Here is a 124147-nt window from a genome sequence, read left to right as displayed (position 1 = left end):
ATATATTTGCTGAATGGATACCACATTCCTCCATGAAACCCCGTCAATGGTGGGAGGAACACTGAAATGAGATAATCAGCGTGTCAAATTGATGATGATGATGATGATAAAAGAAAAGAAGAACTTGAGCAAACCGTCTCATACACTGAGGGGGGGGGGGGTAAAATGATCAAATATGATATTTTTGGAGTCTGGTCAGAGTCTTGGCCTCATGGCCTGAATATTTCTGGACTGCAGGTCAGACTGCCGGTAATTAACGCACAGGTCTACATCGACGTGCGTCTGCTGTCACGTGCAGGGCTGCACACTGCCGCGTTTAGGCTTATTATTAGAGTCGGTGTGGCGGTCATAGGACAGGCACGGGATTATTCCCAAGAGATACCGGCCCGTCATCACTCTCGAGTCAACGTCCCAACGAAGTCCTGAGTCCCAATAAACGCTTACATTCCAGAGTGTTCTTCGGGTGCCCGTGTGACGCCGGTACATAGCGTATTCTTTTCTTTTTCTTTTTTTTTATCTGACTGGAAAACCTGCGCTAACCTCGTTCCCGAACGGCAGTGAACGCAGCTTCGAACGAGCGTCGGATTAGCGCCCTTGGATGTGTGACGTCGCCTCGCGAACAGTCTCGGTTGCTAATTCCAAGCGGAGATATTTACCGGAGGCGCCCGGGGCGACAAACGCCGTCGACGCCTGCAAAGTAAGAGAGACGTGTTCCGTGGACGTTGTTGTCGTGTGTGTTGCGAGACAGGGGGGGGCTGCTTCTGTTTCACCTGCTCGACTCCACATCCGCCGAGGCTGACGCGCGAAACACACACACACACACACACACCGCGACCCCGCTATTAACGCCGAGTAACGGCCGGGGATGTGCGGCTCATCTTCCGCCCGTTGAAAAAGGTATCTAGCTTCGTTTTGTGATGAGGTGTCCAGTGGAATTCGGTTAGAGTCTCGTGTCCATGGATTTTTAGGCGTAGCCTGGTTTATTGTCTTCTGGAAGATTACTTCCACGTGATGACTCGGGCCTCTGTGTTTCTGGGAGGGGGGGGGGGGGGTGGGATACAGTCCACATATGCAGTGGTCCAGACCAGTGGTTCCCAACCTCTTTCTTAGGGGACCCTATTTTGTCAATGTATGTGCAGTGGCGACCGGCTTTCGTAGCATAAAACACAAAAAAAATAACTGTAAAATGAACCTAAATAGTGAATTTAATACCTTTTGTGAACTTTGTGTGAAACTACTGCTCTGTGTACATTTCTATTTCCCGCAGATATTGCAACGCATCGGAGGATTTTGTCTGTGTATTTCAAGAACACAATTCTATGTCCGCAGCATTATGACTTTCGCTTCATTTCACTCTCGTACAAATGTTTTAACAGTCCAAGCAGCCTGGCTTAATGGTACATAAATACAGGCATAAACTTCTAAAATAACGCTCACATTTAGTTCAATCAATTAAATGCATGTATATTATACTTTATATACATACAGAAATCCTTACACTCGTAAAATCAAGAGGGCCCCCCTTGTGGAGCTTTTGGCGACCCATGATGGGGGTCGGGAGCCCCAGGTTGGGAACCACTGGTCTAGACCAGAGAAACCAATAGAGTGAAGAAGACAAAGGAGGGGGAGTGAGGGGCAGTGTTGTTGTCATGGCTCTGTACTCCCATCATTTTACATTTTTAATTGAAGCAATGACTTTCAGTGTTTCGGGGTATATTTAGGACCCTTGTAGGTGTACACCCATAGATGTCGTGAAGGTTTATGAAATAAACAAGATAAACATGTCTCTCGTGGATGGAAGTCTGTCACCAAAGTTTTGCAGCCAGATTTTGCAGGCTCCAGACAATGCATTCATGCATGACATAATAACTAAGTACATTTACTCAAGTAGTGTACTTTCTGAGTAGCCCACTTTACCAGAGCATTTATGCGTTGTGCTGTTAAATACTTGGAGACAAACATTGAACTTTTTCACTTTAATACTTGTATATGACAGCTATAGTTATTCATTCATTTTCTATCTGCCGACATGTTGAATAATCAACGTATATACAATAATAATAATATTAATGTATTATATTATAACATTTACAAGTGGGGCATTTTTTTTGATATTTTAAGCAAAATAAAATCAATTCGATAAATACTTAAAACATTGAATGCGGGACTTTGATTTGTTTGTCATTGGAGTATTTCTACTTTTACTGAAGTGCAGGATCTGAATTCTTCCTCCACCACTGGATAGTGTCTTACAACACTAACTAAGGGTTCTAACCAGGGTTCAGATATCATGTGTAATACAACCAGCCAGTTAGATTGAGTACTTCAGTTTAAGCCCCAAAGTATCATTAGTCTCTTTATTTTTTTTTATTTTTATTCACTGGAATGGAAAAATAATTTTACACGTGACTAAATGCGCTCTATTCTCTCATTGTATAGTAACTGTGTTTAGGTGGTGTTTGGAGTGCGTTCCTTAGCAGTGTGACAGGCTGGTGGGCTACAACCAGGATGTCCGGTATGAGAGCAGACATCGGCTGGTCCCAGCCATGGGACTTCAGCAGCCTTACCCAGAAATGCAGTTCCAACATCCAGAAGATCAGCCAAAATTGTGAGTGCTTACAGTGTCTAACACGACAACCTGTTCAAGACACCTCTACACATTGATTAACCCCCCCCCCCCCCCCAAGAGCTGCATGTTTGCTGAAGTGGTTCCTTATCTCTGCAGCTGGTCAGATCAAAAGTCTCCTCCACCAGCTGGGGACGAGACAGGAAACCTCAGAGCTCCAGGAGAGGCTGTAAGTACTGGTCTGGGATTATCAGTATCCCAGGTAATCTCACATATTGTCAATATTTGATCAGGCATGTGACCATAAGAACCTTTTCAGTGAGGTCTTAGCAGCGTCTGTGTTCCCCTGCAGCCAGCAGCTCCAGCACTACACCAACCAGCTGGCCAAAGAAACCAACAGACACCTGAAGGAGCTGGGGTCACTGCCCCCACCACTGTCTCCATCAGAACAGGTCAGTCTATAGACACTTTTATCACTATACTCTCCTCAGAGTCTCAAATGACCGCTTTGGGCTTTGTGATGCAGGAGAATGTTCTGTGTTGGTACTGTTGGCTTTTGATACTGTGGACCACCGCATCTTGGTTGAGAGACCTTGGGCAGTGGGTGGGTATCTCTTGGTCGGCCCTGCAGCGGTTCTCATCCCACCTCTCTGATTGGAGTTTTTCAGTTACTGCTGCCAACTATGCCTCCTCATCTGAAACTCTTGTCTTGTGGTGTGCCCCAAGGTTCAGTCCTGGGTCCTATTCTGTTTGCCTTGTATATGCCTCCCCTTGGACAGATAAACAGAAAATGATTTCTGCTCCACCCAGGTAATAGATGGTCTTGGGTCTCTTACCTTTTCTGTTAAATCCTCCCTGCTGCTAAGCTTTTGACCAAGTCCTCCAAAAAGGTCAGAATCCAATTCAAGGTTCTTGTGATCACTTTTAGAGCTCTGCAGGGTCATTCACCTGCCTACATTAGAGGTCTACTGCAGCCCTATATTACCACCAGGTCTCCAAGGTCCTCTGATCAGGGTTTGTTTGTTGTTCTTCAGTCTCCTAAATACTCCCTATATACTGAAGATCTGTGGACGCCTTTAAAAAGCACCTCAAGCCCCATTTGTTTTTCCTTTTATTCCTTTTTTATGGTGTTTTTAATAGTGCATTAGTTTAAGATATAGGGAAAAAATATATAATATATATAAAGTAGAATAAAATCAAATAACATGTAATACTGAGGTAGACTGAGGTTGCGCGGTAACGTAGTAAATGTATGTTATGTACAGGTAGGAACAGAATGTACACAGGTAGGCACTTAAATATATACACTATGATGGTGTGCGTATATATATGTAATAGCCCAATAGCCCTGCACCCACATGTGATCTGTGTACAACTACACTCCTTCAGATATAGTAAGGGGCTGAGACCAAGCCGGGAAAAACAGACCCAGAACAAACGTACACTAAAGTGCGTGGCCCCCCCCTAACTGTTTTGGTTGTATAGTGTAACATGTCCATGTCGAGTATAAATGCCAAATTTTAAAAAGCGCAAATAAAAAAAATGGGAATTTAAGATTATGAGTTCCACTAAGCAACATGAGGAAATCAGCTTTGGGACACACAAAAAATGGACGGAAAGATTACAGCATAATCATGTCAAATGTGAGTCGTCACGGAAGGAATGCGGAGAGAATCATGAGCGTTTCACTTACATATTTCAGTCATGTGAAGTGGGAGTCGACCCTTTTCCACTTTTTTTCCCCATGCCTAGAAATCAATCTCTGTCTTTGAAGTGGCTCACTATGGCATGATTCACAGTATTCATTCTCTTTTATCAATCGGTTGATCAGTTAGTCCGTAGAATGATCGGAAATAGTGGAAAGTTCCCATCATATGGTACAGCCTTCAAACTCCTTGTTTTGGGAGACATCCAGTTTACTGTCAAATAAAACAGAAAAGCAGCAAATACTCGCAGTGGAGAAGCCGAAACCACAGAATAATGATAATAATAATAATAGAAATAAACTTTTATTTGTGTAGCACCTTTCATACAAGAAATGCAGCTCAAAGTGCCTTACAATAAAGAGAGTCCATGTACCGAGTGCTTCACATGAAAACAGACATAGAATGATCATAAAAACAGGGATAGAATGCGATAATTAATTAATTAACTTGATAATAATAATAGAATAAGACCAAAAATAGAATGCGTGACTAAGATACAGAATAAGATGTAAAATGAATGAATGATAATAAAAAAATATAAATAAAAAATACATATAATGTATAAAATCAGTCTTGTAAAAATACATAGCGAGGGGCTTCCCTGATATCTACAGGTAGTATGTTCCATAACTTTGAGGCTAAATCGACAATGGCTGCGTCCCTGCTTTTCTTTGGGCTGTTGCTGGGAACCTCCAATAAACCAGCATCAGGTGATCGCAGTGTCCGAGTTAGAGTTTAGTTAGAGTTAGCAATGTAGCTCGGTCATAGCCCTTTAAGGGCTTTGTGTATAAGGAGGAGGACCTTGAAATCAATTGTAAATGTTACAGGAAGCCAGTGCAGAGCGGCTGAAACTGGACTGATGGTCCTCCCTCCTCTTGGTTCGCTGCAGAATGCAGAATTAGTTTTGAGGCGGAGCATTAAACATTTTACTTGAAATCATGCTTTTATGTAAAGATAAAAAAAAAAAAGAAGAATCCATCCTGATGCTGTTTTTTGGCTCTGGTTAGTGAGGCTTCACAAAGACATCACAAAACCTCTTTTATATATGTTGAGTTTTGCATTTAAGCTGATACAGGCTCAAATGCACATACAGATCTTAAACGTCCAACACGGCGCAGATAATCACATGACCGTGACTCCTGTGTGTGTTGCTGTATATTAATATTTGGAGTTCCCAATTTCAACATTTGAGTTGCTGTTCATTTCTGCTCCGTCCAGAGAGGAACAGAGGTCATCTCCACCTGCTGATACTGTTGCAATGTATTCATCCCGCTCCGGCCTCCTTTCTAGTTTGTGCAGCACTGCCCCCAGGTTCAAGGAAATTACAGGTTCAATGTGTCCGTTTGGATGTCAGTGACATGACAACATTCCTTTCCTCTTTTCTCCAGAGGCAGCAAAAGCTGCAGAAGGAGCGTTTGATGAATGACTTCTCCGCAGCCCTCAACAACTTCCAGGTGGTGCAGCGGAGGGCAGCCGAGAAAGAGAAGGAGTCGGTGGCCAGAACTCGAGCTGGATCCAGAGTCATGGTGAATACCAGGCTTTTCATTGCACAGGGGCTGTAGAGCCTTTTACAACACAATAAGAATTACTCTTAAACCCAGAATGATTCACTGAATTGCTTCTAATACATTTGCACACATGATGGAACTGTGACGTGAGCTAATGTTGATCAAACTGTTTCGCCACTGTCCACAGGCAGACAGAGGCAGCGTGAATGAACAGCTGGTCACATTCGAGAAGTAAGTTCTTCTGTGTGTTTTTAAATATCTCACCATCCCGCCGTTTTTGTTCTTCAGGCAATTCGGTTTGAAAAAGCCTCAGCACGACCAAAGTACGTTCATCCCCTGTTCCTTTGTGTGACTGCACACTGTACTGATAGCGAGCTATTTTAGAGTAACAATCTAGAGTGAAACACCTATTGGTGGGATGAGACGTTGATGGAGTATTGTCTATGTATCCGAATGTAAATGATGTCACATCACACTGAGACATTTCCAGTAGAGCCATACCAATACACTGGCACTGCCAGTATTATCAGCTTTAAGCCTATTGTAGAAATATATATATTTATATTTGTCAGCCAGTAAGTGATGCGAAAAGTCATGATAGACAGAGTTTGTCTACCAGACACCATGGAAAATCTTTACAACTATGAAATGTCAGTATGTGTCTTCTTCAGTGACCAAAGTGAAGAGATCCTTATGAAAAGTGTTATGTAAAACATTCACCTGTGCATTGCCATTGGATTTGTAAACTCTTAAATATTGATATTAGCACCGGCCTAAAAACCTTCAGTGTTGGTCAGGCCCTGCTTTCTAGCAGCTATAATTGCAGGATTAACCAGTTAGTGGGCCCCAGGGCAAAGATTTACTGACCCCCACACCTCTCTGTGTAAAGTGTATGTACCATGTTGTGCCCAAGCTCCCTGCACTGCCACAATCATGACATTTGAGGTCACAATTAATCGTCCTACGTATGATACGATTAAACAAAGTTGGGTCTGTATGATTACGCAGGGAGGATGAGTGGATCCAGAGCCAGACTCAGACTGAGGAGCCCACCATCACCGAGGAGGACCTGGAGATCATCAAGGAGAGGGAGACGAACATCAAACAGCTGGAGGTATCGGCCTGAACCGCAGTGTATCCTTCAGCATACAGTGCTGTTCACCAGTTAACCCTCCTCCTACTCTCCTCCGCAGGCCGACATCATGGATGTGAACCAGATCTTCAAGGACCTGGCTATGATGATCCACGACCAGGGGGATATGATCGGTAAGTCAGGAGACAGTCACACCGAGTTAGTCATCGACATATGCGAGAGTGCGCGTGCACCTTGAAGCTCGTCCTGTGTTCTGATCAACAGACAGCATCGAGGCCAACGTGGAGAGTGCTGAGGTTCACGTAGACAGAGGGGCCATCCAGCTCCAGAAGGCAGCCTATTACCAGGTAAGATGGAGGGGCTGGACAAAACAATGGAAACACGACTTGAAAAGACTTTTGCAAAGGCCTGCTAGAGATGCAATAAAGTAAATAATCCGCTCATCTATGTTCTACATTCCATGAAAATACCAAACCAACAATGAATGCATCTACTGATAAGTATTGTGTGTGCATCACAACCTGGCCACATCCTCTGTGCCACAAAAACGATTAAAAACACGTTCCTTCATCACCGTGAGCACACACACACACTGTAGTTTATTTTGACTCAATCCCACGCACGCCGCCCTGCCGCTGGAGCACCAAGGGGGAATTAATCCACCACTGAAAATAGTCCCCAACGTCTCCTCCTCCATCTCCTCCTGTTTGAGTAACGTTTGACAACAGCTACAGGTGTCCAGCTATTTTAGGAAATGACTGAGCCCCCTGACATGTTGGTTTGGGTCTTTTCATGTGTTTCACTGACAATAAGAAAAACAGAGAATAACGTCAACCTTATTGTATGCCAGGATTATTAACGTTCTCTATGACGTCAAGCTGCTGCGCCGATGCAGTTCAGTGTTCCGTTTTCTTTCCTAATGTTGACGCGATGCTTTGTTGTGAGCAGAGGAAGTCCCGTAAGAGGATGTGCTTGCTGGCCATGGTGGTGTCGCTGGTGCTCCTCATCCTCGTCATCATCATCTGGCGGGCCATCAAATGAGAGGAAACGCGCAACTGACACCACTGATACCTTCAAATGACTTCCAACGTGTCTGTGTGTGTGTGTGTGTGTGTGTGTGTGTGTGTTCGAGAGAGAGAGAGCTGTATGTGTGCATGTCTGCACATTAAAACTGACAAGTATTCGGTGTTTCTCCCCATAGAAATGGACATTAAGACCATGTGTGAGTACTGCTACCACTATTGCTACTAATAACAATGATATTAATCAGATGGGGATTATATATCTGAGTATTTGAAATGGAGTATGGCAGATAAACCCTACATTCCATTAAAATGTTCCTCAGTGTAACCTTTATCACTACTGTAGGACTGTGTCTTATCAAATGCGCAATTTTGTACACTGTAAACTGTAAACCCTGCCGTCTTGTTTGAATACAAAGTGTTTTCCTGTGTGTCGCACCTATGAGAATGTTGAAAGGAAATATTGACTGTTGGCAGCAGAATGCTTTTCTTTTAGTTGACATGTTTGTTTCGCCGGATCTGCCCACCTTGAAAGAGAAATTCACAGCAACGCCACTGATGAGGTGCTGCAGGTGTCATGTCTCATTTTGTCCCACAGAGGGCGCTCACTGCTTACAGTAAAATCTACCAAATATCAAAAGTATCACAAGTTAAGTTCCCTTATTTAGTGATGCATAAACCTGTAGAAAGTGGAGCTCGTAGCAGGCGGTCTGCACCATACACTGCTGGGTACTTTAACATAATGCAACATTAGCTTATTTGTTTGATTTGGGGGGTGGGGTGGGGGGGTGTATTACCATACAAGTACAATATTTCCGTGTAGTAGTGCGAAACACTATAACCCGTAGTTACAACCACAACCGCTACTATTAGCACTGTTTGCTAATTAAAGGGTCAGTTCACCCAATGTACCAAACAAATAAATACAGTAAAAACAGAGATACCTGCCTCTGAAATTTCTGCCTCAACCCCAACACAGTGGAGATTCGTGTGCGGCGGCGACAGCCTTGAAAACTGACACACATCAGTTCCCTGAAAAATGTCCCTGTTAAGCCACAGAACCACACTGCAAACTGAGCTCCGCGTGGGAGACTGTGGCTCAGGGCCCAATGCCTTTTCCAGCCGAACTAAACAAAAATTTCGTTAAAACAACAACTTCCAAGGTTCAAGGTACATTTATTTGTCATATTACAACACTGGGCAGCACAATGGAATTAAAGTTGTAGCCCCCTTCGAGCTAAACACACAGAACGTATATATGCAAATATTTAGAATTAGAATAAAATGCTTGTATACATATTATCATACAAAGGCAGTGCCATGGTAATGCACAAAACCAGCGTAACAGAAAGTTCCATGTCATTTAGTCATGGTGGAGTGCTGAAGATGCCGTGTCTCCACACCGGGGCACGCTTCCCAGCATGCCGCAACCCCCCCCCCCCCCCCCTTCCAGTTGTGTTGACTGGATATGCAGCGTTTTTCTGTTGCCTTACACTTCCTGTTCCCTCGTCTGGAAGTCAATGGGTTTTTGGCTAGGTGCCTGAAATAAGGTCTGTGGTTAACATGGATTTCAACGTTTTATTCTACAACATAAAATGCGTCAGTAGATACCCCCCCCCCCACCCGTGAATTTTGAAGCTTTTTACGTGTCTTTAAAAAAGGCGGTTGCTAACAAGCGGCTAAATGAGACTACAGAGGTTGTCGGGGACATTAAACGTCTTCATGCCGAAACACGGAAAGTCATCTACTCACTAGTCCTGTCTTTACAGCCTTGTTGTGTTTATACTCTGTATTTATCTGTCTATATATCTATATCTATCTATATTCTCTTTAAAAGTGAAGCTTAGCGGCGGTGACGTTGAAGTAATGCGACCGTGCTGTAGTTCCTTTATAGCCTAACGTTAGCTTTTTACTTCTGGCGATTCCATTTACGCTTCAAAAAAATCATAAAAGTGGTGTTCATTAGTGAAGATTATCTCACTGAACAAAACGTGTGAGTATCATAAACTTTTGTTTTTGCCACAGAGCTTATTTTCTGCAATAATCGAAAAAATCCCATGGAACAATTCCCATTGGGCTTTTAGTGGAGGGAACCAGGGGCGATGCTAACTTCCGGGTTGGCCTACAGAAATACGTCACCCCTACAGCGCTCTATTTCTAAGCCAGCCTGCCCAGGTTAAAATGAACTGTGGCTGTGTTCTGTGTAATTCATTCAAGAAAAACAGGCTTTAGTGTTGCAAGAAAAATGACTTCGGATTCATTCAATCAGATTCAGCAGACAATCACATACGTGTCATATCCTGTGTTCTTTTTATAGTGATGAGAAGGCCGGTTCTTTTAAGTAACCCACTTTGTTTTGTTCACCCGCCACGAGGCCTTCCTGCCTTTTTTTTTACATTTTCTACAGCAGGTCAAGTGTTGACTGACTCTTGTGTACTGTGTAGGTTTTGGGGACCAACCTGTTAGTGCAGCACATGTTCTTTCGGCAGCTCCTACTCTTTAGGCCAGCTCATCACTTGGATGATTTGATTGCCAATGAAATCAGTCCTGAATTGCACTTGTAGCCGCTCACGCGAAGCTTGAAGTTATGAAATAAAAGGCTCGCTGATCGAGACCCAACAGCAGCCTCACTGTAAGCTGCACTCTGCGGGGTGTCTGGCTTGTTAACTGTGCCGTGGACATTTGTCTGGCATTTACATCAGGGCTGTTATCAGAGTTAAAGTCAAGATGTTCACAAGGCGGACGGCACTGAAACGCCTTGAATGAGACACTTCACGTCATGAGTGTGGACGGAATAGCTAATAAGTGAGTAATGAGAGCGTGGTGGGATGTAATGAGGCTGGCATCGGGGGTTGTCTTGGTTACACACCGTCTTGTGGCTGTGGACGAGCACTGAGTGGTCCTCAACATCTCTGGAAGGTCATGGGGTCCCGGCGGCTCTGCTGCCATGACTCAACGCTCCACATGAAGCCACGAACTTTGTCTGATTACTCTCGCTCTGGCCTTTTATGTAAAAGACTTTATTTCGTTGGGAATATTGGTTTAAAATGCCCTCTTCGTCTTCACCGGGGGGGGGGGGGGAGACAATATCAAGACAGAGAGTCTGCAGCCAAGCGTGGTGCTTTGAGCTAAATGCCATCCGCACGCTAACGCGCCCACAATGACGACGTTACCCCGCCGATGTTAAGCAGATATACCGCCACGTTCACCGTCATAGCGTGCTAACATTTGCCAACACGAAATACACCGTCGGTTCATGAAAACAAGATCATAAGAATGAGAAACAACAGCCACACACAACAATGATGAAGCCCCATCCGTAGGGTCAATGGGGAATATTTGTTTACAAAAGGGTTTGTCATGTGTTTCTTCTTTCAGACAGCTTTGCTAATAGAGAGGGCCTCAGACATTTTAGATGGTGGCCTGCGCATTTTTGATTATATCGATCAAACATTTACTTTATTTTGACAAACACTCTTCTCTACCTGCTCTGTAACGAACCCGCATGTCTTACTGCAACTTTCCAAGCAAGATTCAAGGGTTTTTGATAATATTTCCTGGGGTGCAATCCCCCCAGGTGATGTTTGTCGGCCCTCTCTCTCTCGCTCATTCACCCCTAATTCTGGTTTTCCTGTGGAAGTAAGACAAACAAATCCTCCTGCCCCCCCCCCCCAATTTATGGAAAACACGGTAAAGGGAATAGTAAAGGGATAGATTCATCATTCATTAAACAGCTTATTAGAAAAGACGTGCAAACCACTTTGAAAACGTGTTTTACCTTCATCCGGTAAAGTGACGCCAAAAATCCTTAAAACAATTTGAAAACCTCAGTAAATGAACTCGCACTAGAACCAGTAAATCGCATTTCACGCCGTATGTTGTAATTTCTTTTTCTGACATGCCACCGTATGAAATCATGAATCTATCTACAGGCTGCCAGGCTGTCAAACTCACTCACATATACAATACAGTGGCAGGGAATCGCATGTGTGAATGATGATTGGACCAACGCCATGTCGCTATTGTATCCTTGTTGATGAGTTCCCCGCTTCACACAGACTGCCCTGCCCCCTCCCGCCTGCAGGTGTCACTGTTGAATCAGAATTTCAATGGGAGAAAAATTATTTGGTAATTGGTTTATTTCGACCAATTACTCTTTTAAAAAAATTATTTTTTTTGGTTTCTCCCCCATGCCTCCTCCGTTCCGTACCCTGTGCATTAGATCGACCCTTTTCATAACAACCTTTCCTCATGCCCGGGTTTGAGCGACTGCTGCATACACTAGTTCAAGGGTTGAGATAATGTCAGCATGACCAAACACCATTGCCTCTGCTCTTTAAAACAATAAGCCGTTGGTACTGTTTCAATTAACCGTTACAACACTGACCTTTAGATGGTGAATATCAATTTCTTCCCCTACATCCGGCTTATTGTTATATCCCGCCGACACTGATCAAAAAAACGTTTGGAACCACAGTGTAAAAAAAACCCAAAAAAACACCTCTACCGAGAGATTATCAAGTACCTGTTGATACATGTCGCCCAGGGGATACAGTGTGTCTCAACGATGTGTTTTTAACAGTTTGTGGACAACAATGGAGCTCTATGACACAGAGATATCAGGCTTTGGAGAGTGAATAGTGGCCTTACATTCATCAGGTGGACGCTAGTCTCACATAGCCAGACCCATCGCCAAAAGTGTGGAGACAGGGTCTGGCTAATTTGGGACTCATGGAGGGACCCTGTGTCATAATCTACCTTTTAAAAAAAAAAAAAACATGTATGTGTGTTTTGTTTTTAATTGAAGCGAAGGTAGTTTGATTTACAGCAGATGGAAGCAGACAATATGCAAACATGTACATTAAGACCCCTTTAAAGCAAGAAGATAAATTATGACATTTAGAGATGTATCACTTTAGTTGTGTTTTTGCTGAAATGACCACAAACTGATAAAAAAAACGAAGTACTGGTTGCACTGGACACAGTGGAAGAAGCCAACTTCCTGTGCTGGGCAGGGGAGCTCTGGACTACACCTTCTTAAAGAATGGCAGCATGTGGATGTGTCTTTTGGGTTTTGTTAGTATTATTTTTTTGTTTTTTTTTAACCTCTTTTTGTGTCATGGGAGGTTTGGCAAGTTCAGACGTCTGTCGGATTATTGTTTTGTTGACCCCAGTCTAGTTAAAGGATCCAGATTTAGCATTTTTCGTTGCTTATGTGTTCATTTGTTTTTCTACAGATTGAATGTTTGACTTCTGGCCAAATAAAACCTTAACTTTACAAAGTTATCCTCGTGTCTCTTACAACAATGAATAAAAACAGATGACCAAACTTTAAATTGGTGTCATTTCTTCAAGATTCTTCAATTGAGAAGTTGTGCGAGTGGTCTTACTCTTGAAATAAAAACCATCTTGTTCCTCTGCCGGGGTATTATGCAAACCGTTGTTACAGCTTGTTACTGGTTAAATCTGGCTCAGTATTAGCTGGAAGTTGGATAGATCTTCCTAAAATGAGATGACTACTCTCATACAAAACATGCTTTTCTTTTTAGACAAAAAATAAGACTCATTTCCCAGAAGCAAGGCTTTTTTTTTTTTTTTTTTTTTTACTTTCTTGAAATTCCTTCTTTTTTTTTTGCAGCGCACTCTGTATATGATGAAGAGGTTCGTGTAACAATGTCAGCCTCCTCTTTCTGCTTGTTCCGTGGCCTTTTAGAGTAGAGAGTCTCTGTTCCCTGAAAGAATAGACGTCTCTAGGGCAACCCAGATAGAAATCGCCCGTCTGCTCGTCTCTCATTATGCGGGGAGGATAAAAGGAGGGTGAATCTGCTTTCCATATTCCCCTTTTGTTGTGGGTTGAACGCCTCGCCCAAGCTCTTCTTCCGTTTCCTCTCTTGCAAGGACTTGAACGTACATCAGCGGCGCTGATCTGCCCCGCCGCCGCCGGACTGGCGGGAGGCCAGAGTAACAGTGATTTCCCCCCTCTTGTGCGCGAGCAGAGGCGACAGAGGCTCTTGTGATTGTGGGAAACGAAGATTTCATGCAGCCTTGACGGATGTTTGATGGGACTGGTCAAGGGAGGAAAGGCTGAAGACATTTCTTTGATATTACCATCCCATCGGATGGAAAACATCCCATTTCTGTGTACTGAACCGTTTGCCTTTTCCTATCATCATCAGAAAGACAGAATAATGGGTGGTCCACCACCACTTTCCTGTCACCTGCCTCCTAACTTGCTCATTTCACCCTCGTATCTTGTCCGCCCACGCCTCGGGCCCGCCTATAGTCCCTCCCTGCACGTCCCTGTCCCTCTAACAAGGTACAACAAGGCCTGTCAAACCGTATCTGTGGCGGACTGGGTAGACCAGTCGTGGCATCCTTTCCAGGTAGGAGCGTGTCTCAGAGGTGGGGACATATTACAGGGAGAAGACGACCAGGGTCAATCCAGTCTGTCAGTTAAAGAGCAAACATTCCAGTCCAGTCACGTTTATCATACGTTCAGGCAAGGGCGTCACTTTGTGTTAAAGTGATGAAAAAAAGAAAAAAAACCAAATTGAAATGAGGGGATCAGTGTGAGGACATTCAAAATTACGATATGGATACCTGGAATGGTTTTTTCATTTTGGGTTTGTCATGTTCACAGAGAGCACACTTGGACAAGACGAAACTGGTTCAGGAATTTGGGTTTAGTTACTGAGTTGCACGTTTTTTGGGTCACTTTGCGTTGAATCAGTAGGTTTACTTTTGGTGGACAAAGCGCAATCTGTTTCTTCTGTGTTTCCATTGCGCAAATACATTCTCAAAATTGTTTTGTCTCATTTGCTGGCTAACATTTCTTTGTTCAAACACTTGATGCTTTAAAAAAAAAAAAAAAAGTGACGGTGACAAAATCGTCCGTTTCAAAAAAGTGTGTAAATGATAACCCAAGCGTTCTGGCGCTTAGCTGTTGCTGTTGAAGCTCGGGGTTTTTGCTACTTATATAAATCCAGGATCCTTACTGGGCCGTAAATCTTGACCTGCAGAAACGTCCAAATAGAAACGTATTTCCTAGAGACACCTTGCCGGTACTCTGGGAACACGGCAACATCAGGGCTGGAAACAGAGCCGTTTAATCCAGATGATCTAAACCACTTTGGAGGTCAAACTGAGAGTGTGTCCACCCCAAGCCGCTTCAATTTGTAAACGCAATCTTTTTCAGCCAACTTCACTCAGTATAACAGTATTTTCTTTTCTCCCTCCCAGGATCTTAAAGGTTGCTGGAGAGTTGTGGTTCTCTGCCATTAACCATACCTTACCCATGCTGCAGTAGTTTCCATGGGGAGCATTGGAACACTGTGTCTGGTTCTCTAAATAAGTCCACGGATGCTCCGCCGTGTCCACCAGCTAGTCTCTGCCTTTGTTGTTGGTGTTTGGTGTTGGGCAGGTAGTGCACAGATTTGTCACTGCTGCAGCTGCTGCTGGAAAACAGGTTGATGAGATATTCCATTAGCAGGTGGCTTAATGTGGGTGCTGGGAATGACCCAGTCAGGTTTTAGTGCAACAGTTAACACACACACACACACACACACACACACACACACACACACACACTGATAGTTGTCATTTATGAGATTGGAACCTGAGACCTTCTAGCACCAGAGCGGATCCTGCCAAAAGAGTTAGTGTTCTATCCGGGGTGGGGGGCGGCTAAAAATAAGAGCACTGGCAGATAAGCTCATCTTCCGAAGGAGATTAATTATTGCTGTTTGTCTCTCAGGAGTGTGTTTTGGGGCGAAGGTGGTGTGTGATTGGACACATCTGCTTCCCAACAGCAGCGACACACACACACACACACACACACACACGGCCTCATTCCCTGCAGACACACACACACACACACACAAAGATTGGCACTTTGTCATCTGTGGCTATCTGAGTGCTCGGTCTGTTTACCCCACTTAAAATCAGGAATGCGCGCACACACACACACACACACACATACACACACACACACACACACACAGAATCCAGGGTGGAAATGCTCTAAAAATAGCTGATGTTAGGTGTCTGGTGATATGTATGGAGATAAATCCTTTTATATGAGCCTCATGCACGTTGTCAAACATGTATGCAGACACACACACACACACATACACACACACACACATACACACACAAAACTCAACAATTCCATCATGCTCTCACATCCAAAAATAGCTCCAAAACTGGCATTTGATCCCCACCCCACCCCACCCCCAATTAACGCCTCATATGAAAAAAAAAACCTTGTGTCTGACATGATGTGAAATACATCCAGGGTCTGCCCCCCTCTGCTGCCCCAGATATATCACCCACACTCACAATGTCACCTCGACCAGGCACGCCGAGGGAGGACTGCTGCTATTCTGGTCCACACACACAGATCACCCTCCACAGCTCCGATTCACGAGCAGAAACCAGTTCAGTTCACTTCACACACACACACACACACACACACACACACACACACACACACACACACACAGAGAGAGAGAACAGAACCAGGCCATCCTTTGTATCGCTGTGTCAAGACACACAGATGCGGAGTGAGACGTTGTGTCAAAATAAAAGCTTTGTTATTTTGATTATATTACATTATTTATTGAGCCCCAGAAACTAAACTAAACTACAAAAACAGGGCTTCGGGTGCCTGCAGCCTACTCATTGACCAACGGACTGAATATGAGCGCTTTTGCTCGGACAAATAAACTCTTTTTGTTTTTTTCTGTGGGACTATTTCCGGTGTGTGTGTCGGGTAACTCCCGTGCGCTTCACACTGACGGTCACTCAGGTGTCAGTCCGCGGTGGGCGCACTACCTGCGTGCCGCCCCCCGTGTTCACTGGGTCCTCCTGGTCTTTCCGGCAACCCCCGCCGGGCTCTGAGAGACGCCGGGCGACTTGGCGTGAAATGTGCCCGCAGTTTTATTCACTGTTGTAGACCGTAGACCATGGAGCTTCCGGACTTCGAAGCCATGAACTTGACGGCGGAGCCGGCGGCAGGGCACCCGCTGTGCGAGGAGTGGAGAGACGGCGCGGAGGGCTCCGTGTTCCACCTCGCCAACATCTTCCTCTTCCTCGGCTTCATGGGCGGCAGCGGCTTTTACGGACTCCTCTACCTGTTCACCTTCCTCACCCTGGGCTTCTTCTGCTCCACCCTGTGGGCATGGTCGGACGCCTGCACCATGGACTCTTTCCTGTGGAGTTTCGCGCTCTTCGGGGCGTGTTCGGGACAGGTGTTGCACGTCAGCTACAGGCTGAGGAGCGTCTCCTTCGGGAAGGAGTTCCAGGAGCTGTACGCCTGCTTGTTCAAGAGGCTCGGGGTGTCGCTCACACACTTCGGGAAGATCGTGGCCTGCTGCGACGGAGACATCCACACCTTAGAGAAGGACCACTGCTTCGCCATAGAGGGGAAAACCGCCATCGACAAGCTGTCGGTGCTCCTGTCTGGCAGGTGACTGAAATGTGTTACGCCAAACTGCATTCACAGATCTTAATTATTTTGTTTACGGCCGAAAGGTAAAAAACAAAGACTGAAGCAAACTTAACCCGGCGGGACCTCTGCCGGATCCTGTCAATTCGGCATGGATATTTGAGATTCCAGCGTAAGCATTGAGGGTTCCAATTGACCACATTTGTGAAATATGGCAGAATGAACACGTTGAAAAGTTGAGTTTTATAGAAATGTTTTTATACTTTTCAAAATAAGGTACGCCAAATTTGTCAAACTGTTCTGAACTTTCATGCTTGTATATTATACTCGCCTAATACTAATACTTAATTACTTATTGCAGGTATGACAAGTGATGTCTGGGCCCCATAAGTGTGCCCCTGTATCTCTGCCATAGGGCTTAATGCAGCTGCTGCTGAATGAATGTGTGGGGTGTAAACGTGGGTTTGCTGTAAGTCAACTCTCCCATTATCTCTATGATATAAGAAGTTTTAGATAACCGTAGTATTTTGCCCTGATATGATGTGAACTAGAGCCAAGGCTTCAGTGTCAACGGTGTTGACACCCTCGTGATCTAGGTTTCTCTAAAATACTGCAATGGATACAACTGTGGCTTTTCAGATGTGATGTTTTTGTTTTAGTTTTTTCCCCCCATCATTACCCTGCAGGAGCCCCGTTTGACATGACTCAGACATCATAGAGAGTTACTACAGTCAATCTGATGTTGCAGTAATAAGATATTGGAAGCACGGAGTCTGTGGCTGCCATATTTTCAGGCCTGGCCTTATTTAGTGTGGGGGGGCGGGGGGAGGGTTTGAGTAGGGGCATCACAGAGCGCGTATTTCCCCTACCCCATGACTGTATCTCTGTAGTGCTCAGGTGAGAGGGGAGGGGGGGGGGGGGGGACCAATAAACTACCCATTGTCTCTCTAATAAATCTCTACTAATATCTCCAATAAATAAAATGTCGCCTCTGCTGATGATTTCTGAAGGTGAGGATAAATTCATCACACCCGTTATCAGTTTTTTAATTTCAACCTGCCATCTGCACGTAGAGTGAGAGACGCAGAGATAGCATAAGGCTTAAAGTGTGTGTGTGTGTGTGTGTGTGTATTGACATTGAAAGAAGTGCATTTTTAGCATGGATTGGAGGAAGAAAAAAAACAAAAAGGCCTCATCACATTGAGCATTAAATGATGTAGAACGTACAAGGTAGAATTGATGCAATATTCAGTATACAGGGGCAGGGGAAATGGTGTCACGTGCTAAGTGCTACGGAAACATGTTCCGCGTTGCAGAAAGTACGTTTGTGTGTTTGCTGTAGTTTGTCCACGCCATAGTCTCCACAGCACATCCACTGAGGACCTATTACAGGGGCCTCATTTGTCAAGCCTTAGTTTGGCGTGGAAATCGCTAAGCAAACGCTAGACTTGACCTAAGTGATTCTCCTGCTGGTTGTGTCGGGGGTACTGCAGCTTGGGTGAAGGAATTACTTGCCAGATGCAATAGGTTGTTACATATATAATGTATAAATACTACTATAAATACTGTGTCGAATTAGAAAGAAGCAGCCATGGCTGTTCTTTTAGAAGGGAGAGGGTTTTCAGGGATCGGAATGACTTTTTTTTTTATGCAAGATGATCCTTTTATATAAAGTGTCCTCCCTGAATGGTATGGTAGCCCATGTATCTAGATATGTATGGGATCGATGCACACCCCTAGAAACTGATGTCTGACGCTGGAGGTGTTGCCTCTAGATGTCCAACATGAAAGGGTGACCTTTCTGTGTCTATGCTACAAGGGTTGAAACCTTCTAGCAACACCCCAGACACTCGTATCACAGCAGCTGTGATTTCTCTCAGCTGACTTGCTCTCTGTGTTGAAATGTTTCCCTTTGGAAAGTGGATTGGCTAACTATCGACTTTCCGTCCATTCTCCCACAGAGTCCGCGTGACGGTCAACGGAGAGTTTCTGCATTACATCTACCCTTTCCAGTTTCTGGATTCACCCGAGTGGGACTCTCTCAGACCGTCAGAGGAGGGTGTATTCCAGGTTTCTTTTTAACTCGCGTTTTCTGTCTCCGTGGTTTCACTTACGTGACCGCAGCAAGCATGTTTCGCTGGACTGCTCGCCGCTGTCTGTGTTTCCCTCGTTGTCAACAAATCCCATGAAAAGGCCTAAACCCGAACCCGGATATGTTATGCATGTTCCACGCGCGCAAGTTTACTTTTTTACTCAATCCTCAACAAAATGTGCTCCGGCCTGTTTTGAGGCGGAATAATGCTGCATTCACATGCAAACAAAACAAACAGTCCGAACGGAACGCACGGCGATACGTTGCTACGGTGACGTAGTATTGTTCACAAAGAACGGAACGTTTTCAATAAAATGATGTCGTGTCTGTTATCTCACGTCAATGATCCTAGTCATATATGTAGCTATGAAATGCGGCTTTCTCGCAAAATATTCTATCACAAACTTCAAAATGAATGCGAGGTCATTCGTTCATGTCCAACGTGGACAGTGGAAGCAGGACTCCGCTCGGTGTCTCCCTTCACGCTTGTCTGAAAAAGTGACTTTTTTTTTTTTTTTTTTAAGCTTCTCGTTGTCGTCCATGTTTTCTCCTCGCGTGAGGGAGCTACGTAACATCCATGTCAACGGCCTCGCCTAGTTTTACCGTCCACTAAAATGATTTGCCCGGTTTGCCATCCACCGTCTGCCGGAATCCATGCGAATGCAGCATGACGCCTCGTTGGTTTGGATCCTCTTAAGGGATTCGTTGACACCTGCTTCATCCTTTTCTGGTGCGGTATTGTGCCTCGTGTGTTCTGTGCTCTCGAGCATGAAGAGAGCTCCGGATGAATTGTGATATATTTAAAACCTCATCGCAATACTTCAAATCCTTAACGCGGGTTAAGGCGTGAGATGTGTGAAATACGTGTTTACGTTGTGACAAATCGACTTGATGGATTGTCTTTGGGTTCTGTTCTCCACAGGTGACCCTGCAGGCCGATAACTCCTGCCAGTACGTGGCGTGGCGGAGGAAAAAACTCTACCTGCTTTTCGCTAAGCACCGCTACATAGCCAAGATCTTTGCCCTGGTCGTGCGCAACGACATCGCAGAAAAGCTGTACTCCCTCAACGACAAGGCTTTCGACAGGTCCGGGCGCCGCTACGATCTCCGCTTACCGAGCTACTGTCACATGCCAGGGCCCGAATTAGAAAAGGCAGATGTCTTCCTGCAAGTGCCAATGCAGGGTGGAAGGACTGCCTGACCGCACACGCACACGCACACACACACACACACACACACACACACTGCTCCAAGCCTTAAGCACTCGACTGACTTTTGGAGTGGGTGTCAGGCAGGTGGGGCAAAGTGTGGTATTATCTGCACCATGTAGGGTAAGTGAGTGTCAAGTGATGTTACCTTAAATTTGCCTGCATTCTGTATCAGTAAATTATTTTCATGTCATTTCGTGTGTGTGTGTGTGGGGGGGGAGGGTCTCTGCTCTGATACGCATGCTCTCAAGTGGTTCACAGGGACCCGCCCTGTGAGCAAAAGGGATACCATCTTGGAATGCGGTATCCAGTTCCCGTGCAGCGGCTGCGGCCCGGCTGTTGTCGGCCAGGAAATAAATATCTCCACTCTCAGTAAGAAAGAAAGACAATGTGCATTATTTTCTAAAATGTTCAACTTTCCCATTAAGCTGGTAGCTTGGGGAGGGGAGGGGAGGAGGAGGGCGGGGGGTGATTTGGTGTCCATTATTTTGGCTGTACCCAACCACAAAATCTTCCAAGTTTCAATCTGAGCTGTGCACTGACAGACAAGCCGCGGTGAAACCCTGTCTCTCAGAAAGATCCCGAAAGAACACCTTCATTAAAGAAGTCCTCGGGTCAAAATGGCAGGCTCAACACACTGTACCCTGTTTCATACTACTGCAAAGTTACTCTGCTGTACTGGACGCTAACATACTCGCACACAGACTTTTCCAGACTTTGGGGTTTTCAGTCTGCTTTGCCCACTTCTGTAAATCCTCATTTTCAGCCTCCCGTTCAAAGCATCACACCGTCAGGGAACGCTTTCACCGAGGATTCACCACCTCGGGGCATCCTGACCCCGTGGAGGTTTGTTAGTGTGTGTGGAAATGTGTTTTTAGGCTCATGACGCTTCAGATTGTGCCTGAAGGCAATTCATTGCTTTATTTACAAGGAGGCGGCAGATGGTGTAATGTGGAATATTGTGAATGTAACATTGTGCAAATGTATAAAAGGCTCATTGTGTCTATAATGTACTGTAAAAATAAACAATGCTTTATTTAACTGTGCAGATTTTTGTTATTTGGAGTGTCAGTACCACAACCATATGTTGTCACTTCTGTTTGTTGCCCCCCCCCCCCCCCCCCCCCCAAAAGAAAACTGCTTTCAACTGGATGGAGTTTGCTCAGTTGTCATGGAGCTCAGTAACTGGATAACTCATCAAACCACCGCACCAAATTTCTGCTAAATGACACTTAAAATAAAACATGAATATATATTGTAATATAATATTATATATGTATATATAAACATTAAAATAGCACAATACAAACAAAATAATCAACTAATTTATGTTAAAATATATTTTTGTCCATTTCTAGTAGTCATATATACATATTGTATTTGTATTTGTTGTATATGTTATTTATTCAAATGAAAGTGGGTTCATTCACTCTGAAAAGTGAATCTCACTGTCTCTTGTCTTTCTTTCACACGGATGTTAGATAGCTCAGCAGATGTAGCTAAAGAGGAGGATAGGTATTATAAAGTGTTTTTCTTTCCGCAACGTCACCGGGAAGAGAGAACTCCACGGGAAGCCCTCGGTGTTTTCGCGGACCGTTAAATATGACAGATTTGCGGGCGGAGGTTTCGCTACATCGTCCCCGACGCCGTGGCCGCGCTCTGTCTCCCCCTGGCGGAGCATCTCCGTCCCCGCAGGCGCGCCGCTCTCGCCTTCTTGCCCATTTTAGTCTCTCCCTGTGCGCTGAGTGGAATGTGCGACGCGCATCGTGCAGCCCACCCCCCACCGCCAACACCGCCCCGCATCTGAGGGGTCCAGCCTGCAGTCACCAGCAGTGTGTCAGGTCTTTCACAGAGATCACTCCTCCTTCGCTCCGCAGACGCGCTTCCCGCCGGCCGCCGCTGAATCGGTAAGTAACGCGCCTCCTTCTCCTCTCGGTACTTTGACGAGCAGTTAGAAAGTTGTGGCTGTGGGAAATTCCTCTGCGAGGGGGCTGCATGCGGATCCCCACATCTATTTTTACATGTGAGACCCCCCCCCCCCCCCCCCCCCACACTCCCTCTAGTGCAGGGCACATCAGCCTGAGACACACAGCTGATACTGTCACTGTGGTACAATGATATTATTATTATTATTATATATATATATATATATATATATATGAATCCATAGTTGTGAAGTGTTTCAACAGCATGTGCTTCAATCACTCTTTGAGCAGAACAGATGCAGCCAAATATTTACATAGGAGCCTTCCTGCGGGCCCGATGTGACAGGATGTACTGCGACCGCTCTCATCTCACGCAGTCACGCCTTCAGCACTATGGACGTGTCTTCTGTTCTGCGGCTGCAGTAGAAAATGAATGACAATGAATGTATGAGGGCCAAAATTCAATACACAACTGTATTAATCTGGAAAATGAATAAATACAGTTGAGGCAAAGTTGAGTTGAGATGGTTGGAAGAACTTGAAACTTGAAATACAAGGCAAAACCCCCCCCCCCAAAAAAAAAACAACAACCCCGCAGGTGCTCTTAAAGAAAGAAAATAGGTTGAAATCGACTTGCTTGGTGCCTGGAGAAGTGGGTACACTCTTCATTTAAGTTTAGCCTGTAATGGGCCAGAAGGATTTGCACATTGTCACTTAACCTCCGCTTGAGACAACTACCGTGATTGTCCATTTTGAGTGAACTGGCCCTTATTCCTTTGTCCATCCACGGGTGAACGTTGAACAACTGTTTACGCTCTCTCTCTCTCTCCTTGCAAGGAGTCTCGCGCGAGGGCCAGTCGTTTCGAAATGAACATTACTCGTCAAGGGGGCAGTTGGGCTCTGCGCGTCTGCAGGTCTGACGTTTGGCTTCCTAACATCCACCGTTCGAATCGCAGATAACCAGGGCAGGTAGGCTGCAGGCGAGGCGAAGGCCTCTGATTGGCTTGCCCTGATACCCTTACTCTAACCCTGACCGACCCAACCGACCAACGAAGGCCACGAAGTACTAGCCAATGAAAGGCCAGGGGTCATGCCCTCGCCGTCCTAGGGGCAAAAAAAAAACAAAACTGAATGATGCGCATCAGAGGGGATTTAGAAGTGGGTACAAGCCGCGTACCTGCGTCGCATACCCTGCACTGCACCACTGACGTAAGCTAAAGAACAAGAACAAGAACAAGAAAAGCCTCACCGACTCTCAGCTCGACTGAGCTTTCTTTGTAGCCTCCTTTTAGCTCATTGTTCTGGTTTTCTGGCCCACGAACTCTGCTCTAATCCACCCGACAGCAGACAGACACACACACACACACACACACACACCACATTCATGCCATGTCATTTAGACCGTCACACCACCGTGACCATCGTGGAATAATGTGCGAACACTCCCCAAAGCCCTGAGCGATCCATCATCCTCCACTCACACACCTTCTCAAACCTTGTCCTACTTTTCAAGGTGACCCTGCCGCAGGATGTCTTCTACGCCAGAGCTGCCCCCACTTCTCTTCAGCACGCCGGCCCCGTTCCCCTCGGCCACCCCGGGAGTCCCGGCTCTGGAGCACAACGCCACCTCGTGCCAGGAGTGGGAGAATGCCCACCATCTCCTCTTCCACCTGGGGAACCTGTCCCTGCTGCTGGGCCTGGTCGTCCCCACCACCGCAGGCCTGCACATGATCCTGCTGCGCCTCCTCCTGATGACAGGTCTGTCCTTAGCGTCACCCCCCCCCCCCCCCCCCGCTGATGGCATTCCTGTGGTGATAATACTCTAGCTGGGAACATTAGAGATCAGCCGATCTTTACTCTGATCAGAAGTGTCCCGCAAAGCATCTGTAAATTATTACCGCAAGCTTGTTGAGGATTTGGGGTTTTTGAAAAGCTGTCCGGCACAAAGAGGGACCTCTTCAACACAGGGCCGAGGCCTTAAAAGGCTCTGACAATGGCAGATGAAAGGAAGGAGAGAATAGCGGATGGAAAAAGCACTTCCAACATGTTTATATCTTCTGCTTGGAAGGAGAGTGGAGACAGGAAGTAGCATGATTTATGAGTGGTGTGGTTGTCATTTCTTTCTTTTTTTTTTACAGTTTATTTATTTATATTACCCTTTGGCACGAGTTATTCTCAGAGGGGTTTTTACAGAGAAAAAGAAGCAGATAGAGGAAAGAGGACGAGCAAACTGACAGAGCTGCAGTAGTTCGTCTTGGAAGGTGACTGTAAAAACATCTTGGGTGCTTTGTTATGGAAGACTAGAGCGGCCGTAGTTATATTAATAAAAGTCAATTCATTAATAAAAACAAATGCATCGAATAAACTGAGCTAAAGTATTTTTAGACCCGCAAGGTTGAACTTTTACAGCTTTTAAAGCTACAACAGGCGATATTATTGAATCATAATTTCTAGTAGTTTTGACCAGCGCACGTCACTGACAATATCTGACTGAACCCACCCCTTTTGTATATATTCTTCTTTTTTTTTTAAATAAACTGGATCAGGGGCAATGGGCGGTTCTGGGTTTTGATTCCTGTCTTCCAACCGTTCTGAGTCACGCTCCAATCCAGAAGGTGGAACCTTCTGTAGAAGCCCTTGCTTGTGCAGTCAGTTCCGTGCTAGCTAACCCTGATTGGTTGTTTGATTCAGACCTGGTCCAGTTTTTAAAAACACTAAATACAAAAGGGGGGGCGGGTGCTCCAAGACACACATTTTTTTTTAAAGGATCCCTTCAATTAGATATTGTTAGTGACGTGCGATGGTCAAAACTAGTTATTTCAACTGAAATTATGATTCAATAATATCGCCTACTGCAGCTTTAAGCCAACGACATTTTTTGTTTGTCGTGAAAAACAACACGTCTTGATGACTCCTCAATAATTTGCACATTTCGTCATCTAAAGTCACAATTGAGTTTGCATTCTTGCCCATGTTGCTTCAAATGGCTCACCTTGAGTTAAGCTGCACTTTTGCAGGTTTAAAACCTAAGGACTTGTTGCTATGGCAACAGCTCCAGATAAACTTGAAACCAGCTTTGATCAGCTGAAAGATCCAGACTTGTGTAAGTTATGTTACATATCATATCTTATTCGGGTAACATGCTATTTAAATTTCTTTTTTTTTTTTAACTTGATTGACTCGATTTGTTGTTCCATGCTGGTTTGGCTCTTTATCTTTTGTTCAAGTGTTGACACTCAGTGTGTGGACATGTCCTCTCCTAAATCCTCTTTGTTTTCGGCCTTTAACCCTGACAGGATGCGGCCTCTTCATTGTGTGGGCGACTCTGTACAGGTGCAACCTGGACGTGATGGTTTGGAACGTGGTTTTTCTGGTGGTCAACTTCATGCACTTGTTCTTCCTCCTGTACAAGCGTAGGCCGGTGAGTCCTGCATCAGCGCGCCCCTCATTCACATTCACAACAGCCGCGTTACATCCAGGCCATTCCAGTGTTTCGCCAAATTGAAATGCTGGCCCCCAGGTGCTGGGGGAGCAGCGTGTCTATTTATGCTGGGGCTCAGTGCAGAGTTTTTCATCGCTGTCTCGGGCAGGAAGCAGCACATCCTCCAGGGTTTGGTGCTGCTTTATGCTAACGAGATGCAGATAAAAATCCATGGGTGCCACCGGGGGATTTAGTGTAAGTAAGCCCCCCCCCCCAGTGAGGTGATAGAATCAGACCAGGACTTTTTTTTTATAATGAGACAGGACACCTGTCCTCCGCAGTCCCTGCTCCTTTACCAATTCACTGTGGCTCTGCTCTGTCAGATTAAGATCGACAGGGAGCTGCGGTCGGTCTACAAGCGGATGTTCGAGCCCCTCCATGTGCCGGAGTCTCTGTTTCAGAGGCTCACGGGGCAGTTCTGCACCATCCAGACACTGAAGAAAGGCCAGGCCTACGCCGCCGAGGACAAGACCTCAGTGGACGAGCGCCTCAGCATTCTCCTCAAAGGAAAGTATGTGCCGCCGGTCTGCGCCGTCCACCTTCTGTGTGATGGCCGTGCCTCCGTGATTGATCATTGCTCGCTGAAATTGAAGTGTGCATGAAATGTCTTCTTTTTTTTTATTATTACTGTGCTGAAATTACGGGTCAATTACTCAATAAGACAATCCACAGAATATTCGCCGTCAGCAGGCCTCTCCTTGGCCTTCAGGAAGTTGCGATGGATATTTCGGACTATCTTTTTCGGACACTCATTAGACTAAGTTGGAGTTCTGTCGTTGTTATTTATGGTTGAAAGTCTAAATGCTGCTTCACAAGCTTCACCACCCTAACAACATTAAAACTAGACCCCCCCCCCCCCATAGCTCCCTATGATGCCCTAAAACACCCCCAAATTGCCTCCCATCTCACTTGATCAGTTGAGTTTTAAAACATCAGCGGTGAGAAGGAGCTATAACAAAATCATCTGTTTATAATTTGCCTGACATATGTTGCATTTAGAATATTGAATGTAAGCACAAAACAATATCTACTGTCTGACTGAATGTAAAATGTAGCGGCGTTGACATCCGCCTTCAAACATTCATATAAGTTTGTCTATAATATACCCTCATAACTAATGGCAATGAAAGGCCCATCATTTCAGAAATTATGTGTGAGTCATTTTGAGAGTGAATTTTTTAACCTTTGAAATTGTTTTGAGAGACGTATTGAGCATCTAATGACCATAGAGTTGCTGCAGGGGTGACGTATTTCTGTAGGCCAACCCGGAGGTTAGCATCGCCCTGGTTCCCTCCACTAAAAGCCAATGGGATTGTTCCATTTTGGATTATTGCAGAAAATAAGCTCTGTGGCAAAAACAAACAGTTTGTGATACTTATACGTTTTGTTCAGCGAGATAATCTTCACCAAAGAACACCACTTTTATGACGTTTGAAGCGTAAATGGAATCGCCAGAAGTAAAAAGCTAACGTTAGGCTATAAAGGAACTCCACCACGGTCGCATTACTTCAACATCACCACGGCTAAGCTTCACTTTTAAGAGAATATATAGATATATAGACAGATAGATATAGAGTATAAACACAACTAGTGAGTAGATGACTTTCCGTGTTTCGGCATGAAGACGTTTAATGTCCGCGACAACCTCTGTAGTCTCATTTAGCCGCTTGATAGCAACCGCCTTTTTTAAGACACTTAAAAAGCTTCAAAATTCACAAGTGGGGGTATCTACTGACGTATTTTATGTCGTAGAACAAAACGTTGAAATCTCTTAAGCTTGTGTGTAACCACAGACCTTATTTCAGGCATCTGACCAAAAAAACCCATCGACTTCCAGACGAGGGAACAGGAAGTGTACAAATGCTGACTCATATCTGGGTTTTAGGACTCATTCCTGCAGCACCTCTATTAGATGAACTTAAGGCTTAAAATCACTTAAAAGAGACTGCACTTGAGTTTTTGACTTTGGCGTTTCTGTGCGACAGGATAAAGGTGTCATACCGCGGCCATTTCCTCCACAACATCTACACCAATTCATTCATTGACTCACCAGAGTTCAGGTCCACTGAGATGCACCGAGGAGAGAAGTTCCAGGTAACATGAAAAATCAGATAGATCGAAACCCTTTTGCGTGCCTCAAGGATTCAAAACCTCTTGAGGTTAAATAAATGATCGATGTTGCTGTTGTGTTTGATTGACAGGTGACCATCGTGGCAGAGGAGAACTGCAAGTTCCTGTGTTGGTCTCGAGAGAGGCTCACCTACTTCCTGGAGTCCGATACTTTCCTCAATGAGGTGTTCAGGTACCTCATTGGCAAAGACATCACCAACAAACTGTACTCTCTAAATGACCCCACCCTCAGTGACAAGGTGGGTCCAGCTCTGCTCTCACACTATAATGTGAAACACTGGACGTATTAACACATCAACATTGTACTGTATAGCGTCTGCAATGCTCATTGTGCTGGTGGTGGTGGTGGTGATGATGACGATGATGATGATGATGGCGGCGGTGGTGGTGGATGTGTCTCAGGCGGTGAAGAAGATGGACCGCCAGCCCAGCCTGTGCTCTCAGCTGTCTATGATGCAGATGAGGAACAGCATGGCGAGCACCAGCGACACTGACGATGTCCTAAACCAGATCCTGCGAGGAGGATCTGCGGGGTCGTCGCTCCGTGAGTCACGCCGTTACCCAACAATTTGTTCTGATGCGTTGCCAGGTTTTCATTTATTCATCCATACAAACATGGAAATGACTGTGGTCCCATGCAAATCAACCAACGCTGATGACCGAAACACAGGAAATAAACACCCGCAAAAAGAAATCCATGCCTCGGTGAAGTAGAGGCCCTTGTTTAGAACAGAGACAGGCCTCTATCCCTTCCTCCCCTTTCTTCCCTGCTTCATGCAAACCTAAAACTTCCTCCATGTTTACCTGTTGTCTTGATAAATTCAGTATAACGAAAATATATTTCCACTGCACTAATTTGTGTCATGCTTAGCACACACGCCGCTCTCACCTAACTCTACTCTAAGTTTTCAGTGGCGACCCCTGCAAATTGGATATAATTAGTTAATGAAAACAAGCATTTCTGTTAAAAAGAGAATGTGCTCGCCATGTCAGAACAGCCATTATTTGAATACCGGCTTTTATTTTTGAACTTCCTGTTTCCTGGTTAGGGTCATTCTTGATGCTACCACTAGATGGTGCCAAATGACAGAATTTCTAAATCCTACACATGGTTGCTTTAATGTGAGGGAGGATTTTTAATAATATGTCGCGATAGAAATGTTAGGTATGTTAGGTATGATAGCGGGGTCCATACTGGCACGTGAACAGTGGAACAATCCCCTACACAGTTGGTATATTCCTAAAAAAAAAAACGATTTGTGCCTGATCTTCAAAGCCTGTCAGAGCAGCAGTGAGCAATGAGCCTGTTTAACCATTTCTATAGCTTTGGTTCTAGTTTAACATTATTTTCACTAATTGTCACGTGGCCGGATAACTCTCCTGCCATATGTGTTTTCTTGCATATCATCGTTTCAACACCCATCCTAACCCATCGTGTGAACGCAGGGCATTCAGGCGTTGGTCCTGTCAAAACAAGTGACAACCCTACATTCATTTGAGACAGCAGGGTGTAATTAGACCACACCAGCACAGGTAGTCAGCACTGTCCATACATATTCAAATGTTTCCCGGGCTTTTGACTGCCATGTCACCATAGTGTACATACAGTAAGTAAGTATATACTTAAACTAAATATTCAAAACACAAGTGAGCAGTCTTGAAAATGAGTCCTGTATGACCTAGCACCACCACCACCTCTACCCCAACCCAAACTGACTGTCCCGATTAGATTTACAATTCACTCTGTGGCCAAATCATTACTTCTTCCAACCAGATCTAGAGGATTGAACCTGCAAAACTCTATTCTGCCTGTCACAAAGGGTGTTCCCCTAACCTGCTCGGCCTTAGCTTAACATCTGACATCATTGCTTAATGTATAATAGTCACACTCGTCCATTGGTTAGCTGGCTCATTCACCCATTCACACACCAATGGCGACCGAGCTGCCATGCAAGGTGCTGGTCTCCATCGGGAGCAACTTAGGGTTCAGTGTCTTGCTCAAGGACACTTCGACATGACGGGGGCAGCTGGGGATCGAATCCCCAACCCGCTCTAACCAGCTTTACCTCCCGTAAAAAAATTTTTTTCAGAGGACGTTAAGTTACTCTTTAAAGTCGGACGCCATGCTAGTGCGTCCTAAACACTTGGAACGTTCATGTTCAATCACACCCCCCCACAAAAACGGTGTTGGACAAGCAGAGAGCTTCAGGCAGTAGAAAGAGGGTGGGTGTGTGTGTGTGTGTGAGGAGCAGACATACACACTGTTAGCGTATATCAGACAGTGTGGTCCACCTGATAGGACGAAGAATAGTTCATGAAGTCTTCATAAGTCACATCACTCATTCATATTCTCCCAAAAAGTGAAAGCATCACGTGCATTAGGTAAAACCAGGCATTTGTATCTGTTGTTGCCTGGATACACACTAAAAGCACCCGAAGTGGAACGTTGGTCTTCAAAATGCTTTCATTTCCAGAAGAGCAGCTCTATTTCTATTCTGCAGAAGGGCTCTCAGAGTAGCAGTGCAGCAACTGTTAGCGGTAATGGAAACACGCTCACGGGGCTTTTGTTTGCCTTTGGTTTCAGAGTACCCGTTCATCCACTCATCCTGTGTTGGGGGTCCGTGGGGGGTGGGGGGCGACGACGGTTTGTGCACTTTGTGACGTGACCACTTCTGTTGGTCCGATGCATTTTCTCATCCCTGAGTGCATATGAGCAAAAAAAAAAAAAAAAAGAAAGAAAGAAGAATTTATATATTAAAGCGCCCAATTGACTCTTTTTTTTTTTTTTTTGTATTTCTAGAAAAATCACCGGGCACCAAGACCTCCACAAAGATGAAGCCCATAGAAGAGGGCATGGAGGATGACGTTTTCGAAGAATCTGTTCCCCCCAGGTCTCGCCGCATGCCCAGCGCTTCCACTGAGGAAGTGTAGCCACGCCGCCGTGGCAGCAACAGCTGGAGCCCGACAGGCGTGGCCAATATTATCAACCATGTCATTTTCCCAGATATATGGATATCTGCCTTTACGTTGGCTGAGTGGAGTTTGTGGTCATTTAGAAACAGTGTTATATTATTATCAGGTTGTTGTTTTTTTTTAAATTTTTTAAAGCTGCATTGATCGATTTCTTGGGCTGTAAAACACCGAATTGACCGTAGGGTTATCACCTGACAGAGTTGTACGCTAGAAAGCTCCGTAGAGCTGAAGGGAACGGCGTCATTCTCTGTGGGCTCATCACCATGACCATCGTTCATGTTACATTTGAGTTATTTGATATATGTGTAAATAATTAGTGATCTTTAAATTCTCAAATATCAGAATATGTCCAGACCCCCCCCCCCCCCCCCCCCCCTATTACTCGGCCTCTCATTTTTCATCTGTTTCTGGATAAACATAACTGGTCAGTTTCTCTTTGTGTGATACAAAAAAAAAAATCACTTTTATTATATTTTTGATGACATATCTAGACACAAGCATGCTTTCCTGTTTTAGCCACGAGGTCATTAGTTTAACAATGTGTTGGGTTTTTATTTGTTTTTTTTTATGTTTTGGAAACGGAAACCAGCGCATTTCGTGTGCTTAACAAACATTTTGAGTGAAATGGTCTTGCTGTCCTAATACTCTTTGCCGTTTAAACTTTTGGATTTGCTCATTATTGTGATTTCACCGTTGTGCCACCATTAAATTGATGTGATCAGTCGTCGCACTGTGTTGTTTGCTTTCCCAGATCATCGGTACACCTTTGAGTTGGAACTGAAGGGTGTGGTGTTCTGGTATTTGTAGGAGTGGAGTGCCCCCCTGTGGTCATAGTTACTTATGAGCAAGACCTCGCTTTAGAATGGGGAACATATTCTGAGTTCGAAAGACTTATGTGGACACTATTATCACTTGTAGTTTTGTGTTTTGTTACATAAGAATGGATTATATTTCTGAGTGTTATTAAGGGAGATTCTTATGGTACTACCACCTTATAAAGGCCCACGCTGAGCAAAGCATAGTACAACAACTTCCTTACTTACAATAAGCAGTGATTAGGAAGTTATTGATGGAAAACTCTTGGCCCAGTAGTTGTAGAATATGGTCATGCAGAATAAGGCATTAATAAGTGCTTTATAATGGCTAATAAAGATCCAATATGTTACTAATATGCATGCTAATAAGCAACTAGTAAATGGCGAATATGTGTAATATTATATGACCATCAAAATCTTCAAAACATTCACTTTTGAGGAACGAAGCAAAAGAAAAGCCGGCTGACAGCTTGACCAGTTTTTCGGAGGACCAGGTCTTGCAGGGGACTGAGTGCTGATGCCCGATGCACTCCAGTATTAGAATGGCTCGCTTTCCTATAAAAAAAAAGAGCTGTAAAGTAGGAAACCAGGGGTAGATACATTTGGAGGAGCACATTTAGCATTACAAAAGTAATAATTTTTGATGCAATATCTTTGTGTATAGATCATTATTTTACGTTATTCTTAATGCAGCAAAGTTTTATAAAAGAAAATGAATTAAAGTTTAAACAACATCAAATGTATAGTTAAAAGCGTACAATCACCAATGTGTCACCGTATTTTAAAGTCTTTACACTATTAATTGTGCTAAAAAAAAGTGCTGGCTGGAAAACTGAATGTGACTACAAGACATTCAATATGTTTAAGTTGATTGATATTAATATATACATTTAACAACTGAATAACTTTCTGTTGTGTGTGAAAGATATTCTATGTTATCAAACGCGATGAAAAGCAAGCATCATAGCATCTCCCATAATAATCATTCATATCATCTGCAGCGTTTCACGTTGTTTTTCTCTGCAGTGATTGTTGCCGTGGATACCCAGCTTCGATGGTAATAGATTCATCTGTGTCTTTATGAGAGTTTCTCAGATTTCAGCCTCTGGACTCCAGTAAGTTATATGTCTGTGTTCAAAACCAGGGCCAGCATTTCTGCATTTCTGTCCACAGGAGTACCTTTACATGTTATTGCGTACCGCCACCTCCCGGTGAGTCTATGTATGCTCCCTAAACCCACCCGCCCCACTCCTGCCTCTGATTGGCTGCTGTTCATTGGTTTGGTTTTGTCAGGTTTAAACACATAGCTAGTTCCACGCTGAGAAAACAGCCTGAAAATGTGCTCGCTAAAATGGATTCAATGCGAAAGACCGGGACCAGGAAGAAACTTTAGCAACTGAAGAGGGTCTTATATGGCATTCATTTTTTTCAATGTCGAAAAAAGTATAACAAAGCACTGAAGGCCTGCACGTTTTCAGGCCTGAGCCAATGAAACAATGTAAGTAAGTGAAATGGGGGGGGGTTACACTGTACTTCAAGGTGACATTTGATGTGACTGCATCATGCAGGCTGCCTCATACATTATGGACTTGCCTTTGGTGTTCCTTCTCATCATCCAATTTAATCTGAAGGCCAACAGCTATGTTTTCAGATGGTTTTATTCTAGTATATATGCAACATTATATGTATATTTGTGTACAATTTGATTTGTATCAACAGGGTTACATACATTTTTTTTTTTTATTAACCAAATGTATGTACAAACTGGAAATGTATGTAATGAAATGCATACAAAAATCAATCTGAAGTGGGATATATTATACTGTTTAACACGCCACCCCCCTTTGTTTTTATCTATAGGTCAAACCTAGTCACCCCTTTGTAAAAAAAAAAGACAGATTAAATACGCCCACCCGAAACCCCTCCAACATTACAGACTTGCCTGTGGGGGGAACGAGGTGAGTAAATGTGACATTTTCCTTGCACCTCTCCCCGGGTCTTCAATGGGCGGGACTGAGGTGGAAGGAAAAGGCGACCGTGAGGGAAACATGGAGACATTTCAGCACCCTCTGTGTGGAAAAACACGGCATTTCATTTGGAAATACCGGGGGGGGGGGGGGCTGGGCTGGTTGAGCGTCCCGAAGCATCAATTATTCAACCAATTTCTACGAGTTGACACATTGCAAAGCTAGAAAGCAAACGAGGATACTGTGATTTCAGCCCACTGGCCACAAACTACATCACCCACACGGCATTGCGTTTGAATGTCATCACAACAGGAAGTAGCAGAGGCTGGGCACTAACGTTGTATGAGCAGGGCAGTGTGGCTTGGGGGGAAAAAAAAACCGAGTAAAGTTAAACTGTAAATCAGTGTCCCCTTCCGCCAGTGCCCATGGACGACGCCCAGGAACAACACCCCCCCCGTTAGGAACACACAAACCACGACGGGCGAGGCTTTGTTCCCTCGGTTCATCCCGGTGGACAGTTCACCTATGATGGAACGGGCGATGGAGCAGCTCAACGTACAGCTCAACCGGCTGACCCGTTCCCTCCGCCGGGCCAGGACCGTGGAACTCCCGGAAGGTAACGACGCAGGATGTCAAATAGGCTGCTTCTTCTTCTTCTTCTTCTTCTTCTTCTTCTTCTTCTCCAGCTGAAAACTGCGTGAGCTCACAAGCATAAACAGTGTTGCTGTTCACGTGCTGACGCAGCCACAGTGGGGTTATCGCAGCACCCTGCCCTCGGCCCCCGCGGTGCTATGCTTTAGCCTGTAGGTACGCTAATTTGACGTGTGACCGTCGGCTCTGACAGCCTAGCATACACGGGAGCAGGGGCTTTCAGTGTTCCGGTAATAATTCAGCAAACACGCCACCCCCTTTTTAAATACGTTTTTTTTTTTTTAAAGCCATGTTAGTCAGTGAAAGATTAACTAAGATAGAGTGTGAATCATGATATTTTAGCGTCTTACGTATGTCTGTGGTTCTTAAGTCACAAAAGCAGCGTCATCCCATATGTAATGAATACACACAAGAGTGCTCTACATATTCCTCTGTGTATTAGGAAAAGAAATTGTCAGCCAGTGTGTATACGTTACCTTTTGAAACTAACCAGCTTTTGACTTAACAGCAGCAGCAATGGGAACATGGAACTCAGAGCACCCTCTTTGGCACCCCCACCACCCACCACAGCAAATGACACTGATGATCACCCCTGTGAATCAGTCAGGTCACAGATACAGGGCGTCAAAACGGAAGAGGTGTATGTAGGGTCGTGAAGACACATGCATATATTGTGTGTGTGTGTGTGTATTGTTTTGTCATAGCAGGAGAAGCACAGGTGTTACTGATAACATTAACCGGCTCCGTCCTTTTTCAAGTGGTCCGGTAAGCCGTGACAGTGAGCCAGCTTGAACAACAACAACCAGGACCCTCAAAACTGAAGCAGCTACATGGAATTGAGCCATTATTCATTTTGCCAAAACCTGGGGTGTAATGTGTAATGTGATACGATCCGGCAGCCTAAACTGTCATGTAAAGGCTTAGCTAAACTTTGCCGTAAAGAGAGATGTGTCGCAGGTAACACAGGTGAGCAGCAGCACGTGTCATCAGACAAAAGCAAAATAGCAGTGCGATTGTTTCGAGGGGCGGCAACAGCGTTGGAAACTTGATTAAACACTCGCACTTCTACATACAGTTCAACCCCAGAGGTTACATGTGACAGAAACTTTAGAGCTTGCGCTGTTTCGACCCTTAGATACGATTTTCAGTCGTGACGCCATGTGTACCGTACTGCCCATGACTGAGTCATGTTGTGGGCTCTGTATTTCCTCCTTTGGGGGAGTAGAGTTGTTAGTTTTTAGATTTTTTAGTTAGTTGTTTAAAAGAGTGAAAAAGACGGTATCGGATTGGCATCGGCTGCAGTACCGGTATCGGGCGTGAGAAAGTGGTATCGAGCCGTCCCTAGTCAAAGTGTGAAACAGGCCTGTGTATCTGTGTGTCCATGTGAGACGTGTACATGTGCGAAAGTGGACCTTGAGTTTGATTGAGGGGTTGGAGGTAATTAAAAGGCGAAAGTCTGTCAAGTTTTGTCTGATCTTTTCTCATTTATTCCTCCTGGGTTTCTCCCTCCACAGACAATGAGACTGCAGTCTACACACTTATGCCAATGGTCATGGCTGACCAGCACAGGTAATCAAACCCCACTGTGCAACACGAGTTTTGGCACACTGTGATCTCAACGCTTGAGGTAGAATGCATGTATGGTGGCAGGTTTCCCTGCTTTTTTGTCTCGTCATGTTTTTTAATTTCTTCTGCACATCTGTTTCCACTGCGGAGGTGAAGTGTTGTTTTGTCCTGGAGGAATTGTTTATTTGTTCCGTCTTGTCTCTAAAAGGTCAGTGTCAGAGTTGCTGCTTAACTCCAAGTTTGATGTGAACTACGCCTTTGGACGAGTGAAGAGAAGTCTGCTGCACATCGCTGCCAAGTAAGATGTTGTTCACCCAGTACTTTAAGAGTAAGCACACTCTTGAATTCTGCCAGGACCCTCCCTCCTGCCCAGCATACTTTAGACATTGCAACAAAGACATGGGTATAGGTATAGTATAGGTGGGGGCTAATGTCTGCGTGAGGAGTAGCCTTGTGCCTAAGTAGTGTGTGATGATACGGGGGTTCATAGTAGAGCTAGACCGGTAGACAGGTAATTTTGTCTCCATTGCATAGTTTTAGTGACATTTTGCAGTGGGTTTTTCCACTGTAAAATGTCCCGCTCAGTGTTTATATATATATAACAAAAAAAAAATCAACTGGGCTATAACTCATAGTATCCCCCATACGGAAGGTGGGGGCCTTATTTGTGATAATCATGTGGTTTCTGGTGCGTGGAAGCAAGGCATCCAAACATCTTGTGACAATAATTCTGGCTTTGAAAGGTGAACACTGTGTTGATTAGTTTCCTTAAAGGTCCCATATTGTAGACAGTGAGATGTCCTTGTCTTGTTTGATCATAAAGCAGCTCTGGGTGCTGTATAAATACTGTGAAAGGATCAAAACGCTCACTCCACGGAGAAATGAAACACAGCCCGTATTCAGTCAAGTAAGGTTGTGATGTCACAACTATACAATCACCGCCCACAGCAGGTCATCCAGGCCAGGAAGAAGATACATAAGGACTTTTTTCAGCTGTGAATCATGCAAAGCTGCTCTAGTGGAGTCCCAGAATAAAAATAGAGAGCTGGAAATGAGCATGATATGGTACCTTTTAAGTAAAGTAATTGTAATTTTCAAGGTTTCAAGATATGGATTGCAGAATTCTGGAAGTATCAGTAGAGGGCATCCCTATCCTCATGGATAGGGATGCGTAGCAGTCCCAATGATGAAACTGTCTCTGTGGGGTCTGTGGATTATCCAAAGTAACAGGGACACTGTTGAAGACATTCTGTAAATGTCATTTTTCAGTGCTAAATACCACAACAGGGAAATGAGAAGGTAAATGTGCGGTGAACATGGAACCTTCTGGTGTTTAGGAAATGGTGAGGCACTTTGTTTGAAAGCCATCCTAAATGAAAACTCTGCTCCTTTTGCTATTGACAACACTTGATCTGTCACATATAGAGTCTTGCAGTGGATCACGGAAGTTAGCGTCGCCCTGTTTCCCTCCACTAAAAGCCAATGGGGATTGTTCCATGGGATTTTGGATTATTGCAGATAATAAGCTCTGTGGCAAAACAAACAGTTTATGATACTCACACGTTTTGTTCAGCGAGATAATCTCCACTAATGAACGCCACTTTTATGATTTCTGAAGCGTAAATGGAATCGCCACCAATCTGTCCATCCCCCATCTAACCAAAAAACCCATTGACCTCCAGACCAGGGAGCCGGAAGGGTAAAAAATGCTGACTCCTATCTGGATTTTAGGACTCATTCCTATTCTATTGAGCAGAGGTGAGTTTGTCTTCGTCTCCTGCTCTGACGCTAAGCTGCTCTGTGTCCTCGCTGCACAGCTGTGGGTCAGTGGAGTGTCTGGTTCTGCTGCTGAAGAGAGGAGCCAACCCAAACTACCAGGACATCTCGGGCTGCACCCCTCTGCACCTCGCTGCTCGGAACGGGTACGAACCTCATGCTACATTTAATCTCTCTTTACTTGCTGGTCTTGTGTTCCGTGAGTGGACACCAGGGATGTCGGTCATGTTTGTCCTCATGTGCTTCATGACACAAACAAAACAGGGACCTACTCATAAAGGGCCTTTCACTCTCCCCTAGAAATGCTGCCAGTGGGATAAGTCAAAAAACAGTTTTCATCCTGAATTAGGCCCCTTACGGATTATCCCTGCGATAGATGTACGAGCCCAGACAACCACCGGCCAGTGTGGTATAGATGTGTGGACATTAGCCGGCGCTACATGCTCTGTAATTCGAGATCTCTCAGCCCTCGAGTGGCTGGCCGGACCCAAATAAAGATGACTAATATCAGCAAAACTGGGCCAGGCTAACAGAAACACAACATGACATTTTAAACCGTCCGCAAGACGAGCAGGCATCTTCGTATTTCTGCTGTCACCGCACTCCGGGGTGCTGCCAGACACAGTCCTCAGCTGGTGCGGCCTATGATGTTGCTGTTAGCGCTGTCCCATTTCCTGCTGGTCGTTTTTTGTGCAGCTCTGTGGATCATTTCCAGCTACAGGCCCCTCTCTTTTCTAAAGCCTGCTTATTAGACTTGCATGTAGTCACTTGGTGGTCAGCGGGCCTTCAAGATAGTCACGGCTGTTTTTAGAAGCGTGAAATAGCGTGAAACCGTGTGTGTGATGATACTGATGCTAAACACCTTTCCTCCACTGTTCCCTCAGACAGAAGAAGTGCATGGGCAAACTGTTGGAATATAATGCTGATGTCAACATCTGTAACAACGAGGGACTGACCGCTGTGAGTGGGCTAGAATCCTCCTGGCTGTGCTTCATGTTGTATTGAATGTCTTAAAATCTTTGTGGTCAACGTTTGCTAGTCTATACTATTTGTAGTGTCATCTGTGTGGCTTGTGGTCAGTTAACTACTGTAGCCGGTCATAGTGACTGTGAACCCTCTGCTGCAGATCCACTGGTTGGCAGTGAATGGGCGGACGGAGCTCCTCCACGATCTGGTCCAGCATGTGTCCAATGTGGACGTGGAGGACGCCATGGGACAGACGGCTCTGCACGTGGCCTGTCAGAATGGACACAAAACTGTGAGCCACTTTGAAAATATCTCTTTAATTGAAATATATATACATATATATAAATATTTGTATATATAGACGCCCATGAGAAGAAGAACCTTGTTTACCTCTTTTATTTCGTGTACCTGGCTTCCACGTCTACAAACGGCGATCGCAAGAAGCTTCTTTTTGTTTGAGTTCGCAGAAAGGAAAATGGAGGATAAAAGGCCCAGGTCAGGGGTTAAAGTTCTTCTTCTACTTCTCTTTTGGTCAGGGGTTAAAGTTCTTCTACTTCTCTTTTGTTGTTTCTTGCCTTCTGGATTGGGGGGTAAACGTCCACAACTCCCACACCGCCGCACACACCCTAATTGCTAATCGCGGCCTAAGACGTTAAAACGGCATGGGACTCAAATGCCTGGCAGCGTGGCTTGGAGGGAGCTGCCTGTGAGGCTTGTCGGCCTTTATGGCCTGCCACTTTGAGAGCAGTTAATGTTAAGTTTTACCGGAACGCAAACAGTTATTGACCCCCCCCCCCCCGTAAGGTCCATGATGGATCCTTTGATCCATGTTTCCGGGGCAGCTCTGATATCAACCACGGCGCCACTGGGCGTGAACACGGCACGAGTCCCTTATCAGTTCACTGCACCGGCGGCCAGAGCAGAGTGAACACACACACACACACACACACACCCTGCTCACAGCCACTGTCCGAGCTTGGCCCTCCTCTGGAAATATCAATAATAAACCAGAATGATCCATTAAGAGCTCATTTTATAGCCTTTTGTCCTATTGATAATTTATAATGAGAATGTATATGTATATTATATATATGTTTGCAGTCTGTCTGTAATTTTGTCATCATCATTGTCCATACTGTAATTTTTACTAATGTTGGCCATCCCGTACACACGACATCTATTTCCTGTCTGTCCGTCCTGGGAGGGGGATCCCCCCTCTCCGAATCGAGGGTCTAAGGACAGATTTTAAACCAGAATGTAGACGCCAAAATCATTGATGTCGATCTTGAAATCATTATTACATTGTTTTTTTTTTTATACTTGAGCGTAAAATATTGTGTGATGTGAACGTGTGTTGTGTCTGCTCAGACGGTGTTGTGTCTTCTGGACAGTGGAGCTGACATCAACCGGCCAAACGTCTCCGGAGCCACGCCTCTTTACTTTGCCTGCAGGTGATGTCATGATGTGATGTTTGGTGATTCATAGGCTGTATTGGAAACCACCCGCTACACCAGCAGCACGTACTGATTCGGCCAAAATGTAGCATGTAGCATGCAGCATGCAGTATGTCGAAAACACCCGGATGCCGTGCTGATCTCCAGTCTGCATCGGACCAGTCTACCTCCAATGCCGCGTCCCACAATGCAAAGCGCTAGTGGTGGACTGCCATTAGCCTTACAGAAACTGTCACTTATTTCACCAAAATCTGCTTCTGAACAAATCTGAGGCGAGAAAATAAGCAGCCCAGTGACTGAATCTTCACTCATAGTAGATCTACAAGGCCTTGTTTCAAAGTTCACTCTGACTTTCATAAGGCAGGGGGGCAGAATACCTGCAGGATTATTACTTCAGCTTTGGATTTTCACTGTTAATAATTCACCCGTCACGATACTAAAATAACCTGGTATTTATAACATGTAGTATTGCACATCCGAGTGCCAGTATTTGACGGTCCAGTGGCTCTGCACCTTGTCTTGTGTTATTCTGTAGCCATGGCCAAAGGGACACAGCGCAGATCCTGCTCTCTCGAGGTGCCAAATACCTCGCTGACAAGAATGGAATCACTCCCCTGGACCTCTGTGTGCAGGTGAGTTTTTCCTCACCACTTTTTTTTTTTTTTTTTTTGTCTCTTAGTATTGTGTTGTTTACAGTACAGTTATAACATACAGTTGAGTATGTTGAGCTCCTGTGGTTACTGTCCCCTCAGGGTGGATATGGGGAAACCTCTGAGATCCTCATCCAGCACCACGGCAGACTGTTCCAGACCCTCATCCAGATGACGCAGAATGATGATATTAAAGAGAACATGGTATGACCAAGTTTGTCTCTACATTCATTGATAAGCCCTGTATGTACACTTCTGTTGACGTGTGTGTGTGTGTGTGTGTGTGTGTGTGTGTGTGTGTGTAGCTCAGGCAGGTTCTGGAGCATGTCTCTCAGCAGAGTGACAGTCATTACCAGAGGATCTTGATCAGTCTCGCAGAAGTGGCTACCACCAATGGACACAAGCTTCTCAGGTATAATTGCACATATTTCTATATGTCTTTTTCGTATTTGTCTCGCGTATGCATATGTATTGATCTTGTTAAACAGATCCCGGTTTCAAGCTGGGTGTCCCGAGTCTCGACAAATACCTGTGAAACACTAAAATGTCCCGGTTTTCAACATTCATTACCAAATTACATACATTATACTTGTTTCCAGCACTTACGTAGACCTGAAGAACATAAACAAAGCACCGCAGGTAGAAATTCAACACTGATTGCTCTGTACATGGTCTGTGTCAGTCAATCAAAGCGGCGTCGTCAAGGCTGTTGCTAGGCCATGATGGAAGCTGTCATGCATGAACGTGCGGTGTAGTTCAGGGTCCTGGTTTGGGGGTTTGAAAATATGGTCACCCCAAGGGTTAGCCTAGCCTAGCATAAAGACTGCTAGCAGCAGGAGACAGCTGGCCGGCTCCGTCCACAGTTCAAAGTTCACTAACACTGTGCAATCTCATTTCTTAAATCCATACACAAACAGAAACGTAAAAAACAACAACAGTGTGGTTTCCGTCATCCTATTCCATCATGCTTGTGACGTACACATCGCAGATCATTGAGCGGTTGTGCCTCCTGCTCCTCCATCATATCAGTCTGCCTCTTTTTTCCTACTATGTTATTGGTTTAGTTTGGAACGAGCTTCCCCCATGACCAATCACGATTCACCCCAATAACCCATTTCGAAAAGGAAATGGAGCCATTTAGTGAATTAAGTTACAGTTTCAGATGTACAGTTTTAAAAGTTTTAAAAATCAAACCCTAATGAGAATGTAATTAGCTGTCGTATCTGTGCCAATGTGTTTGATTTGACGTAGCTGCATTACAAACTGAGTAGCTGAGTAGTGCTGAGATGTGTTTGACGGTCCCTCCGTTTCCCTCTGTCCTTCTGTCCTCAAGCCTGTCCAGCAGTTACGAAGCTCAGATGAAGAGTCTGCTGAGGATTGTTCGTATTTTCTGCAATGTGTTCCGCCTGGGGCCCTCATCGCCCAACAACGGCAACGACATGGGCTACAATGGCAACAAGACGCCCCGCAGCCAGGTCTTTAAGGTCAGTAGGAGGTGGATATAATGATCTGCAGGTGTTTTAAGAACAACTGAGGAGGCTGCTGGGATGTGTCATCCTCAGGTGTCAACAATTGAGAAGTAAAATGATGAATATGAACAGTCAGACCAAATCCCAAAGTGAATGTAAAAGAAGAAAAAAAAGACCAATGTTGGAAAAACAGTGTTCCTTAAAAACAAGAATAGCAGAACATAGGATCAGTATATGCACAAATTCACAAACCTGTAACCAATATGTAACCACCAAGATTGGCTTCTTATGAATACATCAGTATCTGCATGATGCATGCGTGTTGGCCAATTAAGTAACAGGGAATGTCACTACAGAGTTCGTTTTGTCAGCAATGAGTTAAAAAGCTGCAGAGTTGGTGATAATTAGGGTTCAAATGAGTGGGGCTTTGCAGGACATTGACCATATCTCATTGTCGTCCAGTCATCATATCTCATTGGTATCTTCTCTCATCGTCTGGGAACGGGCGTGTCAAAGCATTTTGAGCCTACTCCTAGGGGGCGCCACAAATGGCAAAAAAAGGTGCACATGCTCTGGGGGCAATTAATAACCAAAATCTGCATGTGGGCGTGGTCTGTCCTGATCAAACTCAGCGGAGACATGCTGCACAAGGTGAAACCGAAACCTGCAGCTTTGTGTTTCTGTATTTCTTTGTGGATTTGTGTCTGTGAGTGACTTACCCTTCCATATAAAACATAAGTCATGTGAGCCATTGTTTGTTGTTTTGTTTTTTTTCCCATTTTTTTTTCTCCTTCCTGATTATTTTTGGGCATTTTCTGCTTTATTTTCTTAATAGCCACAGAAGAGAGAGACAGGAAAAGCAGGGAGAGGAGATTTGCAACACTGCCTGCGATCACCTGACACAGCAAAAGATATAAAAGAGGCAGTTTCTTTGGTAAATATGGTATAGCAAAATCTCTGCGTACAATATGACAAATTTCATAGCATGTATTTCAGTTTTGCCCTAAACCCTGAATACATTGTTCATCCACTTGGGGGTTTGGGGTTATGTGACTGCTGAATTCACTTTAACTCACGGAGAGGAGGGATTAGCTACTGCAGTGCAGCACATACATTTGCTCAATGCAAGGACTCGTTTGATTGAATTTTTACAAAAGTAAGCAAATCTGAACGAAATCCCCAGGGCGGTTCATTTAAGGGTTCTATGAATAACCCTCCTAAAATGATTGTTGTAGATTGAGATGTACATTTTTTTTTTCGCCCAAGTAACAAAAGAAAACACATCGAGCCACGCAGATAGTTCCTCCGGTTTTGTTTGGTTTTGAGACACGTATCTTTCATTTCATCCTTCACCCAAATACAATGAAGATGTTTTCATGTTGTTTTTTTATTTCAGTTTCAATTGTCATTTTTTTAGCTCCACAAACAAAATCCCATGCACCTCCATTGTATTGATATGGAGGTGCATGGGAACTCTCTGTTGCTAGAGAGCACAACAAGGAAATAATTGCTTTTGTAATTTGGATGGCCTGTCCCTTTTTTTGAAATAATCTTCTGCGCTTAACTAAATCCCAGATAACATGAAAAAGGTGCAAAAGTCTTGAGTGAATCTCAGTAAAACCTGAAGGAGTGACTTTGACCTTCAGGCTCAAACGCCTGTATTGTAATGTCTTCATTGATCACTCCCTTTGTTTTCTCTTTGATCGCCTCCTGCCTGTCTCTCTGCAGCCGCTGGAGCTGCTGTGGCACTCCCTGGACGAGTGGTTGGTGCTCATCTCCACGGAGTTGGACAGGACCAGGAAGAACCCGTCTTCCTCCCCCTCCAGCAGCGAGATAGCCTCTCTGCTTCTCAAAAAGTGCGAGGTCGACCACTCCGGCCCCCCGCCGACGCTCCCCTCCTTGCTGGACCCTCAGATCGTCATGGAAACGGAAGTGTACGCCGACGGGGAGGACGTCATCTCCATGACGGCCAGTCGTCTCAGTGCTGTGATCCAGGCCTTCTATATGTGCTGCTCCTGTCAGATGCCACAAGGGTCCGTGCTCAGCCTTCATCTGCCAGCCGTCATATCTAAACAGTACATGAACAAGCCTCATTTAACACAGAGTACTACTACCACACTGCTACTGCTGACACTGGTACTACTACTACTGTGCTACTGCTGACACTAGTACTACTACCACTGTGCTACTGCTGACACGAGTACTACTACTACTGTGCTACTGCTGACACGAGTACTACTACTACTGTGCTACTGCTGGCACTGGTACTACTACCACACTGCTACTGCTGACACTGGTACTACTACTACTACTGTGCTACTGCTGACGCTGGTACTACTACCACTGTGCTACTGCTGACACGAGTACTACTACCACTGTGCTACTGCTGACACGAGTACTACTACTACTGTGCTACTGCTGACACTGGTACTACTACCACACTGCTACTGCTGACACTAATACTACTACTATTACTCTGCTACAGCTGACACTAGTACAACTACTACTGTGCTACTGCCACACAAGTACTACTACCACACTGCTACTGCTGACACTAGTACTACTGCTACTGTGCTACTGCTACACTAGTAAAACTACCACACTGCTAGTGTTGACACTAGTACTACTACTACCACTGTGCTACTGCTGACACAAGTACGACTACTATTGTACTACTGCTACACTAGTACAACTACCACTGTGTTACTGCTGACAGTAGCACTACTACTACTACTGTGCTACAGCTGACACTAGTCCAACTACTACTGTGCTACTGCCACACTAGTACAACTACCACACTGCAACTGCTACTGCTGACACGAGTACTACTACTACTGTGCTACTGCTACACTAGTACTACTACCACACTGCTACTGCTGACACTAGTACTACTAATACTGTGCTACAGCTGACACTAGTAATACTATCACACTGCTATTGTTGACTCGAGTACTACTACTGTGCTACTGCTGACACTAGGACAACTACCACTGTGCTACTGCTGACACTGCTACTACTACCACTGTGCTACTGCTTACACTAGTACTACTACTACTACTACTACTGTGCTACTGCTGACACGAGTACTACTGCCACTGTGCTACTGCTGACACTAGTATTACTACTAATGTGCTACTGCTGACACTAGTAATACTACCACACTGCAACTGCTACTGCTGACACTAATACTACTACTATTACTCTGCTACTGCTGACACTAGTGCTACTACTACACTGCTACTGCTGACACTAGTACTACTACTACTGTGCTACTGCTGACACTAGTACTACTACCACTGTGCTACTGCTGACACTAGTACTACTACTACTGTGCTACTGCTACACTAGTACTACTACCACATTGCTACTGCTGACACTAGTGCTACTACCACTGTCCTACTGCTGACACGAGTACTACTACTACTGTGCTACTGCTACACTAGTACTACTACCACACTGCTACTGCTGACACTGGTACTACTACTACTGTGCTACTGCTGACACTGGTACTACTACTACTGTGCTACTGCTACACTAGTACTACTACCACACTGCTACTGCTGACACTAGTACTACTACTACTGTGCTACTGCTGACACGAGTACTACTACTACTGTGCTACTGCTGACACTAGTACTACTACCATTGGTCGCACTGTGCTACTGCTGACACGAGTATTACTACTACTGTGCTACTGCTACACTAGTACTACTACCACATTGCTACTGCTGACACTAGTGCTACTACCACTGTCCTACTGCTGACACGAGTACTACTACTACTGTGCTACTGCTGACACTGGTACTACTACTACTGTGCTACTGCTACACTAGTACTACGACCACATTGCTACTGCTGACACGAGTGCTACTACCACTGTCCTACTGCTGACACGAGTACTACTACTACTGTGCTACTGCTACACTGGTACTACTACCACACTGCTACTGCTGACACTGGTACTACTACCACACTGCTACTGCTGACACTAGTACTACTACCACTGTGCTACTGCTGACACTAGTACTACTACTACACTGCTACTGCTGACACGAGTACTACTACTACTGTGCTACTGCTGACACGAGTACTACTACTATTGTGCTACTGCTACACTAGTACAAATACCATTCTGCTACTGCTGACAATAGCACTACTACTACTACTGTGCTACAGCTGACACTAGTACAGCTACTCCTACTGTGCTACTGCTGACACTAGTACTACTACCACACTGCAACTGCTACTGCTGACACGAGTACTACTTCTACTGTGCTACTGCTGACACTGGTACTACTACCACTGTGCTACTGCTGACACTAGTACTACTACTACTACTAATGTGCTACTGCTGACACTAGTAATACTACCACGCTGCAACTGCTACTCCTGACACTAATACTCCTACTATTACTCTGCTACAGCTGACACTAGTACAACTACTCCTGTGCTACTGCCACACTAGTACAACTACCACACTGCTACTGCTGACACTAGTACTACTACTACTGTGCTACTGCTGACACTAGTACTACTACTACTATTGTGCTACTGCTACACTATTACTACTACCACACTGCAACTGCTACTGCTGACACTAGTACTACTACTGCCGTGCTACTGCTGACACGAGTACTGCTACCACTGTGCTACTGCTGACACGAGTACTGCTACCACTGTGCTACTGCTGACACGAGTACTTCTACTACTACTGTGGTACTGCTGACACTGGTACTACTACCACACTGCTACTGCTGACACTAGTACTACTACTACTGTGCTACTGCTGACACGAGTACTACTACTATTGTGCTACTGCTACACTAGTACAACTACCACTCTGCTACTGCTGACACTAGCACTACTACTACTGTGCTACTGCTACACTAGTAAAACTACCACACTGCTAGTGTTGACACTAGTACTACTACTACCACTGTGCTACTGCTGACACAAGTACGACTACTATTGTACTACTGCTACACTAGTACAACTACCACTCTGTTACTGCTGACAGTAGCACTACTACTACTACTGTGCTACAGCTGACACTAGTCCAACTACTACTGTGCTACTGCCACACTAGTACAACTACCACACTGCAACTGCTACTGCTGACACGAGTACTACTACTACTGTGCTACTGCTACACTAGTACTACTACCACACTGCTACTGCTGACACTAGTACTACTACTACTGTGCTACAGCTGACACTAGTAATACTATCACACTGCTATTGTTGACTCGAGTACTACTACTGTGCTACTGCTGACACTAGGACAACTACCACTGTGCTACTGCTGACACTGCTACTACTACCACTGTGCTACTGCTTACACTAGTACTACTACTACTACTACTGTGCTACTGCTGACACAAGTACTACTGCCACTGTGCTACTGCTGACACTAGTATTACTACTAATGTGCTACTGCTGACACTAGTAATACTACCACACTGCAACTGCTACTGCTGACACTAATACTACTACTATTACTCTGCTACTGCTGACACTAGTGCTACTACTACACTGCTACTGCTGACACTAGTACTACTACTACTACTACTGTGCTACTGCTGACACTAGTACTACTACCACTGTGCTACTGCTGACACTAGTACTACTACTACTGTGCTACTGCTACACTAGTACTACTACCACATTGCTACTGCTGACACTAGTGCTACTACCACTGTCCTACTGCTGACACGAGTACTACTACTACTGTGCTACTGCTACACTAGTACTACTACCACACTGCTACTGCTGACACTGGTACTACTACTACTGTGCTACTGCTGACACTGGTACTACTACTACTGTGCTACTGCTACACTAGTACTACTACCACACTGCTACTGCTGACACTAGTACTACTACTACTGTGCTACTGCTGACACGAGTACTACTACTACTGTGCTACTGCTGACACTAGTACTACTACCATTGGTCGCACTGTGCTACTGCTGACACGAGTATTACTACTACTGTGCTACTGCTACACTAGTACTACTACCACACTGCTACTGCTGACACTAGTACTACTACTACTGTGCTACTGCTGACACTGGTAATACTATCACACTGCAACTGCTGACACTAGTACTACTACTACCATGCTACTGCTGACACTAGTAATACTACCACACTGCAACTGCTACTGCTGACGCTAGTACTACTACTACTGTGCTACTGCTGACACTGGTACTACTACTACTGTGCTACTGCTACACTAGTACTACTACCACACTGCTACTGCTGACACTAGTACTACTACTACTGTGCTACTGCTGACACGAGTACTACTACTACTGTGCTACTGCTGACACTAGTACTACTACCATTGGTCGCACTGTGCTACTGCTGACACGAGTACTACTACTACTGTGCTACTGCTGACACTGGTACTACTACTACTGTGCTACTGCTGACACTAGTACTACTACTACTGTGCTACTGCTACACTAGTACTACTACCACTGTGCTACTGCTGACACGAGTACTACTACTACTGTGCTACTGCTGACACGAGTACTACTACTACTGTGCTACTGCTGACACGAGTACTACTACTATTGTGCTACTGCTGACACGAGTACTACTGCCACTGTGCTATTGCTGACACTAGTACTACTACTAATGTGCTACTGCTGACACTAGTAATACTACCACACTGCAACTGCTACTGGTGACACGAATACTACTACTATTACTCTGCTACTGCTGACACTAGTGCTACTACTACACTCCTACTGCTGACACGAGTACTACTACTACTGTGCTACTGCTTACACGAGTACAACTACCACTGTGCTACTGCTGACACTACTACTACTACTACTACTACTGTGCTGCTGCTACACTAGTCCTACTATCACACTGCAACCGCTACTGCTGACACTAGTGCTACTACTACACTGCTACTGCTGACACGAGTACTACTACTACTGTGCTACTGCTTACACTAGTACAACTACCACTGTGCTACTGCTGACACTGCTACTACTACCACTGTGCTATTGCTATACTAGTACTACTACCACTGTGCTACTGCTGACACTAGTACTACTACTACACTGCTACTGCTGACACGAGTACTACTGCTACTGTGCTACTGCTGACACGAGTACTACTACTATTGTGCTACTGCTACACTAGTACAAATACCACTCTGCTACTGCTGACAATAGCACTACTACTACTACTGTGCTACAGCTGACACTAGTACAGCTACTCCTACTGTGCTACTGCTGACACTAGTACTACTACCACACTGCAACTGCTACTGCTGACACTGGTACTACTACCACTGTGCTACTGCTGACACTAGTACTACTACTACTACTAATGTGCTACTGCTGACACTAGTAATACTACCACGCTGCAACTGCTACTCCTGACACTAATACTCCTACTATTACTCTGCTACAGCTGACACTAGTACAACTACTCCTGTGCTACTGCCACACTAGTACAACTACCACACTGCTACTGCTGACACTAGTACTACTATTACTGTGCTACTGCTGACACTAGTACTACTACTACTACTGTGCTACTGCTACACTAGTACTACTACTACACTGCTACTGCTGACACGAGTACTACTACTACTGTGCTACTGCTACACTAGTACAAATACCACTCTGCTACTGCTGACAATAGCACTACTACTACTACTGTGCTACAGCTGACACTAGTACAGCTACTCCTACTGTGCTACTGCTGACACTAGTACCACTACCACACTGCAACTGCTACTGCTGACACGAGTACTACTACCACTGTGCTACTGCTGACAAGAGTACTACTCCTACTGTGCTACTGCTACACTAGTACTACTACCACACTGTTACTACTGACACTAGTACTACTACTACTGTGCTACTGCTGACACTAGTAATACTAACACACTGCAACTGCTACTGCTGACGCTAGTACTATTACTACCATGCTGCTGCTGACACGAGTGCTACTACTATTGTGCTACTGCTGACACTGGTACTACTACTACTGTGCTACTGCTGACACTAGTACTACTACCACTGTGCTACTGCTGACAAGAGTGCTACTCCTACTGTGCTACTGCTACACTAGTACTACTACCACACTGCTACTACTGACACTAGTACTACTACTACTGTGCTACTGCTGACACTAGTAATACTATCACACTGCAACTGCTGACACTAGTAATACTACCACACTGCTATTGTTGACACGAATACTACTACTGTGCTACTGCTGACACTAGGACAACTACTACTGTGCTACTGCTGACACTAGGACAACTACTACTGTGCTACTGCTGACACGAGTACTACTACTACACTGCTACTGCTGACACGAGTACTACTACTACTGTGCTACTGCTGACACGAGTACTACTACTATTGTGCTACTGCTACACTAGTACAAATACCACTCTGCTACTGCTGACAATAGCACTACTACTACTACTGTGCTACAGCTGACACTAGTACAGCTACTCCTACTGTGCTACTGCTTACACTAGTACTACTACCACTGTGTCGCACTGTGCTACTGCTGACACGAGTACTACTACCACACTGCTACTGCTGACACTAGTACTACTACTACTGTGCTACTGCTGACACTAGTAATACTAACACACTGCAACTGCTACTGCTGACGCTAGTACTATTACTACCATGCTGCTGCTGACACGAGTGCTACTACTATTGTGCTACTGCTGACACTGGTACTACTACTACTACTGTGCTACTGCTGACACTAGTACTACTACCACTGTGCTACTGCTGACAAGAGTACTACTCCTACTGTGCTATTGCTACACGATTACTACTACCACACTGCTACTACTGACACTAGTACTACTACTACTGTGCTACTGCTGACACTAGTAATACTATCACACTGCAACTGCTGACACTAGTAATACTACCACACTGCTATTGTTGACACGAGTACTACTACTGTGCTACTGCTGACAGTAGGACAACTACCACTGTGCTACTGCTTACACTACTACTACTACTGTGCTACTGCTGACACGAGTACTACTACTATTGTGCTACTGCTGACACGAGTACTACTGCCACTGTGCTATTGCTGACACTAGTACTACTACTAATGTGCTACTGCTGACACTTGTAATACTACCACACTGCAACTGCTACTGCTGACACTAATACTACTACTATTACTCTGCTACTGCTGACACTAGTGCTACTACTACACTCCTACTGCTGACACGAGTACTACTACTACTGTGCTACTGCTTACACGAGTACAACTACCACTGTGCTACTGCTGACACTACTACTACTACTACTGTGCTGCTGCTACACTAGTCCTACTATCACACTGCAACTGCTACTGCTGACACTAGTGCTACTACTACACTGCTACTGCTGACACGAGTACTACTACTACTGTGCTACTGCTTACACTAGTACTACTACCACTGTGCTATTGCTATACTAGTACTACTACCACTGTGCTACTGCTGACACTTGTACTACTACTACACTGCTACTGCTGACACGAATACTACTACTACTGTGCTACTGCTGACACGAGTACTACTACTATTGTGCTACTGCTACACTAGTACAAATACCACTCTGCTACTGCTGACAATAGCACTACTACTACTACTGTGCTACAGCTGACACTAGTACAGCTACTCCTACTGTGCTACTGCTGACACTAGTACTACTACCACACTGCAACTGCTACTGCTGACACGAGTACTACTTCTACTGTGCTACTGCTGACACTGGTACTACTACCACTGTGCTACTGCTGACACTAGTACTACTACTACTACTAATGTGCTACTGCTGACACTAGTAATACTACCACACTGCAACTGCTACTTCTGACACTAATACTCCTACTATTACTCTGCTACAGCTGACACTAGTACAACTACTCCTCTGCTACTGCCACACTAGTACAACTACCACACTGCTACTGCTGACACTAGTACTACTACTACTGTGCTACTGCTGACACTAGTACTACTACTACTACTGTGCTACTGCTACACTAGTACTACTACCACACTGCAACTGCTACTGCTGACACTAGTACTACTACTGCCGTGCTACTGCTGACACGAGTACTGCTACCACTGTGCTACTGCTGACACGAATACTGCTACCACTGTGCTACTGCTGACACGAGTACTGCTACCACTGTGCTACTGCTGACACAAGTACTACTACTACTGTGCTACTGCTGACACTGGTACTACTACCACACTGCTACTGCTGACACTAGTACTACTACTACTGTGCTACTGCTGACACGAGTACTACTACTATTGTGCTACTGCTACACTAGTACAACTACCACTCTGCTACTGCTGACACTAGCACTACTACTACTACTGTGCTACAGCTGACACTAGTACAGCTCCTTCTACTGTGCTACTGCTGACACTAGTACAGCTACTCCTACTGTGCTACTGCTGACACTAGTACTACTTCCACACTGCAACTGCTACTGCTGACACGAGTACTACTACTACTGTGCTACAGCTGACACTAGTACTACTACTCTGCTACTGCTGACACTAGTACTACTTCCACACTGCTACTGCTGTCACTAGTACTACTACTCTGCTACTGCTGTCACTAGTACTACTACTCTGCTACTGCTGACACTAGTACTACTACCACACTGCTACTGCTGACACTAGTACTACTATTACTGTGCTACTGCTGACACTAGCACTACTACCACACTATTACTGTGCTACTGCTGACACGAGTAACACAGCCATTTCTCCTACTGCTGTTCTACTGCTGATAGTAGTATTTTTACCACAGCCACTACATCCATTGCTGGTACTGAAAAAAACAATGTAGAAAACGCAATGGATATATGGCATTCCTGCAAGTTTGCATTTGTTAAAGTGATGAAGGTTACAGTCTCCTCATCGCTCCACACAGATCGGATGTTTCTGCCTGCCAACTTTTTCTTTTGTCTCCTCAGTGGAGCAGAAGCTTCAGTGGATAATTAAGTCACATGCTTCATGCACGTCGTGATGTGTTCGCCAAGTCTGTTTTCATTGCAAACAATTTTTTCGTGACATTTTGAGACTCGAGACAAATTTTGAGTTTCCGCTATGCGCAAATAGCAGGTGCGCATAAAAAGATGGAAACCGTCCTTGTGTCACACCAGATGTGTTCAGCCACAGCACTGCAGTTTTGGCAGCGCCGACAGCTCAGAACGCATTCGCTGTCGTTAGGCGCAAAGGATGGGAGAGAACAGACTAGACGTGCTGGACGTGCAAGTAAAACTGTGCTGTCACGCAGCAAGTGTAAACAGCTGGATTGACTAAAATAGAAGCACATCTGTTCCGTCAAACGCGGCTGAAATGTGTCCTCTGCAGACAGCCCAAGTTTCCCTGGTGGGTGTTGTCACCCTTAATCTTTGCTGTTCTGAGCTCAGTGTACCCTTGTGGGGGCAGATAGATTCCTTGATTGCATATATCTCTATAGATGGCCTACCTTCATGTGACAAACTACTACTAATGCTACTACCACATAGTATCACTCTTTCTCTCTTAACACTTGGCTGTATTCGGAACCGCCTACTACGTACTACCGACAAATGCACAATGCAGTATGCAGTACATAGTAGTATGCAGTGTGAAACTGTCAAATCGCTGTATTTTGCAGTATGCCAGGCCAGGCTTGGCCAGTTCCCGTTTTGGAAAAGCTGAAGTAATAAGTGATAATAATAATAATAATAATAATAATAATAATAATAATATGAAAGTCAGAGCAAACTTTGAAATGAGGCCTTGTAGATCTACTATGAGTGAAGATTCAGTCACTGGGCTGCTTATTTCTTATTTCCAACCCGCCTCATCTACCTCTTGTTTGCTCCCACATTCATCTCTCTTTGTTTAAACCCTTCTCCAGATTCATAATTATACGTAATTACACCATTAAAGATGCTTAATTAACAGCCAATAGAGGCCTGTTATTGACATGCCTGCTGAAAAATGAGCTGTCCGTCTGAACCTTTTTTGTTTCCACCCTGCTTACCATCAGCAGTCTCCTGTTACGGCACCAGCATCATTTTCAGAGAGGAATCTGCGATCTAATTGTAAAACCGATGCCGTGGCTGAGAAGCTGCTGCTGTCTGTCCCGTTTCGATTCTCACTCCGTCTTTCTCTTTCCTCTCCCAGAATGACGTCCCCTCGCTTCATCGAGTTTGTCTGCAAGCATGACGAGGTGCTCAAGTGTTTTGTAACCAGGTGAGTCAATGTGGCCCTCTGCCATACTTCAGCCTCCTCGCAGAGGCTGGGTATTGATGTGCCAACTTTTTTTCCTCTTAATTGACTTCCACTTGAGTTTCTTTGTTCTCTCACTTCCCTCTGTCTTGTTTCTCTCTCTGTTCATCCCTCTGGCACCCTCCTTTTACCAGGAATCCAAAGATCATCTTTAACCACTTCCACTTCCTCCTGGAGTGTCCGGAGCTGATGTCACGCTTCATGCATATTATCAAGGGCCAGGTGAGACATGATGAATTGTTTTATTTATGTTTTTCAAGGGGACTTCATATGGAAGCTAAATTCAGTCTGTCAGAAAATATTCAACTGTTCTTGAACAGTTGTATTCAGTCAGAAAGTGTACACACAAGTCAACCTTTTGAGGAGCTATTTTGCTTTTCCTTATTTTCTGTCACATACCTAGTGTCACAATGTTGGATATTCCTAGTAAATGTTACCAAAGCTGCCAAATGATGAGGAAAACTTATGTAATAGTAATCCCCTGTGAGCCCAAAGCTCCGTCTTCAGACTGCTCTGAACGCTCCCTTCGCTTGTCGTGTCTTACTTCCGTGAGACGTATTACGTAATCATACCTTAGGGATGGCCACGAAGTAGGCTGCAAGGGGCTGTCCAATCAGAAGAAAGTGGGCTGTTAGGGAGGCGGGCCTTGAAGAGACAGGAGCTCAAACGGCTTGTGTCAGACAGAGGGTGAACCGAGGGGCCGCGTGAAGGGCCACAATAAGATGAAGAAGCACTTATTTGATCTGTGAATCATGCAAAGCTGCTCTAGTGGAGTCCCAGAATAAAGATGTAGAGCTGGACATGAGCAGAATACCTCCTCTTTAATGTTCGTTTATTTTGTATGTTTATGTAGAAAGCAAAGGCCAGTGACATATCGTAAAGTAATGAAATCTTTATCTGCCTTAAGAATCCAGTGTCGGCACGCATGCTGACGCATCAGTGATAAGCTAATGAAATGCACTAGCTGGTATATCAACATCTTTTCACAAGCTTACTGCTGGTTGTCTTTGTGGACCACGCAGTCGGATCCCTTTGGGGCAGGCTTCACTGGTCCAGTCAATATCTGTAGGTAGCTCAGGTCAAAAGTGGAATGTGGTATTCCTGAATTATGAGTCCATATGTGTCCATCTTATTTTCAGCTCTTCCCTCTGCATGGCGACCCTTATTTTTTATTAAAGTTCCCCACTTAGGCGTGCCCTGTCAAATAATGAAAGAATCAGCATCTGATTCAGCGTTTATTCGCTCCCAAACTGAATGAAATGCACAGCATTTCTCCCGCCAGCCTACGCCGCTTGATTTGTCTCTCTCGTATGCACTGGGACTCCAAAAGTATTTACCTTATTCTTCATTTTCTACTTTGACAAGTAGCTCTGTGTCTTTATGTTTGTGTCTTCAGGGACTTTTATTATGGAAAGTGACTTTGAAAGTCCCCTGTCTTCACTCCAGGATCATTTAACAGCGTTACAACCATGACGATAACACTTGTCTTAAGTTCCATTTATACGGCTTCATAAATTTTAAGTGCGGCTCTGAGTTGTGTGCTGTTCACTCACTCTTCAGTATTCATATTTGAGCTGCAGCATTCGAGCCTCGTTACCCATGGATTATGGCTCGCCTGGGAGTAGGCCCTTGTTTTAATTACAGACTTTAACCTGGTGAATTTGATTTCATCTCCTGATTCCTCACTCGGTACGCCCCGCAGCCCCAGGGGGAAAAGCCTTTCTCTCTTCTCCACGTTCATCCTTCACTGTACCTCCAACGCTTAGAGAACAAAGGCATATATTATGCAAATAGACCCCAGCCTCATCTCTGTATTACAGACGAGTATTTCAGCTCTGAAGGCTTTCTTAGCCGTCGGTTGAGACGGAAAAATCCACAGTCTGAGAGTTGAAAGCACAGTGAAGTGGTAATTAGTTTAGGAAAGTGCTGTGCAGTTTCAGATGAAGTCTTGTTTCCCCCCTCAGCCCTTCAAGGATCGCTGTGAGTGGTTCTATGAGCATCTGCTGGCCGGCCAGCCAGACTCAGACATGGTTCATCGTCCGGTCAATGAGAACGACATCCTGCTCATCCACAGAGGTACAGAATGTCCTCACTACCATACACTTCCACTGTTCTTGTATTTTACACTCCAGTGTAATGTTGCCTGGCTTCACACGCAATGAGTTTCTGAAGGTGAATATGTGCAAGCTGTCATTTTAGGACCACATGAATGCCAAAACAGACACCAGAATTCCTCACTGAAAGTCTAATTCATTTTATTTGCAGCTGCTTCATGCAGGTTGAGGCATGTTCTGTTTTAGGCACTGCATTAGGGGCTATGGGGGCTGTGTTAGTGTGGGTGTGTTTTTACACAGTGAGATGATGAAACGTGATCAAGAAAGGCCGGTTTAATAAAGCCATGAGTTTGAGGGCTTCTAACTCTATGAGACATCTCATAGTACATTGTCGAATTTTTGACTTTGTTTTCAGAATTCTGACTTTGTTCTAGAATTCGGATGTTATTCTAGAATGCTGACTTTGTTCTAGAATGCTGACTTTGTTCTAGAATTCTGACCTCCTTCTCAGACTTCTGATTTTGTTCTAGAATTCAATGCTGACTTTGTTCTAGAATCCTGACTTTGTTCTAGAATGCTGACTTTATTCCAGATTGCAGACTGCATTCTCCGATTTCTGACTTTATTCTAGAACGCTGACTTTGTTCTAGAATTCTGACATTATTCTGGAATTCTGACTTCATTGTCAGAATTTTGCCTTTGACAGAACCAGACTCTAGGTGGGCGGCCATCTGCTTTGACCGCATTGAGCTTTAACCCTGATCACCATATTTCCCATCTTTTCTCTTTTAAAGTCACAGTTATACAGTACACTAATTCTGTGTGTCTGTCTCCCTAACAGACTCCATATTCAGGAGTAGCTGTGAGATGGTTTCCAAGTCCACCAACGAGAAACTAAAACAGGGCATCGCTGTTCGCTTCCATGGCGAGGAGGGGATGGTGGGTTTCTAAATTCATACACTCACTGCATGAGTTCTCAGTAATACAACTCTCAGCTGACGAATCAGCAGTACTCCAGTCCCATGACTCAAAGCAGTGGGTTGAGTTGTGGTTTGTGTTGACCTTTTTTATGTGTGTTTCAGGGCCAGGGTGTGGTTCGGGAGTGGTTTGACATCCTGTCCAATGAGATCATCAACCCAGACTATGCTCTGTTCACTCAGTCAGCTGATGGTACATGGCTATTTCCTGACTCTGACAACATTCAGTGTGACAAGCAGAACATAATCATGTAGAATGAAGGTGTGTGTTTGTTTGTGTGTGTGTGTGATCTACAGGTACCACTTTTCAGCCCAACAGTAACTCCTCAGTGAATCCAGACCACCTGAACTACTTTCGGTTCGCAGGTCAGATCCTGGGTCTGGCTCTCTACCACCGACAGCTGGTTAACATCTACTTCACCCGCTCCTTCTACAAACACATACTGGGTAAAGAACACAGACATATGTGCCGATAAGGGTCAGGTTGATATATACGAGGCCGTCAGTGTTTAGTTCTCGATGCCCGACAAAGATCTGTTAGATCTGTTATCAATTAAGATTCCTGGGAGCTGTTAGTGTGTGGTCATCCATGTTTAAGCCTTTACATTTGTCTGACGCAGTTTACATCAAAAATCAGCTCAACTCAGTCAAACTGGAACGGGCATGCGTCTCACACACACACACAGCTGGAATAAGCATGACTTATTCTTTCCTGTGATAGTGGAATCACATTCGAAATTTTATCAGAAAGACCCTCCGCCTCACATCAGATCTTGCCTCAAAACCTGTGTTGAAAAGCTGTTGACATGCAGACAAAAACCAGATCATTTGAAATTGTTTAAAACTTTTTTTTTTTATGAAAACTGTTCTTCAACAGTGGCCTATGGGCATACAGAACGTACCCAGTTCAAGTCGGGCCTTTGTTGCATGTCATCCCTCCTCTCTCTCTCTCTCTCTCTCTCTCTCTCTCTCTCTCTCTCTCTCTCTCTCTCTCTCTCTCTCTCCCCCTCTCCCTCTCCCTTTATTGCCTGTCAGGTCTCTACTGTCTTGACTGTAATGGTTCACGCACATCAGTTTCTTGAAGTCAGGTGCATAGGAGGGAACGTCCAGAGGCAAGAGAAGAGAGAACTCCCGCACACTGTCCTTTAACTTGCATTAAACTTTATTAGAGATACAAATCTATAAATTGTGACAAGGGAGACAGCAGAGTCAGTCTGAACTACTATAGGGCAACCTGGGGGAGTCACTCATGATTTATGTATCTTAGGAAAGGATTAGAAGACAAGGCGAATGGGATGTTGACTGCATTAAAAAAATCGAATTCAGACTTGAAGATCCAACCCTCATGTTTAGCCTCTTCCAAATAGGAAGAATTAATCGTATTGGGTTCAGTTTCTTAAAAGATTTCTCATGCTATAGTTGGGAGAGGATTCCAGCTTGATGTTTATCCAAGTCAGCAGGTTTTATTAGCACGTCTTTAGAATTCATTGGCTCTAATAGCCAATGCTATTCTTTCTTTACGGGTCAAGTTCTGGGAGACATGAGGAGGCTGAGCGCTTTTCATTATGTCATGTTCTACTATCCGACAAAAAGTGTCATTGGAAGCATGAGACACACTGGGGCAAAACCTGCTCGTAGGCCTAACGGGTAAAGGAGGAGTTCTGATTGCAGCCTCGTCGTTCTGGGAAAAAGAAGTGTTTCGGCTTTATCTGTCCAAAACACAATAAAAGCATTGATGCCTCTTCTCGGGACAAATGACAGGCCCTCAGACAAAAGACTCATTTGGTCGTTAGTCAGTTCTGTAGACCAAGGACGCTGTCCCGTTCTTGTGTGATCGCCTCCCTGGCTTGCATTTCTTTTTTCGGCCATGGTACCCTCTGCGTTGTTCTCGGGGAATGCTGACTGGAGTCGCTGTCAGGTGGAAGGTCCTCTCCCTCTCTGTTGGTGAGGTGCGGCTGCAGGCAGGCGCTCTTGGCCGGTTTGGATGTAGCGCGTTCTTTATTATCCCAGGTGTAAACCTCTTGTCTTTTGCAATCCTTCTTCAGTTTGGTCATTTGTAATCTCTCTGCGATGATGCACAGAATCTTTTATGGAGCAATCGATGGAAGCAAAGTCTGTGCCAGCCTTCTGTTTCAGAGTCTGTTCTTGTGATCGAATTTCTTTTCGCAGTTCAGATGCTTCAGGGGACACACGCTCAATGATTAGTAACATGAGGTCCAAAGAGCATTTGTTCAAAATGTCTCCCTGTCTTTTAACAGCGTCTTCATTAGATCTACCTATGGTCTGGGCCTTTTGGATGTGTAGGCCTCTGGGGATTCTCTACTGTCCAAACACAGGCAAAATGCCTGGAAAAGCACAGTATATCATTGCGATTCAGTTATATGCCTATGCCTAAGACATGTAGTGGCCGCGCTTTAAGCCTTGGAGAGAGAACGCTGCGAAAACAGTCAAGGGTTCAAAGCGTGCTATGTTGGATAAGATTGATCATTTTTGTTAGGCATTATTGTCGACTTGATGGTAGCCCGACGTGATTCGAGTGATGTTTTGATCGTATTCCAGATAAGTATGTCACTACGCATAGCAGTATTATCATCAATATGATGTCACTTTTTTTTTGTTAGATATTTGTATTTGTTATATGATGATTTAGTGACCCATTCATTTAAAAGATTTTCCACACTAACATTAAGAACTGGGGGAAATGGAAATGACAAGCCCTAGCGAATATGAAAGTTAACATTTTGTGTTAATTACTACGTTTGTAAAGAAATATATATATAATGATTATAATTATTATATGTTTAGTAAAAAGTAATAAAATATAATATCCTGGACTTTCTGTACTACATTTAATGTACGTGTGTCTGTGTTCTCCAGGTATCCCAGTGAACTACCAGGACGTGTCATCCATAGATCCAGAGTATGCCAAGAACCTGCAGTGGATCTTGGACAACGACATCAGTGATCTGGGTCTGGAGCTCACCTTCTCTGTGGAGACGGACGTGTTCGGGGCGATGGAGGAAGTGCCACTCAAACCTGGAGGGACCGCCACTCTAGTCACCCAGGACAACAAGGTCGGTCCCACAAACACAGTCAGAGGCATGATGTCACCCACTGTCAACATAACTTATTTGTTTGGTTAAAGGTCAAAGCTGTTTGGTGGTAACACTTGACATGTTTTTTCTGATCATTACTTAATAAAGTTTCCTGGGAAAAAAAAATCTAATTTGATACCTATTATAGGTAAAATAGAGACTCAAACTCAAGAAAGAAAAAGAAAAAAATCAAGAGGACATTTCCTCTTATGAAACGGTCACAAAGCAAAAATAAAAAGTGTTGGCAGCTGCTGCTCTAGAAGTCTAAATAAGTTGGTTTCCATAGCTGAACATGTGATTATTAGTAGAATTTCGACACATTTGTGCTGTAAGAAAAAAATTTTCAGAATCAGATTTTTTTCTCCATAACCTGATTTCTCTGAGTAAGCTAGTGTCTTGTCTGCATGTACTGATGGTTTAATGCTTAGATAGAGGAACAAAAGTTATAATAAGTTTCTTAATGTAAGATGTAAGAAAATGTTGTGGTAAACAGTCTCACTTACGAACACGGTACAGCTAAATCTCATTCACCCATTCCCTCACACATTCACACACCGATGGCAACCGAGCTGCCATGCAAGGTGGTTCAGGGTCTCAAGGACACTTGGACCCGACTGATGTAACTCACTATGCATATAATCTCTATTTCCATCCATTTCTATGCGTCTATAAACTCTCAGATTATACAAAATAAGATTGAAAAATGTTGTTTTTTTTGGTACAGATTAGACAAAGAAGATAACAACATATTAGTGAGCAGTAGAGGTGTAGGTAGGTGGATTTTGTTACCTTCAGACAGAGCCAGGCTTTCCAGCTGTTATGCTAAGCTAAGCTAAGCTAGGCTGCTGGCTCCAACTTCATATTTACCGCACAGACACGAGAGTAGCATTGATCTTCTCTTAAATCTCAGCAAGAAAACTTCCCAAAATGTCGAACTATCTTTTAAAAGTTGCCAGTGAGGTTAAGCATTGAGCAGCAGGTCAACTGTATAAATACTTAACAAGCAAGACACCGTATTATACAATATATTTACAGGTGTGCAAATGCTAGGCTTTTTAAAAGGCACTCAAATTGTGTTTGATCCAAAACATACTCTTTATTGTGACATTTAAGCCTCGAATCATCTAACTACCCCTTGGTCTTTTGCTGAATTCTTTTTCTTTTTAAATTGAAGCCCTTTTGATTTGATCCGTTCAATGTCTGACGAGAGCCTTGGACATTGAGCCGTAGTTAGACTTTAGTTTTGAGTGTTTCTTGCGGTGTCATGCTGCAGCAGTGCGGTCGAAGGTGGCGTTAATGAATGGCCCGAGTTCCTCTCTCTAGTACATTCATCCATAGTCGGTCTCCTATGAGCGATTGATCTCCCTCCTCCAGTTTATTGCCTGGAAGAGTCCTAATTAGAGGGTGCAGTACTGCAGTGTACCTGCAGATGGCACTGTCTTGTCAAGCAGAGAACAGTCTTAACGGGAGCAGGGAGAATAACTATGTATGAGCTCTGTCTCTTTTTCTTGTCCATCAGTATTTCTTGAGGACTTTGATGTGTGTGTGTGTGTGTGTGTGTGTGTGTGTGTCCTCTCAGGCCGAATACGTCCAGCTGGTGACGGAGCTGAGGATGACGCGAGCCATCCAGCCTCAGATAAATGCCTTCCTGCGAGGATTCCACACCTTCATCCCCCCCTCACTCATCCAGCTTTTCGACGAATATGAATTGGTTAGTCGTCCTCCTCCGACCTCCCCATCTTTCCCCTACTTACCCTCCTCCTCCTCCTCTCATCCATCGCCTTTTACAGTTGGTATTCTCCTTGTTCCCCTCCGCCTGCCTGTCTGCTCAGCTCTGATGCAGGATTGATTAGCCATGTCTGGGGGGGGGGGGTCAGGGAGGAGGTCACCTTGAAGCCCCTCCCTCTTCTCATACTTAATTAGAGGGTTTTTTTTCTGTGTGTGTTGGCAGATTTCATGTCCTCGCTCTCTTGTGAGGATCAATAGTGTAGCACGATGATTATCCCAGCCCGGGTTTGTTGGACATGCCTCGGTCATGCTGTCATTGCAGGGAAACTGACAACAGAACAGCCTGACTTTCGTGTTTCCCTCTCAGGCTGATCCGCTGCTGTCAGCAGTGTGAATGTACATAGAGTTTATTATGTGAACGTGCCAGAGGTGGACAGTATACGGGATTTCTGCCGTTAGTCATTTGAAAATGTGTTTTTCTCTGTTGTTTTGCTTCACGCTGCGTGTGCTGCAGGAGCTCCTGCTGTCAGGGATGCCGGAGATCGATGTGCAGGACTGGTGCAGGAACACTGAGTACACCAGTGGCTACGACCCTCAGGAGCCAGTCATCCAGGTGGGCTCTTCTTCCTCTACCAGCTGACATGGACTGAATCCTTTAAGACCGAGCAGTTACGTTTCGCTTCAATCTTTCTCGCGACGCTGATGTTTAGTAGTTAGCTTGTCCAAACCGTAGACTGTATATGAAGAAAAAAGATGAAAATGAAAAAAGATGGCCAACGCGTCTCCACCACAGACTGTATATAAACATGGCTGACACGTCTCCACCACAGACTGTATAAAAAAAATGGCCGACGCGTCTCCACAACAAACTGTATATAAACATGGCTGACACGTCTCCACAACAGACTGTATAAAAAAGATGGCCGACGCGTCTCCACAACAGACTGTATATAAACATGGCCGACGCGTCTCCGCAACAGACTGTATATAAACATGGCCGACGCGTCTCCGCTACAGACTGTATAAAAAAAATTTGTTTTGGCTTCACTTTTGGGGAGCTGTCATGTCGTCCATCTTTATATACAGTCTGTGGTCCAAAAAGGAACAGGTTGTTACATTTTCATTGCATTTATAGATTAGTTTGAAAATAATCCAAGGATGGCAACATTTACCAAAAAATGCAGGAGCATCATTATTTTCAGTGATGATAAAGGTTTTTTAAACGTCAGCCTATAAAGACCAGTTGACCGATACTTTCCCGGATAGTTCTGCACCACAAGAGCGTAATTATTTATGCCATAGGTGTCTCGTCAAACTGTTTTCAGTGCAGGTTGCGTTCCCAGAGTCTGACAGCAGGTAAAACATGAGGTCCCGTCCTCAGTCTTTACCCCTGCGTACAGAGTGAGAGCCAGATGCGCCCGCCCGTTGGATCTTCACCTCTTAATACGTGACATTTTGCGTGAGATTTTATTCATCAGCTGTGAATTCTAAAATGTGCCTGAAACCTGGACAGAAACCCAGGCAGGTGCCTCTTCAACCTCCTTTTTTTTTTTTTTTTTTTCTCATCCTCCTTCATGCTTTCATTTTTTTTGGGCTCACCTCAAAGTGAATGAAGGGAATGTGATATTTCAGCTCAGCTCTTTGAACATTTGCATCATTTTACATTTTTCGGTACATAGCAAAGGAGGGCAGTGCGTTCGGTGATGGGATTAAATATTCCAGACTTCCCGAGTTCAAAATAACTGATTTCCCTAGAAAGGTGATGAGGAGGATGAGCGATACTCGGCGCCAGCACCGGTTTCAGTAGAACTGTGTTCGTGTCACTTCGACTTCTTTGCGGACCAACAGCTCTTCCCGTTAGCTGTCAGCTAAATCGCTCTGCATGTTTTTCGCAGTGGTTCTGGGAGGTGGTGAAGAGCCTGACCCAGGAGGAACGAGTTCTTCTGCTCCAGTTTGTCACGGGAAGGTTTGTCCGCTGGATATTCCATTCTGGTTCTCGATGCAGAAAAATGTATGTCTGTTTTAATCAAGCGTCCGTCTCTTATCAGTTCCAGGGTCCCTCACGGTGGCTTTGCCTACCTGATGGGTGGCAGCGGTTTACAGAAGTTCACTGTTGCTGCGGTGCCATACACCTCCAACCTGCTGCCTACCTCTAGTACCTGGTAAGTACTTCTTCATCCAAAAGGACTCAAGGCCAGACCCTTGTTTATTCTATTATCCTTGACTTGTCATGGTCTCGCGGGTGTCAGATTTCCCATCCATTTAAACCAGAGTAGATATTTCTTTCTAAGTTTCTTCTTCTTCTTTAACAAATATCACTTTTTTTTCCTTTTTTTTTTGCATGTTCGGCTGACCTGCTGTAGTTTAGACCACAGCAGCAGTTGTTTTCTGTTCCTATCAACTTTTCTAAACCCAGAGGAGTGTGCCGAGTGGTTCGAGACAGCAGCGTGAAGAATATAGAATGAGCGCCGTGTCTCTGAACCTCAGTCTTGACTCGATCTCGCAGTCGGACTTCTCTCTCAGACTTCAACTTAAATGGCCTCGCGGCCCTGGTACTGCGTTGGCAAGGATGCTCAACAGCCCTGCCAAAGTAGTAGTTCAATTCTTCTACTGGAGGAAGCTAAGCATTCTAATGACCCCCTCCCCCCTCCCCTCAAGCCTTTTAAAGATTAAGCAAAGAATAAACCGACATACAGACCCAGTACAAGTCAGCCATAACTGAGGGGCGTTTGACAAATATGACTAAGCACTAGAGGGCAGTGTGTCTCTTTGCGTTGCGGTCGGCACTGGGTAGCGGCGTCCTCGTCCACTGGAGGCACAGCTTGAGAACGGGGGAGAGGCCTCTGCATGGCAGAGTGTGCAACAGGTAATTCATATCGCTGCAGGTCTTTCTTTTGGATAGAGATGAGGCATCAGCACTCCTCCAGCGGGCAAAGATATGAGCCGCCATGAGCACAGTGCTTCCACCGGGTTGTTCCACGTCTACACCACCTCCCCCGTATATATATATTTTTTCTTCTCTTTCTCCTCTCTGCAGTATCAACATGCTGAAACTCCCAGAATACCCGAGCCAGGAGGTCCTGAGAGACCGGCTGCTGGTAGCGCTGCATTGTGGGAGCTACGGGTACACAATGGCGTAAAACAGCGTGTCGCTTCCTGCTGCTGTGAGGGTCCGCAGACTCCGCAGACACTCGTTTTTGTAGTCGGGCGCTGCTTTTGGTGAACCGAACGGGGGGGGAAATCCAGATTCTTATTAATGAGCTGCTGGAGAGGCACAACAGACTGAGACCTGTGCCAGAACTTCTATATTTTTCATTTTATTTTATTTTTTTTGTGGATCGAAGCTGGTATCGGCTCATTTATGCAAATAATCATTTCATATCTTTTCATGCATTTATTTAAGACCCCCCCCCCCCCAAAAAAAAAAAACAGCATTTATACCGCAAACTTGAAACACAGGATAATAATCACAATAAAACATATTCATGCAAGTTTACTGAATGTCAAAATATCAATTCTGTTTCTAAGGAGCTTGTCCGTATGGAACCAGCGTGGGATCGATCAGCTTCAGACGTGTAATCAATCAAACTGCGTCATGTCTGTATCACAGGTTCACGGTGCGGGTGTCTTTTTTAAAGGGCCAGCATTAGGCCCACATACCAGCCAACTGGTATAACAGGACAAATTTAGTTTTTGCCTCAGTTCTTTTTTTTTTCCTTTGATTTTTTTTGTGTCCATCTCCCTTTTTTTCTTTTTCTCTCTGAACTACCAAAACCGCTCACAGTCAGGACTGGGTATCATCATCAGCGCTATCTTTTATTTTTGCCAAACGTCTCACATGCTCCAGTGTTTTAACGTCCATACAGTCAAAACAACGCGGCGTATGGCCAAAAAGTATGTGGACAGCCTTACCTTCCAGCCACACGTGATAGCTGATCATGTCATTCGAAAACCATGTGGCGCTAGAGCAGCCTCCACTCTCCTGGGTTTTCCGGTCTTGCCGCCTGATGTTGGAACCTGGCTGCAGGGGATTCCCCCCCCCCCCCCCGTTCAGCCATGAGAGCGTTAGTGAGGTCCAGCACTGATGCAGGACGACAAGGCCTGACTCACAGTCGGCGTTCCAGTTCAACCCCCAAAGGTGTTGGATGTCGGGGGGGGGGGTTGAGGTCGGGGGCCCTGTGTAGGCACGCCAAGTTCTTTCACAGCAAACTGGGGGAAACCGTTATGGAGCTGCTTTGAAACAGGAAAGGGCCAAACACAAACTGTCTGAATGCTGTTGTCTGCTGAGGTTTACCATCGTTGGAACAAGTATTTGGCGCTAACTTTGAGCACTTCCCAGTTTTCAGTAGTTCTTCTTATTTACAGCAGACCTCAGATCTGATTAAAACAAACAAACACAGGACGGATCATTTATACTAAATTGCGTTTATTCACACTGCGCGCACCAATGGCAGCTGGCTACCATGCGAGGTGCTGGCCCCGACCATCGGGAGCAATCTGGGGGTTCGGCGTCTCGACCAAGGACACTCCCCACCACGTGGACATCAGGAGGAGCTGTGGGTTGAAACCCCCAACCCCTGATCCACAGCCCCACACTGGGTTGCTTCCGGTATTTAATTTATTATTTGTTTTATTTTACATTCCAGCATATTCATTCTTGAATATATTTCAATTTGGCTACTTTTTAGATGAAGAAACCAAATAAAGGATCCAGTAATTTAGTCCTGTGCGTGTGGCTTAAAGCAGCATTTAGACCTTCATGTTAATGGGTTTTACAGGAAAGATGAACAAACAGTAAACCGAATGAATAAAATGCGTAGCGCGAGTTGGCTTGGTGGATTCAGATCTCGCAGCAGCACAAAAATAGGTCAAATTGTATTTGCTTCTTTTGGATAATTACAATTTTGACCAAATAAGTACACATTCAGACAAACGCAAAGGACAAATACGTATTTGATTTCTCCGCAGAAATGAGCTTTAATTTAATTTGGACTTGGTGACTGATGGTGTATCTTAGACTGGACTTGTGTTTGCAGAAGAGAAACTAAAGACATTGACGTCGGCGTTGGATGTGCCGAAGTGTTTTCCATTTGTCTACACAGCTGCATGAACACGCCCCCCCCCCCCCCCCCCCCCCCCCCCCTCTGCATAAAATGCATGTGTCCTGTGTTTACCGTGTGAGCAGTCATTTCTGTTTGTGCTTCAGGAATGAACAGCGACCTCTCTTTAGTGAGAGCTTTCCGGTTTTTTTTTTGCAGTCGTCCCTGTTTTGGTAAACTTTCTCGAGGAGCAATACAAGAGAATCTACATGACAAATGTTTGGCTTGCAGTGCCATAAAAAAAAAAATAATAATACAAGCTGGAATCCTTTTCAATACATTCTTTTATTTGTTTGTTTTTTTGCCAACGCGAGCATGCTGAAAATGTGTTTTAGTTCTAAAGGAGATGGGAGGGGGCGGGGGGGGCACGTCAGGAAGTTTTCCTCTTCACTTTGTAAAGGGAGTGTACATATTGATTTAATATTTCATATTATCTATCAGTATTGTCTCGAATGCCTCGCCTGAAATGCTTTTGTAAACTGATGTTGTTTATTGAAAAACGGAGCCTTTATACATATTTCTGTAAATGTCTTCAGTATCAAATTATGTATTTTACCATGGATATATGTCGTGCTTTGAGATTTTATCCAATAAAACTCGTTTTGACAATCCAGGTGATTTGGTAAGGCGGGCACCGAGGATGAGAAGGGGGCACAAGGGACTAGTGTGCGGTCCTCGGTTGTGTGTGTGTGTGTGTGTGTGTGTGTGTGTGTGTGTGTGTGTGTGTGTGTGTTTGCCTGGATAGACATATGTGGCCCAGCGTGAGCGGTGTGTCGGGTCACCAGTTTAGAGCAGCAGGTCCACTGGTGCTAAATGGCCCCTAACCGGCATTCAGTGAGTCCAACATCTGCTGCATCTCTGTCCTAACGGCGCATTGCCCTGGCTGCAACCTCTGCCTCGCTCCTCACCCTGCTGCAGTATCCAGACGAGTAGGGCTTTTTTTTTTTCTTTTTTTTTTGTCTTGAAGCGCACTGAAACCACCTCAGAAAACGTCAACCACAAGCCCAGCCAGTGCCCTGCCCTAACATGCTCTTCCTGTACACTTTAGAGAGTACTGTTAAAAAGCTATAAAGGGGGCATAGCACCTATGGAAGGAAAGAATAGCCATGATAATGACAATTCGGTACAGGAAAAAAAAAAAAAAAAATTGGTCATTCCTTTATAAATAAGGAACAATATAAAAAGGCAATGTAAAAAGTATTTTTTTTTAGTTCATTTTCCAGAGCAGTAGTGCACAGCCCCTCTTACAAATCATCATGGTGTTGGTATATGTGAGTATTTGTTTTTAAGGGAAAAACAAAACAAAACCTCAGAATAAAACAAAAAACAATATATATTTTTCATACTGTGCTAAAGGCCTGTCATCATTCATTCATGGCGGACAAATCAATGACGGAGCATCAACTGGCAAAGGTGAGTTTAATATATATATATATTTTTTTATGTGCTTGAGAAGGATTATTCTTTGTCCGTGTTGTGATACTTTTGAAAGCTTACCGTGTAAAACATCATTTGTCTGTTGTGTGGATCTGTTTTTATGGGCAGAAGAGAAATCCACACTATTAACCAGACATCCTGAACCACTGAAATGGCACCACAAGCTTGGAAAGGTTTCATTTTGGTGCAGTGCGTCCTTTGCGCAAGACACCGAACCTTAAGTTGTTCCTGATCAGCACCTGGCACGGCGGTTCGGTCACCATCGGTGTGTGTGTGTGTGTGCGCGAATGCGTGAGTGGGTGTGTTTGTTTTCGTGTGTTCTTTACAGATTCACCTTGTGAACTCTTGCCGGATACACACCCGCAGCTAAATAAAGATTTGGCGGGTGAAAATGGACTTCGTAACGCAGCATCCAGAAGACCGCGAGATCGCTGCGCAAGAAAGGACTACTGATGCAGGAGGGGAGACGTCATCAGCCTGAAGTTGAGACACCATGCGTGATGAATCAATAACACAGGCAAGTCAACTGGTGAGCAAAGAATATGGTTGCCAGTCGAGAGACTCATGCGTGCCGATAAGGAAATCATCGGATCAATAAGGGATGTTGTTTGGAGGCTTCAGCGGACGTGCACTTGGTGGCTTCTGGTCGTGTGCTAGATGTTCACGGGAATCAATTGATGGTCGTCGCAATGCAGAGTGAATTCTGTATGTCTTGGAGGATGACGATACGAGTGCTGAAGTATGATGATGATGATGATGATGATGACGTTCTTTATGGCCAGACTCAGCGATCAAGCTGCACGCTACCACCGAATTATAAAGGCCTTTGTATCCTAGAAAGACTGGACTATTGTTGGACAGGAAAGGTCTCCTGAATGAGATGATCGCTGATTTAACAGATGATGTGACACATTTCAATGGTGAACACGGTATAAATGAGGACAGTGATACAGAGGATAAGGCAGATATGATTACAGCTGTATTTGTTATATTTCATCATATATATTTCACATCGTGTTGATTATTAATCAAGCATGCGCGTGGGAGGGAACAATACAGTGTTTACAAACGGACTTTGGATGGCTGTATAAAATATAGTCTGAATGAAACACATTGGGATGCAATGTTCACCTGTGACTTTAAAAAAAAAAAAAAGAGGTGCTTTATCACCCGATTATCTCCAACCTTGAACTAGGTATAGAGTGAAGTAAGTGTGTGTGTGTGTGTGTGTGTGTGTGTGTGTGTGTGTGTGTGTGTGCATGCAGCAGCAAGCGGTTAGAACCAGTTATTAAGGATGATAACTGTGTCCAAATAATGTGAAGGTCAAGCTGGTGTGTGTGTGTGTGTTTGTGTGTGTGTGAGATGATTTATTCACCGCGGGAGTTTTCTCCTTTTATTCTGGTGGCTGTTTACATCCTGTGTTGGAGTGAGGCATTACAACACCTGGCTGACCAGATAACTAACATGGAGCACAAACACCCAGACAGAGCAAAAAACCTCAGCCCACGAACTGCCTACACGCAGACAAAGAGTGTCCCACCAGGTATAAAGACGCACTGGATCGTTGCTATACTGTAAGAAAGGACACCCATCGCTCTGAGGAAATAAAAAAGCGCAGTACAGACAGACAGACCAGTCAGACAAAACCAGTCAATCAAAGGCACAGGAGAACAGCAGAGGCTTTGGTTTAGTTTTAGCTGGTGTGCAGCATAGCAGCTTCACCCTGTTTGGTTCTGACTCGAGGTTCTACCAGCTGACCGCCCGAGATTATTGAGTGATTTATAAACCAGCAGCAGCAGCACTTTAAAATCTATTCTGTAAGTAATTGGAAGCCAGCGTAAGGATTTAAGAACAGGAGTAATGTGCTCATTTCTCTTGGTTCTCTGGCAGCAGCGTTCTGAAGCGTTACAACAGTCCACCCCGCTGGAAATGAAGGCATGAGTTTCTGTAAATCTTGTCTGGTCTAATGAGACCTCTTAATTCTTGCTATTTGTTTGAGATGATAAAATGCTGATTAAGTTATTGCCTTGATGTGGCTGCTGAAGCTCAGATCTGATGTTTATTAAAACACCATGATTTCTAACTCCATCTTCATAGCTCCAGATTCATGCTGAGCAATAACTTTAATTTGTTCCCCCTTGATGCCAAATACAATTTCTGTTTTGCCTTTGTTTAATTGAAGGAAATGTAATTGCATCCGGCTGCTGTTCACTTGCTCTATTAATAGAGTGAGTCTAAGGGACCATAGTCAGTGGTGAGTAAATCTGAGTGTCGTCTGCATAGCTGTGAACAACATTATTGTCGCGTTTGATTTGACCTAGAGGGAGCATGTGCAGGTTGAATAATAGCGGCCCAAGAGTCGAACCGTGGGGGATGCCGCGTGTCGTGGTGATCCGCTCAGATTTATGGTCACCAATGGCAACAACGTAACCTCTGCCTCCGTGATATGCTGTGAACCAACTGAGGACTGAGCCAGATAATCACATCCCATTTGTCCAGTCTGTCAAGAAGTATGTGATGGTCCACAGTATCAAAGGCTGCGCTAAGATAAAGCGGCACTAAAACGGATGTTTTACCTGAATTAGTATTCAGACGAATATCATTTAACACCTTTATCAGTGCACTCTTAGTGCTGTGATGTTGCCCGAAGACCGACTGATATCTGCCCAAAAGGCCATTTGCATTTAAAAAGTTACTGAGTTTAATCGAAACAGCTTTCTCATTCGTTTTTCCAATTATTATTTTTTCTTTCCAATCCATATTGCATAAAAAAAGAGGTATGAGTTAAATGTAGAAACACGGACATCATACGATTGTGGATTTGAGGCAAAACAGAGACATTAAGGTATTCCATGTATGGTTCGAATTTTAAAATAAATCATTGACGTCAATAGTAAGGGAAAAACACCAACTAATACATCTATCATTGTTTTCGGGGATACTTATCAAGCCACTGTGCAACAATTCTGGCATGGTCTACCATATTATTAAACCTGACAATGTTGTTAATTGGTATAATTGAAATGCTGTAAATGCCGCTGTCTTGTTCAGTTTTTATTCTTAAACATCTCAAAATACGACTGACATTGCCCCCACCATGTTTGGGACCGGGACACTCACGAATCACGATGGGTGACGCCAAATGGACAGTATTTGATTTCTAATGAAAGGCTGCTCCACCGGCAGACCCATATATCTGTCTAACCGTTTTCTTCACCATGGTACCTGGTCCCCATGGCAACCCCTCCCCCTCGCCCATAATGGACTGCACTCTTCTTCTGTTGTTTGCCATAGCAACAACTTCCTCATAACATTAGCCTGGTATTGCCATGGTCACAGCATTTCAAGTGCTACCTGTTTCCTGCTGGCAGGCCTGAAACACACAAGAGTCAGGCTTTCACGGAGGTCTGACGTCTGTCTGTCTGTCTGCCTGCCTGTCTGTCTATGTATCCTGTCTGTCTGTCTGTCGTATGGTGTTCATCATCACATTTTTTAATTAAGTGGTACAACATTACTTAAAATGACATAATTACTGACTAAAATGAGTTTAGGTAATAACTTAAGGTTAGGGTCTTGGACCCCACCTAATACACCTGTTCTGTTGCGTGCCCACTTTCTCAATAGTGACTGACAAAAAAAAAAAGCTACAGTTCACACAATACATGCTGAAATAATGTGTATGGGACTTCAAACCAAGAAATACATACAATGTTAATCAGTAAAACTTACTTTGAAGTGTACAGTTTAGAAGAAGCAAGTATCCCAGCCACCATGTCCACGCGGGCCCCCGTGTTAGTAATGACTGGTTGACATGTCCTTTTTCTGGGGGTGAAGATTGGTTAAAAATGGAGTGCAGGTGTGGCCTATGTAAGCAAGTTATCCTCTGTTATCTTATGGATGAGAGCTTTCACGCCTAACCTGTTTGATTCTCTGGTGCGTTTGGTAGTTTGATTTGCCATCAGTGATCCTTGGTGCTCGTAGTCAAAGTGGATGGACAACGACCCCTCGACGTCGAGTTTTTAAATGTTAAAACGTCGACAATGCTATCTGCCCAGAGAGTGCAGAGTTTTTTTTGCCGCTCTTTACATTCCCCAAAACACAAATAAAATAAAAAAAATGCATTATGGGAACTATATGAGGTCATCAGCAGGCACGTGACATTGAAAGGGTCAAACCCATCAAAAAAAACCCCAACAGTAATAATGTGGTCCCCAACCAGAGAGCCTGGATGAATGGAGAGGCGAGGGTCCCGTCAGGAGCCCCCAAAAAAGTTCAGATTTTGGATATTTGTGTGTGTGTGTGTGTGTGTGTAACGTGAAGGGAGCCGCAACTTTAATTTCATTGTATAAGCCCCGTGTCGCAGAATGAACTGATAAATGTACCTTGAACTTTGAACCTTGAGCCAAAACCCCATGCAATGCCCACATGGACATGCTATCTGGTATACTAGCTCAGTGGGTTTGCTGCTGGATCCCCATTAACTTAATGAACTGTCCCCCCCTGACGTGAGTGATGGACCCATGCCATGACCCATGTTACTTGTTACCCATGCACCTTGAAGCCACATGGGACACGCATAACACAACAGACGGGAACAGGCCTTTATTTATATCATATTTGGACTATTTTGTGTTTTTCTGTGTAACATAATGGCGCGTCCTCGCCACATGTTTCAAACCAGGCATTCTCAACCATGGGTCCGAGCGCCATAGTGGGCCGCGAAAAACTTTCAGTTCTGCGCCTGTGGGCCGCGAGGGCCGCGGGACCGCAATGCAGCTTCCCACCACTTGGTGACAGTGAGGCGTCATTCAGTTGTTGAACACGCTCCAATAAGCAGCAGCAGAAGAAGCCAGCTGCAAACTTTTGGCTGACGGTATGGAAAAGTTTTTAAGACGAAAAAATGAAGATGAAAGTGATGCCACCCCCTCCTCAAAGGCGAAGGTTTTGAAAAATGAAGACTGCTGAATTGTCGAATTCATCAGCAGGTTATAAGGCAATATTTTCAATTGCACTTTATTTAAATTTTATTTACAGTTTATTTAATTTGAAACTTATTATTTTAAATGTATTTATTTTATTACCACAGAATTTTATTCATCAGAAATTCTCTTCAGTTTTTTGAGTATCTAAACCAAAATATTTTTGGATTTCAGATTTTGTTAATAATATTGACTTGAGCCTTTATATTTGTTCTTGTAGCAACTTGATTTGTTATAATTGCTCGCCTGTTCAGTGTTGTTGTATGTGCAGGTTTACATGAACCCTAACCCTACACGATATGAAGAAATGTCTTTGAGATGATCACAGTGTGTCATATCATTTATTTTACAAGGTTTTAGCTTGTTAAACTGTAAGTGGACTTGATTTAGTTATTGAATACAAATCAAACCAAGACTCGGATCAATTGAAATGAAAGTGTTAATATTTAAATGGGCCCCGGGCCACTTTGTACTGGGAAAATTGGGCCCAGAGGTCAAAAAGGTTGAGAACCCCTGTTTTAAACAATACACAGTCAGACAGCGCGACGGTGATCTGCCCCCTCTCTGGCTGCGAATCCCTCACAGGTGATCCACTCCCTGCGCCTGAACTCTAAACTGCTGCTGCTTTATCTGCTGGCCGAGGTTTTTTCCCGATTGCTCCATGTCTTCATGACAGAGATAGATTCACTTCTCCAGCTTCTCCAGCAAACCCCCCCCCCCCCCCCCCTCCTCCGTGTGGAGTTATTACTTCTGCATCCACACACGCTGATTACATCTGTTCAACCCCCCCCGTGCTCTCACACACAGGAACACACTCTAGGCTGCTGCTCTCCCGTTCAACAACACCTTGTCCTGCCTCTTCCTCCCTATCTTCTGACTTTCTCTTTCCGCCTCCCCTCCTCATTTTACAGCACACACACACACACACACACACACACACACACACGCTCAATATTCAGCCCACATGCTCCAACTCTGACTCACACCAGATATTCATTTCACACATATGTCCCCTTCGCTTGGAACAGTACAAAGCAATGAGGCTGAAAAATGTGCTCGTCCCCGTGGCAACGATCTAACAGCAGGAGAGTCGGACAAGCGCACATGCAGAGCCCTTTAACTGTGGCTGCAACGGCACACATGCGTTTGAAGCTGCAGAGAGTCAGTATGTTACATTATTATATTCATTCAATATTCATTCAATATATTATATTCAGAAATGAAAACATTTCTTATTGTCTTATCTCAAACACGTCTTCTTATCGTATTGTTTTCTTAAGGAATTCAATATTTTTGCCCCCAAATTTTGTCTGCATGTTGTTGCTCCCGATGGAGGCCAGCACCGCGCATGGCAGCTCGGTCGCCATCGGTGTGGGAGTGTGTGTGTGTGTGTGTGTGTGTGTGTGTGTGTGTGTGTGTGTGTGAATGAGGCCTGATCTGTCAAACAACGCGTTACATAAGTGAAGTCCATGTACTTGCTGCCACCTGGTGAAACTGTGACCCTTGTGGCCCCTTAGGTTCTGCTTTGTCCAGCTGGTAATCCAGCCTTCAAATTTAAATCTCCAGCACTCAAAATATCTATTGTTTACTTATGTTTTTGTGGAAATACGTATTAAATAGAAACTATGTCGAAACTATTGTTGTCCACCTTCGTTTAAACAACGGCGTCCGTGATTTGCGAGTGAAGGGGACAGCGTGGGAAAGCAGAAGTGATGGAGAAGCTTAGAGCAGGAAGAAAGAGCAGAAATGTACTGTAAGTTGTTAGTCAATCTTGGCTTCTCAGTGGTCGTTGCTTCGCTGCACTACTCACAGATCAATTGCCAGTCAATCCGTGACGCTACCCCTGGCATCTTGAAGTTTGATGAAGTGGCTGCTGCTGCTCATCTTAACCACCCAGTTGTAATTGAATGAACCCGTGTGAAGCTATCCTCTTAGGTATTATAGCAGCTGACCATAAGGGGGGAAAAAAATTGTTGATGAAGGGATCACTGTGAAAAACTGTTTATTACTGTGGAAAAAACCCGTAGTCCCTTCTTCTTCTCTCCTTCTCTTTCACGTGGCGAGAGCTTTTTTTCGCACTTCACAATATATCGCAGCCATGTTTGACAGCGCGAGTCTCGAACAATCACACTCGAGCTTCCCTGGAAATTATTACTGCAGGCAGCTCAGTCCTCAAGAATGGGGGAGGAATGAATGGTTATCAGGTCTCACCTTGTCCCTTTGGTACCTTTTGATTGGATTATGGGTGAAAGACGCAGGGCATGGGTGCATTCATGGAAGCTTACTAAGCATTTAAGAGGCTAAGATGCGCCGAGAAAGTCAGCAGGAAACTCGCCGGCAGAGTCGAATTTGCATCATTGATCATAGTCGCGGGCCTCAGGGTCATCCCACGACTGCGGCGGCAAGGTGCATTGAATGATGGGGAAACACGGAACAATGAAAGAATCAATGTACTATGAACAGCTGAAACAGTGCTTTCCAATAATAAAAAAAAAATGAACCCTTGTTTTACACTGAGAGAGATTTTCCAAGATACAGGTAGGTACAACTCTGTTAGTTCGATGATCTGATCCAAGCTTACTGGATCAACTGAGGTCCAAATCAAATCAAAAACAGGATATCTTTGATTTATGCTTCTGTTTTGGTCGATTGTCTGCCTATTATGACCAGTCTCTTGAGGACTTTTTACGATCGCAAGGACGTAAGAACGCTCAAGCCAAGCCGCTGTCGCTTGCATTTGCTCTCGTATGTCAGCAACGCATCCAGAAAGGTCCACATGTGGTCGCTGTTACCTGACAACAACACTTTTCCTCCTACATTAGCAGTGAAAGCCGACAAATACAGTAGTCCTGGTAAAAATGTTTTGTGGTTTGGTCTAGGCGATCTAATTAGAGCTACAGCAGTAGCAGCTAACAACAGTCCACAAGCCTTAACCGGAATGCCTTCGGTTACCAAAATACGTCAGGGTCTCATCTCGTCCTCCCCTCTTCTTTGCCGTCTGTCCCTTTGGCAGGCACATATTAAGTACGACCCTCCCTCTTGAAGCTTGGCAATCAAAAAAAAAATGACCACCTGTGACTGTGGACAGGAGGTGGTCCTGAACCACAGGGTCCTGAACATGGAACTCAGGACTGGACTCTTTATCTGCTTATGCATCCATGCATCATCAAGCCCTTTGCAGTTATTATTATTAGTTTCGCTATACATTACTATGTTTTAGAGCACTGAAAGTTGAAAACCATGTACGCACGAGGAAACCCCCATCGGCCCTACCAACCCAAATCAAAGGAAAAGGACAACTCTCCTTTAACTGATGAAATTAAAAAGATCTCCTGACCTCAGTTCAGTTAACAAATTGTACAACCACAACATTCTACAGTGTCACAGCATCAGAAATGATGTCATGTAGGTGATCACTCCGGAATCTTCAAATATGGATCAGTGACATTGTAAAGTTCCTTTGGTATCCTGACGTCCTGTAAAAACCAGTCCAGACATTTTGGCCGATTCCCCACCTCACCGTTTACATCCGGGGCCAACATTCGGTGCCAGTGCGCGTAATTGTGCGTCCTTTATATGGCGAAGCAGAAGGTAAGGGTGGTGGCGGTCAGCATGGTGGATGGGTGTGGAGCACGTCTGAATTTAATATACCCTGAGCTTTACCAGGTGTTTTCTCGTCTAACAATACCCTTATCAGGCCATAACCACCATCTTTCTCCTGACCTTAACCATACTGCAGTTACTGGATCAGATGTGGATATGACCTCAGTATTCTTAATATCTGGGCTACGCCATCCCATTGTTGGGGCATGTCTGATAGGAAGCTGTGCAGACAAAGCTCAGGGTTGGAAAATGACTGTACCTCCTCTGCGTGTTTTACAGGAAAGCCATTCTTTAACCCAGCGGTTCCCAACCCTGGGGGGGGCCAGGAGCCACATGAGGGGCGAGAGATGAATCTAAGGGGTTGTGAAACAATTTCATTTTGCTATACAAAGATATATTTAGACTTTTGTCTAATATCTGCCTTTTTTTTTCCTTTTGAAAGAGATGTTGCATAAATGGAAAAGCAAAAATCCATTTGTAGGGAATTAGGGTTTAAAGGATACCAAAATATGTGACCCTAACCCGGGGGCTGCATGCTTAATCTTTTCTGTACATACACCTTGCTATAGGCTAATGTTCTGACGTATCTTGTGACATTTTTTTTGAAATCACACAAGGTCTCCCTTGAAAATGAGATCTCACGCCATTACCGATTGAAACTTGAAACTACTTGCTCTGAGCACAAAGATCCATTCTTCTGGTGCTCTGGCGCGCTGAGCCCCTTTGTTTTTAGGGATTGTACTTTGCACACAGGTGGTGTTTGCAGCAGATGCGGGTATCACGGCTTCATCCCCCGCCCGTCCCCCTCTCCAGCTCCCCCCACTTTGAGTGCTCCTCATTGAAGCAGACTGCAGCCCTCGCAGCTGCTTACCGAATCGGGCCGCGGCCCTAACGTACTCTGGCATCCTCGTTACAGGAGCTGCTTTCACTCATTAATTCACTCAGAGCCGTGCCAGCCGGGCCTCAGAGATAGGGCCGGTGGGGGGGTGGTGGTGGTGGCAGGGGGGGGGGGGGGGGGGGGGGGTGAGTCACAGCCCTACAAGGTAACAAGAAAAACAGGTTCTGCCACAACACAGCATTGTAAGACCTACTGAATATTCAGAATGTGTCAGCTTGTCTGAATAGCACTTGCCACTCTGTCCGCTCGCAGTCGAGAGGAGTGTCTCATTTCTGGTAAAACAGGAGCCCAAACCAACGTTTTAATGCACACACGCTCCCTCTGACCCTTCACTTCCTCCCTGTTTGTCCCGTTGAGCCAATGTCGTCCCAATGCAGAACACACCTGAATGGCGAAACCAGTAAAAGTCTGAGTGGAAAGGTATCCACTCCACGGGCAGAGGTGGTATAAGAAGTCAACAAACTTGGCTGTTAAATACCGAACTGAGCTTGTTTTTTTTTTTTTTTGTCTAACTGACTAGTTTATATGGAGGATTAGTTCACTCAACATCATGATGTGATTTGAAAATTCCCTATCTAGGCTACTTGTAACCCAGATGGTACTTCTGCTGTCACCGGAAGATACATGGAAAAATTGTGAGCATCTCAGCTAGTTACGAAATATGGACGTTATGATTTAGTAAAAAAAACAAAAACAAGATGCAATAACATAGACAATTGCGGGATCACGTCGTCTTGAACGCAAGCATATATATATATTCTGTTACAATATTGACTTCATGCGATAAGTTGTGAAACAGTCCATGTTTAAATGAACACATTTGAAACATGAAGTCAATCAAGGGGTAACTGTGATCACCTCACAGAGCTACGCCGACCCCCCCCCCCCCCCCCCCCCCCAGCAGGTCATCCGCTCCGATCACAGCACCACCCACCAAGTACAGGGACGCTGCTCATCCACCCGCTCAGTCTGTCCGAGTTACTGGAGGGTTTAGGCGTCACTCTGAATTTGCTGTATGGTACTCATAGCTAAATTTCCATGTGCAAAGTGAATTAAAAAAATGTGACGGCACAAAGTATGAAACTCATTGTGGAATTGTAAGGCCATGAGGAAACAGTTCCCTGGGCCAGTCAGCTCTGTCTCCGGTGGGGGGGGGGGGACTCAGAGGATCCTCCGTGGACACTGGAGGGCAGAGAGGGGGAGAAAGCGAATGCCTCAGGTTGTTCTTTTTTTTTTTTTTTATTATGCACGGATCCTCCTCCTCCTCCTCTTCCTCTGGTCTCAAAGGAGAGGTCAGGTTTATGATCAGGGTCACCCTCCTTGTGTTTTTTTTTTTTTCTTTCCTGCCTCCCGGCGCTGTGAAAGGGTCAGCCCATCAAAGTGCAGATTAACTACTCTATAATGTATGTGTGTGTGTGTGTGGATTCTCCCACACCTTGGCCATGTCTCTCTTTTTGCTTGGCAGTCATGAATACACATTAGTGCCGGAGTGCGTGCGAGGGCAGATCAAAACAGCAAACATGTATTCTGTATTTGAACTCTCTCCACCTTCTGTTTGACATTGGCTCTCATGCTGCCACTCACGGAGCTGGGTTGCAGTTTCGTGCCCCCCCCCCCATCATCCGTGGAGCTCAATCAGGCCTGCAGGCCACTGACATGCCATATTGATCTTACAGCTCCCCTTTTTCATGTGAAGCAATCACATACTGCACAGACCTTCCAGGCCAAATTGCCTTCCTCCCATGTGATTGGCAGAGGTCCAGCTTAAATATGATTACTGCTCGCGTGTTACTTAACTTTCATCCTTCTGTCTTTAGTACACAGTAGTCCATTCTTTTTTTTTTGAAACTTTCGCAACCTAAATGTCACTCAGGGTCGGCTTTTCTCGTGAAACTGTGGAGATAAAGAAAAGTATGAAATAAAGACACAGGGAGAGGCAGAGAGCAAAGGAAATGGATTCCCCATTAGCACATGTAAGAAGACTATAATGACTGAGCCTTGGCGCTCTGAGAAAGATAACAGACAGCAGCCTTTGACACTTGTTTTCAAGCAGTGAGTTGATATGGAGCTCTTTTCTTTCTTGTGTTTTTTTCCCGGAGAGAAATGTGCTTACTCCTGGAGAACAGGGGGAGACGTGCTGTCCCGTACAGAGTGGCGATATCAAGCAGAGCACTTTTGATCCATCGAAATTGTTACAGAACTGATAAATCTTCGACCCCCCCCCCCTGCTGGCTGCCGTCCTTGGCCGCGGCGAAAAAACTCCGGATTAAAACATCGCCGCTGCTCCTCCTCTCACCAAGGTGATGAGTGGATGGAGGGTGTAATTGGGCTTTAGACATGCTCCTGCAGACACACTTTGCCTCCCCCTCCTTCTCAGGGCTTTGGGCTGAGATAAAAAAAACCAAAATGGATGGCTGCAATAGTAATGAAACAACTTGCTGCGAAGGCGCTGAAGATGGGCTGAAGATGAGAGAGAGAGAGAGAGAGACAGAGAGCAAATGAGTGGCAAAATAAGTGGATCTTGTTGAGCTAAATCACCTCTGGTTTGTCTTATTTTTCAGTTTCTCTGGGTTCTTTTTCAGTGTCCTCCTCCCCCCCCCCCCCCCCCACCACCTCAGTCTCACTGAGAGAAAAAGTAAAATATGCTGATGACTACTCGGATGTCTGGGGAGTTTTTGGCAGTCTCAGGAGTTTCGTGCCGATCGTTTACCCTGTGAAGTGATTATACGGCAAACTGGCCCTTTTGTTATCTTGGTGAGGCAGTCTGTTGTAAATAGCTCCGCAGTTATCTGGGCAGCACAGTCACTCGGAAAGGAGTAATTGGATAATTAATTTAGTCCTGGACAGGTCAAACGGATTTCCGTCTCGCCTGCCTTTCCGCGGCTCGCGACGTCCCGCGGACGCACGATGGATGTGTGCCACTGCGGGATAATCAGAGGGCACGAGAGGTGACCGGAGTCGGACCGAATGTACATACCGAACATGTGCCGGGACTGGCCTTTTATTAAACCAGATCAGCGTTGGCCACCTCTGGTAGGTTGATCTGATGCAGTTTCATCGATCACATGTTTGTAATGTAGTGTTATTAGTGCCACACCTTGCAGTGGTGCAGAGTTCAGCGAGGGTGACAGGTGAAGGGATATTATGGAGATATGTAGGATATGCAGGGTATAGATATAGGACGAATGAACCCCATGCAGGCACAGGGAGAACATGCAAGCTCCACACAGAAGAGGGTTCTGGGTTCGAACCAGCTGGTGCCTCTCTGTGTGTGGAGTTTGGCCAAGGCGTATACAACTTTAATGCCCGTGGTTGTATTCCATTTTTACGAGGAAAAAAATGCAAAACAAAAAATCTTGACAAAGGAAGACAATCGTTACGGTGAGGGGGAACAATTGTGGTCATGACCAGTGAAAGTCACACACACACACACACACACACACACACGACCTATCCATCCATGCAAACCTCTTCCCATAAACGTAGGCCAAAGTGTTTAGGCATTTGAACCAATGACTGATGCTGTTGCTCGCACTAGACGAGACACATTTACTGTAGCTGGTGCACCAGGGCACTGTTGTCCGTCCCGATCCCTCTCCGAGTGGCTCTCCATGGTGAATTCACACCCAAATGCTCTCAGAGCCTCCTATTAATAATTCCCACTGCTCTTACTGAGATGGCACATTAAAGGTGCGGCAAAGTTTTTTTTTTTGTCAAAATAAGTGTTAAACAGCTCTAGAATGTTTCAGCTTGGTTTGCCGTGTAACAACAGCAGCAACGATTGCTGTGCGCTAAGTAGCTATCAAATATTAGCCGTAGTTACTTGTGCTTCATAAACAATCTCAGCAATGCGAGCTAACTTTACAGCCGAGTGGGTGACTGAGGAATTAAACACTGGATAATGAAGTCCTTGTCCTTTCTTAGTTATGGGAAAGGCAGCTCTACACCAACACCCTTGAAGCTTGAAGGACAGCACCCCCCCCCCCCCCGCCACCACCGCTGTCGAGCAGACACACAAGCCGAGAAGAGAAAATGTATTAGACAATATTGGAGACATTTTTCAATAAAACGGAGAGACTTTTTTTTTTTTTTTTTTTTTTTCATATTTAGGCGTATGGGGACCTTGAGGTTTGTGTCGAGTCATTTGCGCACAAATCAGTCTGCAGAAAGTCAGACAAGATCCCAGTTGGCCCGAATATACAGTCTCTGAAACATGTATTTAATAATGTCTCCAACATTGTCCGAAAGAGCTCCAGAATTTACTGCCAAACCCCCCCCCCCCCCCACCATGACCAAAAAGAATCACTCAGCGTGTTTATTTATTGTTAGTGATGAAAGAACTGATCCTGACCTGTGATGCACTTAAAATGCTGACTGATGTTGTGTTTTAAAAGGATAATCCCGGCCACGGCAGCACATAGTTTCCTGCTTCCTCTACCAGCCCCCGGGCCCCAGCAGAATACGTTGAAATACCCATTATTGTGATTTTCTCTTTTTTTTAATGCTTTATATTGGACTGTTGTATCACTATATGAAATCAAGTTTTATAGTATTATAATAATTTCAAGCACCTTATTCATAGGACTAGCTAATATTTTCCTACTATCATGCTGCATGTAATTGTCCGGGACTTCCATGAAGCTCTATTTATTGCCAATGCCAATTTTTTAAATTGGTATTTCTTTTTTTTTCCGGGTGTGTCGAGGTAGTGGCCTGGGGTGGCACGGGTCACCACCCCTGAAATCTAATTGGCAAACCCCAGGTGCCACCTCATGATCCTACCCTATCCTATCCTATTGGCTATCTGCCCCAATCAGAGGCGGGACCTATGTTTGTGGTGAATAAACCAGACTTGCGCTTATAGGTGAAACTTACTCTTAAACCTGAGAGGCAGCACCTAGCCTGCCAAAACCCCAGAATAAGAATTGAATAATAATAATAGGTTTAAACTAAAAGGTTTCCCTCTTTTTTTTTTAATCATCATTAGCCTGTTAACAAACCTGTCATCATTATGTGGTTATAGTCAAACGATGCTAATCTAGCTATTTAAATCTGTCAACAGTAACTAGCAGCAGTGAAACATGTAGGATTTTAGATTTTCGTTGTTTCAGGTCGTATTACACGTCTGCCTGTGTCTCTGGTAGCAACATTTGTACTAACGATGCATCAAATGTCTTTAAAATGCAAAAGCCGCCGTGTGTAGGATTTAAAAATGTTAAAAAAAACCCCCAAAACATGCCATCTGATTATAGTGTTAAGAAATGACACTGTGCAGGCAAAATTATATATGCCATCAACGGTAACAGGTGCTGTGTCCTATTTCCCAGCATCACCCCTTCACAAACGCAGCAATTGTATCGAATTCTACCCACTGAATGGCGTTTCCGATGTGTTCTATGAGCGTCAGCTGACGCACATATGCGCTATAGTTACCACTGCATATTGGGGACACTGAACATTGGCATTGGACGTCAAATCGTGCACTGCGGGATCATCCGATGATTATAATTACTAGGAGCGCTGGGCTGGCATGGTGCGCCGTGTGTTTGCCAGCAAATACAAAGAAAGCACGAGATCCCAGCAGCCCATTGACGTACAGACCAGGCACTGATTAGTAACACTCGCAAACCCCATTCTAATATTATCCTTGTCCTTTTGTTCAAAGGGCCGCGTGTAATAGGCCTCATTCCACATTTAAGTTTTCCTGCATACCGGGATCGCGAAACTCTTTCGGCACGTCTGGGTTTCATCCCACTCTCATCTCATTAGGCAGAGTGAAACCGGACCGCACAGGAAGTCGCGAAAAAGGCTCCCCGGTGCTCCGTGGCGTGGCTTGGAAAGAGGCCTCATTAAAGTGATTATTCTGATTAGTCTCCGAATGCATCCTGGAGTGAAATGCTCTAATCATCACACGCCGCTACATCCAACCGTGATTGACATCTAACCCTCGCAGTACGCACCGAAAGTAACACCTACATCAATGTTGAATTGGGGAAATTAGCCAAGCGAGCTGGTCATTAAATCCCTCCACTGAAGGAGGCACGATGTAGAGGAACTGAAGGTCCGGTGGATCAAAGCAGAGCCGTCTCGTCACCTTATTAGTCATGTTGTATTATTGACTTCGCTCAGTGAGGACGAGCCAAAAGCATGTCATTTCTCACACATACATTTGGTGCCTGTTTTACCTCCGGAGAGCAAGAGGAGGTGACAGACCCCATATAAAGTTACACACAGCTGATGCTGATTGGCTGATTAAACCTCCATCAGTTTGTTCCTCTGTTGTGATTGGTGGAATGATGTTGAGCTCTTTTTTTTTTTTTCTTTTTTTTTTGGCAGTTTAGACTCCAGTTCTTTTTTAACTTTTTTTTAAACCTTGAGCTGTTTTGGGTCTAACTCACTCTCTCTCTCACACACACACACACACACACACACACACACACACATACACACATACACTAAAAACTACCTTCTATATTCATCTACAGCCCAAGTCTCCCCTCCTCTGTCTGTTCCCTCTCTTCTTGCCCTCTTACTCTCTTCCCCTCACCTCTACCCACTACCCATCAAGCCCACTGTATGTGGGTGGGTGGGTCCATGATGGGAGGCACAATTAAGCAATTAACCAAATTTAAATTGCAATACATCCAAACAGGCACTGAAAACCTACAGGGAGCAGGCCGCCCTCCAGAGGGCCCCCTCCTCAGCCCAGCACCCTCCGAAGGGTCCGGATGCGGCCATCTCTGGGATTACTTTTGCACTTGTCCCTCCCGTGGCTGTAGAGGTAGACCAGGCATCTCTTTCAATTCTAATGAGAACTCAGTCTCCCTCCCACCCTACTACAACTCAAACCCACCCCCCAAAATGACTTTGCGCTCTGTTGTGTTCTCGGTCATTGTTACTCCTGCTGTATTGTCTATGACCAATAAATAATAATAAAAAACGGATCAAGGGATAAGTAAGGGTTTAAGGAGCCGGGTCAGAAACTTAAAAAGGGGCGACTAGTGGACAGATGAGGAATGACAGGCCATGGTGTCACTGTGGCACCTGTCTGAAGGCTGATCGCAGGCCGCGTTCCATCTCTTTTGCGGCGCAGTTTACACTCAAAGGCAAAGTGGGGTTGTATACAATTGGCACAACACGGGTAATACAAGCTAGCTTCCTCCAATTTGGTTAAATTATTCTGGATAAACGTTCAGTTTCATCATGCTTAGACACACACACACACACACCTCCATGTGGAGACGATGCCGCACCAGTGTGCCCGATCTCCACTTCCTCCTTTGTGTCCCAAAAGAAATCATCAGCATTGTCGGTGGAGACAAGAGGGTTTCCCCTTGCTTTGTTAAGATCTATAATGAAATGATGATCTAATAATGAAAATAACGAAGACCCGTTGGAACATGAGAATATCAAGTAGTTGATGAGAGGCGGAGCCGCCTTCCGCCCTGTCAGTTCTTCAAGGTGTGAATCAAATCGTCTTTGATGGAAAACTTGAGCAGTGTTTATCTGGTGGGCGGTCTGTTCTGTGCCGTTTTCTGCTGTTTCCTCCGACTGCAGCTAATCAGATGGCGCATGGTGAGTGCTGCCCCCCCGCCCCCCCCACCCCCAACCCGACACCACGGAGGGGAAAAGTATAATCTCTGCGGCTCCATCCAACCCTCCCCCTGTCTTGCCGTCTGCCTCCTCCTCCACCACCGCAGTACCAAGCCAGCGGGGTGGAAAATTGCGTCTTGTCATTTAATTTAAAAAAAGAGAGAGAGAAAGAGAGAGAGAGTGAGAAAAAAAAAAATCTTTGTTTTCACAGTATTAATCTTTCTGCTTTGCTCCACTTAAGTTGAAAGCTCAGCAAAATGAAGCAGGCTGTATCTGTATCAGCAATCAGTGGGGACGAGTTTGAGAAGGCTCAAGGAAGATGAATAACGATCAGCCGCCTTTCTCCGTCTGCATGCAGCCATTTGCTCCTCCGTGGAAGCCATAAATTACCCCTACCCGAGGTACCGAGAGGTACGTCACTGAAATGCACGATTATTAAGAAAATGCCGACCTAATTTGCCAGCAACAGGAGGACACCGCGCCACCGCGGTCCTATCAGCCGCTTCATTAACCTGAACACGAGCAAAATAATCGCATCCTGATTAAATGGGAAAGCGAATGGAATGTAGGTGACGACGTCAAAGTTGCTCAGAGTTGTTCTGGGAGTTTACATGAGATGAATTCACAGGCACAGTGAATACAGATCAGCCCTAAACCGGGTTAGGGGTAGACGTCACCCTACAAAGTGTGTGTCAGAATTACAGAATAACTTTCCGAAACAGGCCAACAACCCAACGGTCACACCCTCTTAACGCGTCGATTGGCCCGGTTTGTGAGGAGGTGGATGAGCGGGGCACGGTTTGATCTGGTCTCTTACAGGGAAACGGCATCAGCGTTGATGCTGAAGTGTGGTCAACTGACGCACACACACGGGGGCTCTCTGGGTTGCCGTCGGCGACAGCATCCGGCAAAGACCGCCCGCACTGAAATTCATTGCGGCAGAATGATTCACTCTCCGTCTGCCATCAGAAGAGCAAAGGCGCCGTGAGAACTAGTCCCCCCCGTTATGTCCCCTTTTCTGGTGTGAACCAGAATTGGTGTGGAACATTAGGTTATTAATATCCCCGTGTGATTCTAAAATTATATGATCATCTGCGTAGAGTAGCCTTTGACTCCTCCACATCCCAGACTGTCATTTCTGCACTGAGGTGCAGGTATTGCGCGAGACTTTCACTTTTGAATGTCCTTGACTACGTTTTGCGATGGCATGTTTTTGACTATGTTTTCCTACACAGCTCCGCAGTAATAAAAAATATTGTTTCCTCTAATGTATTGTATAGTGTCCAATGGCATTTTCTTTGTCAGCGTGTATCAGAACGACTGGGACAGGATTCTCTGGATTTAACTGAAATAGACACAAAAAGATGTTCACTGCTGCTTGCTGTCGTGTAATGAACTGAAAACGACTGCTGCTTTTTTTTTGGGCACTTTGTGGCTCAGCAGGTCACAATGCCGCGTAGACAGAGTTGTAACGGAGCCCAGTGTTTTTGACAGCTGTCACTTCCGTGGCAAACGTCTGGATTTATAAGCCGATAACTGTTAACCAAACCAAAAAATGCCTGATCTTGATCTGTAATATAATCACTTGTTCAACTCGTTTTTTTTATTTTTTTTATTAAAACCTGCCGACTTACTGACTGCTACCTGCCTGGAGTCGAGGGCGAGCATGCCCACAGTGTCCGGATCCCGGTCACGAGTGTGAGATCATGTGATGATCGTTTGTATGGAACATAAGTGACCTGGAGATTTATACTATGATTCTTACACAGCGGTGCCCCCGGCATCAGCCCCTCCACAGAGCCTGCCTGCAGTCGTCCCTCAGTGTCAGGCGAGCAGCTGGTTATTGCACGCGCTGGGCGGTAGAGACAGACTTTTAAAAGTAGAAAAGCACATCTGAAATGAATTCCGGAACAATTTCCACCTCTTTAGCGCCCCTCCAGCTGGCAAAATGCCTAGATTTAGTCTGTGCCTTCAAACTTTTCCTGTGAACAACAACGTCTTTGTTGCTTTTCTAACCTCAGCTAACTACCATCAACCGTCACCCTGTTGCTATTAAGCAGTGATGAGCGAAATATGTAATGCAACATCAGTAATGAAATCAGGAATAGATTCCCAGAGCACAGGCAATGCGTACCTGTAAGGAATCCGATCACGGGGGTGGCGGTTAAATACCTGCAACCGAAATGATCACATCGAGCTTGTAAAGGTCGAAGGGTTCTGATGGGAAGAGGTTGGCAGCATTCACTCGTGTGCAACGTGGACTGGAAGCACCAGTAAAACTTTGACAAACCAGATCAATACATATACATAGTCAAACAGTTAAACAGTCCTGTGCTTAGCTGTGTAATACAAAATGAACAAAATCATCCGTGGAGCTCTGGTGGTCCCTACACTGACCATGTGAGCCAAACACATTGAGTGCACTCTGCTAAATAACAAAAGGGGCCATAAACCCTTCGTTTCAGGTATACAAGCAAATCAAACATAGCTGCTGAGTGAATCTAATGACTAAGTATGTGATTCATCTATCCATTATTGTCTGGATAAGAAAAAAAAACAAACAAACTGCAAGTCAGCTGGGGCCCAGTCACGCACAACACGCAAGACCTGTTTCCGACTGCAGTGCTACACAGAGCCACAGGCGCCATTCACAATCATTCACAGCCAGTACCATGCAAACCTTATCACTAATATCCTGGCATGCTGACAAGATGTTAAGAAAAAAAAGTTGGAGGGAACTAAACCTGTGCAATTAAAATACGACAATATTGTAGCTGCTTGGCCAATGAACACCTCTGATTTCTGCCTCTGATCTGCCAGTCGCACCTTTCAGGCTCACGCAAGGCACTTGTTACGGGCAAACAATGCCATTTCTCCCATGAAGTCAAGCCACCGTGGTTTTCTTAAATGTGTCGTTTGAAGTGTATGAAAATTCTCTTATGGGCAATTTATTGACTTTTATTTATGTTGCTGTTATTTATGTTTCATGCCATTGTTCCTCATGTAAAGGTTTAGCTACCCCTGCACTATGGCCAACAGCCTATTGCATAGGTCACCAACATTAAGCGCTTCATTTTAAGATGCACAATTTTTCAAAAGCTATTTTACTTATTTTCTCTATTTCATTTTTAAATGCAGCCCGTCTGTCACTTAATGAGAGAAGAACATTATACATATCTACAATATTGTATATCTGTATAGTTCAATGAATATGGTCAAAATGTTGAATTGAATTGTACTTTCTTTATTTGATTTGACAGTCAGTTGTTGATCACATGCAGACGTTGATACAACTACCAGGCTATTTCAATATATATCACACTAAATCACAACGCAAGTCAGATATTAGGACGGTCCGGACCTTCGCTTGAGGACATTTTCTATAACTGGACCTCTTCAAATTTTAGTTGAATACCCCCTGGCCTATTGCCACTGGACGATTTTCCCAATATCTACACATGACAACTACAGTATGGTTACAGTTGGGGAAAGATTGTGGTTTACACAAATAAACTATAGTTTATTTGTATACACACACAAGGTACGGTTAGGGTACGGTGACCAGACGTCCCGGTCTGTCCAGGATTGTTCTGGTGTCAAGCTGGGTGTCCTGAGTCCCGACAAATATCTGTAAAACACTAAAATGGCCCAACTAAAATAATAATTACAACATTATACTTGTTTCCAGCACTTACATAGATGTTTATCATGTTCCGTTCTTGTCTGTCATGTGTGCGTGTGGTATACCTCAGGGTCCTGGTTCGGGTTTTGGAAAATATGGTCACCTTACGTTAGGGTTAGGAAACGGAAACCTTTGACTGAGGTTAGGGAAAGATCATAATTACAGCCAATAAAAAGGCAAAGGTTAATTGCAGGTCTCTAACAGGATGCTAACTCTGGTCTTCCTCATGGAAGTTTTACCTACTAAACTTTAAGACTCGCTACATAAAAGACACTGAACCTGAGCACTGTGCATAAATCTTGAGTTTTGAGTCCAATCTGGGCATAATTCCTTGATATACTGGACTTCTTTTTGTAAATGTCCTTGTGCAGGAGGGAGTTTAGTTCCCAGGGCTCCTTACATCCTGGTGTTGTTTGGTCAAAAAGGTCCATAGTTGTCCTCTGATCTCAGTCAGGAGACAGGAGCACAGGTGAAGAAGTGCAGTCAACGCAAAAGCACAAGCTAGAGGACATCACTGATTGTCAGTCACCCTATTTGGTCCCCTGAAGCCTCATTAAAAGGAATGTGTTTGATCCAGTCCGACGCTCCCCACCTCGCGCCGGACCAGATCGATCAATTTGTGCGAGCGGCGGCAGGCTCATAAAAGGCACGTGCTTAATGAAAATACAAATAGATGTAGATGGAGGAAGGCATTCATTAAAGCACAGGACAGAGATCAGAAGGGCTCATGATTTCAACAGGGGAGAGTCGGGTTATACTTATTAACCTTTCTGAAATGGCTCACGAGCTGAGTCCTTATTGATGACCCGGGTTATGAAGTCACAATGATTTCTCTATGAAGAAAGGTTAAGCTATTCACATTAATTGCTCTGCGAGGTTGCTTATCGACGGCCCCTTAAGCTGCAGCCAGTGAAGAGGAGCAAAGATAGGAGAAAGGGTGACGGAGAGGAGAGGATGAAGGTGGCCAGGCATTTGATGTTGCCGCGAGTTATGAACAAACTGCTTTTGGGTAGCGGCAAGCTTTTCCGAGGGGCCTATGAATAACTCAGAGGGTAGGCGCTGACGTCAGCAGTCGCAAAGCTCAGGGGATTCGATTTTTCAATGAATAAAATCACTGGGGGAGTTCGCATCGGCGGATACGACGCACTTACGCGTAAATGTACAGCTTTTACTGCCACTCTTAATCTCGCACGCTACATTGGACACCACGCAGCCACTCGCGTAAGTGCAGCGTGCAGAAACCTGTTGGATTACACGGAACGTACTGGAATAAGCAGGGTTCAAAACACGCGGGGAGCTTCCCCAGAAAGCCTCATTTGAGCTCTTAAATATCTGAGTTTTTTGGTGCCACTGTTTTAACCATAAGGTGTGATTAGGGTACCGGATGTCCCGGTTTGTCCGGGATTGTCCCGGTTTCAAGTTGGGTGTCCCGAGGACATAGGTCTGCAATGCAAACTATTGCCTGCCGACCAAAAACTTTTGCAACGGTGAAACGTTTCTTTGTATTCTCTGTTTGAATTGAACGTTCATGTATGTCCATGCATGTGTACAGTGCCCCCCTCCCCCAACCCCCAAAAATAAGGATCCACCAGCGCCTCAGTGTTATTTCAAACACTGGGCATACAGGCAAATGGAGAGTTAGGAGATTGAAAACTGCCACCGAGGTTGTGTGACAGTATCTTTCATCAATATCATGTCAAAAGATGAAGAAGAAGAAGAAGAATGTGGTTCTTTCTCCAATAGGTGAGGAGCCAACAGTGGGTGGGGGGTCTCCTGACCTTTGTGTGCTACTGTCAGCTCAGAATTTACCCTTGATATTGCCCCCATGACATGGTAGCCTTAAAACCTCATTTCATACTCTTTTCTGTGACTATGTGTGGTCCCCCGACTGCAACTATTTGACAAAAACCTAAAAATAACGTACAATATATATAATGTATATAATCAATAACTCAACTGTTTTGAGTAAAATATATAAACGAAACAACCGAAAAAATGATTGAAAGTCAACTCAGTTATTATGAAATGTTATTTCTTTCATTTTGTTTCATAAATTTTATTTAATGCCATTTTTCCAATACTTTTACGTCATAATGTCACATTTATTACATGTCAGCTTTCAGATGAATTTGAGTCACGTTCATCATTTGGTGCCACATTAAACCTGAAACATTATGTGTCTCTCTCTCTCTCTCTCTCTCTCCACATTATAAGCAGCGATCTACGCCTGCTTAGTTTATATTCCAGACGTATTCAACAGGCTAAAGAACTCAAATGTGGCTTGGTTGTCATGTTCCACCTTTGGTCCTTGAGGCACGTCGGCTCATCATCAAGGGATCCAGTACTCGAGGAACCACTCATTGGTCTATATGTCCCTACAGGCAAAGAGCAGGATGGTAGCAGTGACGACACAACAACAACAGAAACAAAAAGAAGAATAGACCCAATCCTGGATCTCCTACAATACCCAACATTCATTGCACTGTATCTACAGGAGGATGGAAAGACTTTGGGTGAAGTCGTCCCCAGATGAATATGTTCAAGCATGAGACGCAACATGAGTTGCCTCATCACCCTTACTGAGAAAAATCCATCGGTAGTGTTTTACAATTGCTTCACGTTGATGCGACGTCATGTTATCCACGTTGTGAACTCCGGAGGTGCATTCCTTCCCTAATATATTCATCCAATCTACAGGGCCGAGCGTGTTTACAGCGCTCCCTCTCTGTCTCCGCCTCGGCTCATCTGCCACCCAGAGGCATGTTTTTCTTTATTCAAACTCCTGTTTACCAGAGCGATATTGCTTCCTCAGATGTAGTCATTGTGTTTGTTCTCCCAAGGACAATGACCTCCAATCCTCCTCCTCCTTCCATCGCCTCCTCCCAGAGAGCGATCTTGTCTTTTTTTTTTTTCTCTCCCTGTGTACCTAATCTCTGGTTTTGATTGTTAACAAGCACAGTAGCCAGTGTGCAGTGTGTCTTTCTGGGCCCGACCTGCACTGCATCATTACACTTTAACGACACTCAGCTCCCAACAGCAGGTTGCTCCGTGAACACTTTCCCACCCTGCTTTTACTGGTGTTCCTAGGTTTGTATATCACTTGGAACTGCAGTGTCTCCAAAGCAGCTGCCCTTCTCAGTTTGTGTTAGTAATTCATTCGCTCATTTAATCGCTTTTATTAGTGATTAAGCCATTCAGTCACCCACAGTTTTCAATTCAATTATTCTTTCATTTGTTTTATTTATTTGCATCAATCACTGATTAAGGTTTCAATTCCCATTTTATTTCTTTATTTCTATTCAGTCATTAATTCATTCCTGCCACGGCCACCCTTGAAATGTCATTGGCCACCCCCTATGGCCACCCCAGATCTGATAAGTCAAAGACACACACACTTTGGAGACAGGTCTGGCTCAACCTATTGTCGTTCTGGGACAAGGGGGGGGGGGGGGGGGCTCTGGCTTGTTTGTTTTTCTTTAAACCAATCACAATGGTCTTGGGTAGCGCTGAGCCCAGGATGCAGCGACGGGGTAGGCGCCACAAAAAATAACAATTTAAACTACGTATGTTGACGATGTGGTACTTTACTGTTGAATAAGTATAACTTGATCCTCGGTGTCCTGCAGGTGAAGCCTACCTATACTTTAGTTCTGGAGGAGCTCACTGGACCCGTTAAAACCGCAGACTTTGAAAACAGTAACGACACGTTTCCTGGTAAGCTACAGAAAAAAATGGACAACGGTTGGTGTCAAACTGTACGCCGACGTTCATCTGAAGCCGGGTCCGTCTGTGGACACACCTCAAACGTGACATTTACGACGGCGTCACCTGAGCATGTCGACAAAACCAGAAGGCGAGTCCTCCGTCCCCGCAGCACTCAAGGCAGCCCCCCACTGCAGGTTCAGACCAAAGTAATAACTTCAACCTATTATTCCTGTTTGACCCCTGATGAAGGCGTAAGTTGATGAAACCACGTCTGCGTGCTGTCAAATAAGATCAGTTATATTTACAACCTGGCCTTGAATACAAACATTGCAACGGATGCTGCCAGAATGGCCCGGATATGCCACTGATCATTCATCCATTCATTCGTTTCTTATTGTTTCACTTACTGATGTAGACAAGACATCAACTAACATACTTAATAATTGCGTTAATAACTGATTTTTTAAAAACTTTTTCATTTGTTTATTCATTCATTCACACATACATTCATTTACATGCACCATTAACTATGAACACCTGACATCCATGCATGCGTTGATTTATTTACAAGTTACTCATTTATCCGTACGTTTCAGTTTATTTATCAATTCCTTGTTTGTTTGTTTACCTTTTGTTTGTGTGATTTTTCTTATTTTCAGATGATCGTTCATTCATATTTTCTCATTCGCTGCTTTAATTTCAGGTGTTTTTTAAATTTATTTATTTAGCCATTCATCATTCATTATTTGTTTCTTTATTTGCTTTTACAGGTATTTTTCAGTGATTCTTCTTTTTTATTCCTTTCTTTCATACATTCATTAATTCCCTTATTTTCTTGTTGATTTATATATACAGTTCATTCAACGATTTATTCATTCTTTCAGTGACTTTTTTCCCTTTCTGACATCATTTTTTGGGATATTTCTTGATATATTTCTGTTTCTCAAAGAATTCTTTCATACTTGCAGCCAGCAGGTTTGTTCCATTTCTCAGAGTAAATCCAGTGTGGTTCAGTAGAAAGTCATTCCAGCTTTTTACGAGGTGCTGCTGTGGGGCTCGGAGGGGAGTAATGTCAGCACTCCTGCTGGGTGGCGGCCGTGGGCGGGTGATTAGGGCCTAGGCGAGAGACGTCAAATCAAATCAGATCTGAAATGTGGCATTATGCAGCCTTAATGGAGATTAAAAGCTCTCAGCGTCAGCACTGCACAGCTCTGCTTTACCTGCGTTCACCTCCACTGTCTTTATGTCTGACCAACAAAAACACTAAAAGCCTCCAACTGCAGCTCCGCATCAAGGCTACACTCTGAAAGAGGATAATTCCCCCCCCCCCCCCACCCCTTGTATCAGAGCCACGGGGAACGGCACATGCTTTTAGACCTGGAATGTGAATATATGCCCCTGACTGTGTGTGTGTGTGTGTATGTTTGTCTTTATCACATGGTGGGGCCCGTGGCCTGTTAGCACAGTCACAGCATGTGCGAGCAGCCAACTTCCATGGAGGCTAAATCCTTGATTACCTGCTAACACTAAGCTAAGTATAAGGCAATTGAACCAATTAATTGCAAAGACAGGCTAACTGGCATGCATATGCATATGCACATACATAATATGTGTACTTATAAAACAGGTAATAAATATGATTAAAAAATAACAAGGCACAGTACTAGTACAAATACAATATAGAACACTGGTTCAGACTTGGTTGATACAGTTTTCTTTAAAGCGTTAGCTCTGGCTTGCGGAAGAGCAACCTCATCCATTGTGACTTGTCTAGGCTTCTAATAGTGCTTATTCCTAGTAAAGGTTATTTTTCAAATTTTTGAAAGACAAACACTTACCACCGACAGCCAGGACAGAGCAGCGTGCATTCCCTCAGCCTCCTTGTCTGACTAGTTCAGGACCAGCAGGACTACAGTTCAGGACTGGTACCAATTGTACATCCTGCTTTAATGTGCTTGGAGAGAGGTTGAAACTGTTTAATGCCAAATATAATGTTGAATCATCTGCGAATAAGGCCATACTACTGGAAGGTCATTCGGAAACAATGAATAATAGTAACGGTGCAAAACAACTTTCCTGTGGTATTTCACATTCAAGCTTTCTCATTTAACATTAATGTGTTGTTGATAAAGTTTAAAAAAGGAAAAAAAAAACTACTGGTGGCACATTTGTACGTCTAAAAGTGTGGGTCTGGAATAATAATAATCATGATAATAATAATAATAATAAACCATTTATATAGCACAAAAATAAAGTACAAAACAATAAAACACCGAAGTGAAGCCTCGCTGCTGAGTTCAAGGTGCGAGGAGAGTAAAGCATGTTCAGCAGTTCCATTTTCAGCAATATTCCAGAATATTTCGCGGTAACCAAAAGGTTCAGGAACTGCATCACAGTCTACCGGTAAACTTCCCGGTGGAATCCTGATGGGACTGTTCGCAGGACTGGTATTACTGGTATTTCTTGTTTCCAGGCTAGTCCGTTGAATGTTCTGGCTTTGTGGGATGGGTGATATTCAGTCATGACCTTGGCAGCAGCCTCTGCTGGCAGCACTCCTGGGCACCCAGTGGCTGGGGAGGACATTAGGTTTCCAGACTCCATGACAGAGGAAGATATTAGGTGTCCCAAGAACGGGAACGAATCTAAGACAAATCTGGCGACGGTTCTCGGAGCGCAGGATAAATCTGGCGGCTTGTTCCGGGCCTGTGATGGAGCAAGTGTGTGTTTCCCCTCTGCTCAGCTCAGTAACGAGGCCACGGGAGCCTCCAAGGGACCAATTTCCTTTAGCTCTGTGAGCCATGTCGTGACTTTGTGTTTAGTTGAAGAGGAGGAGGAGACAGAGGAAAAGGAGGTAAGATCAGAGTGATTGGTGTGCGTGTTAACGCCGAGACACCTGTCATTATTTTATGTCTGCCTCAGTCCCTCAAAGATGGCTGTGAGACATTTGTTCACTTTAAGCTGAACAGCAAAGAGCCTCTCCAGAGGACGGCGAGTTTCAGGACAACACCAGAAAATACTGTAGCGATTTTGTCCAGCTTCCGTATTCCATATTTCACATTCCAGCATAACTTCCCTCACTAAAAAAAAGAAAAAAGAAGCTGTTTTTCTGCCCTTTGGCCGGAGTTGCACATCATTCCCGACCCTCACCTTGGACGAGGTGTTGAGCTGCAACAGAGAGGGTCTCATTATAGGAGTCCACCAAGAGGGTGAATGTAACCCCAAGCCAGACAACTCATACACCCTTCATTACTGCAGGTGCTTCTGGATGCAGCAGGGAAAGAGGGGAGAAGGTAGGTGCCATAGGGGCTTCACAAACAGGACGTAGGTACATATCCTGCTGACCCTGGCTCAGAAGCCTCCCGCACGAAGCACTTTTCCCAGTAATTACATTTACAGGAAATGTTGACAAGGCGGGAGAGCCTATTTATTTATGGTTGACATCAAAGTTGAACTTGAATATCCAAGTTTCAGAGACCCAACTATGCAACCGGAAGATCCCGGTCACTTTGCTTGTTACCGTTTATTAAAAATTAGATTTGAGCTTGACAGTTTATCCCTTGACTTTAGAAACAAATCAGCTGACGAAACAATCTCAACTCAAGGTCCACTTACTCACCTGTTGTGGAGATTTAGACGGAGTTTGCTCAGTTGCCATGGAAATGGAAATGTTCAAACTTTGTGATTCTGAGCACCTCCGGAGCTATTCATCAGTGTTAACTGGAGCTTAGTCAATGACTTCTTCTAGTAAAATGAATTTTTCATTGAGGGCAAACGAAGAGTTTGACAAAATAATCTCATGTGTACCTATATACTATGTACTATGTACTATAAGTGTATATCCTGACGGTTGAAAAGCAACATACTGCATTCTTCCAACACTACACACAATGCCGATTTACATGGACAGAATTAATAGAAGAAGGCAAGCCAAGGACATATTTATATAATTTGTGCTCCGTAATGTTGCATTTCCCCTATAACATGCTTTTGCTCATGCGGAATTGGAACTTATGAATGATATAAGATTTCTTGGGGAGACCTCAGGAAGCACCATCAAATATCAAATTCAAAAACAAAATGAGAAAGCCTGAATGTCTGACAGTATCTTATAGTGGGTAGAGCTATTGAACGCCCCATCATGTTTTCAGTGCTAATAATTATGAGTGATTAGCTGAGGAAAGGAAAAAAAAAAAAAAAGAAAAAAAAAAAGGCACCCTTGAAACGGAAGAATATTACTGTCCCTGACAGGCATGCGTGATTACCCATTTATTAACATAACAAGCAACAAGATGAATGAGTGACTGCGAGTCCATTTTCATTTCTTTACGGCCGTGTAAGAAAACTCAGCAGGAGGCAGAATGTGCGGTCAACAAACGTGTCACGCATCAACAGCCGATCAGATCACTACGCCGCACACTAACCCCCCCCCTGCCAGTGTCGAATATAAAAAAAAAACTGAACAGAACTAGGTTGAGTTCAGTCATTGAGGGTTTCCACTTTTATTTCAAAGGATACAGAAATTGAGGTCAACGGTTGCTTGAATAATAGTGACATTCGTCAATGGTCAAGGCCATAATCTGATATTTTTTGGTCTCGAGCTCATACTTCTTCTTTCCCGACCAATTTACAGCTGCTTGGTGGCCTCACTCTTCAGATGCTGACCTCTAAAATCATAAGGTCCAGGTATTCATTAAATCTGCCAAGACCGGTATGCAAATGGACACTCGACACTTGATCCTGCAGCTTCTCTGCAGCTTGCAAGATAACGCATGCAACTGCAAATGTGTGTGTGTGTACAGCGCGTACATCTAAGCATTAAGGCTGATGTTATTTTATCTTATTGTCAGTAGTAGCAATGCTTTGAAGGCACTAAAAGCAAAATCGAATTTATCCTCCTAACAAGTTTGTTGTTGTTTGTGGAGTCGCGGCGCCTCGACGCTAAAACGAGCCTCTCTGCTTTTGGGCGTGCAGAGGATTTTGGAGGCAGTGTGTGAGTTGACAGAGATGGTCAACATGGTGAAGAAGCGGGGGGGTTGATCAAAACTGAGTATATTGTCTGTAATGAGTCCAAGATATTTGAAGCTGGCTTGGGCGGGGTGGGGCGGTGGGGGGTGTTTGATGTACTAATGACCAGTTCTTTTGTTTTGTCCACGTGACGGGTGAAGGGCCGGCACAGTCATTTGTGTTGCGATATCAGTGGAAAAACAAATGAACTTCCTCTTCAGAGAACATTTTACCGATAAGTAGCAGCAACTTGTATTAACTGTAACTTCTAGGACGCAAAGTCGGTCTTTCACCAATCAGTTAAAACACGCTGGATCTAGAGGATTCTAAGAACGTCTCACCATACTCACCGACCTCGGGCCGGGCTCTGGCTCCGGCTTACGTGGAGAGAAATATTGTCCCCTGAGGGCCTCTAGCGCTAATGTTTACAGCACAAAGTGTCCTCTAAGACTCCAAATGTCACAGCCACAGTGAGGGATAACAGCACTACTCGGCTGTATTGCCGGCTTTTGCAGCCACATGAGAATGATTATACGTTTCTAAGCAGTTAGCAATGTGTGTGTGTACATTGTACGCAAACCACAGACAAACCAAGCTTTCCCTCCAGACTCCATAAAACAGCTGGAGTAGAGAATCTGTTCCTTTACAATGGGCCACTGAGACTGTAGCTGGTCACGATGTTGGTTTCTCTGTACAAGTCCTCTGCCCCGGCCTCTCTCAATGATCTGCACCAGAGAAGGTGATGAGGACATTTTCAGCTGCCAACATCAACTCATTTTCTCCACACGTAACCTACCACCTCTCCCTCCACTCCGCTCCACCTTCCCCACGGCCCTCCTTCCGTTTGCGCCATCCCTGACCCCTATTTGCCTTCCCTTCCCTCTGTACTCCTCTTCCGCCACCGTCTTACCTCCTGGGAAGGTGTCCCGCACATCAAAGCGCTCCACCGCCTGTCCATTCTGGGGCAGTCAGCAAACACAGGATAATTGGGTGTTGGTGGAGATTCCCCTCAAGCCCACAGTGCCTTTCTGACGGGAAAAGAGCATCGATAAAAGAGGAGAGGAGCGACAGGCTCGTAGCCTGGAGCAGAGGAAGGGCAATGAAAGCCAGGAATGGTGAGTGATGACATGCATATCAATGCTGCCCCTGCAAGGTAAACAATGACTCTTAATTACCAGGCCAAGTTTTAATTAAGATGACGGCAGAGTAATTATTGCCCCTGACAGGGATGATTGAGCCAGGGGATCCGTGTTCTGATTAGGGTGCTCGTCTGGATGCTTCCCATCCTATAGGGAGGCAATGATGACATGACCTCTTGTTGTCAGAGGACGGCTGGGTGGCACCGGGAGTGAGTCTTCAAATGCTCTCAGTTCTTTTTCCCACATGGCTGAGTAACACTCCACACAGAGAACAGCACAGGGCAGAGGGTCAAAAAGACAAACTCTGCAAACTCCTAGGGTGGCCTTTCTTTCACTGTTATGTTTGGCAGTAGTGTAGCTGGCAATATATATATATATACAGTGCTTAACAAATGTATTAGACCACCTGTCATAAAAATGAGAAAACACAAATATTTTAGAAATCTGTCAAAAACTTGTTTCAAACTAAAAACTGTATTGTTATTTATTAGGCAACTAACACACCGGAACAACTAAATAGTCCTTATTCACATATATTAACCAAAAATCTTAATATTCTGTATGACCTCCTTTGGCCCTGCAATACTGTTCATTTAGGGCAGCGGTGGCAAACACCTTACACTGGGTGGTGGTCTAATACATTTGTTAAGCACTGTATATATATATATATGTATATATATGGTATATGTTTATTTTCAACATATTGCATGTATAGACCAAAACCTATATGACCTGATTCTAAAAACAAATATCTCCGTTGATCCTGTTGTGACTCTCACCTTGCGGGCTTTACTGGGTCCTGGAGAGTCTCCCGGGACGTCATCTTCGGAATTTGTTGACAATTGCAGAATAATAGCAGCCTTACTTTTAAGTCTCTGCAATCTCTTTGGCATTGAACTAAATGTGAATTTATTGTTTCTGTGTTCATTTCCTGTTTCTGCAAAAAACGTAAGGAATAATGAGGCGGCGAAGAGACGGGGGTGTTAAGCCAGACTGATAGAACTTGCAAGTGCCTGCAATAAAACAAAGGCAGAGCAGGAATTTAATCAAAGTCCTGCAAATATCTTTTCAACGGTTTCCCTGCGTGACATTCACACTCCTTCCCTTTCCGTTCCTCCACGTTTCAGCTTCAGAGGAACCAGGTCTCCTGCTGGTTTTCGCCACGTCATTGTATCGATCGGTTTTAATTGCAGTCAGAGGCTCGTTTCTGCATTTGAAGTCGAAACGGGACTGCTGATGCTGGCCTTTTTTTTTAAAAAAAGTTCTGAGCGCTGCATAGGTGGATGAATTATTCACTGCTGTTGACGCACCAGTCCACTGCTCTTTACTAATGAATGAGGGGCTGTAATGTGGCGTGAAACTTGGCCTTGACTCTCACTGAACCACGCATCCGTCTCCAAAGAGTTCACGCTCGGCTGCCGTTGATTTGACATCATGGCCTTTGGGAGTTCAGCAGAATTCGCCAGCGACCACTTATCTTATCTTCCTGTTCAGGGCGATCATATCCAGGCACTTCTTTAATTCAACGCGTGTCGGCCCCTTTCTACATGCGTGTAAACAAAGTTATTTATGCGCTGGAAGATGTAGTATCACCGATGACTTGACAGCTATAATGTCTACCATTCACTGAAGACATTAATCATCCTCGCACGGCTGTCACAGCAACAGTCACTTACACTGTTTGACAGCAAGCCATCTCCGACTGAACATCCCGAGTCTGCTGGCTAAAGCCTCAGACAGGTTGCTCGATTATCAAGTGCGCGCTGACCTTTTCAAGAAGATCTTCTCGATAAAAAAAAAAAGCCTCGTTCAGTTCATTTTTCCCTCCCTGCGGATGATAAAGAGCAACTGCTCTTCATCTACTGAATGGTGATAAACAAACACAGGCTCTGCCTCGGCCTCTGCTGCGTTGATTTTGGCAATTATTTTCAAAGCTGACTCGATGAAAGTGCAAAACCGCTGGAGTACTCTCTCGTGTAAGTACAATTCTGAATGGCGTGCTTGAGTTTAGCCTCTTGTGTGTTGGTCCTCTTTCCAGGTTCCACGGCGGCGTGGAGGTCACGTGGCTCAAGGTCTGTTTGGCGACACCTGAAGTTGTTCAGCGGTTCCTCCTGGATCCGGTCTTCATAATGTTGTCATCATGAGTGTCCATACTGTGACTTGATTATGCTGGTCCATTCTGTACACACATATGTCTTGTCTGTCCTAGGAGAGGGGATCAGTTGCTCTTCCTGAGGTTTCTCCCCCCCCCCCACACACGTTAAAAATTTTACGAGGGTGACAGAGGGAGTCGTATACTGCACGGATTGTGAGGTCCCTTGAGGCAAATTTGTGATTTGTGTTATCTATAAATAAAACAAAGACTTGACAGGCTTTGAATAGATTAGTCAACCCGAGAGTTTATTAAGTAGTTAAAATGAGGCTCTCCCTCCACCATATACAACTGCTTGTAATGCTGCTTACACATCCACGGTAATACTAATGGAATAACGTCGTCTATATAATAATATAACCCTGTGAATCCAGCATAAAAACTACTTTTACAGTACTGCTTTTCAATGCAGGACTTTTGCATCAGCTGAAGTGATGTGCCGACTGGTATTTCCATTTCGGGATCAGCTGTGAAAAGGACGTGAACTTGCGTTATTGTAAAAGATGACTCAACCTCTAACCTCAATCTGAGAACTTTCAGTTCCTGGCCACAAGTATTTATGTATGTATGTATTAAACGTCCCCTGGGGGGGTTCATAAAGAAACGGTTCTCCCAGTTTGGTGTGAAAGGACTTAAATACGTCTCGACGTCAACACCTTTGGGATGAACTGGAACGCGGGTCGCGAGCCAGGCCTCATCGGTCAACGTCACTGCTGGACCTCACCAAACGCTCTTGCGGTTGAACGGGGAGCGAATCCCTGCAGCCAGGTTCCAACAGCTGGCGGAAGGACTGAAAACCAGGAGGGTGGAGGCTGCCACAGTCGCACATGAATGCTCATGGTTTTGGAGACATTTGGTGGAACGTTTGGTGGTGTCCACATAACTTTGGCTGTAGGATATATGATCTCTTGTAATACATAATCAGTGTTTATCGATTAAACTACCTTACACATGCACGGCTTACACATTGTGGGTGATAATAATCCAATATAATATAGTGTATGCAATATAGATACAATGGTATGAGCAGCACGGGTCCCCAGCAGCATTTGAGCTGGGGATGTTTGAAACCGACCAGTGTTATGGTTGTATGGCAAGCGTCTTATAGACCCTGAAGTCACCAGGACACAGTGCTGCTACTTGTATGTAGGTCAAATATCTGAATACTTCTTCAGCTGCTGCTATACTTCTCCTTAAAGGTGCCCCGCGGAGTTACCGCCACCTGTCAATCAGTGGAATAGTGTGAAACGGTTGGTAGTAATGTGTATCGCACGGCCCGCACCCTGTAAAACCTTATTATTTGAAAAGAAAAAACTGTTCTTCGGATCTACGTGGGTATCCCTTGAATTCACATGACTGCTGAAAGGCGGGAATGAACAGATTATTACAGTGCATGTGAAAGCGGTGCTTGTGGGGCCATCGCGCCGCCATGTGATTTGTCTGTTTCCCAACATGCCCGCCTTCATTCTGCCTGCCCTGAATCCTCCCTCCCTTTTCCTCGGACATGGCTGACCTCCGAGCTGAACTCGAGGCAGTTCTGGTTGAAAATGCAAAAGAAACACAGATTCTTCATTCTAATGTGCTCCTGCTGCTTATGTGCCCTGGGTGGGTGGCAAAAATTACAGCCATTACCGCCGTCGCTGCTTCGCCTTTAAGGCCTCTGCTTTCTCACCCCTCCTCCCACCCCCCCTCTCTCTTATTCCTCCCATCTCACTTCTCCCATCTCGCCGCCGCCGCCGTAATAGGAAACTGTAACTGAATTCCAGATGAATCCCAAGCCGTGGCGGAATGAAATTGATGTGTTGAATGCTAAGCTCGGCATTAAAGCATGACGATAATGGCCTGGTGTTTTACAAGTCGCCTCAGTGGTCCCCCTACCCTCGTGACCGCCCCCGCCCCCCAACCACAACACCCTCACTATCCTTAAATCTTACCTTAGCCTGGAGCTAAAACACATCCCAGCTGCTGTGAACTCTATGGTAATTCAACTGAAGTATTGATAATTTTTCTAAATGTCACTCAGCGCAAGGCCCTTTGCATTTTACTGGCTCCGTTGCTGAGGAAGTGGCAGCCGCCTGAGCTACAGCCACTGGCAAGTCTTCTGAAGACTTACGAGGCGTTTAGACTGAAAACAGCGCCGTGGGCTCATGTCGCTTCAGGTAGAATTGAAATAGCAGTCCAATTTGAGCGGTTCTCACTGTGAGACAGTCATTCGTTATACCGTTCCCAATACGGGAAGTAATGCTCTCGCTCGTCACACAAAAATGTTCCGTGGTGCTAATGAATGACAGAAGTCGTGCATTATCACTGTGATCCAGATGCCCAGTCCCGGAGTTCCTGTTCTGGCCTGGCAGCGCTGGGGTTAGGGTTACAGTCCGGATCCATCCATTCTCTTCACCCGCCGTGGTATTTACCCACTAACTATGTTCATTCATTGGCCCCCCCCCCCCCCCCCCCCGGGCCGTCCATTCTTGGGAGCCTGCTGCCTCTGCTGGACTGGAGCGCTGGAAACGGAGGCAACGTTAATGCCGGACTTTCCGGTGCAAATTACAAAACTGCAACTCTGACGACATCGTGACACCCCTAATTCCCTGGGGATATCGGGCTGTTTTCCCACGGTGTTGACGTCTGTCAGAACTCCTGGTGACCCCACTTACCCCCTCCCCCAAAGTAGGTAATGTAGACTGTTAGTTACAATGTGATACGTTAACAATTTGGTCCGCCAAGCAAAGAGGACGATTAAAATGTCCTAAATGTCTGCATGAACTGCTTTGACCGTTTTGTTCTGCAGTACATTTATACCTCGGAATTTGATGTGGGAAAGACTACGGTGACCCCCTTGCTATGCCTTTGCCTCAAAGTGCTGATTTGCACCAAATAGACAAAAACACTGTTGTTGTAGTAACAATCATATGGAGAAAATAAAACACAAAAAAAAGTCTACGGAGGGAAGGGGCTGCTTGACATATTCACTCCCCAGTGCAAACTGCTGTCTGCAGAGGTTATGGGCCCTTTATCCCCAATGTCACCTGGATGTGTGCGGTTTCTCAGTGTGGTGCAGGATCATCCTCCACCCCCCCCTGCCTCCCCTCAACGCGTCCTGATTTCCTCAGACATTGCAATCAATCGGACTCCCCGCGGAGCGTGATGAGTTGTTGCCATGTACAGGACCTCAGCGGCTGTGCCTGATGAGACGCTTCATGTGCATTAAGAGGTTGTCTCGTACATCAGAAGGGACGGCGAGAGCCCAGCAAACATTTAGACAGTAGCCGCTCTCTGCTGCTTGTTGTACTTGTATATTTTTTTTGGCACCAGTTTCTGATTCTTTAGCCTCTCTAGCCCTTTAATTCTCCCCTGTTGAAGTTACAAAAAACATTTGAAATGCTTCATGACAATATAAGCTTACGAGTAGATAGCACACAATGAGGGACTGTCTGGTCTCCCGCGGGCTGGAATATCATGTGACCCTTGTTGCTTACGAACGGCTTCTTCTTAGCTGCTGAAAAGTTGGTGTTTTTTCTCAGTTTTATTTTCAAACCGTTCACATCAAGCAGGGTGAGCTTGGCGCTTCTTAAAGAGCACGGCGGGATATCACAGGTTTAATGAGGGGGTGAAGGTGCGTGTGTTTGGATGCGGCCATAATGAGACTGTGGTGGCACTGCTCCGTGGTGGGGGTGGGGGGAAGGTAGGGAAAGAGTTTGCTTTGAGGAGTAGGTTTAATGCCCCTTCTGCTTTTGGATTTCATAACCCTGATGTGCTTGCTTTCTGATTGTTATGAAGGTTTGAAGTAGTTGGCATGGAAATCCAAGCCTCTGGTTAGAAAGCATAAACAGACTGAGACTGATGTCTCCGAGCGCTTTATCACTCTGCACTTATGATATTACCTTGTCTGGTTTTTTTTTGTTTTGTTTGTTGTTTATTTATGTACTGACTGTTGTTGTTTATGAACTAAATGCCTGCTTTGTGAAACTCAATAAAGGCCTTTATAAGAAAGAAAGCATGAGCAGCGTGAGTGATGACAGGAGGCTGGCAGGCTGCTGAGTAACAGGAGGCGTTTAAAGAGGTCTGGGACATTCGTGCGATCACAGATCAAAATTCATACCCCTGTTTTCGATACCAACCACATTAAAGGCATATTTATCACAGCCCTGTCATTGATTTCTCCTTGCGGCTTTTGGCAAACACACAGTAAAAGGTGGTTGCACTAAAATGAAAGGAGGTATAATACTGCCTCAGTTCTCTGCCTTGTTTGACTTTATGTTTTCTGTTTAACCTCTCTAGCGGCATGGCTTTAGGGATGGACATGTCGGCCCCACCGCTCTGGTTCAGACAGAAATGTTATTGGGCGGATTGCCATGGAATGTGGCACAGATATTCTTGCCCCGCACTGGAGGAATCGGGATAACTTTGGTGATCCTCCAGCCCCACCGGTAGGTCAAAATGAGTTTGTCCAACACGAACAAATACCCACAAAACGAATGGCATTCCCGTTCCAAACAGGAAATGTTTGCAGGCTTACACACTGAACTAAGATGGTAAGCGTGGTATACATTAGCTGCTAAATATAAGAATGTAACACAAGGAATATTACCTTTTTAAGCACGACTGTGCACCACCGCGACTGCTAAGGATCGAACTTTGGTTCCTCAACTGTTATCCATCTTTAAGTTGTCTTCACAATGAGCGTCACACAGGCTCACTCGTAGTTACTGCGGCGGTAGATTCTTAATTTCATTCTGTTTGACCCCATTTACGCTTCATGTGTCTTGGGGCGGACCAGATAGCTGTACGTGTAAATGCATCCAAGAAGCATTTCGAGACGCGTTGGTCCGTAGTTCATGAATTCGCTAAACTGTTATTGTTGTAATTTAACTGCTAAAGTGCCGACGTTATTCTGTTTCTGGCGGGTTTTTTGCAGTTACCAAACAGACCAAACAAAAACCAATACATTGCAATCAGACACCCGTGTACCGTATGTGGCTAAGTGTAAATGAATGTGTCTTAAGTCTCATCTGGATCTTATCCGGATACAAGACGCTTGAAATGACAAGTGTAAAAGGGGCCTCTGTGTCAACTGATCAATAGCAAAGAAGGCTTTGCTGTAGTGGTCTTGTCAGTGTGATAGCAGCTTTTGGTACCCCCCCCTCCCTCGCCTTGAATCCTTGTGAAAGTGAGCCTCACATTCAGGTGATCTCTCACTTTAGCAGGTATTCCCACGAGGGGAGTGCACACAAGTCATGCCATTCAATCAATGCAACAACAACAAAAAAAAAAAGAAGCCTCACTCCCCTTTTCTCTGGGGGCCATCATAAACACAGCACCACAGACAATCAGAGCTGATAGCCTCAGAGGCGGCTTTGCTTCCTCCAGCTGTCAAGCTGTTCAAGTTTTTCTTTTCTTCCAGAGGGTGAATGGCGGCTTATTATATGCATCAAACCTCTATTTGAAGTCCTCAGTAGTAAAGTGCTAGAGGACATTAATCAAGAGGAACAAGCTGCCTCTCACATCTGCTTTGAGTTGAGAGTGGAGCTGGCAGCTCCCTCTACCTGAATGTCTGTCACTGTCAGTCCTCTGGAGGTCTGACAGCCCCCCCCCCCCCCCCCCCTCCAACCCCCTACCTACCACCAGCACATCCAAACAGGATATATTTAGTCTAAAAAGCTGTGCATTCAGATCTGACTTCATTTAATTACATCCTTCAAGGTGGCAAGTGCCTGTTAAGAGTTTCTATTCAAGGGATTACACTGGAGAGAAAATTTGCCAAGCAATAAAATGAAAATAAGAAGCTGTTATTTTCAATTTAGGCCTCCTTGCAGCCAGCAACTTGCCTCTTTCCACTGCGTGTTTCCTGGGGGAAAACACTCAGGCACCCTGAAGGAGCAAACCTGCGCAATTTTACTTTGCGACTAATGCAATTTTTTTTGTAATTCGCTTGTTCTGCCTCATCCCACAGACTCCCCGCTTGACTGAAGTCAGGTAAATGTATAGGCTGCTGCAATGAGCCATACCTGGGACATGTGCGAGCCATGAGTGGACTGCGTTAAATCAAAATGATTTTTAATTAGGTAGTTAATTAGTCTGTACAGAGTGTCATGCGGTTACGTCTAAAGGCAAAAGTGTTTAAAGCCACCTGTGGAGGATGGATAAACAGATTGGCTTCAGCACAGTTAAACTTAGTAAATAGCTTAAGAGGCTGCAGGACCCATGGTGGACCCTTCCAATTCTGCCTTGAATAATTCTCTCCTTACAACAAGATCGGCACTTCAAAAGCTTGCACACAAGAAAACCGCTTTTACATGCATTCGACTCAGGAGACAACGTTTCGAAACAGGCAATAAAGCAGCCAGTACACATGATTGATTCAGAGAATTTTACTTTGTAAGGAGAAGGATATAGAGTACCCCATAACTTGGACAGAGACAATGGACTGGGTATTGAATTCTATAAATGCTTCCAATGGCAACTTTCTTCCCTACCTTAAACAAATAGTTTGATGACATTTTTGATGACATGCCCCGATCCATGAACAGAGGTGTTACAACTCTTCTGCCAAGATCTTTGTAAAGATCTGCTGGATATGGGCAACTATCGCTCTCTCGGTCTGCTGAATTGTGACCATATGATATTCGCTAAAACGTTGGTGACACACCTTGAGAAGGTAGTGTTAGCCCTTTATTCGTATCGATCAAGTTGGTTCATACCTGGTTGCTGCACCTTGCTGCCAATAATATAGACTCTTTCAAATGATGTGGGAGGCTAACTCACTTACTCACTCAGTAATTGCAGCATCATTAGATGCGGAAAAAGCCTTTGAAAGTATTAAATGGCCTTATTTGTTTCACACATTACATAGGTTTGGCTTTGGCCCTTTGATTTGCTGCGAAGTTAGAGCTTTATATAAGGACCCTTCCCCTTTGTCAAAATGAACTGACTGGACTCCCCCCATATCTTTCAAGCGTGGTGTGAGGAAGGGTTGCCTGGCGCGTCCTTATTGTTCACCCTGGCATTAGAACCTTTAGCTTGTGCTATTCGTACTAAAGAATATATTGAAGGTTTGCTCCGCTATATACACAATTTCAAATTAAATATGTATGCAGACGATATACTGTTAATCCTCTGCAACCCTGCATCATCTCTTCTGGTTGTATTACGTACAGAAGGTTTGGTAGGATATCTGGCTTCATGTGGAAATTAAATGGAATGAAGTATCTGGGTATAAATATAGACTCCACTATAAGAAACGTTTTCTGCTCAAATGGCCCAGACATACAGAGATGATGCTAATAGATGGCTCTCTCTCTGCCCCTCTCCTTGTGGGGTAGAGTCGAAATATTAAAAATGAATGTTACCCAGGATCGCACGTCATATCTTCAATCCCGCTCATGTTTCCATCCTCTAGGTTTAAGGAGTTACATACTCTTTTTTATCAAATTCCTATAATAATAAAAAAAAAATGAAGACTGACTACAAAAAAATAACGACACCAAGCGCTATGGGTGGCCTAGGAGTCCCTGATATTTATGATTATTATCTAGCATACAATTCAAGGTATTGGACTGACGACGATGATCAGATGCCCCCTGGGCATTTACACTATCCAATCCGTTTCATGGCCACCAGCCTGAAGTATTGACCTGCTACCGGGCGGTGCTTCTGTGGCTCCCTCCGTACCTCAGTGCTTCTATTAGTCAGGAACAACAGATATCAGAATTGATCAGACAAGCCAGTGTGTTCCCAAACCTCCAGTGTCTGCTGATTTTATTCCTTGGCCCACTACATTGGTAGTTTCATTTTTTTTCCCCTGTCAAAAGTAAAAATGTGTAAGTTTGTTAGCTGCCATATGCCATTTGGTCATGCTGCTATGAGCCCTGTGTATTTGTCTGGGGCCTTGAGCACTGTTGTACAAGATATGCCACACCTGACACTTCCTACTGTATCCAGGCTCAAAGGCAACTGAATTGTCCATCTTATCTTGCCTCTCTGTCAGAGCCATTGCCAGGACTTCAGAAATATAGAGGTCATGAGCCCAAATTCGAAGGCATTTTTGACTGGCCATCCAAAGTTTTGGAGTAAAAAAAACAAAAAAACAAATCACAAAATTGTCTACATTGTCAGCGACGTTATACTGGTGAGATAAGCTACGATGCTTGTGGTGATTGGTGAAAGAGCAGACCAGCCAGGGAAATCAAAATCAGGTTGAGGCTAGGGTACTCAGGGAAGAAACTGCTGCAGATTGAACATCTTTGTTCGGCCTCGGAAAGAAAACGGTGGTGGATAGTATTCGCTATTTTTGGACAGTTTATCAACCAAAGAAAGAATCAGTTAATCGAGAAAAATAGTTTTAATCAGCAATGGGAGGAAACATTAGTTGCAGCCCTAGTCCATTCTCAGTCTCTTACTCCAACCCAGCTCCCACGTGACCCTTCTTGGTACTGTACTACGGGAACTGCTGTGATTGCGATTGTTGCTGTTGTTTTGTCCCGTTTCCCATGGCTTACTTTCCATCTTCACGGACAAAGAACGACCACATCGTTGAATTACTTGTGTTACTGTAGTGTTTTCTAATCGAGTCTAATCCCTTTGCCCGGTCACTATCAGGAAAAACAATGGACTCTGTTGACCCCTGAGCTTTCTTCAGGTGCCACCTTCAGGCCATGGATTTCCACTTGTGGGCAGATTGTTATGAACAGTACTGAGTACATTTATTTGTTTTGTTGACGTCCGGAGAATATAAAGCTGACCAAAATCAAGTAGGAGTTTGTACGATCTCGGCGCCGGTCACCTCCATGGGCGAGGCTTGACGTTGTGTCTCACACCGTATTTGAAAGGTTTTCTGTGTGTTTACAACAGCAAACATAAAAACATGGTTGTGGCTGAATCGCGTCACTATACTAATAGAGTTGAGCGTTCTGAAAATGTCGTTTAGCCTCTCATCTTGTGATGAATACGCGGGACCTCGTCATCCTTCTCTGTTTCTTTATTCAGTGCAGGTCTTGTCAAGTCAAACAGTGCGCAGTGTGATGAAGTGCAGGCTGCGTGCAGGGTGGGGGTGGCGGTGGGGGGGGGGCTCAAAGGGAGGGAAGAGCAGAGATGAGTGGAGGTGAGGAGGAGGCTTGGATAGAAAGAGTCTTTGTCCTGCTTACCTTTGATCTGACAACTTGTTAACAAGGGGAGTACACCTACTTCTGTATGCTAGATACTTCTCTCCGTCTGCCTCTCTGCCTTCTCCTTTCTTTACCTTGATCCCACTGTGTCCATCATCGACAGGAGGTGCCTTTATTTCCCATGACTCCTTAACAGTTCTGCTCAAACTAATGGCCTGCTACAAGATAACTACAAGATACCCCCCCCCCCCCCCCCCCACGATATGTACGCATGACTCCCCCTGACAGGACCTCATGTTGATGTTTCTCTTATAGGTCAGTGCCTGCGTGTTGCCATGACTCATATTTCCAATACCCCCCCCCCTCCCCACACACACACAAATAATAGTAATAATTGGGTTGCTCAAACACTTGCCGGGCAGTAACCATGACAACTCAAAGGTTAGGTTTCTGACAACCATATGCTTCAGGAGCCCACAGGCTATTTGCACCCCTCCATGGAAACGATGACACACAATCTAGAAGGGCCACTTGCTGCACAGCAACACATTGTGAGAGAGAGGCAGGTTTCCACAAAGCATCCCAAACGGCGAGCTTTTGTTGTTTGCTCCAACATATTCGAGTTGATTATGACAAAAAGAAGCTGTAACCCAAGGGAAAGAAAAGGCTTCAGGTAGGGCACCTTCACGATGAGTCCGTGTGAGGAACATATCTTGGGGTGACGAAAAGCAGCTATCTTGAATCATGACTCACAAAGAGCACGGGCCATAGTGAAAAAGGCTGGCACATGTAATTGCTGCCGACCTCCAACCATTGCCGGCTGAAAATAAAGGCTCTGCAAGTTTAGTGTAGACTGTCAGTCCGTGCTGTAACTTTCCAAGCAAGAAAGGCAACTAGTAGAAAGGCAAGTAGTGACGCGCAAAAGCTCAAATATCTGTGGCCAAGCCTTGTATTTGGACATCGAGACCGACTGCCACGTGCCATTTTGTCTCTGAAGCGCTTTAACGATTAACGATTTAACGATTATCCATTGCTTGGCGCTCAACTTGGATTTGGTGTTGACGGATTTAATTGAAGCTGTAGCCGATTTACCTGACGACCGGTAGAAATGCAGTGATGCTGCGGCATTCTGTCACACGAGAGAGACATGGAAAAGCAGTCTACGGTTCTGAGTGACTGTAGCTGCCCCGTGTTGGTTTCGCTTTGATTTGCCCATTTCATTTTGCACTGCCCTGACACTCTGGGCCAATCAGCTGGCCTGGCCACCTGGAATTCTCACAGTGCCCCCCCCCCCCCCCCCCCCCCCACCCCCCCGTGGCCAGTCCAGGCTCGCTCTGCGAGACCGGAGAGACCTCAGGCGTTTCATTATCGGCTGATGCTCTCATAAATCTCATGAATATTTGACAAAGAGGATTTCCACCGAAAAAGTGCATCTCAGTGATAGGGGTGAACGCTGCTGCTGTAACAGCAACTGCATCCTCTGAGCAACAAGGCAGCTAACCTGCAGCTAAGCTAATTACTAGCGTTGGTTCTGTGGTGTTTGAAACCTTTTATGATCTGACTGAGACGAGGATTTTGTTCAGACTCGTGTTTCTGCATATTTTAAGCTTAGTTTTAAGTTGCAAAACCACTTCTTCCCCAGATTTTATTCACGAAGTTAAGAACATTTTGGCGTCCTCTTTAATTGAACAATAGCCTAAGCAGTAACACTTTACAATACAGCACACGAACCTGCGAGCGGTTATTAAGTAACAAGCGAGGAGCGAATCAGGAGCGAGCTGACAATTGATGAATCATCGGTGAGTAGCACCCTCGCACAGACTTTTCATTAATGCTTAATGAGTGCTGAACTGTTGATGGGGGGGGGGGGGGCGCTGTCGATGCAGATTGCCAATACGTTGCAACTGGATCAGTATCAGCGTCAGAAAAACGGCAATACTCTCTTGTAAACTAACTAGCCAAATTACTACACTGTCAACAGCAATTCACACTGCCTGCAGTATGGAGGCAAAGAAACAGACATTACAAAACCTGGATAAGTAAAACCAAACCAAACCAGCAGGGGCTGATACTAGTAGTGGTAAGTGTGAAAATATGATTTTTTCCGGAAGCATATTTTCTTGGTGTATTTGAAAGCAATTGAGAAACATGGGAGGAGACGTGGAAAACATGGTGATTTAGGTCCCCAGCTGGAATTGAATCAGGGAAAACGCAGCAGCATGGGCTGTGTCCAGATTGCCGAGATGCTTTTTGTGTACTATACTAGTGTAATATTAGAAATCAAGTAAAGTTGCCACCATCAACGTTGGCGGTGAATGGGAAGTCACTTTGCTCCAGGAGAATCCTCCATGGTTCCAAGGTGACTCCAGCCCTCCAAAGGCAATTTCTACTTCTGCCTCAGGTACGCGTCGAATGATCCTCGCTGTGGTGTCAGGCTGTGAGAGCCGATATAACCCTTCATTCGCTGGTGCAGCTTGGGGACGGGCCAGAATGCCAAGAAAGAAGAAAAATCTATAGCCTTTCCCCTCAATTCCCCCTGTTGGCTGCAATAGGGCGTAATATGCGTTAGGTAAATCCCTCATTTGTGCACAAGCATATGTCTGAGAGAAAAGAGAGGAGACGGAGAGGAAGGTGGGGGGCAGCAAAGGAGACAGAGGAAGATTGTTAATGTGTGTGTGTGTGGGGGGGGGAGTGGGGAAAAGAAGCAAAAAAAAAAGGGCAGCAGTGGGGTCGTAGAAAGCACGAAGGAAAGAGATGAGTGTAAATCAGAAAGGGCTTTAGAGAGTGAAATGTGGAGGTGCAGGGCCTTGAACTTACGTAACTGTGCAGCCAATGTTCCAAAAGGCAGAGATGTGACGAACATTTTGCAATTGATTTCAAAAACGTAATGCGGTCCGGCCTTTGATGCATCTGTCAGCAGGTTCCCGAACATGAACGTGCAGCTTATCAGCGGATAATAATGTGGAAACCGTCATTCCTTCTTCATAATCACACAGGCACACACTTCCAATCAGGGGGACATGCACGGTACATGTGGTGACCCCAAACTGGTACCCACCCATATCAATATAATAGCAGAAAGACTAAGATGGGTCGCCCCTGTAGCTGTTATGTGGATGCTGTATAGCACAAGACCAAAATAAAGACTCCACATGGAGATCCAGCCGCCTCTCTCTTGAATGGACAGGCTGAGCCACAAGGGAAGAAATGAGGGAAACGTTGTATATGTATGCATTTAAGTAAGCGGGTAACACTTGGCTTTCTGTAGTGAGCCCCCCCACCTACGATTTTGGAACGGAGTGCGTGGACTTTCTCCCCGGACGACACAAACATTTGTTGCTTTACTGTTGCCTTCACTGAAATTCGAAAAAGCGGAATACGTTTGTCGTCTTTCATAAATTTAGTGAAAATGGTGAAATCAGTATCAAATATTTTCTCCCTGCTTCCTGATTTTGTGTGGTAATTTAGCCAGTCACACTAAAATGGGTCTAATGGATTAATCGAAACAGATGACAATCGAAACGTGTCCAGCACACAGACAGCAGATGTATATAATATATATATATATATGCATATACAGTGCTTAACAAATTTATCAGACCACCTGTCATAAAAATGAGAAAACACAAATATTTTAGAAATCTGTCAAAAACTTGTTTCAAACTAAAAATTTTATTGTTATTTATCAGGCAAATAACAAACTGGAACAACTAAATAGTCCTTATGCACATATTTTAACCAAAAATCTTCTACCTCCTTTGGCCCTGATAACAGCTTGCATTCTTTGCAAAACAAATGTTTCTGTTCAGGAATGCAAGTAAATAACTGGAATTTGGCATCTCAATCAAAAAATAATAATGTGCTTTACTATTTTTTTCTGCTTCTTTGTAAAACAGTAAATTTGAGAATTCATGGATAACAACAATAATTATATTTTAGCATTAAAGATATCATTTTGATTAAAGAGCTTGGCTTGCACATACTGGTGGATTAACCATTACAGAGACATCAAATATTTTGGTCATCAGCAATACTGTTCATTTAGGGCAGCGGTGGCAAACACCTTACACTGGGTGGGGGTCTAATACATTTGTTAAGCACTGTATATATATATATGACATATTTGTGCAAATATAGGCTAATTAATATACTAAAACTTAATAAACTTTGTGCTTCTACTCCTCCTCTGCATGTTTGAAAAAAAAAAGTCATTTACATATTTAAAGACCAATAAACATAAAAAAGTCCAAACATTTCAGTCCCTACTTAGCCGTAAACACCTACTTACCTAACTTACCTAACTGGTCAGTATACCATTAAACAAACTGATACATAATGGGGTTTGGAGATTTGGGGTTCAGAAGATGCCAACGAGTTTGTCTGAGCAGGCGCAAACACAAGTGAACATACAGTAATCCATAAAATAGGGAGGGTGCTTCTGCCTTTGCAATCTGGATATATTACTGCATTTTGTTTATGTGCTTAGTTTTACCATTTAGCAGCTCTGGGCCTTTTGAATTACAGGCCAGGTCGGGTCCTGATTTTATTTAGAGCTCACGATGCCAACTCGTCTTAACCTACTGTACTTTTGTGTGCAGTCTGTCACTAAGCTTGATCTTCTAATTAGTTCAGGCTGCAGTTTGTGGGGCTGTGGCTTGTCAGGACTCCTCACTGATGGCCCCATAAGGCCCTGTGTCTGCATAGCATTTTCTCAGGCAGAAAAGGGCTGGAAATAAGTGAAACAAGAGCAGAATCAATAATGGCAATAGTAAGAACAGTTTTTAGTATCGTGGCTGTATTTGCATGTGAACTTGCGTATAGATGTGTGCGTACAGATGCAGGCAATGATATATGTGGGGGTGCATTCCAACAATGTTTGTAGTCATAGAAATAAACACCACCAAAAAACATTTATCCTTGTTAAAGGACAGGAAATAAACCAATTCTATAACAACTAACAGACCCCAGGCATTTCAGATTGTCGGTCACACCTCCTCCACTCTAGTGCTGAACACCGGAGCCCCCCCAGGGCTGTGTGCTCAGCCCCTTCTTGTTCCCGTTATCCCTACATGGAGAGAGTTGTGAAGTTTGCGGATGACACCACCATCATTGGTCAGTTTTCAAACTGAGGCAGTGACTTCATTTAGGATCCTAGTGGCCTGAGGGCAGGAGCTCTTCCTGAGCCTCTCAGTGCTGGCTTGGTGTATCCGGTACATTCTTCCTGACCGTTATCTGGGTGGTTGGGATCCTTTATGATCCTCCTAGCCTTATTCTTGCAGCGCCTGGTGTGACTATCGTTTAGGCAGGGTAGAGCCTATTGAACAAACCACTCTTTGCAGGTTCTTGCGGTCCTGTTTGGTGCTGTTTCCATACCAGGCGGTGATGTTCCCCTGTCAGCACGCTCTCGATGGTGCAGGAGAAGAAATTCTTCAGTATTTGAGGGAATACCTGGAATTTCTTCAAGCGTCTAAGGTGAAACAGTCTCTGCCTTGCCTTTCTCTCCACTGAGTCAGTACACAGCGCCCATGTCAGGCCCTTGGTGATGTGGACACCAAGGTACTTGAAGCCCTTTCCACCGAGGATCAGTTGATATTTAGGGGGGTGTATTCCCTTCCCTGCTTCTACCCTAAGTCCGCTATCAACTCCTTAGTCTTGCTGACGTTCAGGAGTAGGTTGTTGTCCTGACACCAGCGGGACATGACAGTGGCTGAGGGTGAGGCGCACAGAATCTTGACCCAATTGATAAATGATTCCCCAAAGTCAAATCTTTCTAATGTAGTGGAAATAAATTTTCAGTTTACCTTATCAAAGGCCTTTTCTGTATAGCCAAGGCAGCTATGATGGTCCCTGCCCGCTGTAATGATGAATAATGCATCAAACTATGATGAGTGTCTACCATTGGTAAAACCGGGTTTGATCTGGATGGATTATGGATGTAGAGAATTTTTCCAACTTGTGAGCTTGTGCCTTGACAAGATGAATGGTACGGTAACGTGATGGCAAGGGTCTTTGTGGTTATGTTCACGTTTGCTGTTTCAGTTATCGGTCTGTTCAAGAGAGGTGCTATAATGGTACCCGAAATGTTTATAGGAACTCAGCCATCAGGTCCTGGTGCTTTGTAATTAGGCATAAGATTGAGAGCAGTGGAAAGTTCATCTTGCGTTTGTTGATGAATCCTGATTAAGGTCTGAATTGACTTGGGTTCTGCACAAGCAAGAACAAGAATTGTTGTCCCCACCTTTCCTTTTTGTGCAATGTGTTGTGATTTGCACCTCAGGGTCACCGTAAACCCCCCCCCCCCCCCTGACTTTCTTGTTTGATCCTGCTTGAACAGAGTGATGAGTGATGATACTTCCTCTCATTATTAACAAGCAAATTGAAAACACTGAAAGGAATAATGAGTGTCCTAATGGAACTTTCCAGCCAACCAGGAGAGATTACAGAGGTAGCATTGTTATTTAATTTTAGCGAATATTAAAGTACTCAAAAGGCGCCATGGGCACATTGTGATGTACATGCACAGCAGCCTCAACAAAAGCGTCAGCTCACTTCGGAATAAATGGATGTTTCTCCTGGAGCTCTGCTGAATACTATATTACACTACAACCTTATCTCCCCTGGAAGTCCCTTTGACAGAGGATGATTTAATGCAGGGCACACAAAGCTACCGCCCAGAAATTAAACACAATCAAACACAGAAGGCACAGGACTGCTGATAGGGGCATCCTCATTACAGCGCCAGGCATTATGGGGACATCAATGGCAGCAGAGTTTGAACCATGAAGGTGATGAGTTTTAAACAAAAAAAAACAAAACACAAACAACTTATTGACATTGTTAGATAATTCTTCATTGCATGAAAAGGTATCTAGTTACCTGTAAATGTCAAACAAAAAAATCCAATCACTTTACTTTCTTGACAACAATGTATTTTTTGTGTTTTTTTGTGAGTGTTTCCCTTTTTAAAAAGATCTTAAGACTAAAGATGGACATCACTTACAGTGGTAGCATTAAAAATGATGTATGTTTGGTATCTTGGATAAACACAAGACAGTATTACACAGGCTCATAGATGGCAGTAATTCAATTCAATTTTCAATTCAATTTTATTTATATAGCGCCAAATCACAACAAAGTCATCTCATGACACTTTACAAAATAGAGCAGGTCTAGACCGACTCTTTATAATGTTATTACAGAGACCCAACAGTTCCCACCATGAGCAAGCATTTTGGCGACAGTGGCAAGGAAAAACTTCCTTTTAAGAGGCAGAAACCTTGAGCAGAACCAGACTCTAGGTGGGCGGTCATCTGCTTTGACCGGTTGGGTTTTAGGGAGAGAGAGAGAGAGAGAGAGAGAGAGAGAGAGAGAGACAGAGACAGAGAGATAGACATAGAGACACAGATAGACAGACAGACAGACAGACAGACAGATAGGGTAATGTTATTGCATCTGTTATTATGACAATTCATATGTACCTATGTATATCTATACATGTGCTTACATAAACCTATGGCAGGATGGGAAATTTGTGTAAACAGTTCCCGTTAGTTCAGTTTATGTCATTCCTGCATCACAATTAGCATGTTGACTCAAGTTTTCATACTTACACTTGAGTCCTGGCAGGGCCTGTTTCTTGACCAAGAAGTCATGTGAACAGCGAAATCAGGAAGGGTTCACTCTTTTCTCAATGAAAGAGGTAGAATTGTTCATCATCATCATCATCATCACGCTGTGGACTAAAAATGTCAACATTTGCCAAACTTTCCTTGGGCTTACGGATAAGTCAAATGTTTTGTTGCTCATTTTCAATTCAGTGTCAACGTGTTGTTGCTGGTTTGGGTCAGATTCAGGTTTCGCTGTTCATAGGTTTCTTGTTTGTTTAAGGCCCCCCCCCCCCCCCCCCCCCCGTCCCCAACTCTTACACGTCCGCCTTCTGTTGTAAATAAAATAAAAATAAATATTTGATCATGTTTTGTTTTTTTTCATTGTTAATAGTGGTTTATGTCCGCTGGCTTGAGGAACCAATACTCTCTACTGCTTCAAGCTCAATTCTTCTCTGGTGCACAGAAAAAAGACGCTTCCACCAATAAAGTCCAGCCCGCGGTACTTGTCATCACACTCATGTCTGAATTGTTGTTTTCGTGGTCCAGGAATGGCATTGTCTCTGCCACTCAGTCTGTTTGTTAAAACTTTGGTCAGCAGCAAGATTACCTTGACAACTTGTCGAGGTGGCCATGAAATTTGCGATGCATACTCATGGTCCCCAGAGGATGAATGGCCATGTTTTGGTGATGTTTTTGTAATACTCAGTTCAGGTTCAGTTCACTTTTTTATTATTATTTCAAATATATATCATTTATGTGTTATACAATATATATATGTCAAATATATTCTATTATTAGTTTAAATCAGATACATGGTTAATATATTATACAACATATTGATGAATGTATGAGGTGTAAATGGCAGTAGAAACAATTGAATGCATATTAGACAAACCACACTTCTTGTATAATCCGAATACAGATACAAATACAGATATTTTTGTGGTGTAAAGAGATACATATACAGGTAGTAGCTTTGTGTTGCACCCGTAGTCTCTACGCAGACATAATCACTAAGCCACTCTGGACTGGTATAAGTGCTTCTATGAATATGTAAGCAGATCCCATAGGAATATATATAGAAGGAGAATCCCAAGCTTATCACCAGCTCCACACTGAAGGAAGAGGTCAATTCATTACTGGTGGAATGATGTCGCCAGCACCACAACATATCTTGGGAATCCAGGCAGACATTCTACAGTTAGCACACATACAGTGCTTGGATACATGTGAACACGTAGTTGTGTTGGGTGCGGTGAGACAGATAGTTTGGGTTAGTGATACACTTAGACAATAGTGTGTTTCTATTATAAACTAGGGCCTACCTATGATTTTTTTATACACTGTCAACTCTTTTGAAAAACTCTTTCTCCTTACCCGTTCCCAGTCAGTCATAGGAAATAATCTGTATTATAAACCTTTACAAATATAGAAAAGAGAACTTGTGGCCACTAAACAAAATGCTCTCTTCCTCCTGGAAATTGTTCCACTAGTATCAAAAGGCGGCAAGTACCCAAATTTGGCATCAAATTTATATTCTTAGGCTTGTTTACTTACTCTAGGGCTATAGTCGAGACCACTTAAATGGAGTCTGAGACTAGTAGTTTCGAGCAGTTTTGAGACTGAGTAAAAATGTGGGTGGAGAAAATGTGGGTCAAAAGTGAGACCAAAAAACACAAACCTGTAATGACTGGGTTTCACAGAGGAGAGGACTCAAAAGCACTACAGGTTTGGAAGCAAAAACAGTCTTCACTTGTAACAGGCAAGGTTAATCCAGGAGGGAGTGGGCAGAGACATAGTTCAAAAACCTAGAGATCAAATCCAGGTAGTAAAAAACACAGGGAACACTAGGAAAATTGCTGGAACGCTTAGCACAAAGGACAAAGACAAACTGGCACTGAAGGAGGGGAGAACACAGGTTAAATACATACAGGTGAGTGACTAATGAGGGACAGGTGAAACTAATCAGGGCAGGGCAGGTAATCATTAAGGTGGGAAACACACAGGGGCAGTAGACTCTCAGGTTTGATGCGCGCCACGTGGAAGGTGGGATGGACCCTAAGGGATCTGGGAAGCCGCAGTTGGACGGCTGTGGGGTTGACGACCTTGGAGATGAGGAATGGACCCATGAACTGTGAAGCCAATTTGCGAGACTCCACCCTGAGAGGCAGATCCTGGGTGGAGAGCCAGACTTTCTGCCCGGGTTGATAGATGGGTGCCTGGGTCCGTATCCGGTCCGCCGTATTGTTGTATCGGGCCGAGGTACGGAGGAGAACTTGACAAGCCCGTTCCCAGACCCGCCTGCACCGTCGGACTAAGGCGTGAGCAGAAGGCACTGCCACTTCAGGCTCCAGGGCCAGAAACGGGAGGTTGATAGCCATAGCCACACTGGAAGGGAGACAAACCAGAGGCAGAAGAACTGAAGAACCCTTGGAGGAGGGTAACTTGGGCAGAGGGATAAAACGGACCATCTTGGAAAAACAATCCACAACAGTAAGGATAGTGGTGTTACCTTCTGTGGAAGGCAGACCAGAGACAAAATCCAGGGAGATGTCAGACCAGGGACGATGAGGCACAGGTAAGGGATGTAACAGACCTGCAGACGGCTTATTACGAGCACAGGTAGAACATGAACCCACATATTCCCCCAATTCCTGTTCCATGTTAGGCCACCAGAAGCTTTGCCTGATGATTGCCTTTGCCCAGTGGATCACCTGAGAGCAGAGAGCAGGAGGCACAAACAGTCGGTTTTGCGGAATTGTCTGGAACAGAAATGTTACTGAGGACCTGTTTTTCCCGTCTCTCAATTCCCCATGTAACCGCTCCTAACACACAGGTAGGCGGAATAATGGTAGGAACCCGGGGAAGAGATTCGGGGCAATATGACAGGGTGAAATTGAATCTGGTAAAGAACAGAGCCCACCTGGCTTGCCTGGCGTTCAGTCTCTTGGCTATCCGGATGTATTCGAGGTTCTTGTGATCAGTATATACCAGAAAGGGATGCTCAGCCCCCTCCAACCAGTGCCTCCACTCCTCCAGTGCCACTTTGACCGCCAGTAACTCGCGATTTCCCATGTCCTCACGTTCTGCTGGAGACAATTTGCATGAGTGGAAGGTGCAGGGATGAAGTTTGTTGTCTTCTGCTGACCGCTGAGATAAGACGGCTCCGATACCCAGATCCGAAACATCCACCTTGACCAGGGTCTGGAAGGGTGAGGATTAGGGCCGACGTGAAGCACTCCTTGAGCCGAGAGAAGGCCTTGTCAGCCTGAGGAGACCACGGGAAGGTAACACTGGGAGAGGTTAGAGCATGCACGGGGGCCAACACTGTACTGAAGTTACATATAAACTGTTTATAGAAATTAGCGAACTGTAGCAAACTGTTGTTCTTGCTCACGGCAAGTGGGTCTAGACCAATTGGCGACCGCTCTGACCTTTTCTGGGTCAATGTGAATGTTATTTTGGGACACTATGACGCCTAGAAAGGCAACAGAGAAGACATGGAACTCTCATTTCTCAGCCCTGATGAAGGGCTGATGGTCGAGGAGGCGAGACAGGACCGGGTGAACATGTTGGATGTGGGTAGCTTTGGGGGGAATATGAGGATGTCATCCAGATGAACGAAGACAAATTTGTCCAGCATGTCTCGAAGAACATCATTCACCAGGGCCTGAAACACAGCTGGGGTGTTAGTTAGTCCAAAAGGCATCACCAGATATTCATAGTGTCCAGTGGGAGTGTTAAATGCAGTTTTTCACTCATCCCCCTTCCTTATTCTTACCAGATGACAGGAATGGCGAAGATCCAATTTGGTGAACACATTAGCACCCTGGAGCATGTGGGTACCTGTTCTTGATGGTGATGTCATTGAGACCACGGTAGTCAATGCAGGGTCGCAAAGACTTATTCTTTCCCACACAGAAAAAACCCACTCCGGCAGGAGAGGATGATGGACGAATAATCCCTGCAGCGAGGGAGGAGTCGATGTAGGTCTCCATAGCCTCCTTCTCATGAGCCGCCAACGAGTAGAGATGTCCCCTGGGTGGCGCTGTCCCAGAAAGCAGCTTGATGGTGCAATCATAGGGACGGTGTGGAGGCAGGAAGTGGCTCAGGCCTTATTAAAAACCTCTTTAAGGTCCTGGTAACAGGCAGGAACTCCAGAAAGGTCAGGAAAGTAAGAGTCTGGAGAGCCACCTCCCCCCTCCTGTGGAGCCTGAACCAATCCAGCACCAGCTAGAACCAATGGAGTAGTGGGAGACTGAGGAGCTGCTTTGTAGGAGACAGAGGAAAAACAGGTGAGTAAACGTCCCTCTCCCCACCCCAAAATCTCACCTGAGGACCAGTTGATATATGGATTGTGCTGAATCAACCATGGGAGCCCCAGGATGAGAGGATGCTGAGGTGAGTGGAAAAGGTGGAGAGAAAGGAGTTCACTATGTAGTAGTAAATACACCTGCCCTCCCACAGCTGTCGCTCCTTCACTGTCAGTTTAGCCCTTCCCAGGTGCATGAGGAACTTGAACAGGAGGACGGTGAGCCGAGACAGAGGAAGATGACCAGCGCCCCCTCTGGGCGGGAGGAGAACATGGCGGTCTCACTTTCTCTTTCACTTGTTCATGGAGTCTATTGTCAATATTAATTGCCGAAGCAATGAACGAGTCGAGGTCAGAGGGACTCTCGAGAGGGAATGAAGGAGTGTTCCATCCACTGTTGATGCTCAGAGTGCGGAACTCTATGGCATAATCCGCCACTCTGCGCTTACCCGGCCTGCAGTAGTATGGTCAAAAATCACTAGGAAAATCGCTGGAACGCTTATCTCAAAGGACAAAGAGGAACTGGCACAGAAGGAGGGGAGAACACGATTAAATACATACAGGTGAGAGACTAATGAGGGACAGATGAAACTAATCAGGGCGGGGCAGGTAATCACGAAGGCAGGAAACACACAGGGGCAGGAAGTGAAGTGTCTGAAAGGAGAGGAGAGGTAAGTACTACAAAATAAAACAGGTAATGTGCCACACAAAACATGAAAACATGAACAAATAAGACAAACCAGTACCCATTCATAATCCTTATACTGTTGTAATACGAACATAGAACATATTACGACTTTCTCATTCTTACTGGTACATGGTATCCAGTGACCTCACGTAATTGTAAGCATTGCTTCGCCCATCACTGCACACATAAAAGGACCTGAGTGTTGTTGAAAGAGAGAAACACATGGTTGAAGTCTCCTGAGATGGCAATAAAAGCTTTGGGGTGTTGATTGTTTGTAGACTAGTAATGAGGGAGTGGGCAGTGTTCACTCGCTATGTCCGCGGCGGCTGACAGTGTGAATATATATATATATACATATTCAATTTCCCGGTTACAGATTCTTGGGGTTACACCACCTGTTGTGCACCAAGCACCGCGATACCCCCCTTTCTTCTTGACGCTCCATCAGAGGTCTCTGTCCTCCTGTACCATCTGAAAGCTGAGTGAAGCACTCAACGCATGGTAGTCCTGGTCAGTGTGGCGAGCTCGTC

General features: G+C 44.7%; 2 protein-coding genes and 1 pseudogene across 4 annotated transcripts; all 3 read left to right on the top strand.

The window, feature by feature from the left end:
- The first annotated feature begins 2508 nt into the window (after positions 1 to 2508).
- On the top strand, positions 2509 to 7914 carry LOC139290549 (syntaxin-12-like). The gene is made up of 9 exons (XM_070912355.1): positions 2509 to 2608; positions 2726 to 2795; positions 2919 to 3018; positions 5661 to 5798; positions 5968 to 6011; positions 6789 to 6894; positions 6974 to 7046; positions 7138 to 7220; positions 7822 to 7914. The coding sequence occupies exons 1-9, from the start codon at positions 2509 to 2511 to the stop codon at positions 7912 to 7914; spliced, it is 807 nt and encodes a 268-aa protein (XP_070768456.1).
- Positions 7915 to 16858: 8944 nt separating this feature from the next.
- Positions 16859 to 31496, top strand: LOC139290804 (uncharacterized; annotated as a pseudogene).
- A 2960-nt stretch (positions 31497 to 34456) lies between these two features.
- Positions 34457 to 66159, top strand: hace1 (HECT domain and ankyrin repeat containing E3 ubiquitin protein ligase 1). 3 transcript variants are annotated; one of them, XM_070911780.1, is made up of 24 exons: positions 34457 to 34547; positions 36097 to 36151; positions 36357 to 36446; positions 37966 to 38070; positions 38809 to 38884; positions 39051 to 39182; positions 40259 to 40341; positions 40880 to 40976; positions 41097 to 41198; positions 41300 to 41406; positions 42328 to 42478; positions 44192 to 44496; positions 54657 to 54725; positions 54896 to 54983; positions 56726 to 56837; positions 57657 to 57754; positions 57898 to 57985; positions 58090 to 58239; positions 60670 to 60866; positions 62467 to 62598; positions 63130 to 63228; positions 64511 to 64581; positions 64664 to 64777; positions 65653 to 66159. In XM_070911780.1, the coding sequence occupies exons 1-24, from the start codon at positions 34457 to 34459 to the stop codon at positions 65753 to 65755; spliced, it is 2715 nt and encodes a 904-aa protein (XP_070767881.1). In that variant the 3' UTR covers positions 65756 to 66159. The 3 variants fall into 3 exon arrangements, with proteins under 3 accessions (XP_070767881.1, XP_070767882.1, XP_070767883.1); XM_070911781.1 differs by lacking the exon at positions 39051 to 39182 and having other exon boundaries at positions 34460 to 34547; XM_070911782.1 differs by lacking the exons at positions 38809 to 38884; positions 39051 to 39182; positions 40259 to 40341 and having other exon boundaries at positions 34460 to 34547.
- The last annotated feature ends 57988 nt before the right edge of the window (positions 66160 to 124147 follow it).

This window comes from Enoplosus armatus, chromosome 9 (genome assembly GCF_043641665.1).
Source record: "Enoplosus armatus isolate fEnoArm2 chromosome 9, fEnoArm2.hap1, whole genome shotgun sequence".
Classification (NCBI taxonomy): Eukaryota; Metazoa; Chordata; class Actinopteri; order Centrarchiformes; family Enoplosidae; genus Enoplosus; species Enoplosus armatus.
This window is presented reverse-complemented; position numbering and strand designations above follow the sequence as displayed.

Excerpts from the sequence above, each read along its gene's own strand:
- LOC139290549 (XM_070912355.1), top strand. The coding sequence starts at position 2,509 with ATGTCCGGTATGAGAGCAGACATCGGCTGGTCCCAGCCATGGGACTTC. Across the intron at positions 2,796-2,918 it reads TCAGAGCTCCAGGAGAGGCT|CCAGCAGCTCCAGCACTACA; the intron begins GTAAGTACTGGT and ends GTTCCCCTGCAG. Across the intron at positions 6,895-6,973 it reads CGAACATCAAACAGCTGGAG|GCCGACATCATGGATGTGAA; the intron begins GTATCGGCCTGA and ends TCTCCTCCGCAG.
- hace1 (XM_070911780.1), top strand. The coding sequence starts at position 34,457 with ATGATGGAACGGGCGATGGAGCAGCTCAACGTACAGCTCAACCGGCTG. Across the intron at positions 38,071-38,808 it reads CACCTCGCTGCTCGGAACGG|ACAGAAGAAGTGCATGGGCA; the intron begins GTACGAACCTCA and ends CTGTTCCCTCAG. Across the intron at positions 56,838-57,656 it reads CATCCTGCTCATCCACAGAG|ACTCCATATTCAGGAGTAGC; the intron begins GTACAGAATGTC and ends TCTCCCTAACAG.